Source organism: Alnus glutinosa, chromosome 4 (genome assembly GCF_958979055.1).
Source record: "Alnus glutinosa chromosome 4, dhAlnGlut1.1, whole genome shotgun sequence".
Lineage (NCBI taxonomy): Eukaryota > Viridiplantae > Streptophyta > Magnoliopsida > Fagales > Betulaceae > Alnus > Alnus glutinosa.
Genome location: NC_084889.1, coordinates 27944878 through 28089056, shown reverse-complemented (window position 1 = coordinate 28089056; position 144179 = coordinate 27944878). Strand labels below are relative to the sequence as shown.

The 144179-nt window shown below is 35.6% G+C and overlaps 6 protein-coding genes across 19 annotated transcripts; 3 read left to right on the top strand and 3 right to left on the bottom strand.

Annotated features, from left to right (window-relative positions):
* The first annotated feature begins 2006 nt into the window (after window positions 1-2006).
* LOC133865433 (dynamin-related protein 5A-like) lies at window positions 2007-33065 on the top strand. Of its 11 annotated transcripts, XR_009899723.1 has the most exons (6): window positions 2007-2445; window positions 3558-3608; window positions 6869-6956; window positions 21202-21346; window positions 21484-21531; window positions 32186-33065. XR_009899723.1 is itself a non-coding variant. In XM_062301839.1 (3 exons), the coding sequence occupies exons 2-3, from the start codon at window positions 6931-6933 to the stop codon at window positions 32571-32573; spliced, it is 414 nt and encodes a 137-aa protein (XP_062157823.1). In that variant the 5' UTR covers window positions 5706-6393; window positions 6869-6930; the 3' UTR covers window positions 32574-33065. The 11 variants fall into 11 exon arrangements, 2 of the variants coding, with proteins under 2 accessions (XP_062157823.1, XP_062157822.1); XR_009899721.1 differs by having other exon boundaries at window positions 21202-21531; XR_009899722.1 differs by having other exon boundaries at window positions 6866-6956; window positions 21202-21531.
* A 7782-nt stretch (window positions 33066-40847) lies between these two features.
* Window positions 40848-41880, bottom strand: LOC133866497 (uncharacterized protein At3g17950). Its single transcript, XM_062303037.1, has 2 exons — window positions 41567-41880; window positions 40848-41460 (listed from the first exon to the last, which is right to left on the bottom strand). Exons 1-2 carry the CDS (start codon window positions 41648-41650, stop codon window positions 40954-40956), a joined length of 591 nt encoding a protein of 196 aa, XP_062159021.1. The 5' UTR covers window positions 41651-41880; the 3' UTR covers window positions 40848-40953.
* A 4266-nt stretch (window positions 41881-46146) lies between these two features.
* Window positions 46147-52866, bottom strand: LOC133865305 (uncharacterized). 2 transcript variants are annotated; one of them, XM_062301686.1, is made up of 4 exons: window positions 52618-52866; window positions 47682-48136; window positions 47378-47603; window positions 46147-47157 (listed from the first exon to the last, which is right to left on the bottom strand). In XM_062301686.1, the coding sequence occupies exons 2-4, from the start codon at window positions 48120-48122 to the stop codon at window positions 46646-46648; spliced, it is 1179 nt and encodes a 392-aa protein (XP_062157670.1). In that variant the 5' UTR covers window positions 48123-48136; window positions 52618-52866; the 3' UTR covers window positions 46147-46645. The 2 variants fall into 2 exon arrangements, with proteins under 2 accessions (XP_062157670.1, XP_062157672.1); XM_062301688.1 differs by lacking the exon at window positions 52618-52866 and adding an exon at window positions 52416-52578.
* Window positions 52867-54674: 1808 nt separating this feature from the next.
* On the bottom strand, window positions 54675-58542 carry LOC133867106 (receptor-like protein kinase). The gene is made up of 2 exons (XM_062303790.1): window positions 55375-58542; window positions 54675-55109 (listed from the first exon to the last, which is right to left on the bottom strand). Exons 1-2 carry the CDS (start codon window positions 58343-58345, stop codon window positions 54751-54753), a joined length of 3330 nt encoding a protein of 1109 aa, XP_062159774.1. The 5' UTR covers window positions 58346-58542; the 3' UTR covers window positions 54675-54750.
* Window positions 58543-88034: 29492 nt separating this feature from the next.
* On the top strand, window positions 88035-132225 carry LOC133866377 (uncharacterized). 3 transcript variants are annotated; one of them, XM_062302887.1, is made up of 42 exons: window positions 88035-88271; window positions 93021-93096; window positions 99052-99132; window positions 99221-99301; window positions 107585-107661; window positions 107798-107852; window positions 107975-108023; window positions 108314-108451; window positions 110324-110402; window positions 113148-113226; window positions 113325-113371; window positions 113535-113729; window positions 114688-114763; window positions 115621-115701; window positions 115774-115854; window positions 118239-118315; window positions 118395-118449; window positions 118554-118602; window positions 118777-118914; window positions 119620-119701; window positions 119800-119878; window positions 121004-121050; window positions 123301-123512; window positions 123776-123863; window positions 124024-124143; window positions 124225-124343; window positions 124449-124521; window positions 124626-124745; window positions 125446-125514; window positions 125625-125795; window positions 125885-125932; window positions 126040-126181; window positions 126453-126550; window positions 126737-126881; window positions 126972-127060; window positions 127140-127250; window positions 129361-129435; window positions 130449-130514; window positions 130665-130853; window positions 130946-131056; window positions 131534-131614; window positions 131784-132225. In XM_062302887.1, exons 1-42 carry the CDS (start codon window positions 88170-88172, stop codon window positions 131964-131966), a joined length of 4134 nt encoding a protein of 1377 aa, XP_062158871.1. In that variant the 5' UTR covers window positions 88035-88169; the 3' UTR covers window positions 131967-132225. The 3 variants fall into 3 exon arrangements, with proteins under 3 accessions (XP_062158871.1, XP_062158870.1, XP_062158869.1); XM_062302886.1 differs by lacking the exons at window positions 88035-88271; window positions 93021-93096; window positions 99052-99132; window positions 99221-99301 and adding an exon at window positions 102744-103737; XM_062302885.1 differs by lacking the exons at window positions 88035-88271; window positions 93021-93096; window positions 99052-99132; window positions 99221-99301 and adding an exon at window positions 102744-103752.
* Window positions 132226-133955: 1730 nt separating this feature from the next.
* LOC133866986 (uncharacterized) lies at window positions 133956-137063 on the top strand. Its single transcript, XM_062303656.1, has 5 exons — window positions 133956-134157; window positions 134256-134305; window positions 134960-135086; window positions 135964-136068; window positions 136298-137063. The coding sequence occupies exons 1-5, from the start codon at window positions 134028-134030 to the stop codon at window positions 136921-136923; spliced, it is 1038 nt and encodes a 345-aa protein (XP_062159640.1). The 5' UTR covers window positions 133956-134027; the 3' UTR covers window positions 136924-137063.
* Window positions 137064-144179: the final 7116 nt, after the last annotated feature.

Sequence of the window (144179 nt, the reverse complement as noted above, 5' to 3'; positions counted from 1 at the left end):
TTTTGTCTTATTAAAAAAATTTGAAGATAATTTTTGTTTTTTTGTTGGCATTGAGAGTGACATTGACATTGTTTTGGTAGTTTATGGAGAAATTGACACAATTGATAGTTTTGGTAGGGGAGAACATTGGCAATATGGTGATAGTTTGATGGAGTTATGTGTATTTTTTTCTTCTAAAAAATAAGAATAAATGCACTTTTGATCCATGCATTTTGCGGTTGTAACAAATAGCTCCATAGAATTTAAAACGTGACAAACCACTCTCTAGGGTTAAAAAAAAAATTGGATAATTGCACCGTTGATCCCTGTGGTATGCCTTAATTATTTTTTTACTCCCTATGGTTTAAAAAGTTCATGGGAGGTCCATGTGTTATGCAATAATTACGTTTTACTCTCTGGGTCGATTTTCTGTCCACCATTTTGACGGAATCTGTTAGCTCTACACGTCAGCGCCACGTGTCGCCAATAAGATGGCGACACGTATCCATCTTAATAAAAAAAAAATTTATTAAAAAATAAATAAAAATACTTATTTTTTTTTAAAAAAAAGAAAACAAAAAAAAAAAGAAAAAAGAAAAACGTGAAGCAAGGGGTGGCTGGGCCACTCCCAGTGGCCGGGGGTGGCGCGCAGCCACCCCCAGTTGCTTGGGGGTGGCCTTCGGGCCACCCCTTTAAGATTCAGGGTGGCCGCGTGCCACCCCCAGTGGCCGGGGGTGGCCCGAAGGCCAACCCCAAGCAACTGGGGGTGGCTGCGCGCCACCCCCGGCCATTGGGGGTGGCCGCGCGCCACCCCTGGCGGCCACTAGGCACCCCAAAGGGGTGGCCCAGCCATCCCTTGCTTTTTATTGTTATTTTTATTTTTTGAATTTTAATTTTTTTAAAAAAATTAAGTATATTTATTTATTTTTTAATAAATTTATATTTTTTATTAAGATGGACACGTGTCGCCATCTTATTGGCGATACGTGGCGCTGACGTGGCATTTGACGGAATCTGTTAAAAAATTTAACATAATTTGATACTAGGGATCGATTTGTAATTATTGCATAGCACAGGGACCTCCCATGAACTTTTTAAACTATAGGGAGTAAAAAATAATTATGGCATACCACAGGGACCAACGGTGCAATTATCCAAAAAAAAAAAAACAAATAGATCACTATCATTAAAAAAACTAACAGAATTTATTATGTGTCACGTCAACACCAATTATATTATGATCCATGTCATTTATATAATAAAAATAAATGACCTTTCCACTCATAGCATAGTAGTTGCCTACCCATTGGTGGCTGTCGCCACCGTAGTGTCTGCCGCTCTTTCTGGCAACACCTTAGTGTATGCTTAGATCATCACCATAGTGGTTGCCATTAGGAAGAAAAATTTATTAGGGTTTATTTATTTATTTTAACTCTTTCTGGCAACACCTTAGTGTATGCTTAGATCATCACCATAGTGGTTGCCATTAGGAAGAAAAATTTATTAGGGTTTATTTATTTATTTTAATTTTTTTGTTTTCTTTTTCAAAACGCTCTCAAACTTTAATAGACAAATTTACTTTAGGGTGCGTTTGGAATTGCGATTTCGTAGAGAAAAAATGTAATTTTAAACCAAATCGCAGAAAATGAACCGTTTGAAAATTACGTTTTTAAAAAATTGCGATTTGAAAACGCAGAAAAATGCTTATTCAAATCGCAGGCAATGTGGTACTTTTTTCAAAACGCAGTATTTTAAAAGGCTATCCTGCAATTTTAAAGGTCAAACTACAATTTTGCCAAACGTTTAATCATTTTTTTTAAATCGCACAATTTAAAATCGTTATTTTTAAATCATACTTTTTGAAATCACAAACCCAAATGCACCATTATCAATTTCACATTTTTCAAAAATAAATTTTAAAACCAAAATCTTCTTGAAACCTTCTTTTTTTTTTCCTCTTCTGTTTTTTTTTTTTTTTTTGGATAAAAAGGAGACGCATTTCATTTGAAAACCCGTTCCGCAACGGCTTTAATTGATTTTAAAACCCAAAACCAAAAAACTTCTCGAAACTTTTTTAAAAAAAAGGAGACGCATATCATTTCCCAACGGCTTCCTGAGCCAAATTCAAATTATAAAGTTCCCCAACCCCTTTCTCTCTAAAAGAAAAAAAAGAAAAAAAAAGAAAAAGGTCCCCCATCACTCTCATTCCTCCTCCGCTGACTCCTCGGCTCGCTCCTCTCGGTCCGAGGCCTACAGCCGTCTCCAGGCGGAGGCGGCCTTCGGGGAGAAGCTACCGATCCCAGAGATCGTGGCCCTGGGTGTTCAATCCGATTTCAAGAGCTCTGTCCTCGAAGCCCTCCCTGGATTCCGCTTCAACGTCCGCGAGGTCGAGATGGGCACCCGCCGCCCCCTCATTCTCCAGATGGTCCACGACCCCTCCGCCCTCGAACGCGCTGCAACTTCCAGGTTTTCTTTTCTCTGTGCCCTTATTTCAAATGGTTGCTGGATATTTTGGGAAAAATGGAAAGAGAATGGAAATTGGATTTACGTATGCGGTTCATGTTGAAACAATTGGCTTCTAGTTTCCAGCAAGTGAAATGAAATCAAATGTCGACTCTGGAGGCTGAATGATTGTGTTAGTTTTAATAGAATGCAGATTAATTGTTTTAGTGAGTTTCAAATAATCAACTATAAACGCTACTAATGGTATCTTTTTGCGTCTTCTCTATTTTTATTTATTTATTTATTTTATATTCAAAACTGGGATTGACGTTTTAGGCTACCTTTTAAAAATGTCGGATTCACAGATGTATAGCATTTATTCAGTGCTTTATATTACACTTCTCTTCCTTGTTTGGTTGCCAAGAAACAGGAGGAAGTTGTGAATTACAAAGTTGTAAAAATGAAATTACTTACTGTTCAATTATTACGTTGAAACGGAAATGGATGAAAACGCCAATCTTCTTTGTAGAAACTGGGTGGCTCAAGTTCAGTCTTTTATTTGTTTCTTGGGAATCAAACAGCTAGTGACATGGGAATGAACATATTAGGGTTTGGATATTGAGAACTGAAAAACTTGTGGGTTCCTCTGTTTATTGGATATAAACAGACTTTTATATTGGTCGTATGGTATATGCAGTCTTCTTGACGTGGTGGTTATCGAAGAGTGCCAGTGTTGATTTTTCAAACTAGACTCTTCGGCACCCAGAGAAATTGAGAGAGCTTATAAGGAGAAATAATTTTTTTTTTCACAATGTCTAATAGTCCTATGCTGCGATAGGCGTTGATTTTTCAAATCTGTGTAATTGGAATTCATATGCTGCGTGATGTGTTTGATAGCTGTCAAATCTGGGTAGTGCACATCAGGTATTATCTTCTGCTCTGATTTGCATTCAAAAAAAGGTCAAGTTGCTGGAGAAGTTATAATAAACAGAGGCAAACAAGATTTGTAAATTGTAATCTGAATATTCATGGGAAAATGGGGTTGCAACTCGCTTGATTCTATCATCATAGATGTCTGCCTTCATTGCATTTTGTTTTGACAGTTGAGTTTTATTCTTATGATTCTGTTTTTGTAGGTTGACAGGCTGAACAAGATTATTGCACATATTTCGCCGTATCTGCACAAGGTCTGACCATTCCTAAATTTATTTATTTATTTTTCTTTGGCACCTGAAAAATTGAGGGAGCTGCTTGTCCAGAATAAAACAAAACCTATAAAGAATAAAACAAAACCTATAAATTGACATTCCCAAGTATTAAACAAAACCTACAAACAGAACTAGGGAGCTACCTGTCGTCTCCTTGCTGAGGGCTCTTCTGTCTCCATTATGCTTCCAGTGTGTTTCTTCTTTTAGTATTTAAATTCCATAAAGTAAATCGTATTTGAGTTAAACCCATTTCAATTTTTCTCTAATTTGATAGTCAGTTTTGACATTTTGAGTGAAGAATGAATGAACTGAGCTTTAGGTAAAGTGAACTACTTCATAATTACGTTACAAAAGTCTAGTTTGCTTGTGCCCTATTTTCTTACTTTTAGTTTGATTCATTTCTCCTATTAATTTCCAAATGATTCAACTCGCAAGTTTAGCATGTTGATCTAGAGTAGGCAACAAAACTGATTGCTGTTCTGGAAACTAAACACAAGACTTCCAAAAACATGTGACGAGGTAGTTTTTTACTATGTAAAAGCCTGGGAAACTGTCATGGGTTTTGTTAAATTAGATTGTGGATCTTATGGATAGTAGGTAGTCTTTGTGATTTACATTGGTAAAAAAAACACGTTCTCTTAGTAAGTGACTTAGCAACACATAAATAGGCTACAGGAAAAAATTGACATGGTTGTTATGTAAACTTTGAGTGTAGTGGTTGATTTAGTTGGTCGTACACTTAGTCTCTCTTTAGTGAATTAAACATCTGCGTGATATGATGACTGTCTTTAAATTAGTGGGATATATTGAGTTATTTGCTTCCTGCCACTGCATAAGCATCTCCCTTCCTCTCATTTTGTATTAGATTTGAGTTTTCCACAATTAGAATATTAGAAAATTTGAGTTTCCCACTGTTTAAGCATCTCCTTTCCACCATGTTTGTTGAGAAAGGACTTGTATGATGGGCACAGACTTTCTTGCTTCAATACGTAAGCAGACCTGAAAAACAGATTTCTCCTTTAGATGTATAATAGGAAAAGGGTACTGACTGTCCCTTTCTAAATATAGCATCATAATAAATTTTAAAGTCAGCTGCTGACCTATGAAAGTATAAGAGGGCTACACTTCTTCAATTTGGATATTTGGAAGCGATAGCCAAAGCATTTGACCAGATACAATTACTAAATAAAGAACAAAGAGATTTCATAACAATAATTTGATAATGTAAAATAAGCTATGTATGATTTTAATACATCTAATATCAGTCAGGGAACTGTAAATGTGTCTAATTTGGTATAGCATTTATAGGGATAACCCAAATACATCCATCGACTTCACGAAGTACAGATTTTTACAAGTTGATAGTTTTCATGATAGAAGAAAAAAGCCTTTCTTAAATAAGATAAACATCTACAAAGATGTATACTGAAGTTTGCTATAATAAAACAAATACCTTAGATGATCTCTTTTTTTCCCATCTCTCTTGTGAATTCGAAGTTTTCTTTCTAGGTTTAAATAGTGTCTCTTGCCTTTTCTTGGACCTCAGTCCTTAGACATATTATTAAGGTCTTGATGGATTATCTTGTTAGAGCATCTGTATCAAACTGTGCAAATTTAACCCAAACAATCTACTTTTTTGATTTTATCTCACTTTTGAAAAACTTCCTATATCAAACTCTCTAAATATTTCTCTATTTTAATTATATATTGTTTTTTATTAGTTTTGACACCAACCAATTTAACTATATGAACATCAAACAATCCCACCACAATCAGCAACCCACAGAATTGAAAACTTCAAATTTTCAATTCCCAGCCACTGCAAACATCAACACAATACCACCAAAATCTCAAAATTACACCATCAAACACCACCCCATTGGCCATCAACAGAGAACTCAAGTTCTCACTAGAATTGGCCAAAATAGGGCAAATTCTCAAGCCTTAAATAGAAACCTAAAATACCGAGAATCATCCAACAAAACATCACAAATAAGAAATCCAACCCACAACTCAATAACCAATTGAAACCCACAATTTCAAACCCTAAATCAATATTTCCCCCCCCCCCCCCCCCGAAATGAAACCCTAAATCAATTGAAAACAAATAATGAAACTCACGTTTGAGAAGGGAAATCCACCAAATACCCAACACTCTCTCGGTGTTTGCGAGTGGAGACGACGAAACCCAGCACTTCGCAACTTTGTTGAGCACCAGAAGCAAAACCCAGCATTTCGCGACTTGGACTTCTTGGAGTCGGAGTGGAGGCTCAAGTTCTTGTTCTTAGCAAAATCTTGCTCTTCTTGCTCGTCTTGGTGAACTGTACAAAGAGAAGTGGAGGATTGTGGCGTTTTGAGCGTTTGGAGTGTCGGAGAGTTTGGGCGTTTTGAGAAAGAGGGAAAACTTCTACACACAGTGAAGAAGCTCGACAAAGAGATGCAGAGGAAAGTGAAGAAAGTTGCGAGAATGAAAAAAAATAATAAAAAATGGAATAGCGTGAGCTCGATGGGCGTTAAAAATGGAGAAGGATTCTAACAAGAGGTATTTTGGTGAAATGATGGAGAGCTTGATGCAGAGGAGTTTTTGAGAAGTTTCACCAAAATTTGGTGAAAAGTTTGAAATGCCAAGCTCGATGCGGATGCTCTTAACCTATGAAATATTCGTGAGAAGAAGCATGGCATCCCCATGAAGTATGTTCATGATTTTTTATGTGGAAGCAGCTCGTTTCTTGCTACAAGTCTTAGTAGCTGTTTAAGCTGAGAGGTTAGTACAACTCCCAACCTATTTAGTAGTTAAGCTACTTGGAAAGTTAACTTGAACATAGCTAATTCACTATTAGATATAAGTAATTCAGCATATTATTGGAATGTATACATAATGTAAAACATTTTTGACTAATCAAACATCTATGTAATTATTGTTAGATGGTTGTTTGACATCATGTATTTGGTTAGCCTCTGTTGTTCTGTTTAGTTTTGAATCTTAGCTTCCCCCCTTCCCATCTCATATTATAAAGGAAAACAATTTATGAAGCAAGAGTGGTATTATGCATGCACATGGAATGTCTATTGTGATCAGTTTTATCATTTATGGCTAGGTATGTGGACAATTCAAAGGTTTGTGCATATTATCCTTACTTTGAAATAAGGTTTTCTCTTATCTAGCTTGTCCAAGACTGTAAAGCTAGAAGTTGATTTAGTATCTATTAATATTGAATTAATTGACCTTTATGAAGCAGCTCGAGGCAAGTTCATTGTGGATTAGGATGTCTTGGATGTGATGTAGAAGCATGCTGTGGTTATGCACCTCTCCCCAAGCTTGATGAGGTAATAATGTCATGGTTTGAGTGACTTTGGCATGTTCTTTATGGTTTGTGAAAGAATCATCTTTGTTTATATCAAACTCTCTCATATTACAAAAATCTATTTCACAGCCTTGAATTTTGTTTTTTGTTAATCTTGCTTCAAGCGTTGCTTCTCAAGAAATTCAATTGTATCTCACAAATAGGAATTGTGTGAATCTGCATCTGAAATTGATGTATATTTCTTGCTGGATGTTTTCTTTGCCAACCACTAATATACATAGCATTTGACTATCATATTCCTCAACAAAATTTTCAGAGGGTAACTTTCCAACAAGATACTCTTTTTCTCCCTCCTAGTAGTTATTTTTGTGAAAAACTTATATGCCACAAATGCATGCAGGCACAGGCGCGCGCGCGCGCACACACACACAAGCTTGTTGCTTCAATGTTTACAGATGTTGTCCTTGTTACAAATTCTTCTAAGAAAAATTGCCCATTTGGATGAAGGAGAGTAGAGGAAAGGAGAGGCTAAGAGGGAACTCTCACCCTTAAATGCCGCCCATCGAGTGGGTATTGGTGCGTTAGTCATTAATGATAGAAGGTAATGCCTTATAATCATCATTGAAATGCTGGCTACCGTTCTGCCTTTAAGATGTGTGTCTCACTTGTAATCTTTTCTACCTTTATTGTTTGATTGTTTCCTTTGCAAACTTGGTCATGATTGATTGTTGAAATTAGCATGGAGTTAACAAATGTAACCAATTCTATGGTGGAGATTATGCCCGAAATCCCAATGTTTTATGACATTTGAGTTTGTAATGAATAAAAGTTGTTATTTACTGATCTATTTATTTGAGTATATGATATATGATCTTTTTACATGTTCATTATAAAGATTTATGTTGTGCATGTAAAAGGTCCTTAGATTACGTTGAATATGATTTATGGTGTGAATAATGGGGTTATCACACAAGGTCTTAGTCTATAAATCTTGTAGTTTTAAATATTTAGTTTGCAGTCGGTAATGGAATTAGACATTCTATTTGCGAAGACTATTACACATTAAGCGAAGCTGGAGGCTTCGGGTTGATGTGCAGGTGTGTTGCATTGAACAAATTATGAGAGTTGTCTTTCCTGAAAAATACTGTCAATAAAATGACTATAATTCCCGAGACTTTTTATGATATTGATTCTAAATCCTGAGAGAATTGGGAACTCAAATAAATGTCAAGTGGATGTCACTTTGATGCATTTAAGAATGAAACCTTTATTGTGGTAAAAATTCTCGGTGTGTTGGGTGATTACATGAAGCATTGTGAGAAAACTTTTCTCAAGAAGGAATTCAAGTATTTTATTCAAAGGATAATAAATTTTCCCTTGAGATAGATTTTATGGATTAAATCATTCTCAGTCCCTAGTTAGGGCATTTTGGTAAGGAATACCAAAATACTATGTACATGGTGATAAGGTTTTCACAAGTATGAGAATAATAAATAAAATTAGTATCTCAAGGATAAAGAGGTAGAGAATTAAAGTGATAGTGTCTTTGACTTTAATTCTGCTACGGAAGATTTCATGGAGGAATCAAATGTCAATATTAAGAATGTTTAAGAGACTAATTGTATTAATAAAAAGTAAATATTAGAGTGCAATTACATTTCTTTAGTAGAATTAAATGTAATTAAATAGGAGTCTGGTGAGAGTTACAGAGAAAACTAGGTCACAGACCTATTAAGCTAGTTTTATTTTTTCCTTTGGGTACCTCGCCAAGCTAATGTAAATTAACTAGGTATATGCTTTTATTTGGGCTTGAGAAATTTAATTCCTAAGACATACATGGAACAGAGCATTGGGTAAAGGATAAAACCCAAACGCAAGCCCAAGCATTGGGCTAAGCCTTTAAATAGATAACTCTGTAGCTCTCACAATTTACCAATTCACTCTAGTTCTTCGGTGTTTACTAAGAACTTAATCTTCTTAAAGTATCCTCAAGAATAAGAAAAAGTATTGTGAGGAGCAAGTTGAGAAGCCCACACTTTCAATTATATTTAGTAATTGGTGAGAAGATCTGAAGGTTTCATAATCCCTGAGGCTACACGTTTTTCATTGAAGAGCAAGAAGAAAAGATTTTGCCCAAAACCCAAGGAGTGGCCGAAACACCTAGTAAGTGGTTCCAGCTTTTGCAGTTTTTTTTAAAATAGTATAGTTCTTCGCTTGTTCTTCTTAAAATTTGATCTTAGTTTGGGAATTTATTATAATTTAATACTTCTATATGTCAATTTATAGGTTTTGTTTTATTTTGGACAAGTAGCTCATTAGTTCCTTCTTCATACGCATATTTCTATGCGCTTCTTACATAATTTTTGTTACTTCTTCTTATTCTTATACAAAGCGTTTTAGTTGCTTCTCAATTTTCTAGTTCAGCATATATTTTGCCGTATCTCCACAAGATTATTCAATGTGTTTTAAATATTTTGTATATGGGCAAAAATAGCCCAAACAAGAGATTTAACACATAAAAGGAGTTCTCTACTTCAGCTGTACTATTATGGTTTGATGTTTATTTGATAGTATAGTAGTTTGATGGAACTGTAAGTGACTTAAAAATGTCAATCTAATTTTTTTGACCTTTTGGTTTCATAGATAGTTTTTGGTCTTGGATTACTCTTGATTTGTTGAAGGATGTCAAGAAATTAAACTAATATCATGTGGTCATTGAGAGTTAATATGCTGTTTTGGGTTTGATTCCTTATTGCCTAATGTACGCTGTAATACGCCATTAATGAGCTTAGTATGGTGCTTGTTGACAATGCCAATGCCAATGTAGGAGTTCTTAGAAAAGTATGAAAGTTTTGCTCAACTTGTTGCCAAGCTTTACCCCACTTTCCAAACAATTTGATTTACTGTACCAGCATTTTCGAGTATCTCTTAGAGTCAAAATAGGTTGTATAATTGAATAGTACATGGTATAAATACAACAAAAAAGGTCAACCACAACCAACAACAACGTTGGATTAATCATCAATACAACCAACAATGGACAACCAGCAACATTGAATGGATTATCAATACCACTAACAACGCTCAAACACAGACAACCAACAACAATGTTTGATTGATGATCAATACAATCAACAACAGTCAACCACAATGAACAACACTCAATCACAACCAATGACATTGGATTGATTGTCAATATAACCAACAACATTGGATTAATCATTAATACAACCAACAACGGATAACCAACTACAACGAATACAATCAACAACAATCAATCACAACCAACAATGGACAACCAACAACATTGAATTGATCGTCAATATAACCAACAAGAACATCAGATTGATTATCAATATAACTAACAACAATGTTTGATTGATGATTAATACAACCAACAACGGTCAACTACAACCAACAACAACGTTTGATTGATCATCAATACAATTGACAACGCTTAACTACAACCAAATGATCAATACAATTAACAACAGTCAACCTCAACTAATAATGGTCAACCAACAACATTGAATTGATCGTCAATACAACCAACAACGGTCAACCTCAACCACAACCAACAACCAACAACCAACAACCAACAACAAACTACAACGTTGTATTGAACTTCCATACAACCGATAACCGACAACAGCCAACCAACGTCGTTTGATTGATGATCAATACAACCAACATTTGTCAACAACAACTAACACATTGGATTGATCATCAATACAACCAACTATGCTCAACCACAACCAACAACGAACAACTGATTACGTCGGATTGATCATCAATACAACCAACAACCAAAAACCAACAATGGTCAACCAACAACAATGTTTGATTAATGATCAATACTACAAACAACAATGTCAGATTGATCATGAATAAAACCAACAACTGAAAACCAACAACGGCCAACCAATGACAACGACAACTTGTAACATGACTCTAGTACTGTCCTTGAGCAACAAACCTAATGGTTGCTCCATGTAGCCCAATTGGCAGGATGTACCCCAATTGGCCTAGGCAAGAGTTTCTCAGCCTATTTTTTTTTTGGTACAAAGATGGTGATGGCGATGACGATACTAGGGAAGCATACATGGCATTGTTTGGGTAGCCTAGTTAGGGAGTACCACTTGTGCTTCGACAGGATGTACACCAATTGGCCTGGTGAGAGTTTCTCGCCCTGAGCTTTTTTGGTACGGCAATGGCAACATGACGAACCTCAATTGGCCCAGGTGGGAGTTTTTCGCCTAGAGCTTCTTCAGTACGGTGCTAGCGACGGTGGTGGCAATGCTAAAGGTGCGTACCAGTCGCTATTTGGGTAGCCAAGTGAGGGAGTATCGTTCGTGCTCGGCGATGGCGGTGGCAATGCTAGGTGCATTGGGTGATTATATGAAGTATTGCGAGAGTTTTTCTCATGAAGGAGAATCCAAGTCCTTTGTTCAAAGGATAAGAAATTTCTCATTTATATAGATTTTATGGATTGAATTATTCTCAGTCTCTGGTCAGCGCATTTTAGTATGGAATACCAAAAATACTATGTACATGGTGATAAGGCTTTCACAAGTACGAGAATAATAAATAAAATTAGTAATTCAAGGATAAAGAGGTAGAGAATTAAAGTGATAGTGTCTCGAACGTCCGGTTTCTCTGCTCCGGAGAACCAGTCTTCCAGACCCGTGCAGGGCCATCGGCCTGATTCGGTCGCAGTGGCTAGGGAGGATGGAGTGGGTTCGTCGGTAAGGATGGGTACTTTTCCGGTGACTCCAGAGGGTTCTGGTGGGTCGTCTTCTTCTACGGGTGTTCACGATTTGGCCAGCTTGGTCTCTCATCCGGAACTTTTTTCTGGGGTTGTCTTCGATTCTTGGTCTGGAGGGTCCGGAGGCTAATCTTGCTTTGGTCGACTCTCCGATGAATGCAGAAGGTGCACTGGTGGTCGGGGCTGGTTTGGACACTTTGGTTGTTTCGAATTTTTCCCCCTCTGCTCCTTCTTTGGTTTCTGACCCTTTCGGTTCAATGCCTAGGAATGGGCTGGTTTCTGTTTCGATTTCTGAGGGGGAGGGTGTGTCCTCTGTGGGCATTCCTAGAGAACAGGAGGGCTCAAAGGAGTTGTCCTCCTCCTTTTTCCATTCTGATTTCAGGTCTGTAAATGTGGAGGGTGGTGTAGGGGATGAGGTGGAGGGTTTGGGCCCATTATCGGTTTTGCCTTTGGCAGTGGAGTTGGACAAGGATTCTGCTTCGAATGTGTCTCCTAGATGGGCGATGGAGAGGGTGAAGGGTTACTACAAACTAGTAGGAGTGTCTTGTGACCAATTTGAAGATAAATTGTTGGCTCTGTTTGAACAAGTTCTTTCTTGGAATGTAATGGGGATTAATGAGCTGGATAAAAGATTGCGTATTAAAGGGCTCATTAGAGAATAGAAGGTTGATTTGGTGTGTTTGATGGAGACAAAAATGGAAGTTATTTCTAGAGAGGTGGTTCGAAGTTTATGGGGTTGCCATAATGTGGATTGGTGTTATATGGGGGCTAGTGGGGCTTCAGGTGGGATTTTGATTATGTGGGATAAGAGGGTTGTGGAGAAGGTGGATGAATGCATGGGTCGGTATTCTCTAGTCGTTTCTTTGCGTAACACTGTTGATAATTTTATGTGGGCTTTTGGAGGTGTGTATGGGCCTAATGATGATGGGGAGAGGAGGGTTTTGTGGAATGAGATGGCTGGCTTGATGAGTTGGTGGGATAGACCGTGGTGCTTTGGGGGTGATTTCAATGTGGTGCGGTTTCCGAGTGAGTGATCGGGAGGTGGTGGTTTTTCTGCTGCTATGGAAGATTTCTCGGAGTTCATACGTGGGCAGAGTTTGGTGGATATTCCTCTCCAAGGTGGGCAGTTCACTTGGTCCAATAATCAGGCATGGTCTAAAATTGATAGGTTTCTGTTATCTCCAGATTGGGAAGAACATTACCCTGATGTGTCACAAAGTCGTTTGCCTAGACTTTTATCAGACCATTTTTCTTTGATGTTGGATTGTGGATCGCATAGGGAAGGGAAAAAATACTTCAAATTTGAAAACATGTGGCTCAAATATGTTGGCTTTGTTGAACAAGTGCAACGTTGGTGGGAGTCTTATGTTTTTTGAGGTCTGCCGAGTTTTGTGCTGGCTAGCAAGTTGAAAGCTTTAAAAGTGGACTTGAAGATATGGAATGCTGAGGTCTTCGGTGACGTGGGGAAGAATGAGGAATTATTAGAAGGTATTAAAGAGCTAGAGTGTTTTGAAGAAGCTCGGGGGCTAGTGGAGGAGGAGCGGATTCAGAAGTCAGACATGATCAGGAGCTGGAAAAAACTCTCCTGTTTGAGGAGGTTAATTGGAGGCAAAAATCTCGGGCTCTATGGCTGAAGGAAGGGAATAATAACACTAAATTCTTTCATAGGATGGCCAATTCGCATCAGAGGTACAATCATGTGGGAGTTTTGAGGATCAATGGGGCTTTGTCTTCTGATCCAGGGGAAATTAAGGATCATATTGTAAATTATTATGACTCTCTGTACACCGAGCAGAGTTCGTGGCATCCTAGGGTGGATGGAATTTCTTTCTCCTCCATTGATGCGGATGAGTGTCTTTGGTTAGAACGAGGCTTTGAGGAGCAGGAGGTGTGGGAGGTGGTGCGGGAGATGAATGAGGATAAGGCACCGGGGCCTGATGGTTTTTTTATGGCTTTTTTTCAGAAATGTTGGGGGGTTCTCAAAAAAGATATTATGACGGTATTTTCAGAATTTCATAATAGTTGCCAGTTTGAGAGGAGTTTGAATGCAACATTTGTTTCCCTTATTCCTAAGAAGGCTGATGCTTTGGAGGTTAAGGATTTTAGGCCTATCAGTTTGGTGGGAGGGGTCTATAAAATTATTTCTAAGGTCCTTGCTAATAGGCTTAAATTAGTGCTGGGGAAAATTATTTCGAACTCTCAGAATGCTTTTGTTGGTGGAAGGCAAATCTTGGATTCGGTTCTTATAGCCAATGAATGTCTGGATAGCCAAAGGCGGTCAGGGGAGGTCGAATTATTGTGCAAACTGGATTTGGAGAAAGCTTATGATCACGTGAATTGGGATTTCCTCCTTTACATGCTTCAGAGGTGTGGGTTTGGGGAGAGGTGGAGAGAATGGATTAAATTTTGCATTTTTACGGTAAAATTTTCCATTTTGGTTAATGGCGTCCCTTCTGGTTTCTTTCAGAGCTCGCGGGGGATTAGGCAAGGTGATCCTCTTTCTCCTCTGCTGTTTGTGGTGGTTATGGAAGTGCTTAGCAGGATGTTGAATGCGGCTATGCTCCAAGGCTTACTTTTAGGCTTCTCAGTGGGCTTCAAGGGTAATGAAGCTTTAGTGGTGAATCATTTATTGTTTGTGGATGATACCTTAATTTTTTGTGGAGCACAGGTCGAGCATGTTCGAAATTTGAGGTGTACCTTCTTATGTTTCGAAGCAGTGTCAGGGTTGAGGATCAATTTAGGCAAATCCGAATTGGTCCCTATTGGCGAGGTGGAAGATGTAGAGTCTTTGACACATATTTTGGGTTGTAGAATTGGGTCTCTGCCGATGACTTATTTGGGTATGTCGTTGGGGGCGTTGTTCAAATCTATTTCTATTTGGAATGGGGTTATTGAGAAGGTGGAACGAAGGTTGGTTAGTTGGAAGAAACTTTATTTGTCCAAGGGTGGAAGGGTGACTTTGATTCACAGTACTCTTTCTAGCATTCCTACTTATTACTTATCTCTGTTCCCTATTCCTGTGAGTGTAGCTAAGAAATTGGAGCGGCTTCAAAGGGAGTTTTTGTGGAGTGGTTTGGGTGATGAGACTAAATTTCATTTAGTCAATTGGCATCGAGTCTGTACTCCAATTAAGGCTGGTGGATTGGGTGTTCGTAATGTTGTTAATTTTAATCAAGCCTTATTGGGGAAATGGATTTGGAGGTTCTCTCAGGAGCGCGATGCTTTGTGGAGATCGGTGATTGAGGTGAAGTATGGGAGTGTGAGAGGAGGTTGGTGGTCCTTACCAGTTACGGGGCCTTATGGTGTCAGTGTTTGGAAGTTTATTCGAAGGGGGTGGGATAGTGTTGCCAAGTTTTTGCAGTTTGAGGTGGGTGATGGGTCTCATATTCGCTTTTGGCATGATCTTTGGTGTGGGGACAAGCCTCTCAAGCTCTATTATCCAGCTTTGTACTCTATTGCGTGTTCTCCTGATGCTTAGGTGGTGGATAATTTGTCTATGGTAGGAGGCGTGATTCATTGGAATGTTCTCTTTACGCGCTATGCTCAGGATTGGGAGGTAGAGATGGTGATGTCCTTCTTTGATCAGTTATACTCTACTCGGGTTCGGTATGGGGAGGTTGATAGGGTGGTGTGGAATCTTTCCAAGAGGAGGAATTTTGTGGTGAAGACTTTCTACAAAGCTTTAGTGTGTCACGAGGCGGCCTATTTTCCTTGGAAGGGTATTTGGCGTGTTAAAGCTCCGAAGCGGGTTGCGTTTTTTGTTTGGACAGCGGCTTTAGGAAAGATCTTAACTCATGACAATTTACGTAGGCGTGGTATTGTGGTGGTAGAGTGGTGTGTTATGTGTAAGAAGCATGGGGAGTCCGTTGATCACCTCCTTCTTCATTGTGATGTGGCACAGGTTGTTTGGAGTTTTTTTTTTATAGCTTGTTTGGGATGGAGTGGGTTATGTCTAGTAGTGTGTTGGATTTATTGACTGGTTGGGGCACTGTGTTGGGTCGTGGTTCTGGTTTCCGTATTTGGAAGCAGGTTCCTTTATGTGTTTTGTGGGGCTTGTGGTGTGAGAGAAATTCTAGGCTTTTTGAGGATGTGGAGGTTTCGGTTGGGGCTCTTTGTAGAAATGTGCTTAATATGTTATATCTTTGGGTGTCGGCGCATAGCCCGGGTAGTATGTTGTTCGCTGACTTTTTACTTTCTTGTTCTTTTATTTCCTCTGTATAGGGGCTTCTTTTGTATACTTCTTGTGTACTAGGGTTGCGCCCCTCTGCGCTTTTTAATGAAATCTTACTTATAAAAAAAAATATTAAGAATGTTTAAGAGGTTAATTGTATTAATAAAAAGTATATAATAGAATGCACTTACATTTCTTTTATGGAATTAAATATAGTTAAATAAGAGTCTCGTGAGAGTTATAGAGAAAACTGGGTCACAGACCTATGAAGCTAGTTTTATTTTTCCCTTTGTGTTCCTCACCAAGCTAATGTAAATTAACCAGGTACATGCTTTTATTTGTGCTTGAAGAATTTAATTCCTAAGACATATAAGGAATAGAGCATTGGATTAGGAGTAAAACCCAAGCCCAAGCATTGGGCTAAGAGGAATTGGACTAGGGTCAAAGCCTAATTTGATCCTAGCCCTAGACGCATGGGGAGAAAAATATTTTCCCCATGGCCGTGTGGCACAAGGGGAATTAGAGGATTAATTCCCCTTGTGGTCGAATCCTAGTAGTACTAGGATTTTGTTTTCCTACTCCTACTGTGATGTAGGACATGCGGTCCCCACTAAAAAAAAAAAAGAGTAGTTTTTATTTATTTATTTTATAATCTTTTCCTTTTAAGGATCAGGTTTACTATTGCTATTAGGATTATGTTTACTACTTCTATTAGGATTAGGTTTACTTTCTTTACAAGTATTTTTTTTTTTTTTTTTTTTTCTATAAATAGGCTTTCTTATTATCTAAAACTAAATCCATTGAATTATTATCAAATTAGAGAATTCTTTCTCAAACATTCTGTGGAGTTTTATCTTTTTTTTTTTACCTGTGGGCTTGTTTTTATTTTTTTGGGTAGAAGACGAAGACGCTTCTCCTTGCAGAATCAAAGGCGATGCTCTTTGATTAGTTACCTTAGTCTTCCGCTACGTTATACTGCTACTCCTAGTTCTATATGGGTTGTAACTGTTTTTTTCTCTCAGTATGTTAAGCCTATAAATAGATAGCTTTGTATCTCTCACAATTTACTAATTCACTCTAATTCTTTAGTGTTTACTAAGAACTCAATATTCTTGAAGTATTATCAAGAATAAGAAAAAGTATTGTGAGGACCAAGTTGAGAAGCCTACACTCTCGATTATATTTAGTAATTGGTGAGAAGATTTGAAGGTTTCATAATCCCTGAGGTCGCACGTTTTTCATTGAGGAGCAAGAAGAAAAGATTTTGCCCAAAACCCAAGGATTGGCCAAAACATCAAGTAAGTGGTTTCAGCTTTTGCAGTTTGTTTTAAAATAACGTAGTTCTTCACTTGTTCTTTCTAAAATTTTCCAAGAAAAATTGGCTTGGGCATCAAATGCCACGTGACATTTATTGCATTGTTAAACATGTTAGGGCATAGTTTTCATCAAAATCATGTCCCATGCATTCATATTTTTATTTTTAAAACAAAGCTGGAAAAATATTTTTCAAAGCCACAAAAGCCCTGGCCGCATATCCAGTGGTTTTATCCAGGTTTGTTCAAATTTTTTAAAAGTGGATTTATTACCCTTTTGCAGCCCCCATTCTCTCACTTTTCTACCAAAAATTCCAGAGAACACAAAAATGCTAGCTCCCTAAGCTCCGCAGACCCCTTTGTGCTTGTAGAAAATTTTGTTTTCTCTCATTCTCTCATCAATAGTGCAGCACCTCAAGCACAAGTTCTTTCATCAATTCATCAATTCCCTTTGTGAGTTTTCATTATCCTATGCTTGTTTTATTCAAATAGTTTGTATATTGTATAGTTTTCATGAAATCATGTTAGAATAGGTTATGTTTGCATGGGAGCATGTCATAGATTGCATGAACAAATGATTTGATGTTGTTTTGTTACATGATAGTATCATAGAATCATGTTTTATTTTCTGTTCTATTCAGTTTTCAAAACACCCTAAACTGATATTTCTTAAACTACCCGAAAACCATGTTTATTTGACATTTTTGCAAATATTGAGTCTTTTTTATTTCTAATCACCGAACCAACTTAATATTTTCCAGATTGACTGTTTTTCATGCATGACAAATATTTCCAAAGGGACCTATATGATCGGCCAAGCCTCAGACAACTTTTTCTTGATGCAACTTTCATGTTTTCAATTCCTCGATTACATAGTTGGTGTGTGATGTTTTAAAACCTCAAAAGTAGTTTTCAAAAACTAATTTTAGGGATGATTTTAGGTTCTGGACAGAAACTCCAGAGACCTATAAATCAGTTCTAAGGTCCTTTAATCATGAGTTTTAAGCATCCAAACCACACTGTATTGATCTAGGCATGTTTCGAGTCATGTAGTAGCAAAAAAAAAATCAAACTCATGTGCATCATGTACAGATTTGGTTGAATTTTGTAGTTGTGTTTCAGATACTCAGAATTGATCCATATAGGCTTTGGTTATTGCTTCCAAGAGGCCTCATGCTAACTAGAGTTAGTCTAGTTAGTAGCCTTGAAAGCATGTTTAGAAATATTGTGTTTAATAGTTCCTTCGGCTGAGGAGTTCATTGAGGTGATAGAGGTTGTTGTTTTCCCAAGCTCGTATATTTTATTATACATATATGTTTGTAAGTTTTGCAAAGGAGGTTTGAAAGCCAGAGGATTTTTCGGAAAAATGTTTTCCATTGAAAAATGAATTTCAATATGCTAATCTAATACTCCCCCTGAAGTTGGAACAGCTTGGAGCACACAGACTAAAAAGATGGACTTGTAAAAAAAACATGAACAAGAAAATGCTCTAAACCAAACATAAACAAGTTGAAATTCCACAAAAATCCAACATCGAAACAAAATTCGCCAAAATCTTCAATGTCAATCAAAATATTGTAGGAAAAACTACAACGGGCAGTCAGATCTTGCTGCAAAACATCTGGGCCAGTCAAATCTCTCTGAAAAGCACCATTAACTGGTCTACACAAAACACCAAGGCCGGTCGGATCTCACCGGAAAACACCAAGAGCAAATCTGATCTCATTGAAAAACACAAATGCCTGGTCAGATCTCAAGAACTAACTACGACAATCATGATTCTAGTTATTATTATGATCAACAACCAACGATGATTACGTTTCCCATGATCAATCTAACCAACTAATTACACTTGAATGATGATCAGTTACCAACAACATTGGATTGATTATCAATACCACCAACAACGCTCAAACATAGACAACCAACAACAGTCAACCACAACAAACAACACTCAATCACAACCAACAAGAACATCAAATTGATTATCAATATAACCAACAACAATATTTGATTGATGATCAATACAACCAACAACAGTCAACCACAACCAACAACGTTGCATTGATTATCAATACAACCAACAATGCTCAAATACAACCAAATGATCAATACAATCTACAATAATCAACCACAACCAACAATGGCCACAGTCAACCACAACCAACAACGTTGCATTGATTATCAATACAACCAACAATGCTCAAATACAACCAAATGATCAATACAATCTACAATAATCAACCACAACCAACAATGGCCAACCAACGATATTGGATTGATCGTCAATACAACCAACAACGGTCAACTTCAACCACAACCAACTACCAACAACAAACTACAACGTCGTATTGAACTTCAATACAACCGACAACCGAATACCAACAACGGCCAACCAACAACGTTTGATTGATAATCAATCCAACCAACATTTGTCAACCACAACCAATCACATTTGATTGATCATCAATACAACAAACAACTAAAAATCAACAACGGTCAACTAGCAACAATGCTTGATTAATGATCAATACTACAAACAAAAACGTCAGTTTGATCATTAATAAAACCAACAATTTCTTGTAAACATGACTCTAGTACTCCCTTTGAGCAACAAACCTAATGGTTGCTCCATGTTGCCCAATTGGCGGGATGTACACTAGTAGGCCTTGGCGGGAGTTTCTCGCCTTGATTTTTTTGTTATAGAGATGGTGATGGCGATGACGATACTTGGGAAGCGTACATGGCACTGTTTGGGTAGCCCAATTAGGGAGTACTACTCGTGCCTCGATAGGGTGTACACCAATCAGCCAGGCAAGAGTTTCTCACCTCGAGCTTTTTCGGTACGACAATGGCAACAAGATGCACCTCAGTCGGCCCAGGTGGGAGTTTTTTGCTTTGGTATGGTGTTGGCGATGGTGGTGGCAATGCTAGAGGTGCGTACTAGTCGCTGTTTGGGTAGCTAAGTGAGGGAGTACCATTCATGCTTGGCTATGGCGATGGCAATGCTAGGTGCGTTGGGTGATTACATGAAGCGTTGTGAGAAAGTTTTTCTCATGAAGGAGAATCCAAGTCCTATATTCAAAGGATATGAAATTTCTCATTTATATAGATTTTATGGACTGAATTATTCTCAGTCCTTGGCCATGGCATTTTGGTAAGGAATACCAAAATACAATGTATATGGTGATAAGACTTTCACAAGTACGAGAATAATAAATAAAATTAGTAATAAAAAGATTAATTGTATTAATAAAAAGTAAATAATAGAATGCACTTACGTTTCTTTAGTGGAATTAAATATAGTTGAACAGGAGTCTGGTGAGAGTTATAGAGAAAGCTGGGTCACAGGCCTATTAAGCTAGTTTTATTTTTTCCTTTATGTTCCTCACCAAGCTAATGTAAATTAACTAGGTACATGCTTATATTTGGGCTTGAAGAATTTAATTCCTAAGACATACAGAGAACAAAGCATTAGGCAGGGTGAATATCCAAGCCCAAGCATTGGGCTAAGAGGAATTGGAGTCAAAGCCCTAGTTTGACCCTAGTCCAAGGCGCATGGGGAGAAAAATACTTTCCCCATGGCCATGTGGCACAAGGGGAATTAGGGGATTAATTGCCCTAGTGGCTGAATCCTAGTAGCACTAAGATTCTTTTTTTGTACTCCTACTGTGATGCAGGACATGTGGTCCCCAGTAAAAAAGAAAAACAAGTAAATAAATAGTTTTTATTTATTTATTTATTTTATAATCTTTTCCTTTTTAGGATTAGGTGTACTTATTATGTAAAACAAATAGGTTTACTTATTAAGTATTTCTCTTCTATTAATAGGCTTGCTTATTATGTAAAATTAAATCCATTGAATTATTATCAAATCAGAGAATTCTCTCTCAAATATTTTGATAAGAAACCAAAGATCAATCAAAGAAGGCTCATATCAAGAAATTCAACCATTTTTTCATTTTTGCTTTCTCTTTCATATATTCTGCGGGAGTTTTATCTTTCTTTTTGCTTGCAGGCTTGTTTTTATCTTTTTGGGTAGAAGACAAAGACACTTCTCCTTTCAGAATCAAAGACGCTGCTCTTTGATTAGTTACCTTAGTCTTTTGCTATGTCATACTGCTACTCCTGATTCCACATGGGTTGTAACTGTTTTTCTCTTGGTATGCTAAGCCTAAAAATAGATAGCTTTATAGCTCTCGCAATTTACTAATTCACTCTAATTCTTCAGTGTTACTAAGAACTTAATATTCTTGAAGTATAAACATGGTAATTATCTCTATTTTGGTCGAATTGTCAGTTCATGAGGACATGTTGACAGAGGGTGGTAGTTCATGAAGCGGAAAAGGTAATTATCTCTCTTATATTTATTTATGCTCAACTATTTAATTCTTCTTGGAGATTGAGAGAGCCTCCTCCCTTGGATAGAAAGTGCATATTTGCCGGCCGAGTGAGCCTTGCACTTGGCTAACACACAAAAAAGTACAGGTGAGCCTGAATGCAATTCATAAGTCTTTGTTGCCTGTTGCTGTTTCAGCCTATTCCCCATAAGAGAACCATATCCCGAGCCTTGCTCATACAGTTTAATTACCCCGAATCGGATAATCCAACCTAGAAGGGAAGAGGGGTTCTTCCCTTCCATGTTTGTGAGCTGCTGGCTCATGCAAGACTTGAATCCAATGAAGAAAGATCCGCCACAGGGTTTGGAGCTAGCTTCCTTGAAAAGGCTTGATGGGAAAGAGAGGTGAAAAAGTAGAACTTAAGGAAGGTCTCTCTCTATTTGGGGAGAGTGAAGTACCATTCCATAGCTTGATCAGTAAGGCTCCTTGGGAATAGGATGATCACAGGGATCAAAAGACGGATTGGGGGGGGGGGGGGGGGGTGGTGTATGGCCTATCAATCATTGGTAGACCTTCTATAACGACTCGCCATCAATGACACAATATTGTCCGCTTTTGGCTTCTCCGAACTAGATTTTCAGGAGGTTACCCATCTTGGTACTACTCTCACAAGAGCACGCTTAACTGTGGAGTTCTTATAGGTTCATGAGCATCATGATTTTAAAATGCGTTGTGTCAAAAATTGTGCGTTTATATATAAGCACATCTTCATTCACAGACGATGTGGGACGTCACAATCACCCCTTCTTGGGATCCAGTGTCCCTGCTGGTGACCTTTATGGGATCACCCCATTATTGGCGTCCCAGAAAGTGTCCACTGGCGATCCTCATGGGCTTGTGCACGTTCCTCCCATCTCAGGTTGGGCAATGGCTCTGATACCAGATGTAACGACCGGCCCCCAGTGACACAATATTGTCTACTTTTGGCTCCCCCGAACCAGACTTCCCAGGAGGTCATCCATCCTGGTACTACTCTCGCAGGAGCATGCTTAACTGCGGAGTTCTTTTAGGTTCATGGCCATCACGGCTTTAAAACGCGTTGTGTCAAAAATTGTGCGTTTATACATATAAACACATTCCCATTCCCAGGTGATGTGGGATGTCACACCTTCCCTTGAACCGATCATGGAGCTCTCAACTGAGTTGTTTAGGTTCTGGAATTCCATCTCGAGTTAAGGGTTTCGGTTCGAGGGTTATAAAATGTTGTGCGGGTTTATCTCTCTCGACCAATTGACTACATTTTTTTTTATTTGAATTTCAATATAAAAGATATCGGGACGAATAGAACCACATACAGCTTGATACCGAATGGAGCCACGTCGTTTATAGCATAGCATAAGGCTATCAGAGGTAGAAGTCACCACAGGCAAGAATACCAACCAAGGTAGCCTACCCCAAACCTCTCCGTACAGCGCTTTAGGGATCTAAGGAACGTTATTTGGTGGGAAATCGGACAAAGCTAAAATCCCACCATTAGAACATCTAAGAAAGAGGAGAGCCTTCCTTCTGGGCATTTGTCATTCCCTTGTCTTTATATCATTGGCATTGGCCTAACTCTATCATTGGCATCCACTGCATTTAGCCTAAAGGGAACGCCAAATAAAGTTTGAGAAATCACAAGAGAAGAAAAAAAGTCTTGAAATTAATTTATTTGCGTGCTTTCGCAGTGAAGTTTACCCATCATTCTTGCTGGAGAGATGCTACCCAGATCTTTCCTTTTGTATTTTCATTGTCTGAGAACAGGTAAATTTCTAATCAAATGATGCTGCTCCAATATTATTTTTGATATTTTTTCTATTTTCGTTTTCACCGAAAATATTAGTAAATTTCATCCTACATCAATGGCTTTTTGGAAGAAAAAGTGTACATGGTCCAGCCTCCTGGTTTTTGACACCCCCGATTTCCTCACCATGTATGTTGTCTCCACAAATCTTTATAGGGCCTCAAACCAGCCCCTCGCGCATGGTTCTCTAGGCTAAGCACTTGTCTTTTGCAACTCGGCTTTCAAGGCTCACGAGAAGATTCCTCTTTATTCATTTTCCGCCAAGGATCCTTGTCTATCTATTATCTCATGTATGTTGACGACATCATTGTGATTGGGTCCCATCCTATGGCTGTTGATTCCATCATCAAGCTTCTCAAAACTGATTTTGCGATGCAAGATCTTGGAAACTTAAATTACTTCCTTGGAGTCAAAACTATCCCTCCCATGGCGTCTACCTGCTCTCTCTTTGCCCACACAAGAGAACTTTTTGACTATCCAGTAGAAAAAGGAATTGAGAAAAGACTAGAATAATTCTTAGGGAAAATTGTACCATTGGTACTTGTGGTTGGCCTAAATTACAAATCACTCCCTATAGTATCAAAATTAAATTAAATATCCCTATGGTTGGCCTAATTTACAAATCGCATCCTCGAGTCAAATTCAGTTAAAAATTTTGACAGATTTCGTTAAGCGCCAATAACATGGTGACATGTGTTGATCTTAATAAAAAAAAAATTAAATATATAAATATATAAAACTTGAAAAACAAATAAAATAAAAGAATTGAAAAGAAAAAGACCCCTAGCCAATGGGGTTGGTTGCGCGCCATCCCTAGAGGTGGCCAAGGGTGGAGCGCGACCATCTCCAAAGGCATCTAGGGGTGGCACAGAGGCCGAGGGTGGCCTGCGCACCACCCTTAGATCAGGTTGGGGGTGGCGCGCGGCCAACCCCATTGGCTGGGGGTGGCCGCACGCCACCGCTATATGCCTTTGGGTCTGGCCTGGCCACCCTCCAAAGGGGTGGCTTCCCAACCAGCAGTCACCCCTTTTCTCTTTTCAATTTTTTTTTTCTTAAAAAAAATTAATTTTTTAAGTTTTATATATTTAATATTTTGTTTATTTTCTTTTATTAAGATTGACACGTGGCGCCTAACATAATCTATTAATATTTTTAATGAAATTTGACTCGAGGGAGCAATTTGTTAATTAGGTCAACTGTAGGGATTTCTGAATTAATTTTGATACCAAAAGAAGCGGTTTGTAATTTAGGTCAACTATAGAAACAAATGATGCAATTTTTCTAATTCTTATTGCTCTCTCATTCCATACGGCCACACATGGGTTAAATAGGGAAACCTAGAACCTAATATGGAAAGTATTACAACGTAATCAAATAAACATAAATAAGAAATTATCACGGTGGATCAAATATTCAGTAAATCTTCAACACTCCCCCTCAAGATGGGGCATAGATGTCTTGCATGCCCAGCTTGCATAAGATTGTATGAAGAACACCACTAGATACTCCATTTGTCAAGATATCTGCAAGTTGTTCTCCCATCTTCGCATATGGAGTACATATGATACCTTCTCGGAGTTTTTTTTTTTTTTTTAAAAAAAAAAGTGTTGATCAATTTCAAAGGGCTCTCATTATCTTCTTCCAATTAACATTTACCTCTACTGGATTGTCAGTCGATTTACATTTGGGCATTTCTATTTCCTTTAGAAGATCAAGTATATATTTTCGTTGGGAGATAAATATACCATGCTTTGACCTTGTTACCTCAATGCCGAGAAAGTATTTTAGACTCCCCAAATCCTTTATTTCAAACTCGTTAGTAAGACGATGTTTTAAGTTCTGTATCTCTCCATCATCATTTCCTGTTAAGACAATTTCATCAACATTCATAATTAAAGCTGCATCTTTCCTTGAATGGAATGCTTAATGAAGAGTGTATGACCTGACTCTGCTTATAATCAAATCTCTTCATAGCCTGGGAAAATCGCTCTAACCACGCTCTTGGAGATTGTTTTAGGCCATACAAAGCCTTCTTTAGTTTATACACTTTTCCTACTGAGGATGAATCTTCCAGTCCAATGAGAATTTTCGTGTATACTTATGCTTCTAGGTCTCCATGAATAAATGCACTTTTTACATCAAATTGATGTAGAGGCCAATCCAAATTTGCAGCTATAGAAACTAAAACCCTAATTAAGTTCATCTTTGCTACTAGAGCGAATGTTTCCTCATAATCAATCTCATAGATCTTAGTAAAGCCTTTTGCAACAAGTCTAGCCATGTATCGTTCCACAGAACCAGCGGCCTTATGCTTTATAGTGAACGCCACTTGCATCCAACAACCTTTTTTTTCCTTTAGGTTATTTAACAAGATCCCAAGTCTTGTTTTTGTGAAGAGCTTTCATCTCTTCTTGCATCGCTCTCTTCCACTTTGGATCACTAAGTGCCTCATGTACATTTTTCTAGGGACAGACATAGAAGACAATTTGGACACATAAGAATGATATGGTAAAGAAAGATGTTGATAAGAAACAAAATCAGAAATGGAAAGTAGTGTACATGACTTAACTCCTTTGCGTTGTATAGTGGGTAGACTCGTATCATTGACAACATGTATTACAGAATTCATGTCAAAAGTAGAAGTAGTATTACCTGAGTCAGGATCGGATGTTTGACATGTAGCATCAAGAATAGTCTTATTTTTCTAGCGTTTGGAATAAACTCTCAACTCTTCCACAAGCGGTGCAGATGGCTTATCAGTAGGTTTAGTAGGAGGCTCATTAGTAAGCTCTTGTTGCGCCTACTCCGGTATAGGAGTAGAGACAGGTAACATAGTAAAAAAATCATCTTCAATCTCACTCTCCTCTTGAAGAGGAGTTTGGAATGAAGAGAAGTATGAATGTGTTTCAAAGAAAGTGATATCCATGGAGACAAAGTGTAACACCTTAGTTTCATATTGAGAAGAGATGAATCACTCACATAGTGAGTGATTTATAAAGATAGTAAGTGCTAAGTCCCACATTGCTTAGTTACTAGGTGAAATTGGGCTTTAAAAGAGATTCTAGGAGAAGCTCCAAATTGACTAGTCCTTTTGGGGGTGATAGTGTAGATGTGACTAACGCTTTCTCCTGGGTCGTTACAAATGGTATCAGAGCCACCTAGTAATACTAGGTCATGTGGTACTGGAGTATCGTATGACATGGCCCTGACGAGGACGTCAGGGGTTTAAGATGAGGAGTTTGTAACACCCCGGTCTCATATTGGGAAGAGATGAATCACTCACATAGAGGGAGTGATTTATAAAGATAGTCATAAGTGCTAAGTTCTACATTGCTTAGTTACTAGGTGAAACTAGGCTTTAAAAGAGATTCTAAGAAAAGCTTCAAATTGACTAGTACTTTTGGGGTGATAGCGTAGATGTGGCTAACGCTTTTTCCTGGGTCGTTACACAATGTGTTTTTTCGATGAGGGGTGATAACATTTGTGCCCCTTCTGAGTAGAAGAATAGGCCACAAAGACACATTTGATGGCTCGAGGGTCTAACTTACCCCGAGCAGGACCATGAACATGGACAAAGCATACACAACCAAAAACTTTTGGAGAGACACATTTTGAAGTAGAGAGGTGGGAAGAACACCTCAAGAGGTTTTTAGAAATCTAATACCCGAGAAGGTATCCTATTGATGAGATAGGTAGCAGTGAGTAAGGGGTCCCCCCAATAAGATTTGAGAACATGCGTGTCAAGCATTAGGGAACAAGTTACCTCTAGAAGATGCCGATTTTTCCGTTCAGCAACACTGCGGAGTATCGACACATGTGGTTTGGTGTAGAGTGTCTTGCTCTCGAAAAAATGTCCCAAGATCACTGGACATATATTCACCTCCATTGTCAGAACGAAAATTTTTAACCTTGATATTAAATTGAGTCTGCACAACTTTATGAAACATCTGAAACACAGAAAGCACATCACTTTTGTCCTTTAACAAGTAGACGCATGTGGTTCAAGAAAAATCATCAATAAAATAGACAAACCACCAATGACCAGATAAAGAGACTATTTGAAAGGGGCCCCACACCATCACTTTTATTGATCCTAGGAGAAAAAGACACATAATGGTGATTTGAAAGTTCACAAGTTTCACACTGAAATTTAGAAACATTATTACGCAAAAATAACTCATGAAACATGCATTGCAAAATCAAAAAGGAAGGATTTCCCTAATCGCTGATGTCAGAGCCAAATTCTAACTGTAGAGTCCAGATGGTACAAGCCATCCTTCAAGCTACCATTGCCAATCATTTTCCCCGTGATTAAGTCCTGAAAGAAGCAATAGTAAGAGTAAAAAATTGCTCGACAATTCAACTTGAGAGTAATACGTGCAATTTGATAACAGATTAGCAAGAAGATCAGGAACATGAAGTACAATGGACAAGGTCGTAGAAGAGGTGACAGGAATAGATCCTTTACCCATTGGTGACAAAAAACCATCAGTTATTCTAACATTGTCTCTGCTTGAACAAGGATTATATGACGAAAATAAAGGGGACATACCAATCATATGATCAGAGGCACCAACATCAATAACCCACGGATCATCAAAGGGAATAGCAAATGCATTTAGAGCAGTTGTTAAATTACCTGTAAGAGTGAGGGAAGAGGATGCAGTAACAAGTGTGTCCAATCGAGACATAAATTGAGGGAGTGCCTCTACCTCGTCTTTACTCAGGCCCCCAATATCAGTGGCAGAATAATGAGTATCGAGTGCAGGGACGGCCATCTCAACTATGGAAATATGATTGGCCAAGGGCCTGGTTCCTCTGCCTGTGTGACTCCCACGACCCTGAGTAGGATGACCGTGAAGTCTCCAGCAAGTCTCTCGAGTATGCCATAACCTATTACAGTGGTCACAAAATAATTTATCTTTGTCATTTGAGATCGTATCTGCAACTCCGCCACCATCTCAAACTTTAAAATCACCTTTCGAAGGGCGTTAAGATGCACCGTGAGAGCAGATTGGGTCTGTGAACTAGGATTTTGCTACGACAACTCTCCTAATTTTGGATGTATGAAAAGACCTCTTGAAGTGATGGAAGAGGTTCCTTCCCAAAAATCTGAACCCGCATAGGATCATACTCTGAATTTAATCTACTCAAGAACTCATAAATGCGTTCCTCTTCAATCATCTTCTTAATTTTAACCGCATCAGCTGCACACTCAAGCTATAAGTTCTGATAAGGATCTAACTCCTGCCACGAACTATGGAGCTTATGAAAATAAGTGGCTACTAAACAGTTACCTTGGGTTAGTCCAAGGATTTGTAGCTTCAAGTCATATTTCAGTGTAGCGCTCCCCACTTTGGAATATGTTTGAGCAGCTACATTCGAAATCTCTTTTGTCGTATGAAGAAACAAGTACCTCTGACTGATTTCTGGTTGCATTGAATGCAACAACCATGACATGACAGTAGAATTTTTTGTTTCCCATTTATCATAAATAGGATCATTGGGCTTTGGTTCTTGAATTTTGCCATTCCAATATCCCGTCTTCCCTCGGTTCTTAATAGACAAAAGAGCAGATTGTGACCAAGGAAGATAATTGAGCCCAACCAATTTTATAGTTGTGATTTGGAGAGTTGGATTTTCGCCATGGGAGATAATCTGACAAATCAACCATAATACCAACTCATCAATATGATTAATCTGGAAGCAGTTTTGTTTTTGCTACACTACATGTCGTTTCGTTCTTCAACAGATACAAAATGACCTATCATTTTGCTCACAAAGAAGACAGTCACCTCGCCGGCGCGAGTTCCATGCGCCGCCGCCCAAGTGCTCTGATAGGCCGCAAAAAACTCCAAACCCAGTCAAAAACTGCCGAGAAATCAGAAGGGGCAGGCTGTGTTCATGATCAACGCATCAAAAATAGATTGTCCCGTGTTTGTGATGGATCGGGTTATCACCTAAATCACCACCATGTGCCGAAAGGATGGCCCAGTGGACGCCTGCGATGCCTTATGTGGGTGATGCAACCTAGATGATGGAGGATAACATCTAGTTGCACAACCAACAATTCTTGGGAGCACATGAACATGGCAGAGGAGCAAAGAACACAAACCAAAGAAGAAAACAAATGATGTGGTATTTTGTTTACCAAAATATATCAATAATAAAATTATCACTCGCAATAGTACGAATCCTTGTAGGATAGGGCTATGTTGAGGGTGTCGAATCTCAAGGACTGCGTAGGTATTATTATCAAGCTTTTCGAGATTAAATATAACTTAATTTAAAAGATGTTTGATTCTGTTTTCTAAATATAAATACATGAAAGTAAAAGACATAAAAATAAATAGAGTAGGGATGAGAGAAAGAATAGGGGATTGATTTCACCACTCACCGCATAACAATGGTCAATAACAAATTAACAAGGAAAATTCATACTATGTATGATAAAGGGCTCGTCTCACTCGAGTAGTCAAGAAATTATCTTTAAAGAATAAGTATAATTCTTCGGTTGGCACGGACCGTCCACCTAACCACTAAGATGCGGTACCACCCGTCTTCCCTAAGCATGGATTAGCTACGTCTTTAATAGGATACATACAATCAATGGAATAGTATAACCCATCTTCGGATGGTACGAACTGTCTACCTAAATTACACTAAACTAGGGTGTAGTACAATTCGTCTTTCCTAGGCATGGCCTATCTAATCCTCTTGATCATATATCAATTAAAACCGTTGTATAACAATCATTCACATAATCACAGAAAATATGAAGGATTGAGTTCAATCAATATAAAAGACTTTCTAAGATAAGATAAGAAATTCATAATGATTGAATATAAACATTAAAATCAATTCTTACAGTTATATAATTATTATGCATATAGAAAATCCCAAATTAAAATACAATTAAACCATTGTTACTTAGAAAGGGTTACATCAACACCCTACTAGGAATTTAGCCGCTCATCGTAGTGCTGGGATGGCCTCCTGCTATGTTCTTCTCCTTTTCAACTTGTCAGGCCTCTAAGAAGAATTTTCTGTCTAAATCTAAGCACAAGCCCAAGCACACTTCTCTTGAAGCTTAGGGTCTATTTATATAGACTAGGAGAGGCCTAGAAGCTCTTGGAATTCCAAAAAAATCGTCTTTTGAGTCTTCTTGTCCAAGTAGGAGATTGAAACTTCAATCCAAGTAGGAAAATGATTCCAAATTCGTCCAGAATTGTGGTCTTTTATTGAGGGGCGATTTTGGCATAGTAAACGTCCGAATTAGGAAAAAGCTATTTCTGACATATTTGTTTTATTTTTATTAGCTTTCCAACGCAACCAGTTTCATCATAATCCGATATCTGACGCAAAAGTTATGATCCAAACACTGAGACATGTGCAGAATCCAAATTTGAACCCAATCCGATTTTGACCCTTAGTGGAGAAATTACGATTTAATCATTTACTTGATTTGATTAAACTTAACCACATCATATAGGTCTTCTATTATGATTGGTTAAGCTTAAACAAATCTTCTATTATGATTGGTTAAGCTTAAACATATCTTCTAAGTCTTCTCAAAGTGCCCAAAATCAATGTAATTAATTGCATATTTATTTAAAACCTGAAAACAATAAAATAACACAAAATCAAACAAATAACAATGCTAAGGAATTAACATATATAAGTTAGGGGGCTTGAATGTGCAACATTCGACACTTATCAACAAACCAGGAACCAAATTTGGCTTTGATACCAAGTAGAAAAAGGAATTGAGAAAAGACTAGAATAATTCTTATTACTCTTTTGTTCTATACAGCTACACATTGCTTAAATAGAGAAACCTAGAACCTAATATGGAAAGTATTACAACATAATCAAATAAACATAAATAAGCAATAATCACAGTGGATCAAATATTCAGCAAATCTTCAACATATCCCACAGAATATCGCAGCATCATTGGTGGCTTGCAATATTTGTTCTTTACCCATCCTAACATCACCTTCTCTGTCAATAAGGTCTATCAGTTTATGGACCACCCATTACTTCCCCACCGGCAAGCTGTCAAACGGATCCTACGTTATTTGAAGCATACTATCTCTTACAGTCTTTTAATCTCCGAACATTCATCCATGAATATTGTTTGCCTATTTGGAATCTGATTGGGCCGGTGATTCTGATGAATGTCGCTACACCAGTGCATATTGCATCTTTATTGGCAAAAACCTTATTTCTTGGCAAATGCCCCCGCCAAAGGTCAATGGTTGCAGTCACTCCTTAGTGAACTCGGGTATCCTTCCCCATGTCCTTCTATTCTTTGGTGTGACAACATTCGAAATTGATTTTCACTTTGTAAGAAGCTGCTTGTTCAATTTATCTCAAGTGAAAGATCACACGGCGGATATGTTGATCAAACCATTATCCACCACCCGCTTCTCTATGCTACGCAACACTCTCAACGTATGTCACCTCCCATTAAGATTGCTGGTGGGTATTGAAGATCGAATCCCATCAACACATAATATGGAAACCCACACATTAAGGTAAACCACACAAGGCAAGAGCACTACCTATGGAAAGCGAGATCAACCTGTTCCACAGGAATCAAACCGTTGCTGACTGACAATCACAGAAAATCCCTTCGCAGCAAATCACGCACATGAAATTGTATCATTAAAGTTTATTTCCATTTGCTATGTACAAATACCCATTCTATATACTAATGTAATCTTACGCTAAGAATAGTGTGGAAGAATAACGAAGTCTTTTAGACATTGAAATATCTCCTTTGAATACTAAATCTAAGATATCAATGTATGCAGGAGTTCAGTGATAGGTGTGGACCAATATTTGAGTGCAAGCGGTTACCTGGGAGATAACATTCGCCGATTTTTTTGTGGCCAAAGGACCGAAACACCATTTCAAATGGTGAATTCCACAGGCAAATATCTCAGGTGGACTCAGAAGTTCTATGATGTCATCTTCACGAGGGTGTCCAGGGTAGATTTGATGAGGAAAAGTTCAAGCCTTATATTGGGTTTGGCCGTCTGCAGTGAAGTTACGGCTGATGTGGCCAGGATGGACACTAAAATTGAGGCTACTTCTGATATTGCTCATCTTAGGAGATCTGCAATGTTGTTTAAAAGGACCTTTAAACGAGCTGAGCCCAGAAATCCTTGTCCGAGCTCAGCTAGCCAGCAACTTACCTGAGCTCGAGCTCATTAAAAATGCTCTTTCGAGCTGAGCCGGGTATTCGACCGGCTCGGCTCGACTCGGGTTCAAGTATAAAGCTGAGTCGAACTTGAGCTCACCCCTGCATTTCTTCTTCTTCTCTGCTCCCACTTCACTCATGCTTTCATTTTGAGAGAAACGAAAAGAGACATCCTCCTTTTTGACGCTTTCATTCAGAGTGAGAGAAATAGAAAGAGAGATCTTAATTATTTCTCATTGTTTGAAGCCTTCTTTCTCTGGAGTCTGAGGTAAAATAAAAGGAAACAACTACAAAAAGTGTAAAAGAAAAAACAAAAGCAGAGAGACCCATAGGCTACAGAGAAGAGAAGTAGAAGAATTAGAGAGGAGATAAGGTAAGAAGAGAAAGAAAGAAAGAAATAAAAAGAGAAAAGAGTTTGATGAGCCTACAAGCAGAAGACATGCGTGATTACTGGTAAGGGAGGGATTCCCTTACAACTTCTCTCACATAATTCTCACACAATTCAAAAACATTAGTTGAGATCCATGCATGTTAGTCCTACGTATGGATCCTACCTAATGAGTCTAGGTGTTGTATGGAAACTGTGCAGGAATTGCAAGGGAATAATTATTCTTGCTAGTATTGGGTAGAGAGGACGAGTGACTGATAGCCGGACCTTGAGCAGAGCAAATTTGGTAAAAAGTCCAATTTTAGTGAAAAGTCCATTGCTTACTACACGGCCTTTGAAATTTACTTGCAAATGTGGCTTGGGAACATGAGGGTCCACGTGAAGTCTCTTTGTGATTTTATTATTTATTAAAATTTAAATTTAATTAATTAGTTAATCATGTATCTAATAATATGGGATAGGTCAGTTAAATTTAAGTTAGTGCACCAAATTTCCTTTCATGGATTTTTTTTTTTTAAAAAAAAAAAAAAAAAAAAAAATTCCTTTCATAGATTAGGTCAAAATGACTGTAAAAACAAATATCAATACAAAATTAAAAATAATATTATAAAAACAATAAAAATAAAGTTATACAAATTTATACGAGCCGAACCGAGTTTATACGAGCCAAGCCTAAATTTATAGGGGCTGCATTTTTTGTTCAAACGATGTTTATTTAATATATAAACAGAGCATGAACTGAACCAAACCTGAACCTATTCGCAAGCGGCACTATTCATTTAAACCACACAAATGAAGGTAGGCTTCATGTAAAGCCAGGAGATGGTACAAACTCAAAAGAGTGTAAAGGGACTGGGAGTCTATCAGTGCCTTGGTGAAGGGATTTCCTGAATCTCGTGCCCCAAAACAAAATTCCTTTACGTACGTTGCAAGTGATTGGAAGAAAATAAAGACAAAAAGGTCGAATATTCTTTGCAAAAAGTCCTTTACCTTTTTTTTTTTTTTTTTTAATGCTTTCTTGTGATATTGCCCAAAAGATGCCCAAAAAGATGTCAATATCTCCTATAACAAAAATCTGCTAGGGAATGGACGAGTTATGTCAATTTATTACATTTCATTGAATGTATTAGAGTCTTTTACGTCATTTTAGAGTTGGAATCTACTACTACTTTGGAGTTTGGAGTCTTCTATGTTGCTTATTTGGTTGAGTCCTTATCATATATTTTTCTTAGGGAAATGATTAAAACACTCACACTACATAACAATGACACAACACCAAGGCACAATGAAGTGAGGCTCATACATGGACCCCACTCCATTGTGCCTTGGTGTTGTGTCATTGTTGTGCATTGTAAGTGTAAGGATCACTCCTCTTCTTCTTATCTTGTTGTTGAATGGTTTAAAGTCTTTTAGTTGTTTTATGCTTCAGTATTTCTTTTTGGTTAATAGTCTCGGTGTTTGAAACTTGGTTATTTAGCTTAGTTGAATATCTCCACGTCGAGTATATTTCTGTGAGTGTTAAGCTTATGTTTTCTTGTGTCATTAGGAGTCTATTGTTATCTTGGTTGGTAGAAGGATGATCGTGAAATCGTGAGCCAATAATGTTTTATTGGCCCTGATACCAAAATGTTACGTGAATGAATTCTCGAACACGTAACGGGATAATTTGTTTGGTTCTAAGGGAACCTAGACTTTTTAGATTCTGAGAGAATCTAGACATTTTTTCAAACACAACGTTTGAAATTAATTCTGCTTACTTTATTATCCATCAACAACTCTTCAAATAGAGATTACAAGGACTTGACTCATAATTAAAAGATAACACTAAGAGATAACTCGACGTGGAGATATTCAACTAAGCTAAATAACCAACTAAGTCTCAAACACTGAGACTACTAATCAAAAGGAAATACTGAAGCATAAAACAATTAAAAGACTTTAAACCATTCAATAACAAGATAAGAAAAATATATGATAAGGACTCAACCAAGTAAACAATGTAGAAGACTCTAAACTCCAAAGTAGTAGTGGACTCCAACTCCAAAGTGACGTAAAAGACTCCAATACATCCGATGAAATGTGATAGATTGAGATAGATTGAGATAGCTCGGCCATTTCCTAACAAAATACCTTTAATAAAATTCTTTTTTGATTTTTTTTTTTTTAAAAAAAAGAACAAAAAAACAAAGATCGTAAACAGAAGGCGGAAGGTATAAAAGCTTATAGGCTACGGGTAAGCTGTTCGTAGATTTGGTTGTCTGATTCCTTGATTTGATCCAAAATCTGGCAGTACTAACTACTGAGGGATCTTCAAATCAAATCAAATCGCAGTACACACAACTAAGGCCAAAAATAAGAGAGACAAATATGGTTATAAAAGTTGTACTTTTTTTTCAGTAAGTTTACTTTTTTTTTTCTTTGCTTTTTTAAAATACTATATTTATACTTGAATTTTAAGTCATTTTAAATTTAGTACTTGAGTTTTATTTTGTATCACAAGGGGTATCTAAGTTAGAGGTAAAAATTCAGTTGGTACCTCTGTTAGATTTTCCGTTTAAATTTTAACAGCCTACCATGTGTCAATCGCTGAGGTTAACACGTGGCACTATATAAAAAAAAAAAAAAATTAAAATTAAAAAAAAAAGTTACAAAATTGAAGAAAAAAAGAAGAAGAAGAAGAAGAAGCCACCCCTTTGGCCACCATGAGGTAGCCGGCCACCCAATGGTAGGAAAAAAAATGTTGGGTTTTGGCCCTTGGGGGTGGCCAAACCACCCACATGAGCCACGAAGGTGATTCGGCCACCCGCAAGCTGGCTGGTCTATGGGTGGTTTGACCACCTCCGTGACCCTAGGGGGTGGTTCGGCCACCCCCCAAGGGCCAAAAACCCATTAAAAAAAATTTGAGGGTTTGCTCGACCACCCATAAGGGCCAAAATTCATCAAAAAAATATTGAGGGCTTACCCAAGGGGGTGGTTCGGCCACCCCCAAGAGCCAAAACCCAACAAAATTTTTTATTTTTATCTTTTCTGTCATGGGGTGGCCGAACCACCCCCGGCCACCCCTCTTTTTTTTTTTTTTTTTTTTTTTTTTTTTCAATTATTATTATTTTTTTTTTATAATTTTTAAATATTTTTAGTTTTTATTTTATATAATGCCACGTGTCAACCTCAGCACTTGACACGTGGTTGCCATTAAAATTTGGACGAAAATTTTAACAGAGGTACTAACTAAGTTTTTACCCCTAACTTCGGTACTAGCTGTGATACAAAATAAAACCCAGGTACTAAATTTAAAATGGCCTAAAACTCAGGTACCAATGAGGTATTTAACCATTTTTTTCATATTTACAATGGAGTAGTTACAATAACTGTGTGGATGTGGATAGTAATCATATGATGCAGATATAAATGCATACGCTTAAAAGTAATAACTGCGTTTGTTTGCACTCAAAATTTTGAGTGGCAAAGCCCTACAAGAGTGCAAACTAAACTTGCAAAGCAAGAAGGTGCTCGTGTAGCAAAGTTTGAGAGATATAAAATTTACACTTTCACTTTGTCCATTCCATATATTTATTTTAGCATTGTTATAATGCATGTGTACTGTCAGCACATAAACTATATTATAGAACCACTAATAAAAAAAATAAAAATTGTTATTATAAACTCTTCAAATATAAATATTTACTTAATATAATTAAAAACATAAAAAAAAATATTTTTAATAAAATATAAAAACACATTATCTGATTTTTTTTTTTTATTATTATTATGATTATTGGTATGGGGGATATACAAAAACAAAACAGAAAAAGAGAGAAGTGCTTAAGGCATGCCTGAAGCTCTCCAATAGGCTGGACTTTTAGTAGATTGATGGATTCGAATAAACCATGAGATTCTTTTCTATAGCATTAATGTTACGCTGGATTAAACCAATATTTCAAGGGAAAAGGGGTTTTAGTTAGTATTTGCTTCACCTGAAAATACCATAAAAACTTTATAAAAATAAAATAAAATAAAAAAGGTCATGCCTTCTAAAACTCACTCAAAATTGCGTCTGTTTAACTTAGGGGTGTAAATCCGGCCGGTTATAACCGGCTAAAAACTCGTAACCGGGTACCAACTAGTAACAGGTAATCAAGAAACCGGTTTGGTACCTGGTTGGCAATAACTAGTAATTGGGTACCCCATAACCGCTTACCGGTTATAGCCCCTACGGAAATCGTCGACTCCTTCAACCCCATCTCTCTAGTTTGTTGACCGAGAGACTCCGCTTCGACCAAGCGGAAATCACTGATTCCAAGTCCAAGATTCGTCTAATTCCAAGCCTCGATTTCACTAATCCAAGGTCAAATTTCTCGCGTTCACTCATTTGTTGTCTAGTGTTCCAATTAGTGTTGTTACAAGGTTATGAAAATGTAAGTGAGAGAGAAGAAACTCATTTTGGGTTGAAGTGGAAAGATTTTAAGGAGGCTACGGCAAACAGCAGGTTGATCAGTAGGGTATAATTTCAACAACGTTGGTGCAGCTGTAGTTGTCCATTTGTTTTATAGGTTTTGTTTTAGATCTAATGGAACCTTGGAGAAGAGGTTGAGCTTGTTGTAGAGGGACTTCTTGGAGCGATCGTTGAAGATGGCCCAGGCGTCGGTGCACGATTGCAAAAATGGCCGGTCCAGATAACCGGGTACTAACCGAGGTAGCCGGTTATCGGTTTTAGCCAATAACCAGGAATTGGCTTCGGGTTTTTACTCCTAGTTTAATTCCAATTCAATGAGTACCTTTGATCTAGGGGTGTAAATCCGGGCCAGTTATAACTGAACCGGAACCGGAACCGAATCTGGGCACTAATCGGGCCCGGAAAACAGGGAAACCGGAAACCAGGCAAGTACTCGGTTTTAAAAAATTGGATACCCAGTCCCGATCCCGGGTTATTGATTTTACAAGACCCGGTTATACTCGGGAACCCGGGATCGGGTCTTATACTTAATTAAATTAAAAAATAAAAAACCATTTTGTTTCATCCCTGTGCCGTAAAAACTGAAAAACTCTACCTTTTCCTTTTGTTTCTTTTGGACCATACCCCTCCGTAGTCCCTACCCCGCTCCACCCTACAGCGCCAACTCGTGATCTCCATTCTATAAAACATATTTTGTTTTAAAAAAACAAATACACTATTCGTCTTTAGACAAACACACACCATTCCTCTTTCTTCTTTGCTACCGGATCCTTCTTACCTTTATCTTCCTTCTTTCTTTCATTTATCTTTCTTGCTTTCCTTTGTCCGATTGAGAAAGAGATCGAGAGTGACAGAGAGATTAAGACAGAGAGGAGATCGGAGAGGGAGATCGTGAACCCAAAAGTGAGACCCGATCTTCCGCAGGTCGCCAGTTATCGAAGCAGACAACGTCGTGAAGCCGGAGAAGACCCGTGACTTGTCGAACCCGACAAGAACCAAAGTAGACCCGATTCTTCGGTGGGTCAAGCCAATCGGCAATGGATCGACTTCGGTGGAGCATGGGTTGTGACTTCCGGCGATTCATTCCGTGACCCGTTCAACACATTTTCTAGTGGATTTTATGGGTAAATTCTCAAAATAGTAATCCTTGTAAAATAATTGATTTGGTTTATTATTGTTGATTTAATTTGATAAAATCCTCTGCTTTTGGTTGGAGTGGCCGAATGGAGTTCATGTTGGGTGTTGTTGGAATTGTGGTGTTTTGGTTCTCATGGATATGTTAGCCGTGTCTCCCATGCCTTGGTTGAGGTGGTTTTGAAGCTTAAAATCATTTTTTCTGTTTTGAAACGATCCTCTGTTCCGGTTGTGTCGTGTGTGTGGGTGCCAGCAGTGTAGTGTTGCCCGTGTTCCCCTGTTTTGTGGAATTCATGGCAGTGTGAGGGTGGTTAAAATGGCCCAAAACATATTTTTTCTTAAAAAAACAAATACCCAATCCGGGTACTTGGTTTACCCCAAGTTAACTGGGTACCCCGGGTAACCGGTTCCGGTTACCTTGGGTACCTGGATCCGAACCAGGTTCTAGAAACCCAAGAATTGGGCACCCCGGTTCTGGTTCCCGGTTTAGGCCAAAAATCGGGAACCGGAACCAAATTTACACCCCTACTTTGATCAGAGTGCTCTTCTCACCACTTAAAAAACAGTTAATCACATCTTTATTATCATTTAAAAATAAATAAAAGTTGCAATTAAAATTCAACTAAAGTCGCATATAAAACCCAATCTCACATAATATAACACAAATAAACATCTTTATAATCTACTCACCATGCAATATCTCTCTCACAATCTCTTTCTACCCAGGTCTCAATCTTAATCGCAGTAGAGAATTTTGGTTATCTATAATAAATAATTGCCATCATGTATTGTGTTGCCCCAAACGTTCAAAGAGAGGGTGTTTTTATGCTCCGTTTGTTTCGGTGTGAAATATTTTTTGTAAAATATTTTTCGTATTTTTTGGTGTTTAGTGCGATCGAAAATATTTTCTGTTTGACCAAAAAAGTTTATTTAGTTTTAGAAAATGATTTACATTTTTAAATCCGTAAATCATTTTCCGAGACAGACTCAGGCCACCACAAAACCACCCCGGACCATTACCGAGCCACCTTAGGGCAACTGCTAGATCACCGCTAAACCACCACCGAGCCATACCCGAACCACCGTCGAGCCACCCGCAGACCACCTTCAAGCCACCCCCGGACCACCGCTGAGCTACCCTAAACCACCATCGAGCCACCCTGACTATCGCTTAGCCACTCCAGACCACCACTGAACCACCTTATACCATCACAAGCCGCCTCCAGACCACCACCAAGTAATTATTTTATATTAATATATTTATGCTATGAATAAAAAACAATTTTTATAGATTTATATGATTGAATTAAAATATAAAAAATAAATGTAATTTTCCGTACTTGTCAAAAGCTGAAATTTTTTCTTGAAAAATTATTTTTTTCAAAAATATTTTCTTACAAAATAATTTTTTTAATAATATTTTACGATAAAAAAACATTTTAAGCCAAAACAAATTGAGGCTTAATATTACACACAGCAAAATGTGCCTCCAGGAGTCTTACTAGAGCAGTGCTACGCTTTCATCCGGAAACTTTGCTTGAGCATGGCAATCTTGTAAATATTATTATTTACAAGATTGCCATGCTCAAGCAAAATTTCTGAAAAAAGAAATTTTGCTTCAGCCAAAGTATTACCCGTCTTACTATGGACAGATTTGTTATTAGGGATATATATATATATATATTTTTTTTGAATTATAATTTGAAGGCCAAGCTTGATGTCACCTCACCTCCAATTCTAGCCCTAGAACTTGGGCTACAGCCCAAGACTAGGAACATAGAGCAATCAGTTACAATCATAGAAAGAAATAGAATTCACATCATTTCTGGTAAATTTATTTTATCTTTTGACTAAAATATTTTATCTATTTTAACTGCCTAAATTTTTAATTATTCACTTTTAATATCATATTTAAATATTTTTTTTTTTATTATTTCAAAGCATCTACATTAGTACATTTTAAAGCAATGTAAATGTCTTATTCCCATAAATAAATAATAATAAAAAATGTACATGTGTGATTAAGAGTCAACGTTTGCTACAAATTAACAATTTTGGAGTTAAAATAATTAGTTGGATGAAGCTATTTTTTTTACTTAAATTAACCTTTGATTAACTAAAATAAACTTTTTACTATCAGACGACTACATAAAAACAATTTCCATAGAGATTAGAGAGTATTTTAATCTTCTTTTGTTGTTAAAAATTGTCCTATTATTTGTTAAATGGGTAGTATCAAGCCTAGTCTTATCTTAACCAAAAAAAAAGGAAGGGTTAAAGAAGATAAAGCAAAAAGCAAGTCCCAAAAGATAAAACCATGCTTTTTATTTTGGCACATAATAAATCAGCAGCATTAGACAAATTAAGAGAATATTAAACCCACTATTAACCAATCAGAAACTAGCTATCCTGCTCCGCCGCTACAGATCCCAGTGAGTGAAACCGGGAATCTACAGAGCGCCCCAGCCGTCGATGCCCCATCATCAACATCGCCATCACCATCAGCGGCTGGCGGAAGCACCCGCCCATCGGCGAACAACAGCCGTCCGATCCCATTCCTCTGCTGCTGCTGCTGCTGTTGCTGTTCCACCTCCACGCCTTCAAGCTCCGCCGCGGCACCGAAGAACGCACCGTCCCCGAACCTCCGCTCCACCTCGAGAAACTCACCGAGCGAGGCCGGCTTCGCGCCGTCGTCCCTGCAAAGCCGCCACCACCTCCGCCGAGCGAGCGAGACGGCCGGAGCGTTGTTGTTCTTCCTGGGCTTCTTGGTCTTCCGGGAAACGGAAACCGAGGACACGGACGCCTGAGGGTCACGGTTTTGAGACGGAGCTCTGAAGGTAATGGCAGGGAAGCTGACGCCCATTAGAGTCCCCAGAGTCGTGCTTCTATCGTGAAAGAAAGACCCTGTAGACTGCAGAACAAATTTTTTTTATATAAAACAGAGCATGAAAAAAGGAAAATAAGACAGGAAAAGAGCAAATCTTTGATGGGTTTGAAGGTTTCGGGCTAATGGGTACCTCGGTGTCGAGATCGGAGGAGGAGACGGAGGAGATGGTGGGAGATGATTGTGGAGGAAGCATGTGGTTTGCTGGATCTAACATTTCTCTTTCTTTTCGGTTTCCGGGTGAGTGAGATTGAGTGTTATTTATGAGTTAAGTAGAAGTGTAGTAATGTCAGAAGATGAAGTGTAGGAGGAGTATTGTTGTTCAAGTCTGACAGGGTGGAGTGGAGAGGATTGAGAGAGACATGGATGGTGCTTCTTGTGTTTGAAATGATTCATGTTCTTGTCCCTGCTCACCTACACTCTGTTTTCCATTCTCATTTTCAAATATCCATTGGCCCCCTCTAGGTTTTAACAATATCATTTGTCTCCCTAGCTCTCTCTTTTTTTCTCTCCTCTCCTCTTTTTTTTTTTTTTATTTTTTTTAAAAAAAAAATTCACTTTTGAGAAATTCCTAAAAAATTCTTTTAATCAGATTCCTTTGTTGTAGTAACACGAAAGGAACCAAAAGTTATATTATAGATCTAACGAAGCAAAAGTGATTCATTTGATTTTATTTTAATATAAAATTTTTTTTATTTCCTCTTTTTTATTCCTCTTCTCTTGACATTATTTAAATATAAAAAACTTTATATTTCTTCTCTTCTTTCTCGGGTATTTATTTGAAACAATATTTAAATGATTTTTTTTTACTCTCTCTTTTTCTTAGTATTTAATTAAATAATATTTAAATGATAAGGAAAATTATTTTGGATTCCATTTAATGGTGAAACAAAAAAGTGGTTTAACTCATTATCATAATCTTGAAGTTTAAAATTTTGCAAAGTTAGTATTCTATATTTCAACTCCTTTTAATTCACTTTTTTTTTTTTTTGTTAAAATAGCCCCCCTTTATTAAACAAAAATCAACGAGAAAATTCAAAAGATAAAAGAATAAAAAATGCCTTGGACTGAGGTTTGGACTGACCCATGGCCAGCCGTGGATCCGGACGCACGTTGTGGGTCACTAGAATTTTCATTTTTTTACAAAAAGAAAAAAAAAAGAAAAAAAAAAGAAGGGGGGGCATTTAACAAAAAATAAGTAAAATTAAAAAAATGAGCTGAAATATAGGATACAAATATTGTAAAATTTTAAACTTTGAAATTATAATTACAAAATTGTATATGTGTAGGGATGTAAGTGAAGTTTTCCAATTAGTTTCCTCTTCCTGGTACTCTTTTTTCCATGTTGAATATGTGAAAAACTGAAAGGGACATTTCTTTTTTCTAGGAAATTCATTAAGTATACTAGGTTTTTTTTTTTTTTTTTTTTTTTTTTTTTTTTGACATATCCACACAAAAGAGGGAACATGGATTCGAACTAGTGACCTCCGCTTTATGAGGCGTAGTCTTTAGCCGATTGAGTTATATCCCTTGAGAATAAGTATCTTAGGTTTGACTGCAATTGATATGTTCTCTCAAATAACTTTAGTTTCGTTTGTTAATAATTTTTAAAGGGTTTTTTTTTTTTTCAATAAAATATTTTGATGTGATATAAATGTGAGTAATTTTGAGTAATTTGTATTTTAAGTTGTTTATTAATATTTTTATTTTAAAAAGAGAAAAATAAAAGGGAGAAAGAAAAAAGTATTCTACATCTTGACACGTGACCAAACCCTCGTGTTTGGGCGTATAGGCTACATAAAAAAGTAACAGAGCTTGATCCAATTCAATGAGGCGTTATATTACAATGTAACGGGCAATCTCATGTGAGAGCTGTTTGAATCTTATCTGTTTGGACAAGTTTTTGAACAGTTCAAATCTCACTTGTTTGAATTGTTCAAACACATGTCCGACTAAGTGAAACTCGGACAATCTCTCACATAGACCGCCCTATTGGGCTAGGATAGTCCAATATTACGCTGGATCCCATCTTAGAAAAAGTAACCATAATTGACTTTTATAAGTTGTTTTAATTTTTGGGTTTTTCTTTCCTAAGGCTAATCAAAGCTCTATTATCCTAGGTTTTTTCTTTTTCTCTTGGCAGGGAAACTGCCGACACCACTTGCTGGAAGCGTGATTACTACTTTTCCCTTTGATTAGGTAGTCAAAGGTTATTAGGTGTGTGTGTATATATATATATATATATGTTCTTTTGATTACTTCTCTTGATTGGTTTAAATTGAGAGGATATGATTATGAGGTCACAGGCTTCATTCCTCAATCCTCAACAGTTCAATGCCCAGCAAAATTGTTTGACCCAAATGTGTTGCTTGTCGGAATTGCTCAATCTTTTGCAAGACACTTGAAAAGCAAAATCTTTGTTTGGATTTATTTGTCCAAAACATTATAATTAATGCAGGGAATGATTAGGGAAAAAGATTATATAAGTGATGCTTTGGGCGCCTCACTTTTTCACATTCCATTTGAAATCAAAGAAAGTTTGCACCATCACCATGTGTGTTCCTCCAAATGATATCTCACTTTTTACCTTCTCTTATTCAAAGTGCGCAAAAAGAGCCTTAAAGAAAGCAAAATAGAAATTATAATCAAGGTAGGGTGATTAGCGATTACCAAAATGAGTAGCACGGGTGTGGTGAGAGATAACGAACTGGGATCCCCTACAATTGAGGAATCATGCTCCATCCTCTTTGAATAGAAGTATGTGACAAAGAGCTTCACAACCTCAACATAGGCTCATTTGAAGTAGGGATATACATGCAAATGCGGTTATTTACAATATTCGGAACCTCATATGCAAAATGTGGATATTGCTTTTAGATATCTGCATTTGCATCCGCATCGCATCTTGTTTTTACTAACCGTATCCACGCGGTTATTGCGATTACTATCCGTTATCTGCATATTAGATAATGAGCATTTTGAGCCTTATTTGGGTTACTATTAGGGTTTATTTTAAACTATTTCGAATATAATTTAAACGAGTTTTTAATGTTTGGGGCTTGTTTATATTTTTTGTAAGCCATAATCCATTGAAAATATATTGATTTCACATCATTTTTGTCTTTTTGTCCAAGTATTACACGAGAAAGCAATACAGCCAACAAAACCAATGTAAACATAACCTATACCTAATCCAAAACGACACCATTTTAGTGAATTTGTTAACTATATATATATAAAGGGTATGCGGATGTGATTTTTCTGCATACCTTAAAACAGCTATTCACATCCGCATATGTAGATAGTAGATTTTGCTAACAGCATATGCTTGTGTAAATAACGAATATTTGTGTATAATGAATGGAGAACAGTTCGCATGTACATTCCTAATCCGAAATATCTACCTGCTCGGACAGGGGTCCCCTCCCACGAGGAGGAGTCCCTCTCACAATTTTGTTTGCCCTTTCTCTTTAGACTGAAAATTATAATATCTGTATCGAGAGATAATACCATCAGTACATGTAACATAAGATCCATCACTCATGTAGGGTCGTGTGAAACTTTACAGCTCAATTTGGGAGATGCTAAGTCATGTGAAAAGTTCAATGCCCAAGTACGACTCTTGACATTGCATGAAAGGTCCCTACAAGTCAATATGTTTGCCATTTATAATGTCTTTGAACAATGCAAGGCCGACAATAATTTCGCATTGACTCATAAATATGCCCTTAAGAACCTGCATATTTTTTTGACAAATTAATTGTGGTGGGGGTTGTAAATAGAAATTAATGAGAACAAAGGTTTCCCACTTTTCTTTTCTTTTTCTTCTTTTTTTTTTTTTTTTTTTTTTTTTTTTTGGTCTTTAGAGGGACTAAAATTGATGTTCAAGAGAGGTTTAACATTTAGCAAAGGAATTACACAAGTGTAAGTACAAGAATCCATTGATAAGGTTATCTGATTGATCCCAATGAGAACCATTGGAAGCTAAGCAACTTCTCCTTTGAAAGTGCGAATCGAAATATTTAGCAATTTGGTTATCTTAATAATTTGGAAAGTAATTATGAGAGGAAGCTGTGTACAACTTATATGCTCGAATAAGTTTTGGACTGTTCAACCGCTAATCCGACTAGGTGAGTCTTACATAAATTATCTCTTCAAATTGCTAATAATAAATTAATGAAAATGTTAATCCGTAAAAGTGCACCTTTCAGCATGCAAGCCCTTCTCTTCCCCAGAGGGTCCCTTTTCATGAGAATGTTCTTTGATCAGTATTGTTTTGTTTAATGGTCCCTGTGAACATGGGACCCAGCTGCAGAACTGACAGATTCTTTGAATTAACAGACAAAGAGATAGCCATTGCTGGAGAAAGAAGAGAGAGATGGAGACGCATACTGACCCACACAAAAACAACCAGAGTCAGAAATTTTACTTTTACAGTTTTACTGGTTTGTGGATTAATCCCTGTTTTGGACCCCTCCCCACTCTGAAAGGCTCATCCTGTAGGCTGGTCCAACTAAGTTCTGCTGCAAAAGTAAGGTTGCCTAAACCAAACCTTCTGGCTAAGTTAAACAATTTTAACGGTCGAATCACGATTTTAACTAATGTTTAATTACGGTTTTATTAGTTGAGTTTCGAAATCACTATTTTTCAAATTGCACGTTTTGAAACGATGCAACATATAATTTATATTCATATCAACAGTGCTCAATTCACTAGAGTCGACTTCAATCTGATTCAAGATTTAGAATCATGAAAAATTAAGACTCAAAATATATATAGAGTGGGGGAAAAGAATCTGCACTGAGCAAATCCTATAAGATAACATTTTTTGGGTCAATGGTTGGTCCCTCGGAAATAGTGCACAATTGTCTTGATCCACTCCCCCTTCAGTAGCCGCCTGTAACCTGTTAGCGCATTGAATTAGGTAAAGACTTGGAAGTCGTCGAGGGCCCCTGGGCCTGGAACACCTAAAATTTAGTGTCTCAGAAAACAGTAATTTGTCAAAGCCCCATCTTCAATCCTTCTCAAAGTGACCCTCTCATTTTACCAAACTGCAATGTTTGAAAAGTATGAACTAGCAATATATTTCCTTTTTGTATGAACAGAAGGGCCAATGTACAGCATCAAATCACAATGCAAAATCTTTCTTCTGGTTTTTGATGTCGAAAAAATTTCAGTCCTAGCCTGGAAACTCTAATTAAGATCAGTCAATTTACATGGCTGAGAAATCACGGATATAGTCATTCCACATCTCAGTTGCAATAGAGTCCCGCAGTCGCGAAGAGATTTCTACTTCTTCTGTTTCCAAACCAATGTCCAGCGCTTGGGTGTCAATATGCATCATGGGCTGCTCCACCTCTGAAGTTGGCAAAGACTCCTCGATTTGTAGTTCAGTTCTATCTTGCTCATACATTCTAAAAATCCAATCATCTGGTTTCTCCCTACGGATGTAATTGTGTATCGCACACGCTGCCACGACCAACTTCACCTGTGTTTGTAACGGGTATGGAGGAGCAGACATCAATATAGGAAATCGGAGCTTCAAAGCGCCAAATATACGATCGGTGGCATTTCGTAACAATGAGTGCCGTTGATTAAATAGCTCTCTGGCATCTTGGGGGTGATAGCCGCAAGGAAACTCCTTCAAGTAATAGGGAACACCATTATACGGGGCAATGAAACCTGGCATATTTGCATACTTGTTGTCTACAAGGTAGTATTTACCTGCCATCACAAATTTCATATCCAACAAACTGACCTAAGTACTTCAAGGGGAGTTCAGACAACACATGTAAATGAGTTACACTTCTTGAATTAATAAAAATGATATCAAACACGTATTGGTAAATCCTTCCAAGTGCAATTTGAAATAAATCCTAATATGCCATTTTAGTTGGATGTGAAAACATCTAAGTGAGAATGATTTTCCTTATATATACAATACCTTCAGGGACCTGAAGTTTGTTTCGCCTGGTGAGTGCAGAATTTAGGACTTGCAAATCTGATGCTGAGCCTTCCCAGCCGGCTAGAACATAATGGAACCTGAGATCAAATGAGCAAGCTGCCACAACATTTTGTGAAAGCATGCCATTCTTATTGCGGAAAGGTCCTTGCTCATCTACACCTACCATCACCGGAATATGGATGCCATCAACTGCTCCCACACAATCCTAGCTTAACATAGTTAAAAATGAGTAAAAATTACACAGAAAAGAGATATATAGATCAAACTCAATTACCAAATTTACCTGGAAGTATGGATAGAATCTTGGATCTTCCAGGATCTCAGGTGGAACATTGGACCCTGGAGGCTGAAAGAAATCTAATGAAATGGCCATAATTGCATTTAAGACATTATTGAAATGGCGACTGATGGTTTCTCCTGAATATCGGAATAACTCTTGGACAGCTCGAGTACGTAGATTATGACCAATTATGAACATGAAAATGGCTAATTGCTCCTCAATCTTGATTCGATTTGTGTGCCGTAGCAAGCCTTTGGCTTGCAAAATATCACATAACTTGTAAAATACATGCTTATCCATGCGAAAATTTTCACAACATCGTTCATTTTGACCATTAAGTACTTCATCTACAAATTTTGCATCATTAGATGCCAAACCATGGGTCAGTTCTTTTGGGATGTAATTAGCGAGGACTCCATCCTTTTCATCATCAGAGCTCTCCATGGCAAAGCTAACCTCTGCACCCAACGATATACATCAGCTATCAGCACAAGAAGGTGATAATCAGAATTGCATATGTAAGAGAAAAAAAAATAGCACAAGACAGAAACGAATTATAATGGAGAAAAGGGACTGTAGAAGAATCGCCTGAGGAGGATTGTTATACAACAAACTTGTAAAAAATAAAAAACAGACCGAACCAATTGGAAACTTATGAGAAGAGGCTACATTTCTTCAGAACCAGTATGAGCTGATGCTACTCTTTATGGAAAAGTTAGTCTCAAAACCAGCCTATCTGTGAACCCACTAGAGAATATATTAAAGTGATTCAAATTTAAACACAAATCCTACTACAAAGAGTAACCACAAAAATTTTCCTCAAGAACATCCAATTAGGTTTTGCAAGAATATTGGGACTACGACATTATGTTGCCACCCTCACCCCACATCAAAAGAAAATAGCTTCTCTCATAAGAATCACAGTGCCTACCAAGCCCTGGGAATGTGAAAATAAGTTCCCTTTATGATTTGAGATCCTGTACCAAAGAATTTCCAACAAAGTTATGCTTCTAAAAAATAATAGGAGAATGCTCCCTTATTAAGGAATAAGAGACCAAGATGGATAAGAAAAATCGAGCAATTTTGCAACCTCAAGTAGAGCTCAAAGTTCAGATCCATCAATGATAACTGATAACCAAAAAGCTACTGAAATTTTATTTCTCCAATATCTGATAAATTTTAAGTACAAACATTTATTACTAAGGCGCCAAAATGGGGCACGATCCTAGAATAGAGAAAGTAGACATTCTCCAAATCCCAATGTTCATCTTCAAAATTTGACATGCTTTATTCCATGAGACCAAACAGAAGTTTAGTCACCCTAAAGAGCATTCAACCACATGAGACTCCAAGCCCAGAAGTGTAGCCTTCAAGAGAGAAGTGACGTAAAATGGACCAGCACAACCAAAACCAGCAAAGCAAAAGAACAAACATAATCCGTCCCCTCCACCACCCCTCTCACCCACCCTTCTTCCCCGCAAATGGGAAAGATTGTCAAGCATCCTTTTGTCACTCAAACAAATCACACCATGTTAAAAGACTTGTTCATTACTTCTTCTACGGACAGATTTGTTATTAGGGATATATATTTTTTTTTATAGATATAAGTTTTAACATCTCTGCAAACATAGATCAAACAATGAGTATTACCAGTAGCAATAACTTGACTAACAAAAGCACCATTGGATGGTCTCTTGAATACCCCTACTATATTGGACAGAATGACTTAGCAAGAATCATCAACTTGATGATTGCTTCATTGCCAACCTTTATTTCCAAGTAGGTTATAAATTATCACACTCTAAGCACAATTCTAAAAAAAGTATGCCAGATGTCATTGCTTGATTGCCAACCTTTACAACATATCAAATTGAAAATCAATATTTTGGTCATCAAGGCAGTCACCTGAATAGTTTTCTAGCAAGCAACTTGCAGAATTAGGATGCAGAAAAACAAATTAGTTAAAAACACCAGTAGCTCCCTCCACTGCTACATACGGGCCATCTTCCTCAATAAAGGCACATTTTTTTATATCTTCCACTACTTGAACTGACAATCATAATTTTTTTTTATTGCTACATATGTCTTGAACCTACAATCTCACCCTCCAACCAATTGTTATGAGGGAAGGAAGTGTCATTTGAGCAAGAGCTCATTGGCACACCTGAACAAACAATGATGAGTTTTTTTTTTTTTGATAAGTAAGATAATTTCAATAAAAAAAAGCGTAAGGCGCCCCTAACAAACAATGATGAGTTATAAGGAACAAACTAAGAGGACAACGGAGTGGTAAGGAAAAAGGGGAGGAACATACTGGGTATTGAGAAAAAAATGAAGAGCTTCTATTCCCCCCACAACTTGACTTAAATTCTCTTGTATAATTCCCAAGAACAAGGTTTACCCCCTTTACCACTTATCAAAAAAAAAATAAGGTTTACCCCCTTTACCATTGTTACCTTTATGTGAAGTTGTGGGGATGTGGGATGTGCCAGAAAAGCACAGCCAATCCTATAGATGGCTCTACAGCCATGTTTAGATGGTTTGGAACTTCTCCAATACTCAGCAATCTCAGAAAAAGGATACCAAGGTGGTGGAAAAATATGTCTCATATCAGAAAGGGTTCAACAAACTCTTAGTTATGCCTCCCTTTTACCATTATTTTCCATTAAATTGTGCCATATAATGGATTTATTCAAAAATCTAGCACCCAGGAGGCTCATCTTCATTTTAAAGCATGAATTATATTATCAATGGAAGGAAGGAGATATTCTATAAAGCCAAACATGATTATATACTTCAAACAGGAAAAGAGCCTCACCATTTGTAATCAAACTAACTAAATGATCAAAAATTCAGAAAAAAAGAAAAATAACACCACTTTGACAATGCCCCTTTCTTTCAGGTGGAAGATATGGTTTATCTAGCTTCATTAACGGAATTGTTAATAAAGAACATTGAAAACTGAAGTTGATGCACCAGGCATTTAAAACATACCTAGGCCATTGACTAAGCTATGATGTCACTTCATTTTAACTCATGCAACAGTGTGATGTAATAACCAAATTCTTTCTCCACAATATTTGCACGACCCCAGGATATCCAATGCCTATTGAATATATGCAAAGAATTGAAGTTTACCCTTCAAAAATTAAAAACATTTTTCTGGACTGGGATACCAATGACCTAAAATGAGATATCAACATAAAGAGGAAAAAAGAACCAGATAGTTTGCAATGCATATTCAAATGACAATCTAACTCCGTCTCCAAGCTCATCCCTCTCATAGAAAACAATGGTATAATGCCTAAAATTATACAGATCTATTTGGGAGTGGAAGGAAATACTGAGCTAGAAGTAACCCTGAATTAGAGGTGTAATAAATGATTTCTACTCTTTAGAGATCAGGAGCCCGTAAAAATGAAAGAAATAAAATGAGATAACAATTTTAACACAATGCAAAACAAATGCATTCAAGGATTGCATCGGTGACCTTTTTAACTCCTAGATCAATTAGGAAATTGCTTCTATTTTTGTTCGCTTTAGTAATAAAGTCTTATTTGATTTTATGTTCTTCTCTGAGCTACTTTTAGATTATTACTCAATTAAAAGTAGTTCTCGAGAAGAGGTTGCAAGATAGAGTGCATATATGCGTCTATACATGTATGTGTGCACACTCAATGTGTGGGCATGGCAGAGAGAGAGAGAGAGATAGAGAGAGAGATTCATTTTCTAGATGTTTACTTGATGAATGGGATCTAAGAGGAGATGAAAGGAGTGTTTGCTGATATACTGTCAAAAAAGAAATTGAAAAGTTTGCATAATTCGTCTGTGCCATCCCATAACAACCTAATAACCATTCCTCAATTACACAATTTCAGAATAAATAGAAGTAGCATCTAAGGGTTCCAATTTTCTTATTGAAATTTCAAAATCCTCTCAATACCTACAAGGTCTTTGACATCCTCCCATCAGAAACCCTCCAAAAAGTTTAATAATGCTAAGTACAGATATTTAACATCAAGAACCTTTTTTAGCAGTTAACAATATATTCCACTAGTTGAACTAGTTCGATCCAGTCAAATTATCTTCTCGATGATATGCCCTGAGAATTTTCTCCTGTTACTACTTGCTAGACATCATGAACTAAAATCTTACCTTCCTCTCAATTCAAAAGGCTCAAATACTACAATAAAATAAACCAACAAATTCGAATGGACGGACAGCCTTAGCTTATTTATTCATCTAAAGAATGTCTCGAAGCACTTGTGTTGCCACAAACAGTGTAAACCAACAAACATTCATCACCTCCATCGAACCAAGGGGAGTACAAGGTTTGCCAAAATGTTCAAATATTAAAAGTGAGTAGAGAACCCTAAGATTTCAACAAATAACAACGAAATTTTACGTTTTTGACAATTAATTCCCTAAAAACCATTCGTATTCATACATGAACATAATCTTGCCCCCTCGATCATAACTTTAAATTGGTAGTCAAATTACAAAACCCAGAACCATTTCAAGCACCCCCACAAGAACGTGAAGAGAATGTAGCAATCAAATGGTAGAGAAAGAAGCATTAACAATAAGCAAACAAATTATTTAACATAGCTCAATTCTCATTATAATATCTACCAAATTGTTTTCCAAAGAAAAGCATAAGAGAGAGAGAGAGAGCTATATAGCATTTACTACAAACAAGAATCCTCCATCATCCGAAAAAAAAAAAAACAATCTGACCGTCCGTTTGGTTCCCGAGGAAAACAATTGGAAAGCAACGGCTGGCCGCATTTCAGATACAGTAGAGTTTCAGCCATTACCGCACTCTCAAGTCCCATATAGCGAAGAATATTCAAAGAATCAAAAATCCCATTCCCTTATAACTTTTCCCATATTTTCCCGGCAACCAAACGGCCCCTCCTCAAAATCCTTAAACCCATACCTGAAAAGCCACCGAAAATGTTCCTCCGCCGCTTTGGTATTCGGAGACGACAACGTCGTTTAACTGAATCCTTCTGAGAAACCGAGGCGAGGGCTGAGAGGAAGAATTTAATGTGAATAGGGTTTTCTTTTTTGGATCAGAGAGATGCAATGAATGGAGTGGCAGTAGTAGCTAGTAACGTTCTCTGTGTGTCTCTCTGTGTGTTTGCGCTGAGAGACTAGAGAGGCTGCGTTTTTCTCATTTTCAACATCAAACTTTATTGCTACATTGTTTTTGTGCAAATTGGTGTTTTATATATGGTAACCGAGTTGGTGAGGGTTGGATTCCAAAACAGGCCCATTTACCTACACAGTAATGCCAAAAACGACTGTGGTCGGCAACTTGTACTTTGTATGTCGGGTCGATTTATGGGTCAATTTGAATTCGAGTTCGATTCGTTTAATTGAACGGATTCAATCTTTTAACCATAACATGATCTATTTTAAAATGAGCAGGTGACACAACACAACCCATTAACCCGTTTAATAAACAGGTCATGTTGAATTGACCTGGCCTGACTCGTATAATATATTTAATAAACAAACTCGTTTTCGACTTGTATATGAATTTAAATGAAAATAATAATAATAATTTTATATGAATTTTAGCTTGAGTTTTGTTTTTAAATTGTAAAAAAATTTATATATATATATATAATTTAATTTAATTTATATAGGTTATGCAGGTTAACCATAGGTTAAGTGAATTGACCCGAGATTGACTCGTTTATTAAATGGGTTCATTCGGTTTTACCCGAATGACTTGACCCTAATTATATAACCCACTAATTTCATGTTAGGTTAATGTCGAGTTCGCAGATCATGTAAAAAATTGTTAACCCTATAAATCACTTTTTCTTTTTCTTTTTTTATCTCATAGCTATCTCACAATGCTGACGTGATAGTATTGATCCAAGTGTTGATCGGAACTGTCACGTCAGCATTGTGAAATAGTTATAACTTATAAGATAAATACTTTCTTACCACAAAATGAGAAAAGACCAATTTTTGTAGGTAGAGTGCTAAAAACTAAATTTGTATCTCGCAATATTGATGTAACAGTTTCAACCAACTCTTGAATTAGTTTTTATTAAAAAAAAAAAGGTATTGATTGTCAGTAGGAATGTTGGAATATATGACTTATACTTCTTCTTTTTTATCTAATTGATTGAGAAAAAGATTATAAGAGATGATCATTTCCACATCTGATCCAAAAAGAAGAAGAAGTGGATGATCCAATAAACAAAAAATGGGTGGGACTTATACTTCAATGCCATGTTAAATTACCTTATTTGACTCTGACAAGAGTGTTGGTTATCCGTACGAGAAATCATACCAGAACATCTTTCACCAACATTCCTACATAACAAGCTCTGCCCTTCAAGTGTTTGAATCTATGTGAGCATCTTATCAAAGAGTCTCATTGATTTCCATAACTTTGTGAAGTTTATAAAACATGGCATTCCTCTTTTTTTTTTTAAGGCATTTTTTAGGGTAAATTAGGCACATTTATCGTTGTTATGGTATCAGAGTCAAGCCCCTTGAGTTAGGCAATTTCCCATGTTGTTGTCTATGCGTTCGGCCATAATACCACAAGTGAGGAAGCATATCAAAGAGTCCCACATTGTCATGATTTCATTGACTTGTGAAGTTTATAAGTTATGGACATCCCTCCTCTCTTAAAGCATCTTTTGAGGGTGACTTAGCATACTCGTCGTCATTACATCTCTTAAACTCTTCCAAGTTACACGTTTTGCTTACACTTTACTGTAGCTTTTATACTAGAAACATTACTGATTCAGAGTCATTCTCATCTCTAACAGTAACCTTAAATAAAAAAAATTAAAAAAAAAAAAAAAAAAAAACTCTCATATTTCTCACATCTGTCTCAACTCAACTCTCATCTCTTAAATGCCCAAGCTGGCTCTCGCGACAAAGAGAGTTTTTTTTTTTTTTTTTTGAGTCATCTTCTTCTTCATTAATGCATAAGAAAGTAACATAATTATGGATACAAGACACTTCAGAGGAACTAAACCTTGAACAAATGAAAACAAACAAAAGGTTACCGGCCAGAAAGCACGACCAAGTTAGAAACTTAAGCGGGCTGGCTCTTTTTAACTTCTCTTGGGCCTATTGCATCTAATAATTGTTTGACAACATCTCTCATTGTTGGTCTCTTGCTTGGCTCCTTTTCAGTGCATCTCAAAGCCACCAGAATAACAACAATAACTTGTTCCCTGATATCTGCATCCAAAAATTCCTCCATGAGGCTTGAGTCAACAATCCTTTCGATTTCTCCTGTATTCCTCCAGACAGACCTGACCCACCCCACAATATCTGTTTCCTCCATAAATGATGGATCCAATGCCTTCTTTCTGGTTATCAGCTCCAGCAAAACAACACCGTAACTATACACATCGGACTCCTTTCTTGTTGTTGTTGTAAATGCATTTTCTGTCAGGCCATGGTACACAAATTCATATACTTGAAATTATGAAAGAAATAGGCCAAGCAACCATGGGTTTGCTTGATAAAACTTTGAAGATGATGTTTTTTGCTTTTTAGTTGAAAATGTGTTCCGACATTAAAGTTTAAAAGTAGTTTTGAGTACTGTTTTGTGTTTAAAGTTGTTTATTAATGCTTTTGTTTTTTAAAAAGACAAGCAAAAAGCGTCACAAAAAGCATTGTCGAACGACAGAATTCATTGCAGAAGAATTACCTGGTGCAATATATCCAGTTGTACCGGCAACTGTGATGGATAGGGATGAAGCAGAGGACTGATCCAGAAGCTTGGCAATACCGAAATCAGCAATATGAGGCTCCATCTCTGAGTCCAAAAGTATGTTCTTTGGTTTGATGTCTCGATGCACTATAGGAGGATCAGAGTCATAATGGAGATATTCCAATCCATGTGCTATTCCAACTGCAATCTTATAGCGGACACCCCACTCTAGAGTTTTTGGTGGATTCATTTCATGTAAAATATCATGAAGGCTCCCATTTTGCATGTACCTATACATGATTAAACCGTAGTCCTTTCTTAACCAAAAGTCCTCCAATCTGACCAGATTCCGGTGCCTGACCTTCCCCACTGTTTGAATTTCTCTAGCCATACTTTGGCTTCCTCCTTTATTCCTTGCAAATGCAAGCTTCTTTACAGCAAAAACTTCGTTTGGGCCCAATGAGGCCTTATAAACAGTTCCATGGGCTCCTCTCCCAATGATATACCCATCGTTTAGATTTGCTGTGGCCTCCATGAGTTTGTTGAGCAGGGAAGATGGTCCTCCTTGAGCAGTGGTCTCAACATCCCACTTTGGTCTTCTGCACAAAAGAAACATAAGCACCATTCCAAGAAGCATAAACACAAGAACTAGTGAGGATCCGAGTGCTATCATTGCAACTTCTAATTTACTGAAGCCTTTTTTATTGCTTGATTGATGGTCACAAGACCCGAAATTGCTGTTTCCGGTGCAAGTTAAGCCACCTGACGGAAGACAACTGACACATAGGCTGGGATTGCCCAAGAATGATGATGGAGATGAGTCCAGAAACTTCATCAGTGTTTGTGGTACAGGACCTGTGAAGTGATTGTATGAAATATTGACCTCAACTAGTGAATGGATTTCATCTAGAGCTGTTAAAGTTCCTGTCAAATTGTTATGAGATATATCCATTCGTAGTAGCCTGTTCAATTTCCCAAGCTCTAAAGGAACTTGACCTGTTAACTCATTACTGCTGAGATTCAATGCATAGAATAGATCCTGCAGCGCTCCAATGGACGGAGGAATCTCTCCTCCAAACAAATTTCCGCCAAGTTGTAGCTCTGAAAGTTGTTCAAATTCTGACAAGAAAGATGGGATACCCCCAGTAAAACGATTCTCTCTCAAAATCAATGCGGATAAACCTGTCCAGCTTCTCAATGTCAACGGAATTGAACCATTCAATAGATTGAAACCCACATCAAATCTCTCTAACTTTGCACAGTTTGACAGCTGAGATGGCAATGGACCTTCCAAGTAGTTGTGGGAAAAATTCAATCTCTGAAGATTCACAAGGTTTCCTAGCTCTGGGGGTATAAGCCCAGTAAACATGTTCCTTGACATATCAATGGAAGTGAGATTGGTGTGGTTTCCCAGGCTTGATGGAATTGCTCCACCAATACTATTTACACTGATGTCCATGAATAAAAGGTTTGTATTTTTGACAAACTCTGGAAGAACCCCTGTGAGGTTATTTTGTTTAAGTATTAATCTTCGCAGAGTTGAACAGCTTCCTACATCAGAAGGTATGCTACTTCGAAATTGATTCTGACCCAGATTCAGCACACTTAATTGCTTTCCAAAGCAAAGATTTGGTGGGATTTTACCAGTGAACTTATTATTAGTGAAGTCCAACTGTAATAAGCTGCTATTAATCCCTAAACCTTCAGGTATCACTCCAAAGAACTTGTTGTTAAACAATGAAATGTTCTTTAGTTGCTTGAGCTCCGTCATCTCAAGAGGTAGTTCACCAGAAAGGCTGTTATTATACACAAGAAGATGCTCTAGACTTGGAATCTTCCAAATGCTAACAGGAATCTCACCCATTAAACGATTGTTAAACAATTCAAGTTCCTGCAATTCACTCAGCATCCCTAGTTCGGAAGGAATTTCCCCCTCGAGTTGGTTTGTATACAATTGTAGGCTTTGCAAGGACTTGCACTTCCCAAGTTCAGGTGGTATTTTCCCAGACAAACGGTTTTCAGAGAGATGAAGATGTAAGAGCTTACGTAGTAGACCAAAGGAAGATGGTATATTGCCCATTAAGTTGCTACTCACAGCACCAAAGTCCATTAGGCTACTACAATTGCCCAAGCCTTGTGGAATACCTCCACTAAAACCATTGTATGACAAATCCAAAAACACTAAATTCTTGCAACTGCCTGAACCCAAAGGAATTCTACCCTCAAGACCATTCTTGCTGACATCTAAATAAACAATGTTCCCAAGACTGTTTAGACTCTCAGGCAAAACACCCACCAGCTGATTCTGATTCAAAAAAAGTTCCTCCAGTTTACTACAATTTGCAATGGATGAAGGAATCGTCCCCGACAACTGATTACCATATAAGTACAGCCTCAAAACCTCACTCATGTTCCCAACATTTGCAGGGATTGAGCCACTCAAATTGTTATTGTTTAGATACACAGATTCCAAGTTTGTAATCTGAAACAAGGATTCGGGTATGCCACCAGTCAGCATATTTTCATAAAAGCTCAATGTTCGTAAATTCTGCAAGTTCTTCAAGCTATCTGGTATTTCTCCAGTAAACTTGTTTACAGACAGGTCTAATTCCTCAAGAAGGCTACAATTTCCTAGCTGGTGCGGTATGACACCAAAGAAACTGTTATTACTCAAATAAATGGTCTGCAATTTACTGAGGCGCCCGATTTCGGGTCCTAAACCACCCGAAATTCCTTGACTGGAGAGAACTAGTGAGACCACATTGAGGGAACTCCCACATTCCACTCCTACCCACGAGCATGGAGTGGCATCGGAAGCATTCCAGCTCGAGCTTATAGGAGGAGGCACTGATGTCCAGTGCCGCAGAAGTGCCAACAAAGTTACACCATCAGAGTTCAAACCACAGACAGTGAAAATGGAGACAGAGAAGCAAGAAAACAGCAGGAAATGGTTCAAAACATGCTGCATGCTATTCAGATTTGCTGGTGCGGAGCAAATTATGGAGAAAGACAAAGAGCATACAAGCACTTACCTTCTTGGAGCTTGCAACAAGACCCAGTTGTTGGAATTTGGATAGGAACAGAGTTGAAGAAATAAGCTTGAGAGAAAGGGCGAGAGAGATCAGTTTCCACGTGAAAGACAGTTGTTGTTGTGTAATGTTGTCAGTTGGCTTTAAATGTGTTGTGCGGTAAAAAGCCATGACGATAAGCCATCTGTACAACGTGGGAACGCGGTTTCTGGTCACTGCCGCAATTCAAAGATGGATGTAGACTTGCTTGGACCTTGTACCATGGTCTCTAAATAATGACGTAAAAATAACTTCTTTTCTACTTTTTTTTATTATTATTATTTAATATAAGTACAATGAGAGAGCAAAAGTTAAGGAACATAAAAAGAAAAAGGGTCTTAATCTTATCTCTTCTTATTTAATCAGAAGGACATCATGCCGATGAAAACAAGTAGGAATTGAGAACTCTATAAAAGTCTAAAGATGTTATTTATTTTTTAAAACAATTAGTGGTTTCATAATGGCTTATCTAAATATTTAACTAAAATGGTTAATTTATTTTTTTCTATTTTAATGGGTCACTTTCCAAAAAAATTATTCATACGGGTATCTAAATTCTTTCTGTAATTTAAATAATTTTCTATACTTTTGTTTAAAATTAAAAAAAAAAAAAATCTCTGTAGAATTAAACGCAATCGTTCAATTTCTAAAAGAATTAAACGAAATAAGAGAGAGTTCTAGAAGCTCCAACCTTGAACATGGCGATCAGTTTTCAGGATAAGTGGTGTGCTTTTGAATACACGGGTGGCACAATACACCAATTGGCCAACATTTGTCTAACGACACCAATGCATACACCGTCATCGCCGTCTAACGTGTGGGAATTCGAAGGAAAATGCTAGCTTGGAGAGGAAGTGCTAAGAGGGTGAGAGAAAGAAAAGGAGAGAGTGAGAAAGAAATGAATAAAGAAAAATAGAAAAATAAAAAAGAAGTAGAATAGGAGGAGGAGAAAGTAATTAAAAACTTGTCTATAAAGCTATAGTGACTCCTTGTCTCAAATGCTTTACAAGCCATTTTTTGGATTTGTATTAGCCATTTTGGAAGGCTAATAGTTTACAAACACTAGGCCTTCTTTAATTACCATATTTTATTATACTATTGGTACCCAACCTAACTTGTTAAAGGCAATTCTGTTGGTGTACATATAAAATAGCAAAGAATGTTTTAGTGGACATTCTTTAATGATATTTACTACGTAGTAGGTGCCGAGTGTCCACCACTCATATGGTTCGGCTGGGGCAACAAGGTGTTCACATATGTAGTCATAGTAGTTTTATGTTTAAGGTAACCGATTCATCTTTTAAGGCAGTAGATATGGTTCAAATTGTGTGTGTACATGGAAATCAGCATGGGGGGTAAGGAAGGTAGAATTCAAGTTTGACATTGGAATTCTTACACTTCATTTTCTAGTGCTTTAGATTGAAACTTTAACAAACTGAGTTTCCTACTACCACTTGTCTAATTAAAAATAAAGTAATATTAGTTAATAGACTGCTATATGATTGTCATACAACTGAAATGATCGTGTGATAGTTAAAATCAGCATCTAGATCAATAAGGACTTGTAAAAAAAAAAAAATCAAAAACTAATTTTTGGGGTAATTACCTTTTTCCTTCATCAACTACTAGTCATTGTCAAAATGCCCCCATGAACTGACACTTCGACCACAAAAGAGCATCAAACTACCATCTTTACACATTTTGGCTCATTCAGTCAAGGAATCTCGTTAACTTGGATGGAATATGACATTTTTTACCGTTAATTTTAATTTAAAGACCAAAATGCCCTCTACAGTTATTAATAAAAAATATTAAAATTAATATATTTAAAATAAAATAATAATAATAAAAAAAAAAACCTAAGAGGGTGGTTGCCGAGTGAGGTGGCCGCACGGTCACCCCTGATTTTGAGGTGGCCGTGCGGCCACCCCTAGTTTTGGGGTAGCTGCGAGCCACCTCTAGGGGTGGCTCGCAGGCCACCTCCTTTTCCTTTAGTTTTTTTTTTTTTTCTTGGTTTAAGATGAGGATATTTAGGTCATTTTTAAAATTGGGTTAGAGCATTTAAATCTTTGCATGAATTAGATTGACGGAATGGGCCAAAGTGTGTAAAGATGGTAGTTTGATGCTCTTTTTTAATCGAAGTGTCAGTTCATGAGGGCATGTTAACAATGCCCGGTAGTTGATGGGCAAAAAGGTAATTACCCCCTAATTTTTATTACATTGTTATTCTAATTATATGACAATCATATAAAAATCTACTAAATAGCATTTCTTTTAAAAATGTATCATTCACTATTGACCTATAAAATTTGATTATCTTCTAAAGTTGATGATACAGTCAAACAAATTGACGCAGATGGTATTTCCAAATATGAAACAAACGTTAAATATAAATTACGTAATGGGGTATAACTTGCTAAGTCTTCATCCTCCTTTTTTTTCTTTTCTTTTCTTCTTCTTCTTCTTTTTTTTTTATTTTTATTTTTATTTTTTTATGAATCATTCATCTTCATCCATACTAACAATACATCATCCAAATATTATACAACCAAATCATCTAGTATTCTCACATGACACGTAATAAATAAGCAAAATAAGCAATATAAGCGTGACACCCTAGGTCCCCAAGTCCTTTTTCTCCCTCCAAAAATGTAATGCCCCAGCCCGTTAGGGTAGTTTCAGAGGCGCAAAGAAGTATAAGGTAAACTAGAGCAATGCAAATGCATGAAGATTGTAAAATATTTGTAGAAAAAGTAAAATATGGAGAAGAAGAGCATAAGCAAGCTAGAGAGAGAAAATGACACAATGAATTATAGGTAGTTCGGTGTTAGAAACTTATGTCCACCACTATGAATTAGTACTAAGGGCTACATTGTGCTCATTGACTAATTTGTTTACAATACAAAGGTCCCTATTTATAGGATTTAGAGTAAATACAAGTATGGTATAAACCCAATATTTGATTACAATTAACCCATAAATAGAAAATATTTCAATATCAATAAAATATGGAATATACGAAAAATATAATATATTTTCCTTATATTTTAACATCTCTCCTCAAACTCAAGGTGGAAGATTCTGGAAGCTTCAGTTTGAAAATAGAAAACAGATTTATATGCAGCAGAAGTCAATGGTTGGATCAAAGCAGTGCCAGCGAGAAAGTGATGACTGAAAAACCGAGACTATCCATTAAAAGAACCTCGTGAGGGACCAAGCCGTAACTGACAACGATGGTCGGAGAACTAAAGCTAACCATTAACGACATATGAGTCATTGAAATTAATATCATGAAACTGATTATGTGATGAGCTTTAGGTGTCTTAACCCTTAAATATTAAACGTGAGTTTTCATAAATATTTTATGTGTCACGTTATTATACCGTTAAAAATATGGTTTACTTAGAAAAGTAATGTAGCACAATTCTAGTAACAATCACTGATATTTTAATGTAGAGAAATTATGCAATATATATATATATATAATCATAAATTTCTTTCGTATGGTCTATCCAAGTCTTTAATCCATTCTTGATAGGGTCGGTACTATCCCAAGGGACTCGTAGTGCAAAACTGATGCCCTGAATATTGTCACATGCTATCATATACTAGCAGTCCGACCGAGTCCAACCTCGAGTGGCCCACACTACTAAGAAAGTCGTCCTGGTGACCTCATCCGTACATTGTGCGCTAGTCACAAACAACCATTGAATCCAAAGTCAAACATAAAAATAAATCTCTTTGACTATAGGGTCAAGCCCATGGACATTCTATCGCACATACCTACCATGTCATACGATTCAAATATTGTTCATTTATTTAAAAATCATATATAAGTATTTGTCATTTGAAGCAGTATAAACATGTTATAAAATCAGTAGGCTCAAGACATAAGTATTTAAAATGTAAAGCATGTTCAGTCCTTTGACATATCGCACGTTAAAGTAAAAATAGTTCTGTAAGCATTTACTTACCTCAAATGCTCATCCACAATCTCGGACATCTCGAATTCCTCACTACTGCGAAAAATACCCTAATATTATACACAATACATCGAGAGTTCTAATTAATGCACGTAAAAACCCTAATAACACAAGATGTACACTAATCTATCTTTAAAACCCTAATTATCCATTTCTAGTTACCATCGAACATTCGGCTTCGAGGTCGAGCGTTCGACCATCAAAGGTTGAACGTTCAGTCAAACACTGTGAAATGTTCAATGAAGTCCAAAATGTATAAATGACTCAAAACTTCTACTCGGTTCACATTCTAACTTAACTAAAGCTCATAATAACTATATAAAAACATATTAAATCATAACAACATGATAAAATGTGAAAAACATGAACTTCATAACTTTTTTGGAAAATCTAATTACCCTATGTGATAAATTACAAACCTAACATGGCATGCTAAGACTTCACAAAATGCTTGATAAATAACAAGGTCAATATATTAATACTGTGAAAAACGGATTTGAGGTTCAAGGTTTACCTTATGAAAGATGGAACTACACCAAATGTCACATTTACTCTCTCTAGAACCTCTCTATCATTAGGTCTAGGGTTTGCTGAAGTGCAAGAATGAAGGATGAAAAAATTAGTCCTGTATTGGATAGATGGATTGTTCATATTGAGTTGGTACATTATAAAGGTACTCATTAACGTTAAGTCCTACATTGGTTATTTATTAGGTGAGATTAGACTTTATAAATAATTCTAAGAAGCTTTAATGATAAGTAGTTTGTTTTTTGGAAAAACTATATTTTACCCCCCAATGTTTCACCGCCTTTTCAATCTTGCCTCCAAAGTGAAAAAAAAAATTGCAGTGCACCCTAACCAAGTTTTAAAAATTTCCAATGTAGCCAATTCTTCCGAAAATATCCCTAAAATAATCATTTTTTTTTTTAGCCAACCGAATGGGGGTGGCCGAACGACCCCCATGGCCAAATGGGGATGGCCAAAGCTACCCCTTAAGGATTTGGGGTGGCTTCGGCCACCCCCATGGGCCATGGGGATGGTTCATCCCCACCATTTTTTTTTTAGTCTTTTTTTTTTTTTAAAAAAAAAATGATTTTTTTAGGGATATTTTCAGAAGAATTGGTTACATTGTCAAATTAGGAAACTTGGTTGAAATGCATTGCAATTTTTTTTCACTTTGGAGGCAAGATTGAAAAACGGGTGAAACATTGGTGGGGTAAAATGTAGTTTTTTCCTCTTTTTTTTTGAAGTAATAGAGTAAATGTAGTAAACGGATTCTCTAGGTCGTCATAAATAGTACTAAAGTAACCTAATAATACCATGTGGCGTTAAAGCACCGAATGACATGGGCCTCCTCCTCTCGAAAACGTCAGAGATTTGAGGGGTAAAGATTGTGACATCTAGTTGTTTTGACATTGAGTGAGTGGATTATGAAAATGCTAATAAGTATTTAGTCTCACATTAGTTCTTTATTATGTGGAACTGGGTTTATAAGTGTTTATAGGGAGCACCAATTGTAACTTGACCAGTGTTTTGGAGTGGTAGTATATATGTGGTTATCGTTTTTTCTAAGAGGTTATAAATTGTATAAGACCAACCTAGCGTTGGTATTTTATTGAATTTTAATAAGCTAGAAAAGATGAGTCCTAGTGTTGAGATGAGCCCATTTTGCTCAATAATCTAATCCAAGATGATGGTTGGGTTCAAGGAACAAAGATCGCCCAAAACATGTTAGGCTTAAAGGGGTACAAAATAGTGAAATGGAGGTGGAATAGAGAGCCCAGCATGGGCCCAATAGAATCATGCCAAGCAATGCAGGTTGGATACACAAATACACAAGTATATTACTTGGTGAGACATAAATATCTAGCTTTCTCTTACAATTCATCTCCACCAGTACAACAAGTTCACTAGAGTCTTGCCTCCAGGATATAGCAGCCCAGCCATATATGATGTAGCACATGAAGGTCCCTAGAAGTTTCTAGAAGATCCCAAATAAATAGTTTTTATTTGTTTGATTTCCTTTTAAAATAAGGTTTACTTTTACTACTAGGATAAGGTTTACTATTGTTATTAGAATAAGGTTTACTATTACTATTAGGATTAGGATTACTTACTCTACAAGTATTTCTCTCCTATAAATAGGCTTGCTTATTATGTAAAAACTCAATCAATTGAATTGTTATAAAATCAGAGAATTATCTCTCAAATACTCTGCGGAGTTTTATCTTTCTTTTAGCTTGCGGACTTGTTTTATCTTTTGGGGTAGAAGACGAAGACGCTTCTCCTTGCAGAATCGAAGACGCTGTTCTTTGATTAGTTACCTTAGTCTTCCGCTACGTCAGTTGGTATCAGAGCAGGCTTTATCCTGATCATGGCCAATCAACGCAACGGTGACAATCCCCCTAACGACGCTGATCGTGACAGGGAGGCTCATTGGAAAGCCGAATTCCAAGAGTTCCAGCAAACAATGCGAGAAGAGATGCGACAAGAGATGCGCCAGATGCGAGAGATGATGGAGTGCATGCACGTGGGTCCTAATCGTAATCATAGGGACAATGATGCCCATGATGACGATGGGATTCGAGTGACGCCTATTCTTCACCGACAACTTGCACCCATAAACCGACCACCGGTCTATGAAGATCTTAGTGAAGATGAAGACTTCGCTGAAGGGGTGTTCGGACAGAACGATGGAGTAGATCGACGAGGTGAAGGACGTAGGCGCGCCGGTCATGGCGGCGGCGCAGGCTTCAGAGGTTATGAGCACGGCGGAGCTGGCCATATGGGGAATGTCTATGAAGGCGCTGGCCACCGGGATGCTTATGGAAAGCAACCCAGACGTCAGGATCACGGTAGGGAGGAATCCCATGAATACCGAATGAAGATTGATCTCCCATCATTCAACGGGCATCTTCAAATTGAAGATTTCCTAGATTGGGTGACAGAGGTAGAGAGGTTCTTTGATTACATGAATATTCGCGAGGATCGCAAGGTGAAATTAGTGGCATACAAATTCAAGGGAGGAGCTTCTGCTTGGTGGGAGAAATTACAGATTTCCCGTGCCAGACAAGGGAAGGGACCGGTAACTTCATGGTTGAAGATGAAGCGGCTACTCAAAGCACGGTTTTTACCACCGGATTTTAAGCAACGACTATTCCAGCAATACCAAGAATGTCGACAAGGAGGTCGAACCATCTAGGCGTATGTTGATGATTTCTATCGCCTATCCGCCCGGAATGATCTCATGGAGACAGAAGATCAACAAGTTGCAAGGTTTATTGGTGGACTGTGTGTAGCAATACAAGATAAAGTCTCTATGCATACTGTCTTTACTTTGAACGAGGCAGTTAGCTTGGCAACTCGAGCCGAGAAGCAATTGGAGCGGCCTAGAGCACCAACTTGGGAGCGAAACGCGAGCGATTCAACGAGAGCAACACAAGGTCGGGGAAAGCAATCTCTAGTTCCGACGGTCACACCAAGTCAACCAGTGACTTCCACAGGAAGAGGAGCCAGTAGCAGTTCAAACATCCCGAGACAACCATCCAACAATCCGTACGCACGGCCCGGTCCAGACAAGTGTTTCAAATGAACCAACCAGGACATAGATCTCATCAATGTCCCCAGAGACAGATGGTAAACTTGATCGAACCTGAGCCAAAAGAAGGATCCGAGCATGGAGATGATGATACACCCGAATATGAGGAAGAGGAGTTGGCTGACGCTGATGAGGGAATCCCACTTTCCCGATCCTTAGTAATTCAACGTTTACTCTTGACCCCGAGGCAAGAAGATCAATCCCAAAGGCACAAGATTTTTCGTACTCGCTGCATAGTCAACCAAAGGGTATGTGATGTGATTATTGATGGTGGTAGTGGGGAGAATGTAGTGTCAAAGGAGATGGTATCGAAGTTGGGTTTGAAAACTGAGAAGCACCCTGCTCCATACAAGATTGGATGGATCAAGCGAGTAACCGAGACACTAGTAACCGAGAGAAGTCGTTTCACATTCTCAATCGGTAAACATTACTCAGATTCTATTTTATGTGATGTAGTGGAGATGGACGCATGCCACTTAATCCTGGGAAGACCTTGGCAATTTGATGTGGATGCCCAGCACCAAGGAAGGGCTAATGTTTACATTATCTTTCGGGATGGTCGGAAGATAATATTTCGACCCTTACAAGAAGTCGAAAATTCAACTCATTCCAAGGGTAAGCCGGTCCTCCTATCCACTGGTTCAGAATTTGTAGAAGAAGTTAAGGAGGCCAGAGACATCGTAGCATTGGTGACTAAGGGAACGCCGAATTCCGTCTCACAAGAAGTTCCCAAGATAATGCAACCGATATTAGAAGAATTTCGAGACATCATGCCTGAAGAGATGCCCGAAGGCCTGCCACCCATGAGAGATATCCAGCACTGTATTGACTTAGTGCCAGGAGCAAGTCTCCCAAACTTGCCACACTATCGAATGAGCCCAAAGGAGAATGCTATTTTGCAAGAGCAGGTAGAGGGGTTAATTCAGAAGGGACATCTGCGCGAGAGTATGAGTCCATGCGCAGTACCGGCCTTACTTGTACCGAAGAAAGATGGAAGTTGGCGAATGTGCGTGGATAGCCGGGCAATAAACAAGATCACGATCAAGTATCGATTTCCAATTCCCCGAATAAGTGACATGTTTGATATGCTATCTGGGGCTAAGATTTTTTCGAAGATTGACTTGAGGAGTGGATATCACCAAATCCGTATACGACCGGGAGATGAATAGAAAACTGCGTTCAAGACTAAAGAGGGGCTTTATGAGTGGATGGTGATGCCTTTCGGTCTTTCAAATGCACCAAGCACTTTCATGCGACTCATGAATCAGGTATTGAAACCTTTTATCGGAAATTTTATTGTTGTCTATTTTGATGATATTCTTATCTATAGTCGCAACCCGGTGAATCACATGGATCACGTGAGGAAAGTATTGGAGGTCCTCCGTGAAAATAAGTTGTTTATCAACTTAAAGAAGTGTAGCTTCATGATGGATCAATTAGTCTTCCTTGGATTTGTGGTTAGTGCCGATGGAATCAGAGTGGATGAAGAAAAGGTGAGAGCCATCAGAGAATGGCCTACGCCCAAGACAGTGGGAGAAGTAAGAAGTTTCCATGGGTTAGCAATTTTTATAGAAGGTTCGTTCGAAATTTCAGCAGTATTGTAGCACCAATCACCGAGTGTATGAAGAAAGAAAAATTCAACTGGGGTGACGAAGCTGAGCGAAGTTTCTCAATCATCAAAGAAAAACTATGCACGGCACCTGTACTTGCCTTACCCGACTTTGACAAGCTGTTTGAAGTTGAGTGTGATGCATCAATCGTCGGGATAGGAGCTGTGTTATCTCAAGAAGGGAAGCCTGTGGAATTTTTTAGTGAAAAGCTCGGAGAAGCAAGACAAAAGTGGTCAACATATGAGTTGGAGCTTTATGCTGTCTTAAGAGCTCTCAAGGTGTGGGAGCACTACCTAATCCAACGAGAGTTTGTCCTCTATACCGATCATCAAGCATTAAAGTTCATCAATAGTCAAAAGAATCTAAATCGGATGCATGCTTGGTGGGTTTCTTATATCCAACGGTTCACTTTTTCTCTCAAGCATAAGTCGGGCAAACTAAATCGTGTAGCTGATGCTTTGAGCCGTCGAGCTACCTTGCTGATAACCATGAAAGCTGAAGTGACTGGATTCGAGTGCCTAAAGGAGTTATATGAGGAAGATGAAGATTTTGGTGAGACTTGGAAGTGTTGCAAGGCGGGACAACCAGTTTCCGAGATACACATTCAAGAGGGGTATTTATTTCGTGGGAATCGGCTATGCATTCCGAGGAGTTCCTTACGGGAACAAATAATCCGAGAATTACATGCTGGAGGATTGGGTGGTCATCTGGGAAGAGACAAGACTATTGCTCTGGTAGAGGAGCGATATTACTGGCCGCAACTAAAAAAAGAAGTAGGTAATTTTGTCCGACGATGCCAGACTTGTCAGGTCGCCAAGGGGCAAACTCAAAATACAGGACTATACATGCCTTTACCAATACCGGAAGAACCGTGGGAAGATGTATCTATGGATTTTGTATTGGGTCTCCCAAGAACCCAACGAGGAGCAGATTCTATAATGGTAATTGTGGGTAGATTTTCCAAAATGGCTCACTTTGTTGCTTGTAAGAAAACATCTGATGCTGTTCAAGTGGCCAATCTATTTTTTCGAGAGGTGGTTCGATTGCATGGAATTCCAAAGTCTATCACTTCTGACCGAGACACCAAGTTCTTGTCTCACTTTTGGCGAACATTATGGAGGCGGTTCGACACAGCATTGAACTTCAGTAGCACAAGTCATCCTCAGACAGACGGGCAGACAGAAGTTGTTAATCGAACTCTAGGTAATTTACTTCGTTGTATTGCAGGCGATAAACCGAGGCAATGGGACCTGGCTTTAGCTCAGGCTGAGTTTGCCTGCAACAACATGGTGAATCGATCTACTGGGAAGGCGCCATTCGAAGTCGTCTATGGGAGAACTCCGAGACTTGCAGTAGATCTAGCAGTTTTACCTAAGTTACTGGGAGCAAGTGTCGCAGCAGAACATTTAGCAGAACAGGTGAAAGCTACCCAAGAGGAAGTTCGTCAGCATCTAGAAAAATCCTATGCTAAGTACAAGGCAGCAGCAGACAAGGGTCGGCGATCAAAGATTTTTCAAGAAGGTGATCTTGTGATGGTATATCTTCGCAAGGGACGATTACCGACTGGTGTTTCTGGAAAGCTAAGGAATAAGAAGTATGGTCCATGCAAAATACTTAAAAAGATTAACGATAATGCATATGTCGTTGATCTTCCCGAGGACTTGGCAGTATCTTCAACATTCAACGTGGCAGACATTTTTGAATACTTTCCACAAGAGGAGTCGGAATTTAACTCGAGGACGAGTTCTTTTCAAGAAGGGGAGACTGATGTAGCACATGAAGGTCCCTAGAAGTTTCTAGAAGATCCCTAATAAATAGTTTTTATTTATTTGATTTCCTTTTAAAATAAGGTTTACTTTTACTACTAGGATAAGGTTTACTATTGTTATTAGAATAAGGTTTACTATTACTATTAGGATTAGGATTACTTACTCTACAAGTATTTCTCTCCTATAAATAAGCTTGCTTATTATGTAAAAACTCAATCAATTGAATTGTTATAAAATCAGAGAATTATCTCTCAAATACTCTGCGGAGTTTTATCTTTCTTTTAGCCTGCGGGCTTGTTTTATCTTTTAGGGTAGAAGACGAAGACGCTTCTCCTTGCAGAATCGAAAACGCTGTTCTTTGATTAGTTACCTTAGTCTTCCGCTACGTCAATATATGCCGACGTTAAGGATGTATCCGAGCCCGTTAAGGATGTATCCGAGCCGAGTTGAATATTGAATGTTTAAATTTAGCTTATTTAATTTTATTTCAAACATGAGTCGAGTTGAACATATCATCAAGTTAGATATTTTGTTCAAACTTAAAATTTATCATAAAAAATACTTGTGTATTTTAGTGTAGGGGGCAAAACTTTTTAAAACAAATTGAGGGGAGAAAATTATTTTTTAAGGGTCTACCTCATAAAAAACTTTCCTTCATGTGCCGGCAGCACGGTAAGCTCAGTCGGCTGCCTTGCTTGGGGAATAGTTTCCCGAAAATGGATATATATATATATATATATTATAACAACTATTTGATTTAATGGGTTGTAATATTTTTTGATAAATTTTGTAATAATAAATTCATGTAAATAATTGTTTATTTATTAAAATACATCATCATGTACTATGATAAATGATCCTTGAGAGGGAAGTGTAACAATGCTACGAAGTTTCTGAACTTAATTTGTTCTTCCTTGTGAAGTTTCCAAGCTTGTATTTTTGCAACCAAGAGTCTCCTTCATTTTCATTTGCTCTGTTTCTTTTCAGCTCATGCATATGTTAACTTTAATAGGAGAGAACATGCAAGTGAGGGCTGATAATCTATGTTCGAGTGTGGAGTTTGAACTATGTTAAAATATGTTAACTTTAATAGGAGAGAACATGCAAGTGAGGGCTGATAATCTATGTTCGAGTGTCGAGTTTGAACTGTGTTAAAATATGTTAACTTTAATAGGAGAGAACATGCAAGTGAGGTCTGATAATCTATGTTCGAGTGTCGAGTTTGAACTGTGTTAAAATATGGGTGTAAGATTATATATTTCAATTATAATCTAACTCATTTAATTAATTTGGTCATACCATTCAACCTTGTTCCGCTAAATTTGTGTAGGGTTCGTGTTAAAAATTGATAGCCATAAACGTTACGTGTCGAATTCATATCATGTCAAGACATGGGTATAAGATTATATAAATTGATTTTAACTTGACTCATTTAATTATACATAGGAAAAAGTATACATACATCTATTAAATTACCGCCCAATTGTTAATGTGCTCCCCAAATTACTAATTGTATCAATGTCCTCTCATAAACACCAAACAATGTCAATATGCCACACAATGACAAAAATATCATTCATAAAATTAAAAAAAAAAAAAAATTCTTAAAATTATATAAAAACAAAACAAAAAATTTATTTTAAAAATTAAAAAAAAAAATGAAAAAATGCAAATAAACCTAAAAAATTTATAACTGAGCTAAATATTTTGTTCAAGCTTGAACATTATCCTAAAAAATACTTGTGTATTTTAGTGTGGGGGACAACTTTCAAAAACAATTGACGGGGAGGAAATTAATTTTTAATTATGATTCATTTGGCAACCATAATTTTAAAAACAAATATGATTCTATTATTGCTTTTTTTTTTTAAAAAAAAAAAAACAAATCATATTTTATTCAATTTTTTCTAATTTTAACTCACAAAATCAAACCTTGAAATTCGCACAATAAATAAGAATTGAAAATTGATTTCAACCCAACTTTTTCTTCTTGTACTGGTGGCGCGGTAAGTTCAGTTTGGCAACTTTGCTTGAGGAGTAGTTCACGAAAATGGATATATATAAATTTTTAGGAGGATTTTTTTAAAAAAAAAATTGGAGGAACTAACTAGCTTATGACTTAGGGGCTGTAATCCATAGATTTGTACGCTAAACCCGAATCATATGATTTACATTCTATATCACATAGTTTTTTAACATATCATATATCTCTTTAATCTCTATACAATTTTTTCAGACTTGCAAAGCACTCTTATATAAAGATAGATACTTGTAAGTTATAACGAGAATAATAACATAATAAATAAATAAACTACAACATCACAGAAGTTAAATCACAAGATAAAAAAGATAATTAGTGGGATATAAATATTTTATAACAACTATTTGATTTAATGGGTTGTAATATTTTTTGATAAATTTTTTAATAATAAATTCATTAATATTAAAATACATGAACATGTAGTATGATAAATGATCCTTGAGATGGTAGTCTAACAATGCTACGAAGTTTCTGATTTTTTATTTTTTTATTTTTTTGATAAATTTTGTAATAATAAATTCATGGAAATAATTGTTTATTTATTAAAATACATCAACATGTACTATGATAAATGATCCTTGAGAGGGAAGTGTAACAATGCTAAGAAGTTTCTGAACTTAATTTGTTCTTCCTTGTGAAGTTTCCAAGCTTGTATTTTTGCAACCAAGAGTCTCCTTCCTTTTCATTTGCTCTGTTTCTTTTCAGCTCATGCATATAGGAGAGAACATGCGAGTGAGGGCTGATAATCTATGTTCGAGTGTCAGGTTTGAACCGTGTTAAAATATGGGTATAAGATTATATATTTCAATTATAATCTAACTCATTTAATGAAATTGGTCATACCATTCAACCTTGTTCCGCTAATTTTGTGTTGGGTTCGTGTTAAAAATTGACAGCCATAAACGTTACGTGTCGAATTCAGATCATGTCAAGACATGGGTATAAGATTATATAAATTGATTTTAACTTGACTCATTTAATTATACATAGGGAAAAATATACATACATCCATTAAATTACCGTCCAATTGTTAATGTACTTTCCAAATTACTAATTGTGTCAATGTCCTCTGCTAAACTACCAAGCAATGTCAATATGCCACACAATGACAAAAATATCATTCATAAAATTATATAAAAACAAAACAAAAAATTTATTTTAAAAATTAAAAAAAAAATGAAAAAATGCAAATAAAAACCAAGGGTTTTCATTTTTGATTCTTTTTTTGAAAAAATAATTGTTTTATATAATTTTCAGTTTGGGCCACTCCTTGAATTTTCATTTTTCTTGTTTTTTTCGTTTGTGTTTTTTTTTTTTTTTTCTGAATCTTTAAAAAAAAAAAATTCTTTTAAATTTTTTTTTTTTTCAAATTTATAAGGATATATTTGTCTTATTAAAACTTTTTTAGGATTATTTTTTTTTGTCTTTTTGTTGATTTTAAAGAAGATATTGACCTAATTAGTAATTTAAGGACACATTGACAAAGTGATTATTCGAAGGAAATATATATATATATATATATATATATATATATATATATATTTTCCCATATGCATGTTAGACCTTTCAAATTTAATCCCCTGATTTTATTGTATGGGATCCACCCGACACCGGGCTGTCTCATTGCAATTACCAAAAAAACCAATCACATGGAGCATCAGGATCCTCTTCAGTTGGAAATCAAAGGCATTTTTATAAAAGTATCGTTAAATATAAAAGACCGACCGACTTCTCTTCGGTTGGTTTTCAACCCGAGAGGAACTGGTCTCCGAACAGGTACTTACGTCAAGCAGGAAAGTGCAAAAGGCCAAATCGTTGGTTGTCCTTGCCGACGCGCATGGCCTTATATGTAGTAATCATAGTTTGGATCTTTTGTATTGCATTTTCACAAGGAGACAAGGCATCTCCTCTGGACTCTATTATTCACTTCACTTTTTCTTTTTCTCTTAATTTTATTCAATTCGTAGGGGTTCTACTTTTTGAACGCTAAAAACATGCATGGCAAACGTGACTTTGTTGGGGTCAAGAATTCAAGTCATAGTTAAAGATTGTGACTTAATTACAATCGAAGACTATTACCTAATAAGACTGTGACATAGCTACAATTAAAGTCTATCACTTAGTTAAGAGGATTTAACATAGCCCTAATAAGACTTCAACGTAGTTTTAGTTGAAGTCTATTTATATTATCAAATTATTCTATAAATAGGAGTTTGTTATATTACAAACATTACTAAAAAAAAAAAGAGCAAATATAGTTTTTTGAGCTTTATCTTGTAGACGTAGGTCATATCCTGTAGTTAGGTAATAGTCTTTAACTGTATCTTGATTTCTTTTAATCTCGTGATATACTCTATCATGTTGATTCTCCAATAGGGATATATTATTCATCTTCCTATTCGGTTTGGGTTCAATTTCCATTGCAAAAATATATATTTGGCTCAGCAATTTTTTGTTTTTATTTTAGTTTAAAAATCATTTTCTTTTTAATTTTAATTACCAATTTTTTTAAAACACTTACATCACACATTTTATTTTAGTTATCTACTTTTATTATTCATTTAAATATTTTTCTTAATAATTTCTTTATTCTTATATATTACATTTTGATGAGTGTACATTGTTCACCAAAGCAGCTCACCAATTTTCTCTTTTCTTTTCTTTTTTTCTTTTTTTTTTTTGTTAAAATAGCTAGTTGGATGTAGGTAATTTTTCACCCATATTTACATTCCGACCAAGCCAATACTTGCCAGGTGCAAAAGCAGGTATATAAGAAGAAGAAAAAAAAAAAAAAAAAATCAAAGATCCCCCTTGTAATTCTCTTACCCTTTTTTCCCCATAGAATAGGAAGAAAAATTAATTTTACATAAAAAAAAAAAAAAAAAAAAAAAAAATGCAGGTCATTCACTCTAGTCACAATAGGTCTACATTTAGCTATCAAAATTTTAAAATAATTTGAATGAAAATCATAATAATAGTCCACGACATGTTTCCATGCATAGAATAAAGAAAAAAGAAAAATTAGTTTGTATTAAATACATTTTTTACAACATAGTTCCAAATGGAATAAAGTAGGTAATATTTGGAAAAAAAAAAAAAATATTAGAAGTTTTGGTGATGGCGATTTTGTAGAGTAATTTTCTATTTAATTCTAAAAGCTTTAGGTGCTTCTTGTTAATGTATTTTGGATAGCTTTTTTGTTTTTATTTTTTTAAAAGTGTTTTGATGTGATATAAATGTGATAATTATTTTTTTGATAAAGTTCATTGAGCATTACTCTTCTACAAAAGGCAGCTTAAGGGAAGAAGTTTGCTCAAGGCTTATAAAGCTCATAACCCAAATATACATTGACAATGTAAGACTCTTAACATTTTTATATTTGTAGGTGTTTTTTATTTGAGTTATTTGTTAATATTTTTATTTGGAGAAGAGAAAACAAAAAAATTTAACCAATTATTTTTTTTTTAATTAATTGGAATAAAAAAAAATTACTGTAACTCACGTGATAAAAACATGGTGTGTAACACTCACATTGATTACTACATGGGCCCTTGTTTGATGACATGAATGATTTTTTTATTTTTTTAATAATCCTAAAAAGTTACATCCATCCCTTCATTATCCGAATCATCTTCCAATCATATGGTTTGCAAATTTAATGATAAATTCACTCATCAATTGTACGGACCGGATTGAGATGGGTGAAAGATGAAGAGCAGTTTTATCATTTCTCTTTCCATATATTATACATGTGATGTTGATAAAAGTGTTTTTATATTTTAAATTGTTTTGTTAATGTTTTTATTTTTTTAAAAAGAAATTATCCTAAGAAGTTATAGCCATATATGTTGCAGAAGAAAGAGAGGGAATAAAATTAAATCTGAATTGTTGAAAAAGCTACAAAATATATGTTGTAGGTTTTTTTTTTCTTTTTTTCTTTTTTTCTTTTTTTTCTTCCTGTAACTCAACCAAATTCACATAAAGCAAAAACGAAGCCAAGTTTGAAATAAAAATAAAAACAAAAACAAAAGAAAAAATATATTAACAAACAAAATCAAATTCTTTTTTTTTTTCTTTTTTTTTTTTAATGGATAAACAAATCAAAACCTAAAAGCAACTCCTTCATGGGAGTCAGAAGGTAAGATATTAATTAATGAGTAATGATTCACTACCACCTAAATATACAACTTTTCACCACTTTGTCTATGTGGCAAGGTGGTCCCCTACTAACTTTAGAGTTTTTTTATTTTTAAAAAATAAAATAAAGTGGGGGACCACCTTGCCACATAGACAAGGTGGTGAAAAGTTGTATATTTAGGTGGTAAAGAATCATTTCTCTTAATTAATGGACATAAATTTATTACAAATAGGTTTGTAAGAAATTTATTATAAATCAACTTTTAATAATGATATGTATTCCTTGTAGAGAAATGATTCTTTACCACTTAAATATACAACTTTTCACCACCTTGTCTATGTGGCAAGGTGGTCCCCCACTTTATTTTATTTTTTAAAAATAAAAAAACTCTAAAGTTAGTAGGGGACCACCTTGCCACATAGACAAGGTGGTGAAAAGTTGTATATTTAGGTGGTAGTGAATCATTACTCTTCCTTGTATGTGAGAAGTATATGTTTTTTAATTAATTGCATGTGCTTTTCAATTGTTTTTTAATTAATAGCCTAAAAGAAATATATCGCTTTTAAACACTGGTTTGTTTGTTTTTTTTTTTTTTTTTTTTTTTTTTTTTGAGAAAATGAGAACTGTTTTTAAAAATCGGTTTGTATGAGTTTATATATGGTGTCCAACTTGATTAATTATAGATGATTACTCTTAGTTATAAACTTTTAAGTGCCTTCGATCCAGATTGACACTATTAATTTCCTCCTTGTCATTTTTTTTTTTTTTTTTTGGGTAAAGTATAAAAAATAGGCCTCTTTTCGTAATTTGGCTTTAATGGCCAAAGGATTAAAAAAGAAAGAAAGAAAAAGAAAAAGAGAAAAGTGCTAACAACTTTATACAAGGCGCCCTTGTCTAATCATGAATGGTAACATATAGGTGTGGTTAGCGTTGGAGAGAAGAAATGATGAAATAATTGACTGATGTAATATAAAGTGGAAGAGAATTTTGAATTTTTTGAGAGATAAAAGTATTAAAAAATAAAAATTGTTTTTAATGTGAATAAATGGAATTAATTTTTTAGGAAAAATGAGAAGAAATGATTAGGATGACCTCCTAAACAGTAAAAGATGATGACAATTATTTTCGGCAAAAACTACATGTTCCTCGTATTTACCACCCTTTTAGTTTTAACATTTAGATTAAGGATAATTGTGTCGTTGGTCCCTGTGGTATGTCATGATTATTTTTTACTCCCTATGGTTTAAAAAGTGCATGGGAGGTCCCTCTGATATGCAATAATTACGTTTTACTCACTCGGTCGATTTTCCGTCCACAATTTTGACGGAATCTGTTAGCCCTACACGTCAACACCACGTGTCGCCAATAAGATGGCGACACGTGTCCATCTACATAAAAAATATAAATTTATTAATAAATAAATAAATTTATTTATTTATTTTTTTTAAAAAAAAAACAAAAAAAAAAACAAAAGAAAACTGGCAGGCAAGGGGTGGCCGGCCCACCCCCAGAGGCCATCGTGGCCGTGCGGCCACCCCCAAGCCATTGGGGGTGGCCCAAACTACTAGGGTGGCCATCGGGCCACCCCTGGCCACTGGGGGTGACTGTGCGCCACCCCCAGAGGCCACCTGGGGTGGCCTAGCCACCCCTTTGGGCTACCCCCTTGCCACCTTTTTCCTTTTTTTTGTTTTTTTGTTTTTTTTTTGAATTTGAATTTGAATTTGAATTTTTTTAAAAAAATAAGTAATTTTATTTATTTTTTAATAAATTTATATTATTTTATTAAGATGGACATGTCAACGCCACGTGTTGCCAATAAGATGGCGACACGTGGCGTTAACGTGGCATTTGACGGAATCTGTTAAAATTTTTAACGAAATTTGACTGTAAGAATCGATTTGTAATTATTGCATATCACAGGAACCTCCCATGCACTTTTTAAACCATAGGGAGTGAAAAATAATTATAGCATACTACAGGGACCAACGGTGCAGTTATCCTTTTAGATTAGTAAACTTAAAAAAAAATAAAAATAAAAATGACATTTGACTCCTTCCACTATCATACCATTATGAATTACATCTTTCAATAGTGTTTGATGTTAAAATGGATTAAAAAAATGGCAGAAGTCAGGAGCATGTAAATTTTTTTTTTATTTAAACTAACAAAATTATTTTTAAAAATTATTAAAAAAGAAATAACAATAACAAGAAAAACTATAGTGACTAAACCACCCCTTAGCGACGATGGGATGATTCGAGCACCCCTAAAATGATTAATGGGTGGTTGAATCACTCCCATAGTTTTTGGGGGTGATTCTACCATGCATCATAAAAGTGGACCACATTCATAGGTTGCTCTCACTACAAAAAAGCAGTTGTTAGTGTTGTTTGAATAGTGATGTTTTTATGAGAACAAAACGGTATTATTCATTTAGCGTCATTTAAATAGTGTCAGCTTTAAAAACAACGTAAAATATAGGGACGAGATACCATATTAGTGTCGTTTACTATTCAAACGACGCTAATTAACATTGTTACTGTTCAAACGACACTATCCAAGCAGCTAGTGCTGTTTGTACAATAAAATGGCACTAAATTAAAAAATAGAGAAAAACGTCACTCTTTAAAGAGACATCGTTTTTACTGTAAATGACATCACTGCACAACGTCATTGCACTGTATAATTTTTTAATATATACAAAATTATGAATAACGAAGAAATTTATTTTTTGAAATTATGGTTGGATGATTTAGAAAACCTGTGACAAAATTGGAAAAAGTTAGATAAAGTTTGATTAGGATTTAAATTTTAAAAATTTATCCTAAAATATTTTTTAAAAATAATAAAAAAACGTAAATTACCCAACATGTCCTTCGCCGCACTAATTGGTCAGTAGATACTGGTTGAACAATTCTCTCATAAATGACTTGTAGTTTGGCGACCCCATTTTAATTTTGTACATTTTTTGTTTTCAGTTATTTTAATTTTTTAATATTTTTTTTTAAGAGTAATTTAAACCACGAGCCTCGTCATTACCACGTACGCATTGATAAATGAGAATCTTTCCGCTCCATCCCCCAAGATTTTTCAAAATAAAAAATAAAAAATTATTCTCTACTCTCAGTTGTTCAACAATAGCTACCTGTTCCTAGCTGGGTACACGTGGAACGGCTGATCGGTTTCTACATCCACATTTGACCAACGTGTCCTAAAAATTGACCACATCCATACATATATCTACATCGTAGCTGATGACCCACAATAACAAATTTCAAAATAAAAATTATATAATATTGTTGAACAATGGTGATAACAACACTATTTCATAATTTTCGGACAAATTAACCCTAAACCCTAAATTGGGAAGACAACAACATAAAAATTGTGAATGAATGAGATATTACCTTCAACCCAAGGACGACGAAGATGATGGGCTTTTTGGTATTTGCAACAAGAACGGAATGGTTAGGACGAGATTTTTCAGAACAACGCTAGGGACGACGAAGAGACAGACTTGTTTTTGGGTGAATGGACAAGATAGGTCCTTATGTTTTCCCTAATCTTCACTATTTTGTCCTGGATTTTGTAAAAAAAATTCAATCTGCCACCCATCTTCCATTTCGCACGATTAGGGTTGAGGTGTAAAGCAAACAATTAAAACGGTGTCGTTTTTAAGCTGAAATGTCGATGCCTATGTGGAAAAACAGTGGCTCACCCTAGCGGAAGTTGCGAAAATGGACGAAAAAGTCACGAAATGACTGATTTCAAATTCGTGACAAATTGAAGGAGTAAAAATTAATTTTTAGAAAGTGAGGGACTAATTTCAAATCGCGCGCCGACTCAGAGATTTATTATACATTTACCCCTTAAAAAAATTAATTTTTAACTTTTTATTTTATATATTATACATTATATAAATATATATTTTTATTAACAGTAACACGTGTCATTATTTTATTGATGTTGATGTGGCACACTAACAAAATCCATCAAGTGTTTTGACGAAAATTTGGCCGCAATGAGTGATTTAGTTTTATAAATGTATATTTTTAATATATTGAAAGAGTGACACATGTCATTATTTTATTGGTGTTGACATTGACACTAACAGAATCCGTCAAGTATTTTGATGAAATTTGACTACAATGACTAAATTGTTATTTTTTACATGCCTTGGAGACATTTGAATTATTTTTATATTGCAAAGTGAACGATTTGTAATTTAGGCCAATCATATCATACGATTCAAATATTCTTCATTTATTTAAAAATCATATATAAGCGTTTGTCCATTTGAAGCAATATAAACATGTTATAAAATCAGTAGGCTCAGCACATAGTATTTGAAATGTAAAGCATATGTTCAATCCTTGACATATCGCATATTAGAGTTAAAATAGTTCCATAAGCATTTACTTACCTCAATCATTTATCCACGATCTCGGATTCCTCACTACTACAAAAAATACCCTAATATTGTATACAATACATCAAGAGTTATAACTAATGCACGTAAAAACGCTAATAACACAATATGTACACTAATCTATCTTTAAAATCCTAATTATCCATTTCTGGTTACTGTCAAACATTCAGCTTCGAGGTCGAGTGTTCGACCATCAAAGGTTGAACGTTTTGTCAAATACTGTGGAATGTTCAATGAAGTCCATAATGCATAAATGACTCAAAATTTCTACTCGGTTCACATCCTAACTTAACCAAAGCTCATAATAACTACATAAAAACATATTAAACCATAGCAATGTGAGAAAACGTGAAAAACATGAACAACTTCATAACTTTTTTGAAAAATCTAAATACCCTATGTGATAAATCATAAACCTAACATAGCATGCTAAGACTTCGCAAAATGCTTGATAAATAACAAGGTTAGTATATTAACATTGAAAAACGAATTTGAGGTTCAAGGGTACCTTATGGAGGATAGAATTACACCAAATGCCACATTTAGTCTCACTAGAACCTCTCTATCACTAGGTCTAGGGTTTGTTAAAGTGCAAGAATGAAGGATGAGGCATGAGTAATGAGGGTCGTAGTGTACTATTTAGGAGCGTGGGGAATTGATAAAATTGACTTAGGTGCCTAAAGTGCTTTTCGGGCATGATCAAACTTTCGGGGTATACTTTGAACGTTTGGGCAAACGACAGGTTGGACACTTATGAAGTTACTTATAAGTATTTAGTCCCACATTGGTTCTTTATTATGTAGAACTGGGTTTATAAGTGATTATAGGAAGCATTAATTGTAACTTGACTAGTCTTTTGAAGTGGTAGTATAAATGTAGCTAGCGTTTTTTCTAAGTGGTTATAAATTGTATAAAAGCAACCTAGCGTTGGTATTTTATTGAATTTTAATAATCTAGAAAAGACGAGTCCTAGTGTTGAGATGAGCCCATTTTGCTCAATAATCTAATCCAAGATGATGGTTGGGCTCAAGGGACCAAGATCTCCCAAAACATGTTAGGCTTAAAGGGGTCCAACATGAGCCCAATAGAATCATGCCAAGCAATGCAGGTTGGATACACAAATACACAAAGTACATTTGGCTTTTATCTCATGTGGCTGACTGGAGTGTTCATTTTGTTCCGAGGGAAGCCAATGTGGTGGCCCACAATCTAGCAAGACAGGCGGTTTTGCAACGTTTTACTCCAGTTTGGAATTATGTTTTTCCTTCTTGTATTGCTGCTAGTGCAATAGCTGAACAGCAAGTTGTTTCTTCTGATTTATAATATCTGAAGTTATTCTCAAAAAAAAAAAAAAAAAAAAACAAGTTCACTAAAGTGTTGCCTCCAGAATATAGCAGCCCAGCCATATATGCCGACGTTAGGGATGTATTCAAATCGAGTCGAATCGAGTTGAATATTGAATATGGAATATTTAAGTTTGACTTATTTAATTTTATTTTTGAACACGAGTCGAGTCCAATTTATCATTGAGCTAAATATTTTGTTCAAGCTTGAAAATTATCCTAAAAAATACTTGTGTATTTTAGTGTGGGGGACAACTTTCAAAACCAATTGACGGGAAGGAAATTAATTTTTAATTATGATTCATTTGGCAACCATAATTTTAAAAACAAATATTATTCTATTTTTGTTTTTTTTTAAAAAAAAAAAAAATCATATTTTATTCAATTTTTTCTAATTTTATCTCACAAAGTCAAACTTCGAAATTCGCGCAGTAAATAAGAATTAAATTTTGATTTCAACCCAACTTTTCCTTCTTGTGCCGGTGGCGCGGTAAGTTCAGTCGGCAACTTTGCTTGAGGAGTAGTTCACGAAAATGGATATATAAAAATTTTTAGGAGGATTTTTTTAAAAAAAATTTGGAGGAGCTAACTAGCTTATGACTTAGGGGCTGTAGTCCATAGATTTGTACGCTAAACCCGAATCATATGATTTATTTCTATATCACTTAGTTTTTTAACATATCATATATCTCTTTAATCTCTATACAATTTTTTCAGACTTGCAAAGCACTCTTATATATATAAAGATAGATACCTGTAAGTTATAACGAGAATAATAACATAATAAATAAATAAACTACAACATCACAGAAGTTAAATCACAAGATAAAAAAGATAATTATTGGGATATAAATATTTTATAACAATTATTTGATTTAATGGGTTGTAATATTTTTTGATAAATTTTGTAATAATAAATTCATTAATATTAAAATGCATGACCACGTAGTATGATAAATGATCCTTGAGATGGTAGTCTAACAATGCTACGAAGTTTCTGATTTTTTTTTTTTTTTTTTTTTTTTTTTTTAATCAATTTTGTAATAATAAATTCATGGAAATAATTGTTTATTTATTAAAATACATCAACATGTACTATGATAAATGATCCTTGAGAGGGAAGTGTAACAATGCTACGAAGTTTCTGAACTTAATTTGTTCTTCCTTGTGAAGTTTCCAGGCTTGTATTTTTGCAACCAAGAGTCTCCTTCCTTTTCGTTTGCTCTGTCTTTTCAGCTCATGCATATGTTAACTTTAATAGGAGAGAACATGCGAGTGAGGGCTGATAATCTATGTTCGAGTGTCGGGTTTGAACCGTGTTAAAATATGAGTATAAGATTATATATTTCAATTATAATCTAACTCATTTAATGAAATTGGTCATACCATTCAACCTTGTTCCGCTAATTTTGTGTTGGATTCGTGTTAAAAATTGATAGCTATAAACGTTACGTGTCGAATTCAGATCATGTCAAGACATGGGTATAAGATTATATAAATTGATTTTAACTTGACTCATTTAATTATACATAGGGAAAAATATACATACATCCATTAAATTACCGTCCAATTGTTAATGTACTTCCCAAATTTCTAATTGTGTCAATGTCCTCTGCTAAACTATCAAACAATGTCAATATGCCACACAATGACAAAAATATCATTCATAAAATTATATAAAAACAAAACAAAAAATTTATTTTAAAAATAAAAATAAAAACCAAGGGTTTTCATTTTTGATTCTTTTTTTTTAAAAAAAATAATTGTTTTATATAATTTTCAGTTTGGGCCACTCCTTGGATTTTCATTTTTCTTGTTTTTTTTGTTTGTGTTTGTTTTTTTTTTTTTCAATCTTTCAAAAAAAAAAATTTAAAAAAATAGTTTTTTCTTTCAAATTTATAAAGATATATCTGTCTTATTAAAACTTTTTTAGGATTTTTTTTTTTTTTTGTCTTCTTGTTGATTTTAAAGAAGAAATTGACCTAATTAGTAATTTAAGGACACGTTGACAAAGTGATTATTTGAAGGAAATATATATATATATTTTCCCATATGCATATTAGACCTTTCAAATTTAATCCCCTAATTTTATTGTATGGGATCCACCCGACACTGGGCTGTCTCATTGCAATTACCAAAAAAACTAATCAAATGGAGTATCAGGATCCTCTTCAGTTGGAAATCAAAGGCATTTTTATAAAAGTATCGTTAAATATAAAAGACCGACCGACTTCTCTTCGGTTGGTTTTCAACCCGAGAGGAACTGGTCTCCGAACAGGTACTTACGTCAAGCAGGAAAGTGCAAAAAGCCAAATCGTTGGTTGTCCTTGCCGACGCGCATGGCCTTATATGTAGCAATCATAGTTTGGATCTTTTGTATTGCATTTTCACAAGGAGACAAGGCATCTCCTCTGGACTCTATTATTCACTTCACTTTTTTTTTTTCTCTTAATTTTATTCAATTCGTAGGGGTTCTACTTTTTGAACGCTAAAAACATGCATGGCAAACATGCATTCACTATTCATGTGTTGTGTTAGACTTTGTATGGATCAAGAATTCAAATTAAAGTTAAAGACTATCACTTAATTATAGTTGAAGATTGTGACCTAACTACAATGAAAGATTATCACTTACTAAGACGGTGACATAGTTGCAATTGAAGTTTATCTCTTAATTACTGTTACCTAGTTGTAGTTGAAGTTTATTTATATTACCTAATTATTCTATAAATAGGAGCTTGTTATATTACAAACATTACTAAAAAAAAAATAAGAGCAAATATAGTCTTCTGGGCTTTATCTTGTAGACGTAGGTCATATCCTGTAGTTAGGTCAGAGTCTTCAATTGTAAATAGGTAATAGTCTTTAACTGTATCTTGATTTCTTTTAATCTCGTGATATACTCTATCATGTTGACTCTCCAATAGGGATATATTATTCATCTTCCTATTTGGTTTGGGTTCAATTTCCATTGCAAAAATATTTGGCTCAGCAATTTTTTGATTTTATTTTAGGTTAAAAATCATTTTCTTTTTAATTTTAATTACCTATTTTTTCAAAACACTTACATCACACATATTATTTTAGTTATCTACTTTTATTATTCATTTCAATATTTTTCTTAATAATTTCTTTATTCTTCTATATTACATTTTGATGAGTCATTGTTCACCAAAGCAGCTCACCAATTTTCTCTTTTCTTTTTTTTTTTTTTGGTTAAAATAGCTAGTTGGATGTAGGTAATTTTTCACCCATATTTACATCCCGACCAAGCCAATACTTGCCAGGTGCAAAAGCAGGTATATAAGAAGAAAAAAAAAAAAAAAAATTCAAAGATCCCCCTTGTAATTCTCTTACCCTTTTTCCCCATAGAATAGGAAGAAAAATTAATTTTACATAAAAAAAAATAAAAAAATAAAAAATGCAAGTCATTCACTCTAGTCACAATAGGTCTACTTTTAGCTATCAAAATTTTAAAATAATTTGAATGAAAATCATAATAATAGTCCACGACATGTTTCCATGCATAGAATAAAGAAAAAAAGAAAAATTAGTTTGTATTAAATAAATTTTTTACAACATTGTTCCAAATGGAATAAAGTAAGTAATATTTGAAAAAAAAAAAAATTAGAAGTTTTGGTGATGGCGATTTTGTAGAGTAATTTTCTATTTAATTCTAAAAGCTTTAGGTGCTTCTTGTTAATGTATTTTGGATAGCTTTTTTGTTTTTATTTTTTATTTTTTTAAAAGTATTTTGGTGTGATATAAATGTGATAATTATTTTTTTGATAAAGTTCATTGAGCATTACTCTTCTACAAAAGGCAGCTTAAGGGAAGAGGTTTACTCAAGGCTTATAAAGCCCACAGCTCAAGTATACCTTGGCAATGTAAGACTCTTAACATTTTTATATTTGTAAGTGTGTTTTTTATTTGAATTATTTGTTAATATTTTTATTTGGAGAATAGAAAACAAAAAATTTTAATCAACTTTTTTTTTAATTAATTGGAATAAAAAAAATTATTTTAACTCACGTGATAAAAATATGGTATGCAGCACTGGCATAGATGTCTATATGGTTAAGAGAATATGTCTATACGGCTCGGATTGAGATGGGTAAAAGATGAAGAGGAGAATGAGTTTTATTATTTCTCTTTTCATATATTATACATGTGATGTTGATGAAAGTGTTTTATATTTTAAATTGTTTGTTAATATTTTTATTTTTTATTTTTAAAAATTATCCTAAGAAGTTATAGCCATATATGCTGTAAAAGAGAGATAATAAAATTAAAATCTGGATTTTAAGAAGTTAAGAAAAAGAGAAAAGTGCTAACCACTTTATACAAGGTGCCCCTGTCTAATCATGAATGGTAACATACAGGTGTGGTTAGCGTTGGAGAGAAGAAATGATGAAATAATTGACTGATAAAGTGGAAGAGAATTTTGAATTTTTTGAGAGATAGAAGTATATAAAAATAAAATAAAATTGTTTGTTATTGTGAATAAATTGAGTTAATTTTTTTTAGGGAAAATGAGAAGAAATGATTAGCAGGATGACCTCCTAAAAGATTTTTTTAGTAGCCTCATCAAAATAGTTTTTTAGTTATTTTGGTGAGCCAATTTGATGAAAATACTAAAAAATCACTCACAATAGTCTCACAATTTTAACCAAAAAGTTTTGATGAGGCTATTAAGAATGCTCTAAACAGTAAAAGGTGATGACAATTATTTTTGGCAAAAACTACACGTCCCTTGTATTTACCACCCTTTTAGTTTTAACATTTAGATTAGTAAACTTAAAAAAAATAAAAATAAAAATGACATTTGACTCCTTCCACTATCATACCATTGTGAATTACATCTTTCAATGGTGTTTGATGTTAAAATGGATGAAAAAAATGGCATAAGTCGCGAGCATGTAATTTTTTTTTTTTTAATTTAAACTAACCAAATTATTTTTAAAAATTATTAAAAAAAAAAATAACAACAAGAAGAAAAACTATAGTGACTATACCACCCCTGAGCAACGATGGGATGATTCGAGCACCCCTAAAATGATTCATGGGTGGTTGAATCACTCCAATAGTTTTTGAGGGTGATTCTATCATGCATTATAAAAGTGGACCACATCCATAGGCTGCTCTCACTACAAAAAAATGGTTATTATTGTCATTTGAATAGTGATGTTTTTATGAGAACAAAATGGCACTATTCTTTTAGCGTCGTTTGAATAGTGTCACTTTTAAAAACGACGTAAGACGAGATTCTATATTAGTGTCGTTTACTGTTCAAACGGTGCTAATTAACAACGTTACTGTTCAAATGACACTATCCAGGTAACTAGTGTTGTTTGTACAATAAAACGGCACTAAATTTTAAAATAGAGAAAAACGTCACTCTTTAAAGACACGTCGTATTTACTGTAAATAACATCACTGCACGACGTCATTGCACTGTTGAAACGACGTCAGTAACATGACATAGATTAGTGTTTTTTTTTAAATGGCCACTAACAAAAACGACACTTACAGGCGAATTTTTGTAGTGCCTTTATACGGTTAAGAGGATAGCTGAACTATTCTCTAATTTCTAGAATGGTTCAACCATCTTCGAATTAATTAAGAGGAGTGGTTTAGAGCTTGTTTGGGTGTCCCTTTTTTTTTTTTTTTTTTTGTATTATATTTTATTATTTTTTTAATATATACAAAATTGTGAATAACGAAGAAATTTATTTTTTGAAATTATGTTTGGATGATTTAGAAAACTTGAGACAAAATTGAAAAAGTTAGATAAAGCTTGGATAGAATTTAAATTTTAAAAATTTATCCAAAAATATTTTTTAAAAATAATAAAATATAATAAAAAAACATAAATTATCCAAACATGTCCTTCGCCGCCACTAATAGGTCAGTAGATGCTGGTTGAACAAGACCCCATTTTAATTTTGTATATTTTTTGTTTTCAGTTATTTTAATTTTTTAATATTTTTTTAAGAGTAATTTAAACCACGAGCCTCGTCATTACCACGTACGCATTGATTTTTTTTTTTTTTTTTTTGAAGGGACCACGTACGCATTGATAAATGAGAATCTTTCCGCTCGATCCCACAAGACTTTTCAAAATAAAAAATAAAAAATTATTCTCTACTCTCAGTTTGTTCAACAATAGCTACCTGTTCCTAGCTGGGTACACGTGGAACGGCTGATCGGTTTCAACATTCTGTCTTTTTTTTTTTTTTTTTTTTACCTAAAACAAATAAAATCGAATAAACATATATATATATATATTTTGTTTTTTCGTGGTAAAAGTCAAAGGTTACCCTTAACTAAAAAAGGCACGTGGTTGTAGGAGTATTTTTGGCGGGGGTTTGACAATCCATTAATTTTTCCTTTTTTTTTTTTTTTTTAATGAATAGATTTAATGATTTTAATCTTATTTCTCGGAGGTTGTTCGAAACTTGAGCTATATTTTCTGTTTCTTAAAATTTTAATTAAGAATGAATATAAATCTTTTCCATACAAATGGCCAAATGGGTTTTTCTTTTGTTTTTTCGAGAATAAAAAAATAAAATAAAAATAAAATTCAGGCCCCGTGCAAGGCGAGTTTGGACGTTTGCATATTCGAGCCAGTGGGCCAAATACAAGAGACGTGGCTGCCTAAGCTTATTTATTTAGCGTCCAGTGCTCGTCGTCGTCAGTCGTCACCTCAACGTACCCTTGTTCCCGAGCAAAAATATTAGAGCGCAGGTTGGAAGAAGAAAAAAGAAAAAGCGAATCGAAGCACAAAAGATCGAGGTCTATTTGCAAATTGGAATGGCTTCGCGAGGAGTCGTTGGGTTCGTGGGCTTGGACGATCTGAGCCTGGAACTGGCCGCTTCGTTGCTCCGCTCCGGCTACGCCGTCCAGGCATTCGAGGTTTCCTCTCTTTCTACTACATCTTTTGCTTTTGATCTTATTCCATGAACTAACTCTCGGTTCCGTTTGGCTGCCTCGAAAAAAGGCCAGAAAAAGGGAATCCATTCAAAATTTGTCTCTAGTGCTTCGTTCTTCTCGAATCACTATACAATATACATGTTACGTATTGTTCTTGGTTTCCGTGGAAAAACGTAAGAAATGGAAATTGGTTATTCTTCTTGGTTTTTTGATCATTTTACTAGAAGAGTCGTGACGCGTACGCATACATGGTCCGCCACCGATTGCTACCGCTTCCTTTCCTTTCTTTTGCTTAAAGTTCACATGATAGACCACATTTTCAAAAAAATAAAAAAAAAACATAATAGACCACATTTTTATTTCACTATTATTTTCACTTTCCTTTCCTTTTTTAATGTTTTTTTTTTTTTTTTGTTTTTTGTTTTTTGTTTTTTGTTTTTTGTTTTTTGTTTTTTGTTTTTTGTTTTTAACAAAGGTTAATTTAAAAGCTGATTTAAGGCATTTTATTAAATTGAGATAAAATTATAGTTTTTAACATTTATTTTTTTAAAGAGTAATTTCTCACTTTTATTCTACTTCAATGATATAATATTGTTAATCGGTGTTTGATTTTACTTTTTTTTTTTTTTTTTTTTTGTTATTAAATATTGTTTAACAATGCGAGATGAAACAGGCTACATACGTGTATTATAATATTATTGGTGTATTTTGCCTTTTGCGGAACAAGATTTCTGGAAATTTGCAAGATTTCTTTCTTCCTTCGCCGTATTTCCAAAGTAATCATTTCATATTATTTACCAAATGGGAGACCTTGGGTAAAGGATGAGCATTAACGTCTGATCTTTTAAAAAACTTTTTTTTTCCCCCCCAAAATATGAAGAATTACACCTTAAAATTAGAGAAATTCAAGATATTATAATTCTATCCAATATTTAGTTAATAATTTTGACATGATATTTTCAACTAATTCTTGGATTAATCATCATTAAATAAAAAAAAAAAAAAATCAAATGGTTGATTGTGAGTGGTGCATCAGTATTATTGGAAAGAATTATTATATTTGTAATTTGTTAAAATGATCATAAATTTAAATTTGAGTAATGCTAGATATTATAATTCTATTCAACATTCATTTAATATAATTTAAAGATTAATCGAGAGTGTCACATCATTATTGTGGATAGAATTATAGCCTCTAGTATTTCTCGTTAAATTTTGCTTTGCCATATGTGAAAGATAATTATCGTTTTTTTATTTTTATTTTATTAATTTTTATTTACAAACTCTACCTTTTTATTTTTTTTAACTTTTTTTATATATATAATTATCTTTATCTTTAGATATTTTAAAAAATAAAAAAGAATAAAAAGTCATTTTTCAAAATAAAAATTAAAGTAGCACATATTTTTCTCTTATTCATTAACAAACAATTTAATATATATATATACACATTTTTTTTTTAAAAAAAACACAAATAAATTGGATCGAAAAACACTTATGACGTTTAGGTCATATCAACAATTTTTCAAACCAAAATAAAAAACCACTTCTCGAAAACTATTATCAAACATTCCTACAGAATCTCTACAGAGGTTATATATTAACTGAAATTAAAAAAAGGTAAAAAAAAAAAAAAAAAGTTGCTAGATGAAAGAAAAATGATACATAATTAGAGTGAAAAAAAAAGGATTTATTTAACGGAGGGAAAATTATAAGAATGTGAATTTTTATATTCTTAAAAAATGAAAAAAAAAAGTTTGATTAAATTTGAACCGGTTCAATTCGCAGAACGGTCTAGAGGAGTCAGCTGGGTTGCAACTTGCAGATGGCATTGGTTTACGGTTCAAGTACGGGTTGAACCAATTTGCTCGGTCTGATTTTTAAAACATTGATTTTAGTTGTGATATATAATCGTTTGGTTTTGTGATTTAAATAGTGCGATTTTGAAAAAAAAGATTTTAAAATATGTGATTTGAAAAAATGATTTTTAAAAACGTAGTTAAGCGTTAGGCAAATCACAGGTTAGTCTTTAAAATTTTACGATTTCAAAAAAGCACTATCTTGCCTTCGATTTGAAAATGCAGAAAAAAATTGATTTTTCAAATCACAATTTTAAAAAAATATAATTTTTAAACGATTCATTTTTTACGATTTAGTTTAAAATTGCATTTTTTTTCTATTCCAAACGCACCGTATACCGGCTTAATGCTTGGCTTGAATGAAATATTTGGCGGGCGTGTAATCTAATAATGTTCTTAACAAAATGAGAAATGCTTGACATCTCAACACTTTTTTTCCAGAATTTGGTTCCAACTTGATGTGTTATAGTCCTATGAGATTGTGACACATTTCTAAAAAATGATAGATTTCATGGGATTGTGACACATCATGTTGAAACTAAATTTTAGAAAAAAGTGTTTGGATATCTAGCATTTTTTTTTTAATTTTTTTTTTTTCGTAAATGGATGAAAGTCACATTCTTCCGGTAGGATGGGATCCTTAATTTTTAATTTGTCTCTGCTTATTGGAAAATTTGAGGAGAGAAAAATAGGTAAATGATTAAATGTGTTTATCCTTAAAAAAAAAAAAAAATGTGTTTAAAAAATGCATGAGAGGATGACCAACGAGGATTCCCTTTTATTAGGTTACAAAAATTTGAACAATTTAAGATAGGGCTATGGAGCTCACTTGTTCTAGACAACTTAAGATGTAGGATTCATCTGCCTGGAGTAGGTGGAGCCTAATAACAGGAGATCTCAATTTGAGAAAGCCAAAGCCAGTGTAAGGGTGCATTTGAGATTGCGATTTTATAGACAAAAAGTGCTATTTTAACCAAATCGAAAAAAAATGAACCGTTTGAGAAGTGCTTTTTTAAAAAATTGCAATTTGAAAACGCAGAAATCTGTTTTTTCAAATCGCAGGCAATTAGGTGCTTTTTTGAAAACGTAGAATTTTAAAAGGCTAAACTGCGATTTTAAAGGCTAAATTGCAATTTTGCCAAACGCTTAATTGTGTTTTTAAAAATCATTTTTGTAAATCCCACATTTTAAAATCGTTATTTTTAAATTGCACTTTTTGAAATCCAAATCCAAACGGACCCTAAATTTTATTCATATATATCTTCCTCATCTAGAAAGAATGAAAGAAGTACATCCTTTTCTTCAGTATTCCTACCATTACTCAACTCAAACTCAGCTGAGTCTTAACTTAAACTAACTTGGGGCGAGCTACATTTGTCTTATTTTAACGTCATAATCTCGGTTACCTCCTTATTTGATCACATTTGGTTATTTCTACCCTATTTTATTTTAGACATGTCTCTACTCCCTTTACTCCTTCAACTGGGTTTAAGTAATCCTAACCAAATATACATTGAATCAAAAATATTTTAAGGAAATTTAAATAATTTTAGCGAAATGGAAATAATTTATTCTTGAAGTATGTGATGTTACTCAATCAAGACTCTTAGTCACTGTTATTTAGTTATGAACTCCATACTTGATACTTATGAAAGCTGAAGGTGGGAAGAAATTTAGATGTAAAACTTGTAATTTGCTCTTACTAACTGGCCTTTGTGACCAAGCTAAAAGGAGACAAAGTTTTCTACCCATTGGATTGGAGAAAAGGATAGGCAAATAAGAATAGCTTTTGTAGTAACAGGGTGCTAACTGCCTGGGAACTTGCCCAAGTTTTGCTTATTCCTCCTTTATAATGCATTAGCGTTTCAAACTTCAAGAGTGCTTGTTTCTGTAAATTGCAATAAGAAAGATTAAAAAGAAAGAAAGAAAGAAGGAAAGAAATATTTCACCTATTTGGGTTATCTGTAGGTCCTCTCAAATGAAGAACAAACTAGAATGTGGTAAATCCTGTAAGTAATTGGTATCAAAACAGAATTCTAATTCAATCGATCTATAAACTTTTTTCGTATCTCAACAAGAAGGAATGCGTAACTTGAAACAACAATTGTTGTTTTGGTTTCAGTGATAAAATCTCATATCCTTGGTTAAAGCATTGGAATGTGCTCAAGTGACTGACTATATATACTAATCTGTTTAGAGCTTGCATGTAAACAAATACAAGCAATCACATGTTTTAGGAAACTACCAAGGTGAGTGGTCTTATAGTTGCATGCACACTATCAAGTGTGCCTGAATTGTTAACAAGAACTTCAATTATGAAAACATTAGATGGAATGAGCATGGAATTTTATTTTATTTGAAAAAAAGAAGTTTTTTGACTCCAAGGAGGTAGAAGGAAAGATTCGAATTGGTGACCTCTTTATATGAGGTCTGGTCTCCCAGTCAATTGAGCTATCCCTTAGGGTCAAAATTCTTTGTGTTTTGTAACAATAAACTATAGACTACTTGATCCTTTGATTCCTTTCCACTTTTAATACAAATATGTTGAAGGTTAGGACTTGCAATCAAATGCCCCCTTTTAGGACCTTTCTTTATGGGACCAACACTAGGCAATGTCCTTTCATAATGAGTAACGCAAACGAGGAAATGACCCGTTAAATGTAGAGTGTTTCATGTAGAGAAAACTTGAAATTTCTGAGTCATATATGGTTGTTAATTTTAAGGCAAAGAAAAAGAGCTATGTAGTTTTTGTTTCTTTTTATTATGCACTATGTATACTCTTGATAATCAGTTTGATATGTCATCTTACGAAAATATAATTTTATTTTGGGGTAATTAACTCCATGTCTCATTGCAATTGCTCCATTTGCAGACATATGAGCCTTTGGTGAATGACTTTTTGAAGCTTGGGGGAATTAGATGTGCTAGTCCTACGGAGGCAGGGAGAGGTAAAACAATCTTAGACTCTTATCTGTTTTACTATTTTGTATAATATTATGGTGCTGGTGATTTAAGCGAGGGTAGATGTTTTTATTTTGTTGTTGTTGTTGGACGTAGGCCAGATGCCAAACCACCCAATTCCAGTTTACAACCTTAGATATTGGGCCGTGCTACATATGAGGAGAGATGAAGTTCAATTATTATGAATAGTAGCAAAAGTTCATTTTTCTTTTTTATAGAAAATTAAAATATAAAGAAAACAAAAGAACATCACAAAAAGTCAATTAAATTATGTTCTTGGTAATGAAATCTCAAATTATTATTGACACCTACTAAGAAGTTGAAAATAGTATTTGCAACTATGCTGCAGGCAAAAATCAGAAAACCTGAAGTGGTCAATTGGAAAACGTGTTATACAGCCTACTATTTCAGCTTTGACTCTGAAAGCATCAATTTGAGAAGTGTTAGTAAAACAGAATTTTAGAAAGAAGAAAGAGTGATTTTTGAATTTTTCCTTGTTCTGGATGAATAGTTTTATTATTGCCACCAAAGAAACAATACAACTAGGTACCACCAATGATTAGTGTTAAAACAAAGATACAAGAGTTGCTGGAAATTCTGGATGCCCTCATTTTGAGAGCTCTTCTCTTTAAATAGAATATTGTGTACGAAAGTACAGCAGACTACAACATTAATCTAGGATCCCTACAACAGCTGTAATATCTTCCAAGTATAGAGATACTAGAGCTATAAGATCTTCCAAGTATGGAAAGAATATCACAAATCAAATCTCTATTTACCGCAACATATAATGGTGATATGCTGGCTTGGACACCCCCCCCCCCCCCCCCCCCCCCCTTTTTCAAATTGATGCTGATACATCAACCAGCAACAATTTGTTCACGGAAATTGATGTTATTGTCAAGTTAAAGCTTTGGAGAAGACATCTGCAACCTAAAGATCAGTGGATATGTGTGGAAGAGAAATGATTTCATTATCAAAAGCCTTATGAATTGAGTGACAACCACCTCAATATGCTTGGTGTGCTCAACAAAAACTGGATTTGCTACAATTTGAATAGCACTGGTATTATCCATATGTAGAGGATTGGTAAGAGATGGAGCAAATCCAAGTTCAGAAAGTAACCCATGCAGCCAAATAATTTCAGAACAAGCATCTGACATAGCACAATATTCAGTTTCAGTGGAAGATTTGGATACTGTTCCCGTTTCTTGCACTTCCATGAAATCAAATCATGACCAAGATATGTGCACCAACCAGTTGTTGAACGACGTGTATTGGGACATCCAGCCCAATCTACATCACAACAGGCAACAAGCTAAAGAGGACATTCAGTAGGAAAGAATAATTCCCATGTTGAAGAACCGAGAAGATATTGAATGATTCGATGAATATGCTGAGAACATGACATAAGTTGATTCACTTGGTGAATGACATATGAAATGTTAGGCTGAGTAATGTTTAAGTATATAAGACAACCAACAGGTTTCCGATATAATGTAGGATAAGGAAGAAAATCCCCTTCATCTTGTCAATATTTAACATTAACCTCCAAAGGTGTATTAACAGGAGTAGAATTTTGTTATCCAGCCAAGACAATATTGATTTAGGAAAGGACCTTTAGTAGATGTATGCGCTTCTAAACCTAAAAAATATGTCAGAGTTTCAAGATCTTTCATATGAAAGGAAGCATGAAGAGACCCTTGAAGCTGAAAACATAGTTCACATAAGTGATGATTATATCATCCGCAGACAAGAAGGACAACAACACCCGTAGATGTCTTGTGAAGAAACATCGAAGGATCGTATTGACTTTGCACAAAGGAAAGATTGAGTAGTGTTTGTCGGAACTTTTTGAACCAAACCCGTGGCACTTGTTTTAACCCAAAAAGAGACCGTTTTAGTCATCACACATCATTAGGAGAAGAGCCTGCCACACCAAGAAGAAGACGTATGTAAATTTCTTCTTTGAGGTCTCTGTGAAGGAAATAAGTTTTTTCACCCATTTGATGGATAGGCCAAGCCTGTGAAGCAGCGATATCGAAAATTGTACGAATTGAAGTCATTTTAGCCACATGAGCAAACATCTCATCATAGTCAATACCATATTATTAGCGGTTACCAAGAGCCATAAGTCTTGCCTTATAACGGTCCAAGGAGCCATCAGATTGAAGCTTAATAGAATAAACCCATTCACAGCCCATGGGCATTACAAAAGATGGGCAAGGGACTATGTCTCATGTTTGATTCATCTGAAGAGCATTTAGTTCCTCCTACATAGCTTTTTGCCAACAATCATGTTTCACAGCATGGACATAACAAGAAGGTATAGAAATTGAGGAAGTTGAATTGTAAAGTTTAAGAGATTAGGGTTAGGAAAGAGGGAAGACGAAGAGAAGAGAAGACAAAGAGAGTGTTTAGAAATTTTTTAAGACTCTATATTTCAGGATAAATATAACATGATTACAGGAATACCCTTATACCCTAATGACATGATTTCAAGGATACCAGTAAGCTATAAGAATAAGAAGCCAATATGAAAATATAAAATATAACAACTCTAACACTCCCCCTCAATATGTAGTATACAAATCAAACATGCCTAGCCTGTTGGACAATCATTGAAAGGAAGTATGAGGTGACAGCTTCGTGAGAATATCACCTACTTGATCATCAGAGTGAATATAAGGAGTGACAATTTGTTTATGCATCAATAAATCCCAAATGAAATGACAGTCAACCTCGATATGTTTGGTATACTCATGGAAAACAGGATTGTTAGCAATAAAAATAGCGTCTTGATTGTCACATTGCATTTGCATAGGAGTAAGAACATCAAGACCCAAGTCGCAAAGGAGAGAGTGAACCCATAACATCTTGGAAACAATATGAGCCATAGCTTTATACTCAATTTCAGCGTCAGAATGAGCAACAACATTATGCTTTTTACTACGCCAGGTAACAAGATTACCACCAACAAAAGTATAGTAGAAGTGGACTGTCTAGCAGTGTGACTTCCAGCCCAATCGTTATCACTAAAACCAGTGACGCACAAAGTAGCAATTGGCTCGTATAACAATCCTCGACCAGGGGAACCTCCCAAATAACGCAAGGTACGACAAACAACACTAAAGTGAGGTTGAAGAGGAGCATGCATATACTAACTAACCAACCAACGTATATCAGTAAATAGTGTACCTTGCTCACCATCACATTTAGCAGTAGAGTCCATAGGAGTATTAGAAGGTCGAGTACCAGACTAGTCTCAGACGAAAGATCAAGAACATATTGCAGCTGAGTTAGAGAAATACTGTGAGAAGATCGAGCAACTTCAATCCAAGAAAATAGCAAAGTGCACCCAAGTCCTTGGTATGAAATTGTTGACCTAAATATCTTTTCAAATCAGCAATACCTATTGAGTCACTTCCAGAGATGATAATGTCGTCCATATAAACAATCAAGACAATGGTGCTAGTGGAAGAGTGACAACCAAAGACAAAATGATCATAACTAGAGCACTAGAACCCATACCCAAGTACAACGACACTGAATTTATCAAACGAGGCACGAGGAGACTGCTTCAAACCATACAAGGCCTTTCGCAATCGCCATACTAGGTGTTCACTACCAGCAACAACATATCCAGGGGCCGATCCATGTATACTTTCTCTTGGAGATCTCCATGAAGGAAGACATTCCTTATATAAAGGCCAAGAACGACTAACAACAATGGAAAGCAAAATCCAAACAGAATTGAGACGGGCCACGGGAGAGAATGTCTTTAGATAATCAACACCATATATTTGTGTGTACCAAAGGTGCGGAGATCCGAATCCCTAGGATGACATTGACAGAAAAGGAAATATGGATATTGACAATCTAGTTTGGGAGATGGAAGACAATAAACTAAGTAAACTGGGGTAGAAATTGCTTCAACCCAAAATTTAGGTGGAACTAATGACTCAAGAAGCAATGTCCGAACCACATCAAGAAGGTGATGGTGTTTTCTCTCAGTGACACCATTCTGCTATGGAGTAGAAAAACAAGATCTTTGAGAAATGATTCCTTTTTGTTGAAGCAAGTCATGGAATTCATTAGACATGTACTCTCCTCCTGAATCTAATTGAAAGATCTTAATTCTAGTGGAGAATTGATTTTCAATGGGAGATAAAAAAAAATTTTAACGCATCAAAAACTTCATTTTTGGACTGGAGAAAGTATACCCCTGTGAATCTATAATGGTCATCAATAAAGGTCACAAAGTATTTATATTGAGCATGTGAAATAATAGGTGTAATACCCCAAAATCGTTGTGAATAAGATCAAAACAATTTTTAGAAAGGGTATTATGAGTTGGAAGAGGAAGAACTTTACTTTTTCCTAATTTACGCAAAAACAATCAAATTCTAATTCTTAGAAGACCATTTAGCTTTCTTGTCAAGTTAACCGGAATTTGACATATGAAGTAAAGTCCTAGAATTAGGGTGGTCTAAATGGTTATTAGGGCAAATTTTCAGCGCTTTGTGTTTTTGGGCGATATTTAGCAGGATCTATGTTTTTCCAACAAGATCCGACCGTCCTTAGTGTTTTGCAGCAAGATCCGATCGGCCTTGGTATTTTACTGCAAGATCCGATCGGCTCTTGGTGCTCTTTGGTGAGATCCGACCGCCCTTGATGTTTGCATCAAGATTCGACCTCCTATTGAAGTTTTCAGCGAATTTTCGATCGGTGTTGTCATTTGTGTGGAGTTTCAGCTCCCCCACCCCCTCCCGGTTTAGTGCATTTTCTTGTTAATGTCTTATTATAAAATCTGTCTTTGTGGTTGCATGTTCCAAGCTGTTCCAGCTTGAGGGGGGAGTATTAGATTTTGTTTGAGTTTATTTGTGTTCTTCATTTTTTGTTTTGTTTGTTTCTTCCAAGCTGAGCATATATTATGCTTGAGGGGGAGTGTTAGAGAATAATATGCTACGTACATGCTCTAGAAGGAGTGTGATGTGTCCCTATTCTAGAAACGGAGTGAGGTGTCCCTAGTGAGCTGCCTACTATGAGCTGTGTGTGTGAGCTGTCTATTATCCATAACATTCTACAAAGCTCCTATATATGTGGAATGAATGGAGCGAATGAGATTCACCCCAGTTCTCTTACATTTGCCTATTCTCATCACAACAAACAGCTGGAACTGTCAAAACAAGGACAAAAGAGTCATGTGGATGCCCTCATTCTAGAGCTCTTCTCTTTAAGTCGAATATTACAGACCAACTTGCAGCAGATTACAGTATTAATCTAGAATCTCTACATTAGCTATAATAGCTTCAAGTAAAGAAATACAACAGCTATAATATCTTCTAAGTATGGGAAGAGTATCACAAATAAAATCTCTATTTACCGAAACAAATAATGGTGATATGCTGGCTTTGTCGGCTGGTTTTGACGGTTAGAGAGTTTAAATTTTGAGCGTATAGAACTATCAGTAAGCCACATCTTTTGGATTTAATATCAGGGCATGTACCTTATGCCCCGCTTTAGTTTCTTAAATTATACCTTGAGGTTACCCATTAGTTGCCTTCCATTGAACTAGTGTGTAGAAGTGCTTAGTGGAAATCATCCACAAATTTTTGGAAGCTACATACTTTTTTCTTTTAATTATTAACTTTTGCGTATGAATTTCACTTATCATGTGGCACTGACTGTTTTGATTGAAGTCTTATATTCTTATACCATCAAATGTTTTATGAATTCGTTGTCTTTTCCAATTATACAGATAATCAGAAAAGTTAACTTAAAAACATGTACTGGACTATAATCTCAGCACTCATGATCTTTATTATGCTTGATCAAAAGGGTTTTAAATCCTTGGCATTTGTAACTTGTGAAAGTTATATGTTTCGTGTCCTGGGACTGACTTTCTGAAGCTTTTTTCTCTGCTCATTTTTTGCTTGCAGGTGTTTCAGCTTTGATTGTGTTAATATCTCATGCAGATAAAACAAATGATATAATTTTTGGTAACAAGGGTGCTTTGAAAGGTCTTGATGAAACTTCTCTACATAACATCTTATACAATTATCAGTCACTTGGTTGATATACGGATTATGTAACTTTATGAATATGCAGGGCTGCACAAGGATGTTGTCATCATTCTCCACTCAACCTTATTACCATCATATATCGAGAACCTGGAAAAGCGTCTCAGAGGCAATTTACATTCTGATATTGTTTCCTTTATATAATTTAGGGTCTCTGGAAAACGTGTTTGTACGGCGTAATCTTTATGCTTCATTTGGTTGCTGAGAAGACACCATTATAAAATCTGAACTTTGTTTCTCTAATCCTTTTTTTTTTGTTCAGCAACCAAATGGAGCATCTTGATCTAGGTTTAGTAGTGAAAATTAACACAATTGATTGCTTATGCCCCTTGGTTGATATATCTCTATCCGCGTTTCACTCTACTTGATGATTTGAAAATACTAAAAATTTACATTTTGGGCTAAAGCTGCATGTATGAAATCTAATCCCTCAAAGGGGAATTCATGAGTCAATATAACTAAAGCTAATGTCATGAAGCATTATTCCCTGCTAGCTATAATTACACAACCATTGCCCTTACTATGTCTATGTAATTCTAGTTGCTCTGTTTTCTTAAATTCATTCCATAAAATATCATATATAGAAAAGAATGAGCTGTGAGCTGTTTAAAAGAGGGCAATCCATTTAAGAATCATCAGATTGATGAACCTTTTTACTTGAATGCGCACACACGCACACACGTGCATTTGAGAAGGTATCACACGTAATTATTAAATTTAATCAAGAATAAGGGTCTGTATGGCCAAAATTATGTCTACGTAAGTCTTAAAGTAGTGTGCTAGTTTATCAGGAATAGGATTATTGATTGGAAGTGTGCTAAGGATTGGGTTGAGAATTTTAAGATTCGTGATTGAATAAGATTGTATGAATTGATCAAACGTGTTGATTATTGAAAAATCAAGAAAATATTAAATGCAGAAAATTTAGAAAGAACATCTGGATAATATCATTCTTCATCTCTTCCAAACTTATCTAAAGATAGTGTTGGAATGGTAGACCATGTTTATAGAAGTTCCAGTTCTCAACTAATAGATTGTCTTTTCACTTTCTTAAAAGTTTTCATTCTTTGCTTACAACTTGTAACCTATAAACAGGTGAATATGAATTTGAGTTTTGGTAGTGACTTGGGAATAGTAACTTGTGTTGAAAATAACGGACCTTTCCATATTGGGTCTTACCATATTACGTTTTATTCTGATTGTATTGCCTATTTTCTTTCCATATTAGTTCGTAGGGTTTTTCTATTTAAACGATGTAATCGCATGAGATCATTAAGAAATAAGAATAATTCTTCTTCCTCTACGTTTCAACATGGTATCTGAGCAAACCTAGGGTTTCGTTCGTTTCTGGGTGCTTGGGTTCTACGTTCGTTTCCTAATTTTTCTCTGTCGCATCATTGTTTTGCCACGTCTTCCCTTTGGGATTGTGCAACTAGATGTGGCTCACCATAATCTAGGTCGCACAACCCACAGAAGGTATTAACGGCGGATTTTGGGCTGGTTCTCCAACGAATGGAGGCGTTTTTGGTGAACACCGATCCATCCTGAAGACTACTCGGTGTGTTTGATGGACCAATTGCAAACAAGGTGGCTTTCCTTGTTCTGTTCGGCGAGTTCACGTGAGCAGCGACGTGTGGAGCTCCGGCGACAGCGAGATGGTTCTGCCTCGGCTTGACTAACGATATGTCGTTCAAAAGGGGTTCCAGGTTTGTCGTTCACCCTGCTAAACGATTTGTAGTTTAGGTAAAAAAAAAGGGGGGGGGGGGGGGGGGTTGCAGAATGAATCATCTATTTTTATGGTTCAATTTCTAGTTCCATCTTTCCTTTTTTTTTTTTTTTTTTTTTTTTTTTTGAGTCCACCGGTTGTGTTGGAGCACTATAGTTGGTAGGATGTCTGATTCAAAAATGTTGGAGACAAATCAGACGAAAGGGGCAGTGAGTCAGGTGGTGACCTCCCTCGGTGAAAATCCAACTCTTCAAATCACAACTGTCAAATTGAATGGGCTCAATTATCTTGCTTGGTCACAATTAGCTCTTTCATCTATTGAGAGCAGAGGGAAGATGGGATACTTGAATGGTAGAATTCACGAACCACGGCCCAATGATCCCGCTTATGATAAGTGGGAAGCAGAAAATTCCACAATTATGTCATGGTTACTGCGTTCAATGCTACCAGAAACTAGTCAGGGGTACTTATTTCTCCATACGGCCAAAGAAGTTTGGGATGCTGCTGCTCAGACATATTCCAAAGTGGGGAATGCTACACTGAAGTATGACTTGAAGCGCTGGATCCATGGTCTCACGCAAGGTGATTCTCTAGTAGCCACGTATTTTCATAAACTCCGTAGTTTGTGGTAGGAGTTAGATCATTATCAGAATTTGTAGCCTATGTGCGCTGTTGATGCCGCTCAAATTAAGAAGATGATTGAAGAAGAACGCATTTATGAGTTCTTGGGTGGATTGAATTCAGAGTATGATCCTGTGCGGGTTCAGATTTTTGGGAAGGAGCCCCTTCCATCACTATAAGAGGTGTTTTCTTACATTCAAAATGAGGAGAGTCATCATAGTACTATGCTTCATTCCAGTTCACAGTCTCAATCCGCTCTTGTGGGTGCAACTCAACGCACTTCGAGCAATAGTTTCAGATTTCGAGATAGGGATAGAACAGTAGATGCGACCTCAAATGACAAAGACAAATTATTCTGTGACCACTGTAATAGGTCACGACATACTCTGGAGACTTGTTGGAAGCTTCAGGGCCGTCCTACCCGAGGTCGTGGGGGTCGCACAGGTGGAGGATTTAGACCTCGAGCCCATCATACTTCTATAGTTGAGACGATCACTCCCACACTTGATACGTCTTCCTCTACTATAGATACAGGGGGATTGAGTAAAGATGAGGTAGAAGCACTCCGTTGACTTATGCCTCGATTGGACACACTTGCTATTGCAGCATCATCATCCGCTCTTACAGGTAATTTGGCTAGTGCTTTGAATGCATCTACTACTCCACTTGATGATCTGTGGGTCATTGACTCAGGTGCCTTTGATCATATGACTAGTATGTCTCCTTTATCTTCGTCATATAATCCTTGTTCAGGCAGAGACAAAGTTAGAATAGCTGATGGTTCTCTGTCGCCAGTATCAGATAAATGATCTGTTTCTGTGACCCCTTCTATGACCTTGACCTCTGTTCTTCATGTCCCTAACCTTGTTGCTAATCTTTTATCCATTGCACGTATTACCATTGAGCTGAATTGTCGTGTAATCTTTTACTCTTACTATTGCTTCTTTCGGGACCTTGTCACAGGGAAGATGATTGGCAGTGGTAGTTTGAAGGTTTGCCTGTACTATCTGGATTCTCAGGCCGACACACATGGTCGGCTCATACAGGCTTATCATACAGTTCAAGCGGATGACTTGGCAGCTAGAATCTGGCTCTGGCATCAACGTTTAGGGCATCCTTTGTTTTTAATTTGCAACGCATGTTTCCTGCATTATTTTTGCATAATAATGTTTCTATGTTTCAATGTGAAACTTGTGAACTTTCAAAACACCATCGTGTGTCTTTTTCTCCTAGTATCAATAAAAGTGATGCACCTTTTGTTCTTCTTCATACTGATGTGTGGGGTCCTTCACGAGTGGTTTCTTTATCTGGTTATCGGTGGTTTGTGTCTTTTATTGATGATTTTTCCCGAACCACATGGGTTTACTTGTTAAAGGACAAAAGTGATGTGTTTTTTGTGTTTTAGATGTTTTATAAGATGGTTTAGACTCAGTTCAATGCCACGATTAAAATTGTTCGCTCTGACATTGGGGGCGAATATATGTCTAGTAATCTCGAGGCTTATTTTCGCGAACATGGCATTATCCACCAAACCATGTGTGTTGATACTCCGCAGCAAAATGGTGTGGCTGAACGGAAAAATCGGCACCTGTTAGAGGTAACTCGTTCCCTTATGCTTGACATGCATTTTCCTAAATCTTATTGGGGGGACGCCTTACTCACTGCTACATATCTCATCAATAGGATGCCTTCTCGGGTTCTAGATTTCCAAACACCCCTCGAGGTGTTGTCCCCACCTCTTTCTACTGCAATAGGTGTTTCTCCAAAATTTTTTGGTTGTGTTTGCTTTGTCTATATTCATGGTCCTGCTAGGAGTAAGTTAGACCCCAGATCCCTCAAATGTGTCTTTGTTGGCTACTCTTCCACTCAAAAGGGTTACAAATGTTATCACCCTCCATCCAGAAAATACTTTGTCTCTATGGATGTCACTTTCTTTGAGCAACAATCCTACTCCTCATCCACCCCTACTCCTCTTCAGGGGGAGAGTCAGATTGAAGAGGGTGAGGATTTTTTGAGTCCGTTACCTGTCCCTATTCTTATGCTAGAGCCGGAGCAACAACAGATTACTAATGAGTCTCCAACTGAACCTATTGATCAACCATGTGCACCACCTGTGGAAGAGTTGAGAGTTTACTCCAGACGCCAGAAAGCTAAGACCATTCCTGATGCTACATGCCAAACATCTGATTTGGGCTCAGGTACTACTCCTTCAGGTACTACTCCGTCTACTTTTGATATGAATTTTGTAATACCTGTTGTTAATGATTCAAGTCTTCCCATTGCACAACGCAAAGGAGTTAGGTCATGTACACACCATACAGTGTCTGATATTGTTTCTTATCAACATCTATCTTCACCATATCGTTCCTTTGTATTCAAATTGTCTTCTGTGTCTGTTCCTAGAAATCTACAGGAGGCACTTAATGATCCAAAAGGGAGGACAACGATGCATGAAGAGATGGAAGCTCTTCACAAGAACACGACTTGGGATTTGGTCAAATTACCTAATGGAAAGAAGGTTGTTGGCTGCAAGTGGGTGTTCACTATCAAGCATAAGGCCGATGGTTCGTGGAACGATACAAAGCCAGACTTGTTGCAAAAGGCTTTACCTAGACTAATGGGATTGATTATGAGGAAACATTTGCACCTGTAGCAAAGATGAACTCAATTAGGGTTCTATTATCTATAGTTGCAAGCTTAAATTGGCCTTTACATCAATTTGATGTAAAAAATGCATTTCTTCATGGAGACCTAGAAGAAGTTTACATGGCAATTCCCCCTGGATTGGAAGATTCGTCCTCAGCAGGAAAAGTGTGCAAACTAAAGAAGGCTTTGTATGGCCTGAAACAATCTCCATGAGCATGATTTGAGCGGTTTTTCCGGGCTATGCAGATATTTGGTTACAAGCAGAGTTAGGCTGATCATACACTTTTCATCAAGCATTCCTCTCAAGGAAAGGTAACAGCTTTAATTGTGTATGTTGATGATATTGTCTTGATAGGCAATGACGATGGGGAGATGTAGAGGTTAAAACATCACCTTGCAAATGAGTTTGAAATAAAAGACTTGGGGACTCTGAAGTACTTTTTGGGCATTGAGGTAGCAAGGTCAAAGCATGGTATATTTATCTCCCAACGAAAATACATACTTGATCTTCTTAAAGAAATAGGAATGCTCGGGTGTAAAGCTACTGACAATCCAGTGGAGGTAAATGTTAAACTGGGAGAATGTGGCGAAAGCCCCTTGGTGGATAAGGGTAGATATCAGCGATTGGTTGGGCAATTGATTTATCTATCCCATACCCGTCCAGACATTGCATATGCTATTAGTGTGGTGAGTCAATTCATGCATTTTCCGCGAGAGCCTCACATGGAAGCTGTTTATCGTATTCTTCGCTACTTAAAATCCTCACCGGGTAAGGGACTGTTGTTTTCTCAATATGATCATTTGAAAATAGAAGCCTATACAGATGCAGATTGGGCTGGCTCGATTACAGATCGAAGGTCTACATTAGGTTATTGCACATTTGTGGGAGGTAATTTGGTTACATGGCGGAGCAAGAAACAGTCTATGGTTGCCAAATCTAGTGCAGAGGCGGAATTTAGAGCTATGGCTCAAGGAGTGTGTGAAATATTATGGTTGAAAATACTCTTGACGGAGCTTGGGTTTGACTCCAAGGACGACTGTATTGTGACAACAAGGAAGCCATTAGTATTGCTCATAATCTAGTCCAACATGACCGAACCAAACATGTTGAGATTGATCGACATTTCATTAAAGAAAAACTCAAAGAAGGTATCATCTGCACACCATATGTGAAGACTGGAGAACAATTGGCGGATATGTTGACAAAGGGTGTTTCTAGTGACACTCTTCATTCAGCCTTATCCAAGTTGGGCATGCGAGACATCTATGCCTCAGCTTGAGGGGGAGTGTTGAAAATAACGGACCTTTCCATATTGGGTCTTACCATATTACGTTTTATTCTCTGACTTTATTCTGATTGTATTGCTTATTTTCTTTCCATATTAGTTCATAGGGTTTCTCTATTTAAACGATGTAATCGCATGAGATCATCAGGAAATAAGAATAATTCTTCTTCCTCTACGTTTCAACAACTTGTGTGACCTTTAGGCTACCAAATTAACTTATTTGGCATGACAATATATGGTTGTGTGATCTAGCTTCCATTCAAGGTGGGGGTGGCACCTATTTAGGAATAATGATGAGGAAGAGTCATCAAATGTGGTATTAGACTAGAGGTCTTGGGTTTGAATCATGTCTCCATAATTTACCTTCCATTTCAATTAAATATCTCACATGTTAGGCCTCATTTATTGAAGAGAAGTTTGAGCCCACACATGAGAGAGAGTGTTAAAATATTAATTAAATGATTAAATTTACAATTTCTTATCAGCTTAAACTTTTAGGATAAGTGGTGATTTAGTATAATAAAACCGATAAATGCATTAGTGGGAGAGTAATTTGATCTAAGCTGAAGGAGTGAAAGAGGATAGTGGAAGGCCTAAAATAACATGAATAGAAGTAGTGAAGAAAGGATCATAAACAAAGGGGTAACAAAGGACATGACCTTAGATCAAATTAAATGGTAGAAAAAGATACATGTAGCTGAGCCTTTGAGTTGAAAAAGGATCCATGGAGCTGATCCCAATTGGATTCAAGACTTGGTTGAATTGAATATACTATCAAAAGAAAGAACCAAAGAGCAAATAAGTTGCAGTCTTTTTATTAAAATGTATGGTTCCTGTATTGATGTCTCTACGTTTCCGAATGTTTGTGAAAAAATCCCATCTTTTTTTTCCTCTTGATGGCATTCCAAGTCATTATTATTTTCAGAATTGCATAAGTGACTTAAAAGCTATGATGCCCCACTTTTTGCATGAAAGCTACTTAAAAGAGATGAATAAAACTTAGTCTTTCGTGATGGATGTTGTTAAATCACCACTTATCCTAAAAGCTTAAGCTGATGGGAAATGATAAATTTAATCATTTAATTAGTATTCTAACATATGTTACTGTCATAAATGGCATATTGATTAACTGTTGCTGTGTTGCAGCCAAGAATTAATGGAAAGTTGGGGCTAAAATTACTCTTTCAACTTCTGATGCCTGCCAAAACCTTAACTTATAGATGTTGTCTGAAAAAGAGCATAGATCCTTTTTAATAAATAAGAAAGTTATTTTAAAAGTGAGAAAAAGCAGAAAGCACATGAGGAATATACAATAGGAAACCAAAAAAACAAAGAACCATATATATATATATATAGAAGTCTAAAAGGTTTAAAAATTGAAGAAAGAGGAGTAAGAGAAACAGCTGGTTGCTACCATCTACTTGTAAGGCGACTGAATAAAAATTGATTTCAACTTAGTCATATGCCCCGCAACGAATAGAAGAACTGGGAACTAATGGACAAAGAAGGATTGAGTGCAGTAGTACACACCTCTACGGTTCTGCCATATCGGTACATATAGAATAGCCCCTTCTTTATCACTCTTCAGCCACTTCTTGTTTTGTCACAAAGGTTCAACCTAGGACTTAAGGGACAAAGAGTCCACGACCCGCGCAACAACATCCATCCCTAGGCCTATGAACTGCCTTTATCAGGTGTCAACAATTTGTACCACATCCATGTCGGTACAAATTGAAAGTATGCTTTTATATACAATAGCAATTTGTTAGTTGTTATATATGCATATGTTTAGGAATTAATGTGCTCATAGGTTTATAGTTCATGTGATTGATGCTCATATGTTTAGGGAAAGTTCCAAAATTCGGAAATAGTATGGTTGTCAGACTCTTAATCTCTACCTGTGTAATTACTTTCTCTTTTTTATTTTTCATTTTTCAAATTATTTTCAAATAGTAAGGTGTCCGCTACAAATGCACCAAGTTAGCTCATTAACTGAAGGTTTCTCTAATGTACCAATCTTCTATTTATGATTTTGATGGTTACTTTCTTTCTGGAACATAGAGCATTAGTTATGAAATTTGTTCTGAAATCCATCTGTATATTTATCTTGCAGATGATAGTGAGACAGCTTATCTAGTAGATGTAAATGTCTCTAGGGGAATTTCTAAGCTGTTAGATGGAAAAGTCATGGTAATGTTATGTCATACTTAATTTTATATCATTTTAGTTCCTTCATTCCTTAGCTGTGGGTGTAAAGATCAAGTTTCCCTCTTGTTATCAATTAGTCTATGACAGGAACACTGCTGATATTTTTTGAACTATTTAGATTGCTGCATCAGGAAGGTCAGACGCCATTGCAAGGGCTCGGCCTTTTCTATCTGGTAAAATCCGTTCTTGATGCTCTAACTTGGTTGTATTAGTACATCATTTTATGAACCTTTATTTTATTTTATTTTATTTTTTAAATGTCAATATATCATCTGTTGGTGTGATTTTTGAGCAGCAATGTGCGAAAAGCTTTACATTTTTGATGGTGGAGTTGGCTCTGGAAGGTGTGCTTTCTTCTTGGCTTGCAAACCTTCTTTTCATAATGATGACTGCTGTAAAGTTTTATTCGCTTGATGTTTTGGTTTTTCTGATCAATTGGGTAACTGATATAAATGTTCTCAAAATAAAAGTGAATTTCATCCTTAACATGCTACTTAGTTGATGCATGATATTTCCTAAATGTAGTTATTGAAGAAAAGAAAGTGAGCTCAAACTGATATTAGAGGTTTTTTTGATGGTGCCTGATGTTCTATAATTTGTCTTATTATCATATATTTTCCTCCTTCTGTTGCAGTAAAATTAAAATGGTTAATGAGCTGCTTGAGGGAATTCATTTCATTGCTTCAGTGGAGGCTATTTCTCTTGGTGTCAAAGCTGGTATTCATCCCTGGATAATCTATGACATCATTTCTAATGCCGCTGGAAATTCATGGTGAGTTCTTCTAGTTTTGGTTTAATTTTTGTTCTTTAATAACTGTGTTTTGTGTTTGCAAATCCAAAAGTCCAAATTAGAAGCATGCTTAAGAATGAGATCCTATATTCATGTAGCTGTTTCTTATTATATATTCATGTAGCTGGTTCTTATTATTAAAGATAATGCTTATTTAAAGGCCTATTCTCTAGCTATATTATGGAAGGGCTTGAGACATGTCTCTGGGGACTGAGAATTGTTAATGAAAATATATAACATCGTCTGTGTGGTCGAATTGGTTGTATATTATAGTTTTTCAAAGTTTTTAAAGAGGGCCTAAATCAAAATGAAATGGTGAAGTCATTGAAATCTTGTCGATTTTTTTTTTTTTTTTGATAAGTAAGAAAAGATTTATTAAAAAAGCGTAAAGGCGCTCCTAGGTACACAGGAAATATACGTCAGAAGCACCCAAAGCTAACCTGCAACAACCAGCAAAACCAACAGAAAAAACCCCAAAACCCAAGAAAGAACAACCAAATAATGACAAAGGAGCCCAAACAGAGTTACAAGAAAAAACTAAACGCCTGAGAGACAACCCACAACCCACCAAAGCAACAACGAACCCTACAAATCTTGTCGATTTCTTAAGCCACACAATTAATCAATTCTATTACGTCTTGGAAAATTAAATGAAAAATAAATAAATCTGTTTCTGACTTGAATTATTTACATAAATAGTAATTTATATGAAGCCAAAACATAAGCATACAAATATCATATTTGTGTTGCTATTTTACTACATCCCATTAAGAGAATACAGTCATAATAAATTACAAAATGCAAGAAGTACTCTAGTGGTTATGATCATGGTTCTAATGCCCGTCCTTAATTCTCTAATTAGCATGACATACTTCCACAATGTTAAGTCTTAACCTGATGTACAGTTATAAGGTGGATAGTTGGCTTCTTCTTTTTTTGTGCTTCTGCAACTCCTTTCTAGTGTTCTACTATTGTCCTTATATTATAAATTAGTACTTTACCATTTTGATCTTTTTAGTTAGTTCTGTTTTGTTTCTGTTTGCTACAGTTACCTTTTAGTAGAGTTAAGCATCTGGATATTTAATTAGGATACATCTCTTGTGATGACTACAGAATACATGATGGTCAGCACAAAATAAAGACTTACAAATTTCTATGTAGTAGTAAATCAATGGTTACGGTTGTACTTTTACAGTTTTTCTAGGCCATTCTTGTGTCCTTTATCTATCTATATAATGTGGTGAAACTCAACAGTTCAGCTTGTTTTGCCTCTTATCCTTAACATGGCCACGTTGCATCCAGAAAAGGACAATAAACAATTGTGAAGTATCTTCAAATTGTCACCTATCCCCGATTCCTATGAACAGTTGATGAATAATCATTGCTTGCCTCCCTAGAAGTTCAATTCATCATCATGTTCATCATCTTCTGTCTTTGGGAGCATATATGGCATGAAAAATGCTCGAGTTTACATTTTGAGCTGCCGAATCCAGAGCATAATCATAAAATGACTATAAAATATCATTCACTGTACAGTAAATCTGACCTCATATGTCATAATAGATGGATAAGTTTACCAGGAACCCTTTGGTGACTTAGAATGCTATAACATTCTCCAATATATTTTACATTTTAATACTAATTATTGATGTTTTGATTATTTTGAGGATTTGAAAGCCATTTATTGACACTTCTAGGTGGTTTATGAGGGGTCCTTATATTCATCCTTTGGCAGTTGAATTGAATGTATTTTCTGCCATATGCTATGCTACCATTAGAATAAAGTCTTCATTCATGCAGTTGTTTATCATTTTTTTGGGGGGGTGGGGTGTGGGTTTGTTTCTATGTTTGCAGGGTTTTCAAGAATCATGTTCCACAGTTGTTACGGGGTGATACCAAACATCATTTTCTGAATACTTTTATTCAAAAATTGGTAAGATATATAATGATATATGTCTCTTATGATCCTTTTTTTCTGGTTGTATATGGCATCAGTTTCCACTGGAGGTGTGGGGTGACATTGTTTTCTATGCTTTATGTGAGAGTATGAGATGGATGGCATTATGGTAATAAAGTATACCATAAAGGGTATATTAGTCTATTGCATCATTTTTGTAATATATATGATAAAACCGTGAGAGGTGGAGTAGTAACTTCTCTAGGTTGAAAATGTTTTTACATGTTTGGAGATCCTGGTAGATATTGCCAGCTAGTTGGAAAGCTGAATTATCTTATTATCACAGGACTAGATAAGTAGATATCATATACGAAATAATTGTAGTAAGCCAGTTCTTAGAAGCTCCTAGGTTTCCACATTGAGATGTTACCCACATTATCCATTATCTAAGTGAGCCCCGTGTCTTGGACTAATGTATAGGCTGAATGGGAATCTTAGAATATCAGGCTTCACTGATGCTGATTAGACAGGCTCTCCTTCAGATCATGAATCTACTACTGAGTATTGTACCTTTTCTAGAGGTAATTTGGTTACATGGAAGAGTATAAAACTCATGGTAATAATGTGCTAGTGCATAAGCCGGGCACGGGACAATTGTTCAAACCTCTAGTTAGTAAATACAGTTGTAGTATTTTTTCCAGGAGATTGATTTTATAGTTCTAACTCCTCTTCAATTATTTTGTTATAATCAAGCCGCTATTCATATCATTATTGAAGTTGATTATCACTTCATTCAAGATAAAATATTGAATAGAAATATTTCTACACCATTTGTAAAGTTTGAATATCAACTTGTAGATATGTTCACAAAGTCCCTGGGTTGTAATAGGTTAGAATTTAATTTTACTCTAAATTGGGCTTAAAAGATATATATGCTTTAGCCTAAGAGAGAGTACGAGATTATGAATGGATGTCATTATTGTAATAAAGTATACACTAAAGGGTATACTAGTCTATTGTTGATTGTATCATTTTTACAATAAATTACAATGAGAGGTAGAATGATAACTTTTCCTCTATTTTTGGTAAACCCTAATCTTAACACTTTATTATATTCACCCATTACAGATATATCATTGTTTCTTAAAGAAAATTTAGCGTTCTCAAAATTTTTAACTCATAACAGGTAAAAAGTTTGGTTAATGAGTATCACTGCTATTGATATGTCCATTTCTTCATCAAGCTTACTGAATAACAAATTTAACTATTAGTTATTTTCAATTGCTCTTTTTTTTTTTTTTAAAAAAAAAAGAATAAAAATAAAAATAAAATAGAGAGATAGACCCATAGAACCAACCTGAACCAACTTGCACTGGTGATTGGTTTGGTATTCTGTGAGAATACCAAATCTGGAACTTTACTTTTCTCTGAAATGAATTTAGCGGTCGTCAGTTCAGATTCATAGTGTTAAGCATACATTAATCTGATATCTGGAAGCTATCTATTAATTTAAACAATCATGCTGAACAAAGAAACATATATGAAGTAAACTTAGAAGAATAAAAAGTGTGTAAAAGGAGCTTAATGGTTTGATAGATATGCCTGTGAACTGCCAAATGGAGAAACTGAGTAGTTTCAATAAAATATTGAAGTATGCTAGCCATAAATAGAGGATATGGTTGGACTAGAAATTTGACACTATAAAAGAGATGTTTGAGTTTTCCAATTAAATTGGTTTTCAACTGGCTCCAATGAAGCTTACAACGTACTATTACATGAGTTGCTGAAATGTCTTCATTGTGAGGTGGTAGTGGTTTGACATAAATTTCGTCTCAAACAAGCAACTGAAAACTAATGCTGAAAGAGTTCAACATTTTCCTTGTGGAGGTATAGGAGTGCCTCATATCCATAAATAATGTACTACATCCCTATTTAAAATCAACGTTTATGGTTAATACAGGATGAGCAGTATGTCCACCTTGGCAGTCAGTGGGGTGCCACTAAATGTGAATTTTGTAAAAAATTCTCTTAGAATGTAAAAAAATTAGTTTCAGTTACATAGAGAGTGTATTGCATTCTAAAGATCCAACTTGGTGAAAACAAATGTTTATGCTGTGTTTCAAGTTTGTCTCTTTATGTGCTAAGTAGACTAAGTGTGACTTTAGTATCTAGCTACTCTCATATCTGAAGTTCTGAAAATAGACACTTGGTGGCTCATGTATTTTGAAGTTAGGAAATCTGATCATTTGACTAGTTAGGATTGATTTGTATGTGTATTTACCTACCAATATAATCTCATTCATATGCATTAAACCCAAACTATATTTGTATAAATGCATAATTAGTGTCTGGAAATTATTGGTCATTGTAAGAAGGCAATGCTTTTAAAGTGATATTTATGTCTAGACATTATTGATTGAACTGGAAAAGTATATAGCAATATAGCATACATAAGGGTAGTTGAATCTTTTAGTTCCGAATATTTATTAATTTTGAAAGAGAGATATCAAGTTGAAAAATTTACTTAAATCTGTGAAATATAGGTGATTGTCATTTAACATGAATATTTACACCACTGTCAAGTTGATGTACTGATATTGTAAGAAAAATGCATCAAGTAGTTGTACTAGTCAATGTACGAATATTGCAGGAAAGATTTATCAAATATTGTACAAGTATGATTTTGCATTCAATTTTTTCCAAGTGTTCTGTTTTCATGTTGGTGCCATTAATATTTTCTTCATTACGGTACTTGAGACTGACGGAATTTGCATATGCAAGGGTGTTATTTTGGATGTGGCTAAATCGCTTACTTTTCCTCTTCCACTTTTGGCAGTTGCTCATCAACAACTTATCCTTGGTACTGATCTAAAAACAAAATGTATTTCAGATTATATCATCTGACGTTTAGAAGCAGTCTGGTTCCTTCTTATCTACTTCATGCATTTCCTTTTTCAGGGTCTTCACATGTTTGTGGAGATGATGACATTGCCACCCTGGTCAAGGTTATCCCCATACCATTCTGTTTACAAAATCTTTGGCAGAAAGTGTTTGTGGCTTTCTCTCAGTAGATTTTTTTAAAAATATTGTTTTGAGTTGTGCCTTTTCATATGTCAAGAAGTACCATTTTGCTTTTGGTTATCTGTGCAATGTATAATTCTTGTCCAGGTTTGGGATAAAGTCCTTGGAGTGAGTATTACAGGTGCTGCAAATGAAGAAATTTACAGTCCTGAGCAACTGGCAAAGCAAATTACTGCCATGTCTAGTACTGTGAACCGAATTGGTTTCATTGGTCTTGGAGCGATGGGATTTGGCATGGCAACTCACCTGCTGAGCTCAAACTTTTGTGTCCTTGGTTATGATGTAATCAGCTACATTCAATTCTTATTGCATTCTACTTGAAACATTAAATTACTTCTTTGAAATGGGATGCTGGAATGATTAGTAATTGTTCTCCTGTCCATGCTTATGCCTAACTTTCTCCATTTGTGATCTTTCCTGCTTTACATGCTGAAAATGTATTTGACTAATGCAGTTTCCGATGTTATGGTGTAATTATTGGAAAATTTTATAATAAGAAGTGAATGGCTCTGGAATTTATTGAATATCAGTCATGCAGCTTACCACAAGTCACATATGGAACTGCACTATATTATTTTATAAATTCTCAGGGAGCTGTATCAAAACAAAATGACTTCATTCTGTTATTTCTTTTTGAGGTAATGGAAACTGAAGCGTCAACATATATGAATTGTCTTCAAAACCCTTTTACTTTCCATCTTTAGGGTGTGAATAGGTGATTACCTTTAAAATAATGAAAATAGATGACTTAAGAAATTCATACACAAATTAGTTGCATATTTCTTGGAGGCATGAAGTGCCAAAGTAGTTATTCCTTTTTCTTTTTCTGTAGTCATAAAGCTGTTTGTCAGATTATGTTATGATAATTAGATCATTTCATTGTCTTTCTAATCTTGTACTCTTATGTGTTTTATGATAAATTCCTTGGCCCATGTGCACCATCATCATTTTAATGGCTAGAACTGATTATAACCTCATGGTGTTTTGTAACAGAGTGATGTGTTTGTGTGTGTGCATGTGATCATGTATCTACACGTGATTGTGGAGGAACATGTATTTTTGGGACTTTGGGAGAATGTACTTTATGTTACAAAAAAAGTTATTTTTTGTGCTTACAAAAAAAGTTATTTTTTGTGTATATGGTTCAGTGGTTAGAAAATAGAGTTTTGTTGCGAATTGAGATGATCAATTTCAAATACCATTTTGATTAATTTATTTTTGCACCTTTCCTGGGATGCAGGTTTATAAGCCAACATTAACTCGATTTGCAGAAGCTGGTGGCTTGACTGGCAACTCTCCAGCAGAAGTATGTAAAGGTAATTGGAGATAGAAAGAAAGATATGCTGGTATCAACCAATATATGAATGAATGAATGGAAAAATAATAGAACAATTGTCACAAGCTCTAATTTCTTCTACTGCAACGAAATTATTTGAGAATATAAATTGCCATGCTTCAATACAATGTTCAGTTTTATCTATTTTGTGATCTTAATGATGACTACCTATATTATATCCATATAGATTTGTTAACATCTCAGCTGTGGGGTCTTGATTGACTGATTCTTGCTTGTGAAAAGATGATTGGCCTAAAGTATTGGAAGGTTTCTTCCCAAACACTTTCAGATCAAATCTTCGTTACTGCTGTTAGTTAAACTTCATATTGATTGAATGGATCGACTTATTGAAAAGAATTATTGTCATCAACTGGATTGATCTAAAAATATTTCTTCTTTTCTTAATGGAGAATAGCCTTTTCAGAATAGGGTATTTTACTGTCTTATTTTTTGAAGTCTTCAAAAAATTGATATACAATTTGGTTTTGTTTTACTATGCATCTAGTTATCATGGTGACTAAAATTAGTAAGGAATTTATGCTAGGATTAAGATGTAGTTTAGTCATAAGCTTTACCTAATATGTCAATACAGCTGTATGGTGTTTTCAGCCCTATTGACCGAAAACAATAGTTATAATTGGACTTTTAGAATCATTGCAAGCCTTGGCCAACAATCCAAATTGCAGGTTAGATTTGGCTCTAGGAAACAATGTTAGGCATCTTCATAAAGGAGGGAAGAACTATGATGGTCACAGGAGTTTGTTGATCATTCACTGTATGGCATCTCGTATAAACAGCATTCAATACTGTTTGTTTGTGACACATTTTCTCTTCCAGATGTTGATGTGCTTATAGTCATGGTCACGAATGAAGCTCAAGCCGAGAGTGTTTTATATGGAGAATTTGGCGCAGTTTCAGGTATGCAAAACCTTTTTCAGTATACCATCTCCATTTTGTAGCAGGACTGACCATATTTTCTACATTTTACAGCCCTTCCATCTGGAGCATCAATTATCCTTTCATCCACTGTTTCTCCTGCATTTGTGAGCGAACTAGAACAACACTTGCTAAGTATGTCCATTTGTATGTGTCATGTTTAACTATTGTTCTTTCTTATTCTGAACTATGAATGCCGCCTTTACTCTCTTTGATATTTACTTTTCCTTAGCCTGAAAGTTTTTCAATATTATTGTATCTTTGTTCTCATGGTGTTATCTTACCCTAAGACTGCTGAAGATCTCATAATATTTCATTTTTCCTGATCCTATCCTGATTTATGTTAATTAATAATCATATTGTTTCCCTAGTAGTAGCCATTATTCTAATGTTCTGTCAAGTTGGACAATAAGGACATTAACTTGCATCTACATAGTTGGAATCAAGAGATGGGATATTTGGGATTTTTTAATGTGGAAGCGAACTCTTTTGAGTTTCTGTCTGAGATCAGTGGGGGCATTCGTTTGGAAGAGAGGGGCAGAGGCGTTTTCCGAGTGGTGGTCTTGGGCTGGCCGAGTGTGTTCTGGTTGCTGAAAGCGCTGGAAGTGATGACCAAAGGCAACGACTTAAGAGAGTATTGGAGTACTGCTGTAGCGACAGGGAAATAAACATGGCAGATTCATTTCTGGCATGATGCTTGGTGTGGAGATCAGCCATTGAAGGAAGCTTTTCCGGAGTTATTTAGTATTTCTCGATGTAAGGAGGCGTGGGTTGGGGACAACATGATGTCTTCTAATGGAGTTATTAAGTGGAATGTGTCTTTTGTCAGATCTGTCCAAGATTGGGAGGTAGATTTGGTGCTTGCATTTTTTGGTGTGGATTCACTCAGATGGAGACAAGGTAGTGAGGATTGTATTCGGTGGAGTCCTTCTCTAAGAGGAAGAACTTTGAGGTGATGTCATTTCTTCATGAGTTATCTACTTCGGGGGGGGGTTCTTCTTTTCTTTGAATTTTTTTGTGTGGACAGCAGCTCATGGGAAAATTTTGACTTTGGATAATTTGAGAAAGAGAGGTGTCATAGTGGTGGAATAGTGTTGTATGTGTAGAAGCGGAGAATTTATCGATCATCTTTTACCCCATTGCGAAGTGGCAAGAAAATTATGGAGTGTGATCTTTACCCTGTTTGGAGTCTAATGGGTTATGCCTACAAGGGTGGTACAAGTGTTAGATTGTAGGCAAGGGCAGGTGAGTAGCCGCTTAGTTCTAGATGTGTAGAGGATGGCCCCATTGTGCTTAATGTGGAGTGTATGGAGAGAGGAAAAGGAAGGCTAGATGTTTTGAAGATTGTGAGAAGAAAAGGGAGGAGCTTAGAACAACCTGGTCAAATCGCTCTTTAGTTGGATTGTGGCGTATAATATCTCTCATTTTTCTTACTTTTCTGAATTTGTGGATTTTTGTTCTTCTTTTAGCATGTAAGGGAGACTTTATGTATACATCTTATGTACTAGGGTGCGCCTCTCTAGGCTCTTCGATGAAATAAATTATTTATTAAAAAAAAAAAAAAACCTTGCATCTACAAAACATACTTGGGTTTGGTTAGAGTGCTTAATTGATGTAATGCTTCAAAGACTATATGTTATATGATAATTGTGAAAGATTCACTAAATACATTTTCTTATATCTAACCTCAAGACTAAAAAAGTTTCAACAAAAGAAAGACCAATTGGTTCTTTTTGCCTGGGGGGGGGGGGGGGGGGGGTGTTAAAGGAATTAATTGGTATGCTTTAAGGTTTTTATTTCACTACTTAAATAAATTTCATTGCTAATCCAAATGACACAATAAACCCAGCAGATCTAATTTTGCAAAGAAATTATAATGGATTATTAAAGCTGCTTCAATAAGAAAACTCATAGAGAAACAAAAGAAACACAAGCATATATATTAAAGGAAGGAATGAGGAATTTTAGGGTTTGTTTGGACCCAAGAATGTCTGTCTTTTCTTTTATTTTTGACAGAATAAGCATAAGTAATGGTTTACAGCTTACATTCTCTTAAGTAACGGCCTAATCATTGAAGAGATGTTATAACCCCTGCTTAAGTGTCTCACATGACTGATACATGACTCTTCAAAAAGACTTAATGAAATAAAACAAAAGCTAACTTGACTAGAAATAAAAACTAAAAAAGAAAAGAATCGAGTCCACACTCCTAATGCTCTGGCATCACTGGTACTCCCCACTTGTGTTGTGTTGCTGAGCATGAGATTATTATGTCTGGAATTATACTGTATTGTTATTTTCATTTAAAGCCTGATTAGGTAGAGGGGAAGACTGCTAAATGAAGGCTAATCTTTAAATTTCTTGCTGTATGAATGTTTCATGTGATAACATTTATTATCTGATATATTTTTTTTTTTTTTCCTTTGGTTTCTTTATTCTTCTAAGATCCTTCCTTCCATGCATTTCTGCTTTACTTTCAATAATGTGATCATATAGTCATCAATCTGCAAATGTCCTAGATGAAGGCAAGAATTTGAAATTAGTGGATGCTCCTGTTTCTGGTGGTGTTAAGAGGGCCTCCACAGGAACACTTACGGTGTGCAAATTCCGCCTTTTCTTTTTACTAAAGTAGCTGTTTGGGATTTTGTTGACTGAAAGCTCACTGTCTTTTTCAGATAATGGCTTCTGGTACAGATGAAGCTCTTAAGAGCACTGGTTTAGTTCTTGCAGGTAATAAGCATGTTTATGAAATTTTTTCAGTAGAGTTTCTATTCTTGGGTTGCAGTGATATGGTATTAACTTTGTGATTGATACTTCGCTGATTTTATGTACAGCATTGAGTGAGAAGCTATATGTTGTCAAAGGAGGCTGTGGGGCTGGAAGGTACTTACTGACTCAAATTTGTCAATATTTGCCTCCACACACATGCATTGTTGCATATGCAAAATTGAAAAAAAAAAAATGTGATGTATCTATTCATGTTCATAAGACAGTGATCTAATTATGCTGGGGTAGCCAATTTTTACTACTTTATTCTTTTTGTATTCTGTTCTCTAGTGGTCTGAAGATGGTTAATCAATTGCTTGCTGGAGTTCATATAGCCTCAGGAGCCGAGGCAATGGCGTTTGGAGCTCGATTGGGTATCAATACAAGAATGTTGTTTGATTTCATCACAAATAGTGGGGGAACATCCTGGTATGTGTCTTCTTCCTTAATAATTTTTTTTTTTTTCAAATTATTATTTTGGGTTGGGGTGGAGTTTGTAAGTACTCCTTATAACTATTGAAACCTTAGTTTCAACCTTAGTCTTGTTTGATAAGTATGAGCACCCATTAGCAATGAACGTGCAGTGATGCCTGTGATCAATTGATACTTTCTTGGAGCTGCACAATTAAATTTTCATTTTTGGTTTTGACAAGAACAATGAATGTCTGTCTTGCGAAAGAAATAAGTTGAAATAGTATACCAAGAAAAGAAGAGAGAGAGAGAGAGAGAGAGAGAGAAGAGTTTGAGAAGAGAACGCCAATCTTTACCCAAGGCTACCGCATGAAGTATTTCTTGCCACCATAAGTAAATTTTGAGTCACTAAATGCCTGTGCAATCCCTTGTCTATTTCAAGAAAGATATAGCCAAACTTTCTATGTGGTTGCCCAACTTGATGGACTCATTAAATGCATGATATACACATTCTTTATTCTTGATGAAAAGTTGCACTGCATCTAACAACCTATTAATGAGAAGTTTGAGTTATAATCAATCTTTGGGATGCAAGGTCAAGTTTACATTCCTCAATATTTAATCATTGTGTATTTGGCCGCATCAGGTTGTGGTGTCTCTCTTCTTAGTCATTATGTTTTATATTGAGATAAGAAGCCTCATGCATTTTTTTCAAGATTGCAGGATGTTTGAAAATCGTGTTCCACACATGCTGGATGGTGATTATACACCTTACTCCGCACTTGACATCTTTGTGAAGGACCTGGTCAGGCTAAAATCGACCTATGCTTTTTTTGGTGGAAACAACTTTATTTGACTAAGTCACCTTGAGGTTGTAATGATAATTGTTATAATCATCCACAGGGCATTGTTTCTCGTGAATGCTCCTCCCGTAAAGTTCCCCTTCATATTGCCACTGTTGCACACCAATTGTTCCTATCAGGTGCTGTGCAATCTTCTGACTTTTTATAGTAACGGATAGTCGTATCCCTCTGTTTTAGATTCTTCAACATGCAGAAGACATGTTTCCAAGATCACAATGGCAACTAAGCCTTCTACTAAAGTATAGATAAGATCAGTGTAAAAACCTGGAACAGTCTAGTAGGATGAAGTATTTGACTTGTGACTTGGCTATTCTTTTAACTCCTACTTTTGTCTGAACTATGCCCTGGTATGGTGCTATTTTCAGCAAACATTGTTCCCTTTGATTGCACTGAGTTCAAAAGGAAGGGAAATAACCTTCTGAAAAGCATAAATTGTATGATGAGTATAATTTAGAAATTGTTCTTGAGAGATAGAGGTGTGTAAATTTTCTAGGATTGTGATTGTTGAGACCTCAGACATAGTACATTAACGTATAACCTTTTATTTCCCTTTCATACTTTTCACTGTTCCCCAATCCTTCCAGTCTTTTTTTGTGTGTGTGTGTGTGTGTGTACCCTTTACACTTTTTTTTTCTTAATTTTTTATCTTAGATATGTGGATGTCCAGTTGAACTAGCACAGTACAATCTTTTTCTTCTAGCCTGTAGACTTCTAAATGATTGAGGCACTTAGACATGGAGTTCTGACATTTTTGTTCTTAAAAACCTTCTCATGATTTTCTAAACTGATTTTCTTGTGTCTCAGATAAATATCTGAAGTTGTCTGTGTAAGGGGTATTAGTTAGGGGTATGTAAGGGATATTAGGAAAATAAGTTGTAACGGTGGAATATACCTTTTAGAATATGCTTTGTGTTAAGAGTCTATAAAAGAGAATCATGGCTGTAGGAAGGAGGAGGAAAAAGAATAGAGTATTGAGTGAAGTAGTTTCAGGAGAGCCAGGGCCTCTCGAAGAGCCCGTAGTTTGTAGGAGAGTTTTGGCCTCTCGAAGTGCCGATTGGAGAGATAGGCCTCTCGAAGTGCCTTTATCATTTCAATTCTTGTTTATCTAGTATTTTCTATGTTTTTATTCGTTAAATCCCCTTTCATGTAAGAAAAGTCCATTACAGTCTGGTATTGTTGCTTGTGTGCCTTTTGAGTTGATAGGTTGCATATCAGTAATACTTCTTGATTTTACTATTGAGCAGGTTCTGCTGCAGGCTGGGGTCGGCAAGATGATGCTGCTGTAGTTAAGGTATGGGCAAGTTATGCCAGGTTTTTTATTTCAGTTGAGGAATCAGTCGAGCAAATCTGGGAGACTGAATTACTAAGTTCAATGGAGTATTTTAAAAGAATATTCATACGATAATCCACTTTGCTATTTGCTTTTGCCTGCCAGAAGCCTTTTGATTTTTGACTTAAAGTTACAGCTCATGTTGATTGGATAAAGATTCAATTCAAATGATAAGATTTGGAACAATTGTTCCAACTACCTGTTAAAGGCGATCTATTAGTCACCTAGATTGTTTTGTATGTGAATAATTGTGTGCAGCCTTAATTCCCACGTGATCTGAACTTGGTATGGACTACATCTAGGCTGAATAACTTATTATAATGTCTTTTTATAATCATATCAGTCATTTTGTTTTGACCCCCTTCAGGGTAATAACTAATGAAACATTAGATTCCCATTTTTCCAACATGGAATCTGAGTAGGAGATTCGTTCTAGATTTCCCGCTTGTATTCAATTTGTACCATGCCATTGAAGGGCATTACTTAATATTGGAGAGGTTAGTCTTCTTCCTTCTATAATATTTTCCAATTTTAAATGTATCTAAACCCTCTAACATTCCAAGAAAGAATTTTGGGCTTCATAATAACCCTCTGTGCTCCCTCCCTTTGCTCCTACCACCGAAAACGCTACCAGAGTGTGCATCATAATTGATAGAACAAGCTAACTTGTTTAACTCTATCGTGCCTTTAACACCCAAATTCGAGCTAGATCCCGCTTCTTCGAAGCCGTCGCATGAAAGTCCCGCCGAGTGGCTGACTTCTAGAACCAGTTTCAAAACCCACTTTGAAGACCTCTTTCCAGAATTTCCTTTAACCTTGTCAATAGGACAATAGGATAGAGGTGAAGGCTCTTTCTCCTAGCTTCGTTTTCGCCCAAAAGCTTAAGGCTTTAAAGAATGATATTAAGAGATGGAATGAGCAGGAGTTCGGAAAAGTGGTGTCTCTCAAAAAAGCTGCTATAGAAGAATTGTGTGGTCTTTATAGGTTGGAAGAACAACGGGGTCTAGGTCCCGAAGAAAAGGCAAGGAAGTGCTCGGTCACTAGAGAGCTGGAAAATTCTATTCTTTAGGAGGAGATTAGTTGGAGACAGAAGTCAAGGGTTCTTTGGCTCAAAGAGGGTGACAAATGCATCAAATTCTTTTGCCGGGTAGCCAACTCGAATAGGAGGTTCAATTCCATAGAATCTCTCTCAGTCAATGGCTCAGTTACTTCTGATCAACAGGACATTAGGGATCATGCTGCTCAGTACTATGAATCCCTATTTTTAGAATCATATAGTTGGCGGCCTAGGTTGGACAACCTCGCTTTTAACGTTCTAGATGCAGAAGAGGCCTCTTCTTTAGAACTTCCTTTTGAGGAAAGGGAGGTTTTTAGAGGTGGTTAAAGGCATGAATCCTTATAAGGCTCCAGGTCTTGATGGGTTCTCCTTAGCGTTTTTCCAAGATTGTTGGGACGTGATCAAGTCAGATTTCATGGGGGTCTTCCAAGACTTTCACACTCATAGTAAATTTGTCAAAAGCCTTAATGCCACTTTTATTGCTCTAATTTTGAAGAAGTCTGTGGCTTTGGATCTTAAAGACTTTCGTCCTATTAGTCTTGTTAGTGGTGTTTACAAGATCATTGCTAAAGTTCTTGCGAATAGAATGAGGAGGGTTATGGAGAAGGTTATTTCGAATTCTCAGAATGCCTTTGTGAAAGGTAGGCAAATCCTTGGCTCAGTTCTTATAGCTGATGAGTGTTTGGATAGTTGTATCAAATCTGGTGAACCAAGGTTGATTTGCAAGCTGGATATAGAGAAGGCATATGATCATATCAATTGGGATTTCTTATTGTATATTATCTGCTTCGCACATGTGATTAGATTTTGTGATCCTGATATGGTTTATCTCTACTGGTTGCTCTTCGTTTTTGTGCCTCTCTGCTTGTGGGGCTTTAAATTTTGTAATTATACTGACATGTAGTTATGTAATAGCATGAAGAACTTATAAGTAGACTCAATTATAGATTCTAATCTATTAGAACCCTAAAGAACTTTGAAGACTGAAAGTGCAGTTTTCTTTTACTTTCCCATTTTTTAACTTTATCAAAATTTAAGTGCAGAATTGTGAAGTTTTTATAAATCCAAAAAGATCAGCTAATGGCTGAAATCCAGCAGCTACTGGATGAAATCAATTAGTTACTGTTTTAACTGCAATATGTATATTTCCACAGGTTTATGAGACACTCACAGGTGTTATTGTTGAAGGAAAACTTCCTGTTCTTAAGAAAGAAGTTGTCTTGCAATCCCTTCCATCTGAATGGCCACTAGATCCCATCGATGACATACAAAGACTGAATCAGAACAATTCGAAGACTTTGGTTGTTCTGGATGATGATCCAACTGGAACACAAACTGTTCATGATATTGAGGTCTTAACAGAATGGTGAGTGTCTTTAATTGTTCTTTATGTTTTCATAGTTGATAAGATAAAGATACGATCTAGATGCTATCAGATATTATCAAATCCATTTTGTAATCTGATCTACCACTATAAAACAATGCTGCTGCATTTTCGTCACATAATTAGTGCTAATCATATCATTCCACATGTTATAGAAACCCTGTATATTGTTTTATCTGTAATTCAAAACAACCTTCCAAAAGAGGAATTTCAAGCTATCATAATTTGCACATTTTTTGTTGCAGGACTGTTGAGTCACTTATTGCCCAGTTCAGAAAAAATCCTAAATGCTTTTTCATTTTGACTAACTCCAGGTCACTGAGCTCTGAAAAGGTAAAGATCTCATTTCATGAAAACATGTTATTCAATCTTTAAAGCTTGTTTCTCATTCAATATGAAAAGAAGTCCTTATTAAACTGCAGCTTTCTGCTGTAACCATACTGTCTGCTTGTTTCACACTTGTATTCCTGAGTTTGAAATTAACATTTTACAGGCCAGTGCATTGATAAAAGATATCTGCAGAAACCTACATACTGCGGCTAAATCAGTTGAGAACACTGGTTATACAGTAGTTTTGAGAGGTGATTCAACTTTACGTGGTCATTTTCCAGAGGCAAGGATGAGAACTTGAACTAGAATTTTATTGTAGAATAATTTTAATTCACATCATGACATGGTATTGCCTATCTTTTAGGAAGCTGATGCTACCGTTTCAGTATTAGGTGAGATGGATGCATGGATCATCTGCCCCTTTTTTCTTCAAGGAGGGCGTTACACTATCGAAGATATACACTATGTTGCAGATTCTGATAAGTAAGTTACATATTTATTTTGTTTTTATCTTTTTTGTGTTTACTCATAGTCAATCATGATTAGATGCTAATTCATAACATCAATCATGGATGTTGGTGTCTTTAGGCTTGTCCCTGCAGGGGACACTGAGTTTGCTAAAGATGCTTCTTTCGGCTACAAATCTTCAAACCTGCGTGAGGTCAAACTTTTTAAGTTGTCATTTGAAATGGGTGGCCATTGATACGTACTATTAAAGATGGTAGATTTACTTGTAACTTTGCAACCTTCTTGGTCTAAATATAGTGGGTGGAGGAGAAAACAGCCGGCCGCATACCAGCCAGCAGTGTAACATCTATTTCTATACAACTTTTAAGGAAAGGTGGACCAGAGGCTGTTTTTGAGTGTCTTTCCAGTCTGCCAAAGGTACAGAATATTGTGAGTGCAAGCATGATCACACGCACGCAAGCGCGCGCGCACACACAAGGGCAGAAACACTTGCACCACAAACAAATTGGTCGAGTGGTTGAAGTGATTTGTCTCATTTATTTCTTTGTCATAATATGGTTATATATCTTTGTCAGTGGCAGTATAATTTGCAAATACTGTCAATTAAGGGGTAAAAGTTGCATCCAGCAAATTTTCTAGGACTCCTTTTTGCACAACTTTGGACAATAATAATGAAGTTGGACATTCTCTTTGAATTGATCAACAGTGTTATCACTAAAGGACCAAATAAAGATTCGTGAAATTTTACCTCTTTTAGTTTGTTTATTTTCCATATCATAGACAAGTGAAAGCTTGGTTTGGTTCATTTACACCCTTAGCAGCAGCTAAGGTCGTGGCATTGGGCAATGGACCCAAATCAAAAACTAATCAATGTTCAAGATAGGCATATGTTGCGATAGTTTATGTTATTGGGACAAAAACTAAGCTTCATTCAATTTTTGAGGTTTCTTATATCAAACTTTGGCAAACACCTATTTTCATCCATGAAATTTACAGGATGTTCCCAATTGATCTCGAACATTTAAGAATTAGCAATCAAGTCCCCCTAGTTTGTACTTGTCATAATAAAGTCCTTCTGTGGATGAATCTAATCATTTAATTTATATTCTAACAACAGGGTTCAACCTGCATAATTAATGCAGCTAGCGAAAGAGACATGGCTGTATTCGCAGCTGGAATGATCAAGGTAGATGGTTATAATCGTTCTGTTTTTCAGTTGTTACGAGTTTGAGTCCTATTTGGAATGTTTTCCTTGAAAACTGGTACGTCTCTTAAAAAGGTGTGTTAAATTGACAGGCAGAACTGAAGGGAAAGCGTTTCCTATGCCGTACTGCTGCTAGTTTTGTTTCTACTCGCATTGGAATTATCCCAAAAGCCCCTATTTCGCCTAAGGATCTTGGAATAAACAAAGAAAGGAATGGTGGTCTCATAGTTGTGGGGTCATATGTTCCAAAAACAACTAAACAGGTTGAAATGAAGAATTTTGGAGAATTCTATTTGTTTCTTACCTCAGATATGTTGATATCTGTATTTTGGTTTGTGCTTCTAATCCACAGGTTGAAGAGCTTAAATTACAATGTGGCCAGAGCTTAAGAAGCATCGAGGTGACCCTGCACTAAGTTTCATACCCAATATTTTACTGTCGTAAATTCTACTTGTCACCCGTAAGAGATCTGAATAGCCTTCTTTGCCAATCTTTGCCAATGAATAGGTTTCTGTTAATAAGCTTGCAATGAGCTCTTTAGAAGAGAGGAAAGAGGAAATCAGTAGAGCAGCTGAGATGGCAGATTGTTTTCTCAGGGCTCGGAAGGACACTCTCATACTGACCAGTCGGGAGCTCATCACTGGAAAAAGTTCGTGTCATGTTCCTTTCTTTTCTGTCTGACATGTCTAAGTCCCTCAATTCCTTGATCAGATATTATGTATATTGAATTCTTTGAATGACGTAAAATATATATTTTCTATGGATAGGATAACATATATTAGAGCAGTTGCTAAAAGTCTTAATTAACAAAAAATTAAAAAGGTCATATCATTATAAGTACATTGTGAATTAAACAAGGGAATAACTTGTTTTTCCTGCCTCCCATTTATTCAAGTGTCAATTCATTTTTCATTGGACAGCTCCTTCCGAGAGTTTGGATATCAACTTCAAAGTGAGCTCTGCACTGGTGGAAATTGTTAGCCGGATCACTACAAAACCTCGTTATATTCTTGCAAAGGTGCTTTTTTAAGTTTAAATGACCAAATACTCTTCACTTTTTCACTCTATTGATATGGCAAATAGTGATAACTTGTGTTGTTCTTTATGTGCTGTTCAATTTTTGTTTAATCAATTTGAGCTTGTGGGCTGATTTCCTAATCCTTAAATTCAAATGCCACATACTAAATACAGTACTCTGTTTTAGGGTGGAATCACCTCATCAGATCTTGCTACAAAAGCCCTTGAAGCAAAATGTGCTAAGATAGTTGGACAAGCATTGGCTGGTGTTCCGTTGTGGATGCTGGGTCCTGAAAGTAGACATCCAGGAGTTCCGTACATTGTTTTCCCTGGTGAATATGAGTTCTTATTTCATTTCAGTATTATAATCTTTTCTTGAAAGTTTAGTTGTGTCTGACACCTTGGAAATCTTCTTTACATAGGTAATGTTGGTGACAGTAATGCGCTGGCAGAACTCGTGAAATCCTGGGCTCGTCCATTGAGACATTCATCAACAAAAGAGCTTCTTTTCGTAAGGGCCATTAATATAATTATTAAAGATTTCATGACTACTTTATCCTCTGATACTGAATAATTTGTTCTATATCCAGAATGCAGAAAAGGGTGGATATGCTGTTGGAGCTTTCAATGTTTATAATTTGGAAGGAGTTGAGGCAGTTGTTGCTGCTGCTGAGGAAGAACAAAGTCCTGCCATATTACAGGTTAGAAGCAGTCAATTTAAAAGATGGATATTGTAGCCATGGATACTCATTAACAACATCTTTCGTGATTGTATCCATGATTTGTGATTATGACTACAAGTTCCTAAAGTTTGAGCATGAATTCGTCAGACGAAACAATTTCCCAAGATCTAGAAGTGGGTGCAACACCTTCTATGCCTGTTTCCTGGTTGCTTCTTTCCAAAATTAGTATACAAGAGGCACCACGCAAGACATATGTGGTTCAACTTTTTCTTTTTGTTTTTGGTGGGGGACTGAAAAATAAATAGTTAAGTCTTAGAGTTCCTGTGACGGGCTCTGACCAACAGCCCAGATCTCTTCCCCAACACACAAAAGCTAACTTAGTTTAAGAGTTGTCTCAAACATATAGGTTCAGCTACACAAGCTGATAATAGTCAAATTTTTAGGGTACAAAGTTAATAAGAACAGAGGATGTATCAAAAGTTTAAGGCTGGCTGTCAATTTGTTGTATGTAATGAGTTGACAAAAGGTCTCCAACAAATGTTTTTTGATAAGTAATTTAAAATTCAATAAAAAGCGCAGAGGGGCGCAACCCTAATACACGGGAAGTATACAAGAGAGCCCCTAAACAGGAGGAACAACTAATAAATTAAGAAAGTCTACAAAAGTAGAAACACCTAGGTGGCAAAGATGGGGTGCTATCCATAGATATAGCGTGTTAAGAAGACGCTTCCTTAATACTACCATTACAGTCTCGACATCTTCAAAAAGCCTCGCATTCCGCTCCCTCCAAATGCTCCACAACACACAGTGAGGAACTAAACGCCAAACATTTTTTGCTAGACCATGCCCTCGAGAAGCACCCCACGTAGTCAACAAACCCAGCACCGATTGTGGCATGACCCATTCAATTCCAAATAAAGAAAACATAAAACTCCAAAGCTCACGGGCGGTGTCGCAATGAAGTAACAGATGATCAATAGACTCCCCTTTCTTTTTACACATACAACACCACTCAATAACCACAATATTCCTCTTTCGCAGATTTTCATGAGTTAAAATTTTACCTAAAGCTGCAGACCATACAAAGAACGCCACCCTTGTCGGAGCCTTAGCACACCATATATTCTTCCACGGGAAAGATGGACCTTCTTTCCTACTAAGTGCTTCATAATATGACCTTACTTTTCCTACTCATGGTCTCCAACAAATGTCAACTATATATAGTAGGTAAAGGACTAAATGGTAACGTTCACAAATTGAATAGAAGAGGGTGGATGGAGCTAGTTTTGCTCTACTTTAAATTTCTCACTCTACACTTATTTAATACATTTATTTCTCTTTTATGACTAGCTCAATCTCTTGGTTCTTTATTAAATCTCTCTCTCTCTCTCTCTCTCTCTCTCTCTCTCTCTCTCTCTCTCTCTCTCTCTCTCTCTCTCTCTCTCTCTCATTTTTCTCTGTGATCTTTTTATATTTTTTTGGAGAAATTACAATTTAGACCCCAAATTATCACCACATTCTTAAATATGCCACCAAATTTTAAATCGCTGCAACTTAAAATTTTCTTTTTCGATTTGCCCCTCCATCCAAATCAACAGTTAAGTTGTCTGTTTTGGATTTTTGTAGAGAGGCTGGTGAGTATTTTTTTATTTTTTTTTTTATTTTTTTGCATCTGCCCCAAAGTCTAGCATATACAGAAAGAAGTTACTCCAGAGAAAGGTCTAAAAATTCATCCATGATTTCTAATTTATAAAATATTTCTTCACTTATTTCGAACGGATTTATAAATGTTAGAAAACCTTATTTTACTACCTTAATCAGTCTCACATTATAAATTACAAATTGAAGAACTAAATATACCAAATTAATATAAGTTCTGCATCTACTGGATGAATTTTCTAAAATTATTTCGAGATAAGATACTTCCAAATAAATTTCAAGATTGTAAGTTATTCTAACAAATTCATACTTGTTCCTCAAAGTTTGTGCTAGGGAGGATGAATCAGAAGCAAATTAGTTTATTTTCTGTTATGCATTCTGTATCAGTAACATGATTCACATATAACATATTTTCTTTTGAAGAATCATGGTTTCAGGAAATTTTCTGCTTATCTTTGTTCTTTTCCAGATCCATCCTGGTGCCTTTAAGCAAGGAGGAATTCCTTTGGTTGCCTGTTGTGTCTCTGCTGCTGAACAAGCCAGTGTAAGTGCGATTTCATATACTTTACAAAAGTGGAAAGTAAAAGAATGGATAAATAAAAAATATTAAAAATTATAATTAAAGAAAAAAGAAGAAGAAGAAACAGGGTCAAAGGTCAAAAGCACTAAAACGTTGAAAAAGAGAAATAAAGAACCATTATTTGTATATCCAGGTGAAAAGCACTGAAAGGCTGGAAGGCCAGGGTTTTCCTTGAATGTCTATCAATCACTCTATGTACTCATAAAGTGAAGGTTACTTAGGTTATGTTTGGTAAAAATCTGTTTGGCTTAGAGTACATGTGTAGGCCTCTGTGTACCGATATTTTTTTTTTATATATCGGCTATGCAGCTTGAGCATTTATATCAACAGCTTTCTGCTGAATTTATTTTGTTCTACTTGGAGTGCTTCTGTTTTTTGCATTAATATTTGATCTTTGGTAGTATTTCTTGATATAATTCCAGGAATTTTCTTTCTCTGAAGAATTTTTTTTAATGATATTACTCCTACTTATGCAAAAAACAAAATTCTTTCTCTGAAGAAGTTCTTCCTACCAAGAAAGATCTTGGATATGTTATGTTTCTTTGATAAATAAGATTCTTTTTACCAAAAAAAAAAATTGAAAGGAACAAAGAAAACTTAAAAAGAAAAAAAAGAAGAAAGAAAGTAAAGGACCAAACAACCACATAGTAATAACATAATTACATGATTTAGCCTTTTGCTTACCTCCTCAGGCCATCCATGAAATAAACACATACATGACTAGGAAGATACATGCAGTACACTCCACCAAAAGTATTCTCTCTTGTAATCCAAATACCAGATCACTTAACAAACCATGAGCCCATTCCAATTTTTCCGAGGGGTTATTGTTACCAAACTTTTTTGAACTCTTTATAGTTGAGGTAAGATATGCAGGTATTTGGGCTTCACACATAAACCACCACCTGTCATGTGATAACGATAGTGCTGCCATTTATATCAAGATGTAGGTTGTAATGCTTATGGATGAATGGCAGGTTCCCATTACTGTTCACTTTGATCATGGAACTTCAAAGCAAGATCTGGTGGAAGCTCTTGAGTTGGTAATTTTCCTTTTTGTTTAATATCAAAGTCATAAATTTTTCTGTCACCCTGCTTGAACATAGTTTGTAGTAAGATTGCAAATTTTATTTGTTTTTCAATACAGTAATAACTAATAGTCACATTGGAATTTTTGAATCCGACAATACCAGGGATTTGATTCAGTTATGGTAGATGGTTCACATCTTTCATTCAAGGACAATGTATTATACACAAAGTTCATTTCATTCTTGGCTCGCTCAAAAGGTATGCTGGTGGAAGCTGAACTAGGGAGATTGTCAGGAACAGAGGATGACCTGACTGTTGAAGATTATGAAGCAAGACTGACTGATATTAATCAGGTGACTTGTCTTTCGAGTTGAATAAAACCAGATTTCCTTTTTTTTTTCACTTAATGTTCCAAACTAATTACAATCGGTCTCTTGAATTTCAGGCTCAAGAATTCATTGTTGAGACTGGCATAGATGCTTTGGCAGTGTGTATTGGAAATGTCCATGGAAAATACCCTGCAAGTGGCCCAAATCTCAGACTTGATTTGCTTAAGGTAAAGTATATATATATATATTGAACATATTTTAGTCCAGTCCACCTGCTTATTATTTTGACATCAACTTAAAGTTACTAAACTTGTGTCTCAACCACATTGCCTATAAATTGCATACTTTCTGACATGCACGTCTATGTGAAATTTTCAGGCTATTAATTTCATTCAAATATTTTTTCGGTATCATATCAGGCTTCTCTTGTTCTAAGCAGATTTTTCTTTTTCTTTTTCTTTAAGAGCAATTTTTTTTTTTTTGCTTTTTTTTTTTTTGGGGGGGGGGGGGGGGGGGGGGGGAGCATCTCTCTATAACTCAATGATGCTTAATCTATAGAGAAACAGATGGCATTTTCCCTCTCAGAATGGAAATGTCATATACATATGCATATTGAAAAGGTTGTCGTTTGCAGAGTAGTCTTTTGACTCAATCCTCATTGAAATTAGCTACTTTACTGACTATTAACTTCCATCTACATTAAGGATTTGCATGCTTTGAGTTTGAAGAAAGGAGTTTTTCTTGTACTTCATGGAGCTTCTGGGTTGCCCAAGGAACTTATCAAGGTACACTTATATAATACTAATTTCCAGAATTTAAAGATCTTTTCTTTTCTTTCTCTTTTCACATTTCAAAGACAGAGTTCTGACTTTCATATTTTAATATGCAACTAACGCCAGTGAATGGCTTTGAGTTTGATTAACGTTTTATGAACTGTTTAACTTCCTTGAACAGGCGTGTATCGACCGGGGCGTCAGAAAGTTCAATGTAAACACTGAAGTGAGGAAGGCTTACATGGACTCATTGAACAGCCCTAGTAGTAAAGATCTTGTCCATGTTATGGGATCTGCCAAGGAAGCCATGAAAGTTGTGGTTGCAGAGAAGATGCATCTATTTGGTTCAGCAGGAAAAGCATGATGATTTATATATATATATATATATATATATAATGAGTTGGTGTTATGATGTGTTCATTTGTTGTCATCTTTCTTTCTTGTATTTATTTTTTCTTCCCAATGAAATCTAGCAAGTATGTGATGAAAAATAAGAACAGAACCCTCAGCTATGTGGGATTGAGGTTCCAACATGTGTCGTAATTTTCTTTTCTTTTCATAAGATTATGGAAACATCATTGTTTTGTTTATACATTTGAATGTAAGATCCCTTGAAAAAGAAACGTTAGTCTTTGTAGGATTCTCAATGGTTTTCGAGAATCTGTTAAGATTCTAGCACTAGTTCTAAGTTCCGAATCGAGATTTTTAACAATTTGATATGGCAAAAATACTGGAAAGGTTTTTACGGTTTAACCTTTTATCAAATTACATTTTAGATATGCTCTGTTTTCAACAGGGCCGACTCTTCTACTGGGCGACTTAGGCGATCACCTAAGCCCCCGGTGGAAGAATCGGCCCCTAAGAAAAATATTAGTAATAGTAGATTAAAAAGAAAAAGGATAAGGCCCAATTACACTACGATTATGCAAAAATAAATAAATGTGCATCTCTATCCTTTGAAAATCCCATGAGAAAATCAACCCAAGTCCCAGGAAAACAATGATTTTTTGGTTTTTTAAAAAAAATAAAAGAAAAGTGATTTATCTCTCATCAAATACAAAAACCAACCGTCAAAAAATCAAAACACAAATCATTTTTCAAAAAAAAAAAAAAAAAACAAACACAAATTTTTCTCTTTGAACAACCTCTCCAATAAATTACCAGCTACTAAAAAGTAGGAGGCGTAGACCTACCAACCAGCTCTTACCTCCAGCCTCTCTCCACCTCTCCCTTTGCCAATCTTGCACCCCGTTAACTCTGCTACTTTTTATAAGATCTTGAATACCGTAAGACTTATTTGTGTATCGTTTGTGTCTGACATAGTTCTCTTCTTTTTATAATCATATTAGATCTGTTTTCATACATGTGCGTCCTATATATCCAATGGTTGATTTTTTTTTTTTTTTATTCTTTTTTTTAAAAAAAAAAAAAAATAGTTGGGGTTGTACAAGAATTGTACAAAGGTTGTAAGAGAAACGATACGTTTATAATTTCTATACAACTTCAACAATTTTTTTCCAAAATAAACATTGGATTTGTTTTTCTACATATGAGTCCTATATGTAACATATCCAACGGTTGATTTTTTTCTTTTATAAAAAAAAAAAAAGAAAGAAAAAAAAGAAAAAAAGAATTGTTGGAGTTGTACAGGATTTGTAAACGTATCATAGAGATATGAATCATATGATATATTTACAATTTTTGTATAACTCTTGTACAACTCTAACAACTTTTTCTTAAAATCAACAATTTGATATGTAGAACCCACATGTAGGAAAACAGATCCAATGATTAATTTGAAAAAAATAAAATAAAAATATTGAAGTTGTAACGTATCATTTCTTTGGATAAGAATCTTTTACAGGTGTTTGTAAGAGACTATCCACCTGGCTGGATAAGTGGTTGGACAGTCTAATTTTTATTTGGTTAGGTGGATCTCATAAGTGGTTTCTCACAATCACCTATCTGAATTCTTTCAAATTTGGATCTCAAATTCGGGCAGGTGTTTATAAGAGACTACTTATGAGATCCATCAGACCGAATAAGTGGTTGGGCAGTTCAATTTTTATTTGGTCAGATGAATCTCATAAGTGATCTCTCACAATCACCTATCCGAATTCTTTTAAATTTAAACAAATAATTATGGATGCCTATTTCTTTATCTCCGTTCATTATAATTATCAATTAAGCAATCTAAATCCATTTTTCTCGGTCAACAAAACTGACGTGGCAAAATATAGATACGATGGAGAGGATAAAAGTAGCACAGTGGATAAACTAAACCTTATTAAGAATTAGAAACGTAACTGACCGTAACTTTAGTCGGAGAAAGATGACGTCATTTGTGCCACCTGTACGTGTGACGTTTTATACAGTATCTGATTCCTCTTTATACAACTCTCTCAAACTGGAACAGAATCCTCCAATGAGAGAGAATCCAATGGCAGATCAGAACTTGAAGCCAGAGCTCTTCGAACTCAACAATGGAACCATGCGTGTCCTGATCACCAACCTCGGCTGCACCATCACTTCCTTGTCTGTGCCTGGCAAAGATGGTAAATATGCCCTGCATCTGTCTGTTTAATTACCAACCATTTTTCTTTCCTGGGTTTGTGGGAATGTTACTGATGTTTTGATTCTCTGGGTCTTGAAGGGAAATTGGCTGATGTTGTTCTTGGATTCGACTCTGTGGAACCATATCTGGTAAAATTCAGTAAACCCATTTGATTTTCAGTCACTTGATGGTGATCTCATGATGATGAATTTGGTTCTGGGTGTATTGACTTTTGCAGGGTTGGATTTTTTTATTTATTTTTTTGGAAGCAAGCGAAAAGGAAAAGGATTGTAATTTAAGTTCTATTAATTTTATGGTGTTGTGGTTATTTGATGTTTGAAGGAAAGGGATTTATTTGAAAAAAAAAGGCTTATAATTTGATGATAATGTGATTTTTATCCACTTTTTCTGCAACGTCATTTAATTTTGGTTCAATTTGTTATAGTATTCATGAAAATGTGAGTTATGCCACAGTGATACCGATATAAATTTCCTAGAAACTGAGTTTTAGGAATTCCACCAACCCGGTCTCTAAAAGTGTAATGTGTTCTTTGAGCATGTGAGAAACACATTTTTTTTTTTTTTTTTAATTATATTAATAAAAAAAATGTATTTCTCTTATGCTAAGGGAAACACGACACTTTTAAAGACCGGATTGGAAGAATTTTCTTACAACTCAATTTGGAGGAAATTTCTGTCCCCCCCATTAAATCATTTGTTTGGTTTCACTGTTTTAACATTCTCGATTGACAAGCATTGATTTGTTCTCATAGTTTTATGGTGTTAAATGAATTCTTAATCAGAAAGGTGCTGCCCCCTATTTTGGCTGCATTGTGGGTCGGGTTGCTAACAGAATCAAAGATGGAAGGTTTACACTTAATGGGATTGAATACTCTTTACCCATCAACAAGGCCCCAAACAGTCTCCATGGTATGATAATTGTCAAACTCTTCATCCTTTGAGTTTTTTGTATCAATCTTTTCTGGGCAGTATGGCATGAAAATCCATCTATTTAATTCCTTTTGGTAGTAGCCAAAATTGCTGCTAATCTGTTGTTTGAATGTTGAAAGTGTTATTAATAACAAATTTTTGGTTTCTCCGAGCCTTAATTGATCTTCTGGCGTTCTTGTGACATAAACTTGAATATCTCCATCCGGGGTGCTGGTGCTTTTCAAAAACTGATCATTTGACATGGGTGTAGAAACATAGAGTTTTTTCATTTCTGGCGGGGAAGATATCAGGGGAGACTTGTAGTTTTAAAAGTTAAATTCTCTTTCATTCAAAAAAAAAAAAATGTTTAAAGCTCCCTCCTTCTGCATTACTTTTTAATTGGCTTTTTAAGAAAAGGGTGTGGTTGGTACTTGTACTTTATGATTTGTGATTATCCTATGCCTATGTTCTTGGTTGTTTGGCATACATCCTGGCTTGAAGCAGGTTCAAGAGATCATCCACTGTAAATTTTCACTATTGCTTGTATGTATTACCAAAACTCGGGTGGTTGATCAAAAGTGGATGGTAAGACTTGCCAAACTACCCCAAAGATTAGCAATAGGGAGTGTACCTTTTATCCAGATGGACCTTTCTACTTGACATAAACTGAAAACTGATTGGGGCATTTTAAGTTAGTGGAAACAATCAGGCTGTACTCCCCTTAGTTCCTCTGAAGTACACCAACTAAATATATGACTATCGGAAACGAAAAAACTCCATAGGGATTAAGCAAACTGAATATTCTTGATTTCTATGTTCACTTTGGATGAGTAATGGTGATCTCTTTTTTATTTATCTTTTTTTCCCCTTTCCTTAGGTGGGCACAATGGATTTGATAAGAAGTTGTGGGAGGTAGCCGAATATAAAAAAGGAGAGAACCCATCGATCACTTTTAAATATCACTCTTGTGATGGGGAGGAAGGTATCTCTCTCTCTCTCTCTCTCTCTCTCTCTCTCTCTCTCTCTCTCTCTCTCTCTCTCTCTCTCTCCAGGTTAACACAAACTGCAAAAATACAAAATCCTCATTGTGAACTCTAACACAATTATGCAGAAAAGCACACTCGACACAGTTCTACAGAGCCCATTTTATTCGCAAGACAATTCCCTCTTGTTTTCTTTTTCTATATGGTTTTTTTTTTTTTTGGCACTAGGTTACCCGGGTGACGTCTCCGTGACTGCAACTTACACGCTTTCTTCGAGCACGACAATGAGGCTTGACATGGAAGCTGTGCCTGAGAACAAGGCAACTCCAATCAGCTTAGCTCAGCACACGTACTGGAACTTAGCCGGCCACAACTCCGGGAACATACTTGACCATTCAATTCAGATTTGGGCGAACCATATTACTCCCGTGGACGAGAACACAATCCCTACCGGTGAAATCATGCCGGTTAAAGACACCCCCTTCGATTTCACTGATGAGAAGAGGGTAGGTGAGTCGATCCACGAGGTTGGTTTGGGGTATGATCACAACTTTGTGCTGGACTGCGGGGAAGAGAAATCTGCAGGTTTGAAACATGCTGCAAAGGTGAAGGATCCATCGAGCTCTAGGGTGCTTAACCTGTGGAGCAATGCAGCCGGGATGCAGTTTTATACAGGGAATTACGTGAAAGGGGTTGTGGGTAAAGGAGGTGCTGTTTATGAAAAGCATGGCGGGCTATGTTTAGAGACGCAGGGATTCCCGAATGCCATCAACCAACCCAACTTCCCGTCTGTTGTTGTTCAACCTGGTGAGAAGTACAAACACACAATGTTGTACGAGTTTTCGGTAGAGTGAAGTGATTGGCTTCAGAGTCTTTTGTGGAGTGGATGTCAGAATAAGGTCGGGTTTTGGTTTGCTTGCTGCCAATGAGGATTGGAACGTGAATCATAGCCTATAATTAATAATATGATGAGATGCTTCTAATTATCTATTTATATAGATTTCAGTCGCCATTATGAGTGCGATTATAGTGTTTACGGTCCGATTGGGTGTTAGATTTTTTAAATGAAAATCGAATTTTTATTTAGTTTGTGAATTTCGAGGCAAAGAAAGTATGTTTAGGTGATGAGTTGAATTTAAATTCTTTTTGAAATTGTGTTTGGGTGTTGGATTTTTGAGATTGAAAAGTAGTGTTTTTTAATGGTAGAAAATGATTGAAAGTATGAAAAGTTGTGTATAATGATTGAAGTTATGAAAAGTAGAGTAATGATTGAAATAATAATTATTTATTATAAAAAAAGTATTATTTAAATTAAATAATTATTATTTTGGTGTTGATGGGTATACCTGTGTCAGACCAGGTGGAACTCACTCAAGAAATTGTTTGTTTTTGAAAAAAAAAAAAAAGCTTGATTTCCGGGTTGGATTCAAAAACCTGATTTCTAGAAAAAACCCAAAGATAATTCTAAATTCTCTTTCGTTCCCAAGCACATCATTACTCTTTCAAAAAAAATCCTATCCTATGTTTAAAACTGTTGATGCTGAAAATTAACAGTGACTATCAGCGCTTAGTCCTTGATCCGGAATCCTTGAAAGATAATCAAACATCATAGTGGTGCACCGTCAAGGAGGTAGGGTAATGACTGTACCACCTCTTATGCTTAAGTCAATAAGAGTATAAATGTAAAAGTAAGAAAATAGATAGAGATTAAGATACAAGAGCGTACATGCGCTTAACCCCTTATTGACCTTGTATAGGCCAGGTGTTGTTTTTGTTGTGCATCTAATTAAGGCAATGATCGTCCCTCAGCCACGGATTTGGCCTTTGATCATGTTGGAGATCTTTATTTTTGCTTTTCTTGGGGACTCGATGGATCTTTCCTTCAGCAGGTTTATTTCCTATGTGGGGTCGGCGCTATTTACTGCAGGGATATGCTTGCCATGTGAGTGGTTTCCTCTTGGAGGTGTGTACGTATGCTTCATGTTGGGCTTTGGAGAGCTAGCTGGCCCTTTGGGGCTGTGTTTGGGCTTGTTCAATGGGCCAATGGGGGTGTATGCTTTCATTACAGTAGTCATCTCATTCTCTTGGACTACTTGTGTAGGCCAATGAGAATTAAGTTGAAGATAGGATGTTGGGCTTCCATTCCAATAACAAAGTTTTTCTCCAAATTAGGATGGAGAAATTTTTTTTAACCTAGTCTATTAAATTGACCTTTGCCAATATAGCATTTGCTTTTAATATACATTTTTAAATTTTCAAAAGCATTTTTTAATAGAGAATGAATCACATAAGGATACTAAGTTTAATGGATTGGGTTAGAAGAATTTTATCCGACTTCGAAATGTTACATATCATATTTTTATCTATAACTATCTCACAGCGCTAATGTGGTAGTTACAACCAACCCTTAGATTATTATTATTTTTTTTTAAAAAAAGGAATGATCTAAGGGTTGTGAACTTCTTCTTTGTTGGCGGCGTTGCCTAAAGACTATCAAAATCAAAAAAATTAGTGGATATGTAGAAGAAGCGACTCTAAAGAAGTTTTTTTTTTTTTTTTTTTTTTTAAAAAAAAAAATACGCATATTCTTCTCAAACTACAACCCAATTGTCAATGTCATCCCCCCCTCCCAAACTACTAATTGTGTCAATATCCCTCTTCAAACAAAAAAAAAATAAAAAAATATGTCAATGTTCCCCCTAAGACCAACAAAAAGACAATAATGACCCAAATTTTTTTTTTTCAATAAGACAAAAAATGTCCTTATAAATTCGAAAAAAAAAAAACTTAAAAAAAAAAAACCAAAAAAAGAAGAAGAGAAAAAGTAACTCAATTTTTTTAAAAAACAAAAAGAAAAAAAAAGAACGAAAAAGAAAAAAAAAAAATAAATAAACAAAAAAAAACTGAAAATTATCAAAAAAAAAATTTCTTTCTTTTTTTATTTAAAAAAAAAACAAATGAAAAAGAAAAGAAGAAAAACCAGTTTTTTTTTTTTTTTTTTTTTTTTGTATAACTTTTTGTTATTTTAGATTTTTTTTTATTTTTATTTTTATAATTTTAGTTTATTATTTTAAATTATAATAATTTTATGAAGGGTATTTTTGTCATTAGGGGGGATGTTGACATTTTTTGGTAGTTTAGGAGGGGATATTGACACAATTGGTAGTTTTGAGAGACATTGATAATAAAGTTGTAATTTGAGGAGGTTATGTGTATTTTTCTTTTTTTCTTTTTTTTTTTTTTTTTTGTGAGAATGCAAAAATATTAGAGAGCTTTCATTATTTCAAATGATTTGCATTGCCTAAAGTTTGTTGAGATAAAGAACTGTAGAAAAGGTGCATATGAAAATATTCTAGAGAAAAAAAAAAGAGTAAATTTTAGAAAATGCGTAGTTCTTTGAATTTGTCTCACGTATGTTACTTCTTCTTTTTTTCTTTTTCTTTTTTGAAGAACCGTTTGACTTTATTTTGCTGATGTTTATTTTTATTTTAAATAAATATTGTAGAAGATAGAATGTCTTGTAAAATTTATACAGGCATTCACCAACTTGTCATACATTATGAAAATTGTTTATTTTCCAATGTTAGTAACTAGTAATATTATTTATTTATTTTTATTTTTTTATTTTTTAATTTATAGTTAGTTTGGAAGATTTCAAATTAATTTTAGGGGAGGGATAGTATAATGTGTTTGTGCGGTGAAGCAATTGATGCGTTTGGTTAATTAAGTTGAATTAATTGATGTTCTAAACCCAATTTTCATGTGGTTTAGCATATGAAGATAGAAAGTAGGCTCTTTACAGGCTAGTCCAATTTTATTTTTTTATTTTTAAATAATAATAATTTTTAAGATTTTTTTATTTTTTTATTGTAATGGACACGTGTCGATTTTCTATTGGGTATGACGTGACAAACTAACGGAATCTTTTAACTTGGTGGATGAAAAACGAGTTTAGGGAATGATTCATAATTAATAGTTTACCACAAGAACCTTTCATGAATTTTTTGTACCACATGGAGTGATTTGTAATTTAGGTCAATCCCAGATACCAATGGTGCAATTATTTCTAAAGTATACATATTTATAAATTTGTTCCCTCAAAATTATACTTTTGTCTCCCCAGAATAATATATGTGTCCTCCTTTATTTTATTATTATTATTATTATTATATATATATATATATATATATATATATATATATATATATATATATATATATATTTTTCCGTCTTCCAACATAAAAAATAATAATAATAAAAAAAAACTTAAAATATCTCCATTTATTTAGTTTTCCTCTATATTCTAATTCGCTCCTAACCCAAAACTCAATTTGGTTTAGGACTCTGAGTAGTTATTTTTTGAGTGGTTATTCTACAGTCATTTAGATTTATAGTATTTGTTTTGGCATCACAAGTTAAATGGTTTAATTATTTATGATTGCACCATTGTTTGACTCGACTTTTAATATTATTGTCGTTTGAGGCTTCAGGAGATTATTAGGAGAAAAAGTCCACAGTCAAAGGTACCGGTTTACTTGGACCCTATAGATCATGTTTAGTTTGTTTTGCTAGTTGTTTATACTATTGTGTGTTTGTGATGCCATGAGATTAAATTTAAAATTTCTATGCTTTTATTTTATATAAACACGCACATACACATATAGAGAAATTATATGTATCTATGTGCTTTTTTATTTATTTAAGTTCATCTCCCTAACGTATAAAAAAACAGTTCATCCCCTCACACCAAAAATTTTGATTCCGCCTGTGGATGCATGTGTCATTTTCCGTTGGAAAAGACGAAAATGCTAACAGATTTCGGCCTCTCTTTTTGAAGATAACTTTATCTATTAAAAACGCACATGCGATGCACGTGAGTCATTTTTCGTTGGGAAAGACGGAAATTGGTACGCGTCTCAACGACACGATACGTGGATTTTATTATTTATAAGTTTACCACTCGCAATAGTACGAATCGATTGTACTATAGTAAGGGTGATCGAACCACAGAGATTATTGGTTGTTTTGCGTAATAGGATATGAGAAGAGCGTATCTAACTTAATTTACCAACAAAAGTAAAAACAAAAGTTGTAGAATTGAAGCTACAACGATAAGTGAAGGAAATGAAAACAGGAAATGAAATTAACTTAAAAGAAAACTTAGGGTGTTGATCATATCCAATCCTCAACCTATGCAATGCTTAAAGTCTATATGGATCTTCCTAACATGCTTGATATGAGCGCGTAATGGGCGTCAACCATTACGACGACCTCGACATGAAAATACTTTCGTTAAGATGTAATCATAAAGCACCTAGATTTACGTTAATCAACTCCACGTAAAGATTAAACTATAATTGAAAACATTTTACTCTACCAAAGGTGTGGAGTGATTAACGTGCCCTAGCTTACTACTCTATAACACATCCTAATAAGTATACACAATACACGAAACCCCTATTTAGGCCACAAAATGAGCTGTCGTAACGTCCGGCAACTGAAGGCTTGATGTAGGTGTGTATGTTGAGGGAACATAGTGATCCCTTAACAACACAGGCCTTGGTTGTTCAGCCATTGGTGAGTTAGAATGGGCTCTTAGACGTGAGTTCCGTTTGGATCTACTTCGTCTAGAAATCCGCTCTAAGTTTGGGTCGTATGGAAAAATAGGCAATGATAATGAACGACGACCAAACATACACCAATGTAATGTAATTTATATATACAATATACAGAAAAGAAATAAAAAGAAAAGAGAAGAAAAACTAACCGATTCCGCAGTGCAGTGGCAGCTGAAGTGCTACTGCCAGAAAATGTCGATCGATCGAAAGTTCGATCGATCCCTTTTTATATCGATCGATCGATTCTCTGCAGAAGAGAAAAATATAAGAAAAATACAGAAAATAAAATATAAAACAAAATTAAAGTATAAATATGCACAGAACAATAATAAATTAAGTAAAAGTTCGGTCCAGAGTCAGCAGAAAAGCAGTGCTGCTCAAAACAGAAGTCGATCGATCCAATATTATGTCGATCGATCGAATTTTCGATCGATCGAAATTATAGGTCCAGAAAGTCGATCGAGCGATTTTTATGCAGAAACAGAATTCTGCAGAAAACAGACAGAACCGAATTAAAACATCAAAAACACTAAAAACAGTTTTATACAGAACCAAAAACAGCTTATGGACAAAATTTACAATATGTACTAAATCAAACTAAATACAATCCTAAATATCCCTTAAACAACCGTTAATAATCCCCGGCAACGGCGTCAAAAATTGGTACGCGTCTCAACGACACAATACGTGGATTTTATTATTTATAAGTTTACCACTCGCAATAGTACGAATCGATTGTACTATAGTAAGGGTGATCGAACCACAGAGATTATTGGTTGTTTTGCGTAATAGGATATGAGAAGAGCGTATCTAACTTAATTTACCAACAAAAGTAAAAACAAAAGTTGTAGAATTGAAGCTACAACGATAAGTGAAGGAAATGAAAACAGGAAATGAAATTAACTTAAAAGAAAACTTAGGGTGTTGATCATATCCAATCCTCAACCTATGCAATGCTTAAAGTCTATATGGATCTTCCTAACATGCTTGATATGAGCGCGTAATGGGCGTCAACCATTACGACGACCTCGACATGAAAATACTTTCGTTAAGATGTAATCATAAAGCACCTAGATTTACGTTAATCAACTCCGCGTAAAGATTAAACTATAATTGAAAACATTTTACTCTACCAAAGGTGTGGAGTGATTAACGTGCCCTAGCTTACTACTCTATAACACATCCTAATAAGTATACACAATACACGAAACCCCTATTTAGGCCACAATGATAAGATATCTAGTTTCACACTAAATCATTCCACATAAAATTAAACTACAATTGAAAGACAATTAGACTACCAAAGGGATGAAATGATTGGTGTTCCCTAGCATACCCTATAAGGTAACTCTAATGAGAAATCATACATCATGTCAAATAGCACCATTGAAAAAGACATCGTTCTTGTTTCCAAGAACGTTGGTTTTACTCAAGACTTCAAGGAAAACTCATAGACAAGTTAAACTCTTTTTCATGAATAAATTTGATTGGAATCTTGATACCAAAACCTTTTAGCATGGGTTTTGATACCCTCTAGCCCTTAACAATCATCAAACATCTAAAGAAAATTCTAAGAACATCAAGAACACTTCATGATTTTGGATAGGATTTGGATCAAACCCTAAGGACTAAATTAGCTAGACATGAATTAAATCTAAGTTAAGCATGAATTTAAAGGAAAGCAGTAAAGAAACAAGAAAGAAACGAATTAAAAACAACTATATTAAACTTAAAGAAAATCGGATTACAAGAAAGAAAGAAAATGAAGAACAAGCTAAACTAGAACTTGAAATTAAGGAAAGGGGACAAGCTCTCTGGAACTAAGCCCAGAAAACGTGCACTAAAGGAAACTAAAAACGCAAGGAATTGAAGTGATACATCTGAGCAAATCCGAAATCTCAAAAGATGCATGTTCTAACCTACAACCCTAATCTCATATATATAGAGAATTGGATTTACAAAATATCATCAAGAGCTAATCCTAGCCGCACAAACAGAGTTGGTCGGCGTCCATTTCTGTCCACAAAATCCAACTTTAAATTTGGATCGCACAAAGAATACAAAGATCTGAAAATATCTGAACTTTCTGGAAGACACGAATTCGCTCGATCGAAATTATGTCGATCGATCGAGAAGTCGATCGATCGAATTATTGCTGTACAAATAATCGATCGATCGAAATGCCTTGGACAATTTTCCATTTTCTCAGGATCAATCTCGAACTCTAGAAATGACCAAAATACCCTTGATGTATTTTCAGGTCTAATTCAAGTATTTTGAATTAGATTTTAACTAAGACTTGAAAATAAGAGAAAACACTAAAACATAACAAAACGTTATATATACAACACGAACTAGGTTTAACAAATGCAAATTAAGGGGTCTTGAATTGAATAATTCAAGACTTATCAGAAATGCTAATCTAATGGAAAGCCATAATTGCTAACTGTTGAAACTTTGTAAGGGAAAAAAAATTACTTATTTATGCTCTA

Coding starts and splice junctions, on each gene's coding strand:
- LOC133865433 (XM_062301839.1), top strand. CDS start 6,931: ATGCACCTCTCCCCAAGCTTGATGAG. Junction 6,957..32,185: donor CTCTCCCCAAGCTTGATGAG/GTAATAATGTCA, acceptor CAATGTATGCAG/GAGTTCAGTGATAGGTGTGG.
- LOC133866497 (XM_062303037.1), bottom strand. CDS start 41,650: ATGTTAGATCCAGCAAACCACATGCTTCCTCCACAATCATCTCCCACC. Junction 41,461..41,566: donor CCTCCGATCTCGACACCGAG/GTACCCATTAGC, acceptor TTTGTTCTGCAG/TCTACAGGGTCTTTCTTTCA.
- LOC133865305 (XM_062301686.1), bottom strand. CDS start 48,122: ATGGAGAGCTCTGATGATGAAAAGGATGGAGTCCTCGCTAATTACATC. Junction 47,604..47,681: donor GATTCTATCCATACTTCCAG/GTAAATTTGGTA, acceptor ATGTTAAGCTAG/GATTGTGTGGGAGCAGTTGA. Junction 47,158..47,377: donor CAAACTTCAGGTCCCTGAAG/GTATTGTATATA, acceptor TTGTGATGGCAG/GTAAATACTACCTTGTAGAC.
- LOC133867106 (XM_062303790.1), bottom strand. CDS start 58,345: ATGCAGCATGTTTTGAACCATTTCCTGCTGTTTTCTTGCTTCTCTGTC. Junction 55,110..55,374: donor AACTGGATATATTGCACCAG/GTAATTCTTCTG, acceptor ATGGCCTGACAG/AAAATGCATTTACAACAACA.
- LOC133866377 (XM_062302885.1), top strand. CDS start 103,020: ATGTCTAGTAATCTCGAGGCTTATTTTCGCGAACATGGCATTATCCAC. Junction 115,702..115,773: donor AGAATTTGGCGCAGTTTCAG/GTATGCAAAACC, acceptor TACATTTTACAG/CCCTTCCATCTGGAGCATCA. Junction 125,796..125,884: donor TTCCAAAAACAACTAAACAG/GTTGAAATGAAG, acceptor TCTAATCCACAG/GTTGAAGAGCTTAAATTACA.
- LOC133866986 (XM_062303656.1), top strand. CDS start 134,028: ATGAGAGAGAATCCAATGGCAGATCAGAACTTGAAGCCAGAGCTCTTC. Junction 134,158..134,255: donor GTCTGTGCCTGGCAAAGATG/GTAAATATGCCC, acceptor TGGGTCTTGAAG/GGAAATTGGCTGATGTTGTT. Junction 136,069..136,297: donor CTCTTGTGATGGGGAGGAAG/GTATCTCTCTCT, acceptor TTTTGGCACTAG/GTTACCCGGGTGACGTCTCC.